Source organism: Danio aesculapii, chromosome 3 (assembly GCF_903798145.1).
Source record: "Danio aesculapii chromosome 3, fDanAes4.1, whole genome shotgun sequence".
NCBI classification, from domain to species: domain Eukaryota; kingdom Metazoa; phylum Chordata; class Actinopteri; order Cypriniformes; family Danionidae; genus Danio; species Danio aesculapii.
Window position 1 is genome coordinate 49,914,263 of NC_079437.1, and position 112,291 is coordinate 50,026,553.

Consider the following 112,291-nt stretch of genomic DNA (forward strand, 5'->3'; position numbering starts at 1 on the left):
GAATTGTAAAAATATTTTGTTCAAAATGTATGATTATTATTGTTGTTGTTTACAATTATCATCCTACATGAAATCAGATATCCACATCGTTGATGCTTATTGCCTTTTTATTAAAATATATATAGTTCTGTCGACCTGATTCTTACTGGGTCTCCGTTTATCTCTCCCCTCCTCTCTCTGGCATCCACCCTGTTGTCTCTCCTCCTTCTCCATCTCTCTCTCAGTTCTGGGAGGTTATCAGTGACGAACATGGGATTGATCCAACTGGAACATATCATGGAGACAGCGACCTCCAGCTAGACAGGATCAGTGTTTACTACAATGAGGCCACAGGTATTTTTTTAAACATCACAACAGCTTCCGATACATGAACTATCAGCATTCATCATTAAACAGCATGGCATAAATATGTAGTAGTAAAAAAGCCGAGACAATCTTGTATTGTGGGAGTGTAAAGCATTATTGTTAAAGTTTGAAATTTGGTAATGTTAAAAAAATGTGGAAAATAATGACATTGCAAAGGCATATAACATAATGAAAAGAGAAATATACTGAACATCGGCATTATTGATAATAAAACTTAGAAAAAATTGTGCTAGGCTGAAATTAGAATGAAATATGTAAATTAACTTTGTTTTGGCAATTAACTGAAATTAGTTTAAAAAAATAACAATCAAATCAACCAAAATAAAATTAAATAAAAAAAATCTATAATAATAAATGAGAACTGCCTAAAGATATTTAGGTAAAAATTTAGAAAAATATTTAAATGTGGATTCAAAACATGAATTTAAAACTGCAAAATAATATAGCAAACATAATAGTAAACATATATACAAATATTGTGCAAATGTGGACATTTTCAGATACGATTTTTTAAATATTAAACAAGACATTTATTATTATTCACAATTTTTATATCCACAACAATTATAATTTTTTTACATTTTAACTTTTTAAAGAATAAAAAACACCAAAACCGATGAAATAACGTTTAAAATCAAATTATGTAGGTTAACGTCATCATTAGGTTTGACACAAAATTCAAACAACACAATTGCTGCTATCATCAAAGCAAACGAAGGACACAAACACTATTTACTTGTATAAAAATTTAATGGCAACAAAGTTTTCCAAGAGTTCTAAACATTTTGGCTTACTGTATATGTCTGTTTATTTAGGTGGGAAATATGTACCCCGTGCCATCTTGGTGGATCTGGAGCCTGGCACAATGGATTCAGTTCGTTCTGGACCCTTTGGCCAGATTTTCAGACCTGACAATTTTGTGTTTGGTAAGCTAATCTTTCATTGATTACTTTTTTCGTCATTACTTTTGTCTTATATAGATATGAACCCACATCATATGCAGCGACAGATGCAAGAGGCCATGATCTTTAGCCTCCTTGTTAAAGCAACCAACTTCCATGCGGGAAGTCGTTACACATAGATTGTAACAAAAGAGAGCAACAATGGGTCTCCACTTCCTTCCATTGTTGAAAAGTAAAGCTAAAATGCTAATTTAGAGCTCTAATACTGCAGTTCTAGCTCCTGATCATCACTGTGCAGAGTTTTAGAGTAATGCAACAGAACTCCAACAGAACCCGTTCGCAAACACATGATCATGACCCTACACCTCATTTACATGTTTATTGGATGCTTACATAGAAAAATAGTACTCCCTGAAATGGCAGAAATCATCTTTGGGAAACACTTTGCTTTACATCCTAATTGTTTACATCACAGGTGTCAAATTCGGTTCCTAGAGGGCCGCAGCTCTGCAAAGTTTAGTTCTAACCCTAATTAAACACACCTGATCAAACTAATTGAGTCCTTCAGGGTTGTTTGAAACTGACAGGTGTGTTGGAGCAGAGTTGGAACTAAACTGTGCAGCGCTGTGGCCCTCCAGGAACTATGTTTGACACCCTGGTTTACATGAAGAGTTTATGACCTATACTGCAATCAGCCACCAGGTTGCGATCCAAAGGTTTAGCTTCACATTTTTTCAGGATGTACAGCTCACTTGATCTGCACTAACAGAAATGTATTTATCTCTACTGCCAGATGCTTTTCTAAATATTTAAGATGGTACTATGAACGGGTACAGTAAAATATGGCAAAATACGTCAAGTCTTCTATATAACAGTGCCATTTGCCTCTGAGTAAAGATGCAGAAGCATCGACAAACCTAAAACCAATTTCAAAGAACTAGCATCAATGAAAACCGACTGAGCGTGTAGTCCCATCTGGACCAAAAAGTTGGTCGCACGATAGTTGACTGAAACAAGAATGCACATTCTGCTCCTTTGTTAGAGGATGCATCTTTCCACACCATCACTGGGAAACAGCCATACACTCTCATTTACACACACTACGGACAATTTAGCTTACCCAATTCACCTACAGAATAGAGCATGTCTTTGGACTTGTGGGGGAAACCTGAGCACCGGAGGAAATCCATGCGAACATGGGGCGAACATGCAAACTCCACACAGAAATGCCAGCTGACCCAGCCGAGGCTTGGACCAGCAACCTTCTTGCTGTGAGGTGACATCGCTACCCACTGCACCACCCTGATAATCCATATTGTTTGCAAATATTTAAGAAATGCAACAAAATGACAGCCAGATTCTTTGTGTTCCCTCTTGACTTGCATTGTTTGCTTAGTCACTTCAGTTTTGGTTATTGCACTCTGCTTAGTAACTGAACAGCCAATCAGAGTGTTCTCTTCACAGAAAGCCAATACCGATTCTACATGACCAATTGCACAAACTCTCTGAGATGATGTTTGGAACACCCCAAACAAACTTGCCTGACAGTTGTCAGATGTCACACCAAAGTGGTGTGGTCCAGCCTTAAGACATGAACTTAATATTTGTTCATCCATACTAACTCAAACAACCAGAGTTTGTCAGTGTATGCTAGAGTTCCTGTCTGATTTGAAATACCTCATTAAATGTAAGTCCAGTCAGTCCTTTGTGAGATTTCCGGATTTCCTCATCCAAGTTGATAAGGCTTGACTCCTGATCTTTCAATGCTCAATTTGTATTTTAATGATTGTAGGTCAGAGTGGTGCTGGAAACAACTGGGCCAAAGGTCACTACACTGAAGGAGCAGAGCTGGTGGACTCAGTACTAGATGTTGTGCGCAAGGAGGCAGAAAGCTGCGATTGTCTGCAAGGATTCCAGCTCACCCACTCTCTTGGCGGAGGCACTGGCTCTGGCATGGGCACCCTGCTCATTAGCAAGATTCGTGAAGAATATCCCGACCGCATCATGAACACCTTTAGCGTGGTGCCCTCACCCAAGGTGTCCGACACCGTGGTGGAGCCCTACAATGCTACACTGTCCGTCCATCAGCTAGTGGAAAACACTGATGAGACCTATTGCATCGACAATGAGGCGCTGTATGACATCTGCTTCCGCACGCTCAAGCTCACCACACCAACCTATGGAGACCTCAACCATCTCGTCTCGGCCACCATGAGCGGCGTCACCACTTGTCTCCGCTTCCCCGGTCAGCTTAATGCTGATCTTCGCAAACTAGCCGTCAACATGGTGCCCTTCCCACGTCTCCACTTCTTCATGCCTGGTTTTGCACCGCTCACCAGCCGAGGCAGCCAGCAGTACCGCTCACTCTCCGTTCCTGAGCTCACACAGCAGATGTTTGATGCCAAGAACATGATGGCCGCCTGCGACCCACGTCATGGTCGCTACCTGACCGTTGCCGCAGTCTTCCGTGGACGCATGTCCATGAAGGAGGTGGACGAGCAGATGCTGAACGTCCAGAACAAGAACAGCAGCTACTTCGTCGAGTGGATCCCCAACAATGTCAAGACTGCCGTCTGCGACATTCCACCTCGTGGGCTCAAAATGGCCGCTACCTTCATCGGCAACAGCACAGCCATCCAGGAGCTTTTCAAACGTATTTCCGAACAATTCACCGCTATGTTCCGCCGCAAAGCTTTCCTACACTGGTACACCGGAGAGGGCATGGATGAGATGGAGTTCACAGAAGCTGAGAGCAACATGAACGACTTGGTGTCTGAGTATCAACAGTACCAAGACGCCACTGCTGAAGAGGGCGAGTTCGAAGAGGAAGGCGAGGAGGAGGTCGCATAATTTGCAGCAACCTGCCACATTGGTGTTCCCTTCACTCCATCACCCACATTTTATCCTTCTCATCAAAGACCAATGCTCTCCAGAACAATAAATGGGTTTTCACGTCCAGTATACACTAATGACAGTCTCTCCCCCTCCCCACCCCACCAGTGACATTTTGAGGAATTGTGAACATTTGGTTTGGTTTTGTGTTTCTAAATGTTGTGAATGCACGTCATCAAATTCCCCCCTCACATTCAAGTGAAACGCAAGTGATTTTAACTGTGAAGCCATCAGATTTGAGAAAGATATTACTACTGTCAATGTTAATCTGAATAAAGGATAATTCTATATCTGAAATGTGTTTTCCCACGATTTATGTCGTTTACGTTTATTTGACAGTTCATACTTGGACAGGGAACTAAATGTTTACATAAACCAGTGATTCTCAATTCCAGTCCTCGGGACACCCCTGCCCGGCATATTTTGTACAGTATATCTTCTTTACTTGACACACCTGATTAAGATCACCAGCTTGTTAACTGAGAGATCCATGAGCTTATCCTTAGACATACAAAATTTGCAGGGTGTGTGGTCTCAAGGTCTGGAATTCAGAACCGCTGAAATCATTGCCACTACTGTGTTTGCAAATCAAGAAAATGGCAGCAGAAACGACTCATCAAACACTAGAGGGCAGTGCTACTGAGAACACCTTACTAAACAGGATTTTCTCACAAAGATGTCTTGCATTATTCTTGGCAAGCACATCTTTGAAACAGTAGTGTTAAGCAATGCTGTTAAACAGTTAAGCTTCCAAGAAAGACACTCCTTCATGCACACCCAGATATTATTGTACAGGTGTCAGCAATCATATGACATGCAAAGCAAAGTCATAAAATTTAAAAGTAGCCTACACCTTTCCTGCTACAAGTCAAGATATTTTCAACTGGTTTTTATAATGAATCTGTTTTCTATGTAGAATTAAGCCATTACACGTTAATGTGCAAGAATTCAGAGCCAACAACATGCAATGAATGCACTATTTACAACAAAAATCAATGTGTTGATGATAATGACTTATACTATGTGGCTTTAATTATATAATTGTGTAATCTGATACAAAGCTCTGTCATGTTTTCACTCGAACAGCTAAAATGTTTTAGTGTCTCAGAGCAGCAAGGTTCAGTCTGCCAAAAACAATCTTTTTACATGCATTTGTAAATGCAACATTTGCCAAACATATTTTAACAAGGTGACAGTCAAAGAGGAGTATTTCAAAAAAGAAGTTTAAAAAGAGAAGATTTTAAAAGATTGATTTTAAAATCAATAGCCAGTTTTAGGTCTGGGTATAACTGCATTCTGAATGATTTTGAGATATTGAGCTTCAAAGTTTTTGCATTCCATAGCAAACAGCATGTGTACAACATTTGTTTTTTTAAATAAAAAGTCTTAAAATGTAAACAACCCATAATGTAAATAAGTTGTCATTTGATAAGAATATGTCAATAATTTTGACAAAAAAGTCAGATAGAACCTTATAATTCTAAGATGACGGTATATGATGACGATAGTAGCTGTACAAATATAATTATATATTATAAACATAGTTATACCCGGACCTAAAACTGGCTAATTATTTTTTATTTTATATATATATATATATATATATATATATATATATATATATATTTTATATATATATATATATATATATATATATATATATATATATATATATATATATATATATATATATATATATATATAAAATATATACAATAGCGAGTTTTAGGTCCGGGTATAACTGATTATATTTGTACAGCTACTGATAAATAAAAACCCATATACATATATACAGTGCTCAGCATGATTGAGTACAACCCATTTTGAAAATGAATATTTTTCTCCATTTCTCTGTGATCATAGGCAATGTATTCTGGTGCATTTAATCAAAACCGGTTTATTAAACAGAAATATTTATTAAAATAATATTTTAGTTACCAAACATATTTAGAAATAGAAAGATAATACAATTCAATTCAAGCAAATTATTGCAAAAAAATTTACTAAATTAAACTTAAATTAACAAAATTTTTCATATTTTTTGCTTCTCTTGATTTTTCCTCTTTTTTGAATTTGTATTTAATATTTTTCTATAACATATAAATTTGGACCGTTATCATACGTTTTTTCATTAGATAAGCTCTATATTTGGCATCAGTCTAATGTATATGCTCAAATATAATATTGCATAGCTTCCTATTAGAATATTGGAAATATAAATTTAAAAGATAGATTTGTGAGGGGTGTACTCATATATGCCAAGCACTATGTGTGTGTGTGTGTGTGTGTGTGTGTGTGTGTGTGTGTGTGTGTGTGTGTGTGTGTGTGTGTGTGTGTGTGTGTGTGTGTGCATTAAAAATAAACTTCCATTTACCTGATGGATAAATACAGTCTTCCGGTCATGCTAAATTCCACAATATACAGTCATGACATTCAAGATTTCAAGGTAAGTCTGCCAAAGAGAATTATTATTTTTGTATGGATTTTACTATATAATAGACATTCTATTATCTAAGACTATATATTCAGTGAAATAATAACTTCACACATCTACTTAATAAAATAATGTTTTATTGAAAATTTGTGGTATGTCCTTGATATTAACACAGTGTAACAGTTTATTTTAAAAAAGCAATGGCACCTGAGGCATGCAATTTTGTAAATATTGATTATTGTGATTAGTGATTATTCATTCATTCATTCATTCATTTTCTTTTCGGCTTAGTCTATTTATTATTCTGGGGACGCCACAGCGGAATCAACCACCAACTTATCCAGCACGTTTTACGCAGTGGATGCCCTTCCAGCTGCAACCCATCACTGGGAAACATCCATACACACTCATACACTGTAGACAATTTAGCCTACCCAATTCACCTATACCACAGGTTTTTGGGCTTGTGGCGGAAACCGGAGAACCCGGAGGAAACCCACACAGGGAGGACATGCAAATTCCACACAGAAATGCCAATTGGCCCAGCCGAGGCTCGAACCAGCGACCTTCTTGCTGTGAGGCGAATGTACTCTTTTAGTGATTATGTTCACAATAAAGCAAAACCTCTGGTGCCATTGAGGTAAATATAAAAGACGTAATTTAACGGATTCTAAACAGCTGAAATTGGAAAAGGCACTCGAGTGAAATTCAACGGATGAAATATTTTAGTGTAAACATTCATGCTATTATAAAAGAATCAAAAATGATTTTAAGCATGTTGTTGCACTGATAACATTTTTGTACATAAATATTAGATTCAATCATATTAAATTATATAGACGCAGTGAAAATATAAATGAATGAGGTCAATCAAGACATACAAAAGTATTGAAATAATTGGTAACACTAACACTCTATGATAAATTCTCATTTGTTAACATTTCAACTATCACAAATGTAAATTGACAAGAACAATAATAAATTTATAAAATTATATTTATATTAATTATATATATATATATATATATATATATATATATATATATATATATATATATATATATATATATATATATATATATATATATATATACATATATAAAAATTCTACATTTTCTCCATCTTCGTTACGTCAGTTAAAAATATATCTCTTCTTATTTATTGTTCATATCAGTTCACAGGGCATTTAAATTAACATTAAGACTAATAACTGCTGTTCTCACATTGACGTAGTTAACTAATGTTAACAAATGAAACCTTATTATAAAGTATAATCCTGAAATTGTGGTTTCAACAAACATATCAGCCAGGAGTGTAAAAACACCCTATATAGTTGGAAAATTAATCTGAATACAGTCGAAGACAAAATTACCAGCCGTCCTGTGAAAAAAATATTTCCTATGACATTTGTACTTCTGGAGAAAAAAATATTTATTTTAGTTTGCCTGGAAAAAAAAATGTTTTAAATTTTTTTATAAACAAATTGTAGGGTCAATATCATTAGCCCCATTAAGAATGATTTTCCCCACTCACTACAGAACAAACCACTGTTGTCCAGTGACTTGCCTGACTAACATTACTTGCCTAGTTAACCTAATGATCCTAGTTAAGCCTTTAAATTAAGCTGCAATTGCAATTTAAGCTGAATACTTTTACGTTGAGAAATTAAAATTGTAAAATATGATGTATTGTCTTGATGACAAAGACAACAAACAAAAAAAATTTTAATTAGAAATTAGTTATTAAACATAGTGGGCTCTATTTTAAAGTCTAAAGTGCAGGGCGCAAAAGCATTAAGGGCTAGTCCGAATCCACGTTTGCTATTTTAAGGACAGAAAAATATGGATTGTGCCATGTTTGTTGTGCATGTTCTCTTAATAAGTTATGGGTGTGTTTTGAGCATGACGTGCATTAAAAGAATCAGAGTCTCATCTCCCATCTCCTTTAAGATTCAGTTGCGTCACGCCATGACGCATTTGCTATTTACATGACAGACTTTGTAAGTGGAAAACCTGAATGCTTCACTAGCAAGAAAACAGTTAAACTGAGCATCTGCGGCGCAAGGATAAAGAATGAGCCTCCTCCATTCGGCCTCTTTCTCTTTCATGGATAAGGAAACGTAAGCCTACATATTTAATTTAGTTTGTGAGCAATTTGTTTGAAAATTATTTCTAAATTCGAGCAAACGAACGAGCAAACTAATTTTCAGCAAATGAATAAATGAGCAATTATAAAGAAGTGTTGTCAAAATCTGAGTTGTATCCAATGCCCCATATGGTCCAAAACCCGACAGGTGGACAAATCTAAGCTTGTTTTTAATAAAACAAATATAAATATGCATATAATAATTAATACTGCTAATAATAATAACATTATACAAAGACAAGTGGCCATGAATAAACTAAAAATATCCCCCCGAGATGAAGACATGGAGGCTTTTATATTTATGTAAAAAATAAATTTTTTTGTAATATTTTAATCCTTTAAATTATTTTTCATTTGTAAAGATATTTGCATATTGCTTTACATCCTGTGTGTATTAAGCAATGTACAATCGTTTAGGCACACAACCAATGCGCTCAGCACTGGACTTTAGTTTCACACACCTCTTTTCTAGACTGGCACACCCATGAGTCCACAAAGGGGTCCACAATTTGCTATTTAAACAACGTGGTGCAAAGTGGGAAAATTGGGGTTGCACTGGTTTAAAAATAGCAACACATCACAGCAAACGCGTTTTGTGCCGGGTGTATGATAGGGCCCATTATGTTTAAAAATAAAATTACATTTAACTAGCAACAGGGAAATATTTTTAAAAAATAATTAAAAGTTTCACAGGAATGCTAATAATTTTGCCTTCACCTGTAAATAAATACAGTGCTCAGCATACATGAGTACACCTCCTCATTTAAATTAATATTTTCTATAGGATGCTTTACATTTGTGCATATACATTAGATTAGTCAGTACTGAAGCCAAATCCGGAGCTTATCTAACAGAATAACTTCCAATAATGGTTCAAAAATTAGTAGCCCAATTTTATGTTAGGGAAAAATATATAAAAAAAAAAAATAGCAAATATCAAGAAAAACAAAAAATACATACAAATTTGATATGTAGTTTGCGATTATTATTTTTTTTAGCAATATTTTGCATGAATTTAAAATGTATCATCTTTCCATTTCTAAAGATATTCTGTGGCTTTTATTTAGGTTTTAATAAATATATCTTTAATAAATCTGTTTTGATGAAATGCACTAATATATGCAATATATAACCCACTAGTCACTGAGAAGTGGATAAAAATATTAATTTTTAAAATGGGGTGTACTCATTTATGCTGAGCACTGAATATATTTGAAGGTGAAGTGTGCAATATCTGGCGCCAGAAAACAGAAAAGCAAAAATAAAGGCCTTAAAAAAGATAATTTTAAAAGTTTCAGCTTCCATTATTAGTCAGATAGACAGATAGTCCAGTCCCCAAACTCTCCTCAATGGTTAAGCAGATGCTGTTAAACTCCTGGATGCAAAAACAAACAGATTTCAATTCCTTCTTGTGCCAATAGGGGCAGAAACGGCACACTCCACCTTTAAACATTACACTATACACAATAATAAGTGTTTCTGTGTGTAAAGCAACAGTAAGCGCAGCATAAAATGTGCATTTGGTAAAAGCTAACCTAAAAATATGATCATCAAAGCTTTGTTGAAATATGTTGAGTGTAGAGGATATGTATTCCTTCAAGTTTCATCTTCTAGTAGTCACACTCACTTTGTTCAGCCACAAAACAGGGCTAAGTTTGGACATTGCGCCCTCAGAAAGGGAGCTTTAGTTAATGTTTATCCGTTTTGGGATTAAGTCACAATTATCATGTGCTATGGGTTAGACATAAACCATTGCATCATATTAGTCTCTCCTCTTTGGGTAGTTTGAGGGCGTCTGGTGCTTCTACACTTCTGGCTCCCGTCTGCTCCTCTGCGCTGGGTCGATACGTGCCCTCTGTCTGTCTCTTCTTCTTTACCACGCAGAACAGAAACACCAGAACCGCCGTCAAAATAGCCAGAAGTCCCAGCACCACAGTTGGTACAACGATAGCCACAATATTAGGTCCCTGGACAAAGAAAGAAATGTGAGAATGTTTATCATTCAAAATGAGGCAATTACAGGATGGAAAAACGCTCACGTTTGGATTTACTAACGATATAATGTGCGCTGGTCCACGCAAACTTCATGTCTGGCATACGTGTATTTCTTGTGTGTGTTTGTTTTATTTCCACTGGCGACTCTTAGAGGCAATTATGTTAAATTGCACATAACAAAGTATCTTTGAGCTGTGAAATGCCAGCTGTATGGGATGGGATCATCAGCATGTCTAGCAGGTATAAGGTTTCTATAAAATGCTGTTGAACCATGGTAAAGTTAGTTTGACATTCATTAGATATTCGATTTCAAACCAATTAAATTCTTTGCTACTGTTGTAGTTTGAGCCAAAAATAGGTCAGATAGGCATAAATATATGCCCTTTATGTTGCACAAGGATTAATTTCTCGATTTAAAAAAATAATAACCATACAAATGAATTAAACAATTTAACTATATGAAATTATACAATAAAACCAGTACTAAAATGTTTTAAAAAAACATCCTGTTTATTGCACAAGACTCTGTTTTTGGAATTTAGCACTTTATTTATTTTATAATATAATATGAAGCTGCTTTGACACAATCTACATCGTAAAAGCGCTATACAAATAAAGGTGAATTGAATTGAATATATATTTAATATATAATATAATTGGATTCAATTATATTATATATTCAATCCAGGGTTTCTGCAAAAAAAAAAAAATTAAGACTTTGAGACCATTATGAATGAAATTTTAGACTTATACAGGCCAAATATCAAGGATTTTTTTCTAATGGCCACGTTGCAGTTAACAGATTTTGATGTATGATCATGTAAAGGGATGCATAGCGTTAGTTTTCTTTATCTGACCAGGGAATTTAATTTGTGAAAATTTGCTGTAAAATGTCTAACAGCTGTTGTGAATTGTATCTCTTTGCAAAAAAAATATTAAATATTTTTAATATACTTAAATATTTAAAAAAAAAAAATGTTTTAAGATGGATTTTTGGTGATTGGGTGTCAGCCTGATTGGCTAGTTTTACTTGGACATAGGGAAATTAAGACCTGTTTAAAATGATTTAAGACCTACAATACAATATTTTAGTGAACTTAAGAGTTTTTAAGGCCTAAAATTTTGTTTTTGAAATTGAAAACATTTTAAGACTTTTTAAGACCCTGCAGACACCCTGATATCCCAGAATAAAAACATACTGCAATGTTCAATTTTTACAATTGTGCAGCCCTAATTTTGTCACACCACAAAATAAAGGATAGCCCATAATATGAAACAGTACACTTTCTATTTCATCCAATACGATTTTAGGGTCTGAGATTTAGAAATTGTCTTAAATGAACTTCATTATGGTTTCCAAGAAAAAAAAATTTTATTCAAAAGTTTATACCAAAAGCATGGTTTTAGTGTCTTAGCAATTGAGGGGAAAACTGAGCAAAAAAACAAACAAACATTTTAATTCACAGGCTGAGAAATGGATAAAGGAAAGAAACGTACAACTAAACCTTAAAAAATCTGTACTTACTGTACTTTCTGGAGATGATGTTGTAAAGCTGGACATTGTGGAATTTTCACCTGAAAACACATACATACACATTACAATGAGTTGAGAACTAATAGTTCAGATTTAGATTCTTGCCCATACTCTCTCTCTCACATGGTTTGTATGGCACTACACTGACAGTGTTGCAGCTTAAAGTTGCACGTTCTTTAATATTTGATCTGAGGTGTGTCAGTATCATTTCATGTCATGGCACTATTACAAGCACTAGTGTCACAGTGCAAGCTATTAAAAAGTTAAAGACATGTGAAAGAGAAATGAATTATAATAATAGAGGAACTTTATTTTCTTGTCAAAGAAATGGCTATGTGTCTGTTCTGTGATGGTGTAGTATAATTTATAATTTATATAATTTACAGCAAAAACCAGTGCAAGGTTTACACGTCACCGTTTTTCTCAGAAAATATATTTGTAAAGATGTTGTTGCCTTAAAAATGGCACCAGATGTTGTTAACAACCAAAGTAATCAATACATACAAAAAAACGAAACTAATTAGTTTAGTGATTGAGTTATGTGTTATAAAATGAAATAACACAGGGGAAAAAGTATTGAACACATGAAAAAAGGAGGTGTAAAAAGGCATGGAAAGGCCAGACAGCAGTAGAAATCTCTCTGTAGTTAGAAAACAGCTATGCCCCTCATCAGTGTAAATTAATATTAGCTGCTTCAGTCCTGGCACCTACATTATCAGATGATAAGGATGAAACCAGGGTGGACATTTCAGCAAGACAATGACCCCACATACAACATTCAGACTAGTTTCAAAAAAGAACATAAAGCTGACAGAATGGCCTAGCCAGTCACCTGAACTGAATCCAATAGAAAATAAGAACTAAAGGTCAAAGTTGATAGATGAGAGAGACCCACATAACCATAAAAAAAATGTTGTCAAAATGTTGCCAAACTTTGACATATGCTATCAATGTCTGATGTGGAAAAGCTTATTTATGCTTTCATGACCTCTTGAGGCGGTTGCCCTGCTGGCCTAATTAACAAACTTCAGCTAGTTCAAAATGCAGCTGCTAGAGTGTTTTCTAGAACAAAGAAATATGATGATATTACTCCAGTTCTTTCATCATTGCATTAGCTCCCTATTAAATATCGTATAAATCTTAACATTTTGTTGACTACCTACAAAGCCCTGAACAGCTTAGCTCCCCAGTATTTAAGGGAGCTCCTGGTGTATTAGCCCATCACGTCCTCTTCGCTCAATTAATTCTGGACAATTGATTATTCCCAGAATACCAAGTCAACTGTAGGCGGTAGATCTTTCTCATATCCGGCACCAAAACTTTGGAACAGCCTTCCTAGCACAGTTCGGGAAGCAGAAACTCGGTCAGTTTAAAACTAGATTAAAGAATCTCTTTGCATTAGCATACACATAAAACACAAATGCTTTTGAAATCCAAATCCTCTAAAGGATTGTTAGTCTGCATTATTTAGGGCAACCAGAGTCAGGAACACTTCTCAAAAGACATTATAATTTTAACAGCATCTGCGTTTATGTTAGTCTGTTTTTATTATTCCCGAGGTTTCGATCATTCTGGACCAGGCCGTATCCTGAGCAGCTGCTGTGGTGGTCATGGAGGAGTGGAGAACATGAGACTGATCCCTGTAAGACCCCAATGACAGACAAGTCCTCATATTGATCCTGAAGGGCCAGCCTGTACACCAGCCGGTGACCACTCCCATCTGCAGCTTCTCCACGATGGACATCCAGCAATCTCCAGTCTACAGTGCCTAGACTGCAGCTCTGCACAAAACGTTTGGCCATAGGAGAAATGGTCATGCCCAAGAAAGCCTGGTTTCTCTCAAGGTTTTTTAATTCTTCACTTTCGCCAATTGGTGAAGTTTTCTCCTCGCCACTGTCACCACTGGCTTGCATGGTTCAGGTCTTGTGGAGCTGCGCATCGATGAATTTGCTCTTCAGTGTTTGAACTCTTAGCAGTGAATATTAAACCACACTGAACTGAACTAAACTGAAATTCAACTCTGAAAACTGTATTGACACTGTTTCAATTTACTATAATCTTCTATGTGAAGCTGCTTTGACACATTCTACATTGTAAAAGCAATATAAAAATAAGATGAATTGAATTGAATTAAGATCTTTAGACTCTTGAAGTCTGGGGTAAATAAAATCACATCTGAGCAATGTATGCAACTCCATTCCCCACACAAGAGGCTTCTTAAAGCTGTCATTACCAAAACAAAATCATTTTATACGAGGTACTGAATACATTTCAGCAGTTCAGTACATTGTCCTTGTGTCATTTCAAAGATATTACACAAGCAATGTTTATGAAAATTGTTTGTTTTGTTTTATTTGTATGTTTGAATTGTTCATGTTACCATCAAAATTCTAGGTCAATTTCATGTCAAAAGCTCCTTTAGAAATATATTTACTATACCAGGTGAAGAGAAAAAAAAAATGCACTTTTGAATGGCTAAGATTAAGAGACAATGAGTGATTATAGTGTGACTCCATATTATTTAAATTTGTTAGCTGGAAAGTCAGTTGTTTAATGGATTCAAAAATAAAACCTAAAATAATAAAATAAAATATAAATTAATAATTACATTAGAATGATTACCTTTGAATGATTACATTAAAAATTCCAGTCACACTGTACAATAAGGTTTCACTAATTAATGTTAGTTCAGGGCCTGGGCTGGTATAAGATTCTGACGCTATAACTTGGATAAAAATATCTAGGGTTCACGGTATTGTGATTACTGCTCTAAAATTTGTTCTTTTTTAAAAAAAAAAGTTAAATGCTTTAAAAATTCCCATTGAACACAATATATATTATTTTAGGGACTTATTTCAGGCTAAATAATTAAAATAAATTATTGACTTCTGCTGTCTTCATTAGTTTCCAAAACACAGATTATTTACAACTTGAAAAGGTATCTTTTGATATCTTTCTTTTCTTTGGATGTAAAGCAAGCCTGTGCACTATTCAGGTCTATACCATGCTTGGATAGCAATTTGCAATTAAGCAATTTGTTTCTTGAATCATAGGCTGACCAGTAGCTTTTGATGTGGAGGGTCTTTTTTGGGTTTTCTGGTAACTGTATGCTGAGATACTGTTGCCCTAAAAAGAAAACATGTAAAAATAACAAACAAACAAACAAACAAACAAACAAACAAACAAACAAACAAAAAATAACCCTACATATTCCAAGCCTAGTTAGTTAATGTATTTACCAACATGAACTAAGAATGAACAATAAAATCAGTTTAACATTTACCAATGCGTTATTAAAATAAAAATTCTTGTTAACATAAGTTAACATGTGAGTTAACATGATCTAACAATGAACAACTTTATTTTCAATAACGGACATTAACAACGATTAATAAATACTGCAGTAAATATATTGCTTATGCTTTGTTCATGTTAGTAAATACAATAAGTTCTAGTTACTAATATAACCTTATTGTAAAATGCCACACTTTTTTTGTATTAGAAGTTTTGTTAAATATCACATTTAAATATGCAAATGATACCTTGTTTATTTAAATATGTACCCATATGCATACACTTCTATTATAAAAAATATATATTTGTACACTGGATGAAGTCAGGTTCAAAATTGCACAATTCTTTTAAACAAATGACATTCAGGATTTTACAGAGAGAATTTTGTTTGGGAATGTCTCCCATAATATGCATTCACATAATTTTATACAATACAACAGTGAAACAGCTTCTGCCGAAGTTTTATGGCTCAAAGCAGGAGAAAAAAATTTGATAAAACAACTATATAAAACATCAAAATTGTGTATTTCATCAGAAATCTACAAACACAAATTAATGAAGTGTTACAAAAGTTTTTTTTATTTTTAATAAATTTGCAACAATTTCAAAAAATATTGTTTCACATTGCCATTATGGGTATTGTGTGTATAATTTTGAACAAATAAATAAATTTAATCCATTTTGGAAAAAGGCTGTAACAAAAAATGTGGAAAAAGTGAAGCGCTACTTTCCACACAATGATTTTACATTTTATGAGAAAAAAGTGGGACCACATAAGAACTCAATCTAATGGTATACTAAAATAACAATTAAATAAATCATGTCTCAAAAAGAAAAAAAAAAGTCAATAAAAACAATACAGTATGCCACATTATTTACCTCAGTAATGCCAACCAATGTCCAAAAACTCTATAGTGAGAAAGAAAAAGTACTCTTGAAAGATCATTTTGTACAAATAAATATTTACTATTTTACATTCATTATATTCTAAATTTTAGATAATTACAGTTATAATAACATCATTTTTATAAAACAGTCTTATGTGCAATTGAAAAGATACCCGTTCTTTAACTGATCTTTAATACAGTATTGTTTACAACATTTGTTGAGAAAATTAACTTCTAAATTATCAGTTTCCAAATTAATCAATATTGAATAATCAATATGAATCATTTTTCATTGCTCGAATTCAATAGTGAACTCAAAAATCGGCAGACTTGACTGAAGTTGGTTTGGGGAGCTCAAAAGTAGTTAAATAGATACAGAGGAAAAAACTCCCACTTGAGTGACTAAGCAGATCTAAGCAGCACTAAAGGAAACTGAAAAGCATTACATGAGCATTTTTAGTTCATCAACATTCTTCTACTGCATTCGTCATTTGTCAAGTCTTTATGTCATAAGTTGTAGAGTAGAATCTATTTAGCTAAATATAGCTTTTTTATTATGATGCACTGTTATATTTGTGTAAATACAACCCCAAATGAGAAAAAGTTTGGAGAGTATAGAAAACACAAATAAAAAAAGAAAGTAGTGATTTCCTAATTTACTTTGACTTGTATTACATTGCAGACAATCTAGACACAAAATATTTCATGTTTTGTCTGGTCAACTTCATTTTATTTGTAAACATAGACATAGTCATTCAGACTAGCAACACATTCCAAAAAAAGTTGAGACAGGAGCAGTACGGGGCTAGTAATCAGGTAAATTAAATAATGATGTGATTTGAAACAGGTGATGTCAACAGGTGTTTGTAATTATGATTTAGTCCAAAAGCAGCATCCAAAGGTCTAATCCTTTAGGAGCAAAGATGGGTATAGAATCGACAGTTTGCCAACAAATACATGATAAAATTGTTCTTCAAAGAAAACGTTTTTGAAAAGCAAAATGCGACAACCAAAACCTCGTACCTCGTGCCCACCTTAGGAGGAATGGGACAAAATTAAACCTAAAACACTTCATCACTTGGTGTCTTCAATCCCTAAACATCTTTTAAGCGTTCCATACTGTCACAACTTTTTCTGATTTGTGGTTGTAATAAAAAACTTTGATTATAGTGGTCTTGTTATATAATATTGAAAAAGAAGTGACAAATCACAGAAGAGTAATCTGTTTTAGAAGTTTTCTTAAATATAGTTTATATATGCAAATGAGTCAGTGTTTAATTAAATATACACTAGTTTATGGATTGCTGACTTTCTATCTGACTTTTTTATAGAAAGACAGACTTTATAAAGTCAGGTTAAAATAATTTTTAATTAAAGGATTTTAAGAATATGTTTTTATAATTACATAATTTTGAAAATACTTTGAAAAAACATGTTTGTAAAAAATGTAGCATAAAATGTTGTATATAAAATGTATGAACGTTTACCTCTCTATTATTTAAAAACACATTGGCTATACTGAATCAATTCAAACTTGTTACACCTTAAAAAATTTGTTTTTTTTGAAGGAGTGAACGCCACACGTAACAGTGGAAATGTTGTACATTTGTAAATTGCATATTATCCAATATATATTTTTCTGTTAACTGTGCAGTTAATTCTTATATTGCATTTTCAGTAAATATGGAATATTTTTCCTCACGCAAAAACTGTCACTACCGAAATACACAATATGTTATGTAATAAGAAGTTTCAACTGTTAAAATTTTGTTTACATCTACCCTCCTATCTATAGCAATTTTTAAATAAGTTTTCACAGGTTAATCACCAACAAATACATTTTTAACAATATTTAAATGGGCATTTATGAGTTCTGTTTGTATTTTGATTCTAATTTTACTTTTAAAAAAGCATAAAGTTGATTATGCTGATATGAAAGTTGAAGATTCAATAGTTTGAAACGAAGTTAAAATAATTCTTGGTTGATGATTCAGCACTTTTATTTTTGACAAAATTTCCCATGTTTTGGTCATGACCGTTTCAGTAATGACTGTAAAGTTTCGGTAGTGACCGCAAAATTTAATGTGCTGTTGTGGAATCAGACTGTCAATACCTCTGCTGCTCAAATGCTGCAAGCACATTTACCAGGCACACATCTGACAGTATCTAGTAAGAACATCCAGGGCTATTCTATACTGTGAGAAAAGAAAAGGGGTATGCACATTACAAATTGCTGTTACAATTTTAATTCATGGTTCAAAACAAAAATGGGTATAAAAAAGAACCCCATTTTTAGAAACCATTAAAAACAAGTATATCAAAAAAGGTAATGAGCCTCAGTTCTGTATGCAAACAACAAATCCCTTCTCACTTAAATAATCTCTGTTTTTTTTTCTACATTACAAAATTTCAATATGTGATCACTGCACTGTGACAAACTGCACTTTAGAGGGTCAGAGAGTAAATAAAGGTACAAACTGACAAATCAGTGATTAAATATGCTGATTAAAGGATATGAAAGTGAGGAAAAAGGAGGGAAAGAGAGAGTGCAAGAGTGGGAGGATAGAGAAAGAAATGTTAATCATTTACAGGAGTAAACAATTCCTCAAGGGCAAAAGTGCAAAGATAAATTTAAAGAAGGAAAAGAAGTTGCTGGATTAATCAAAGCACAAAGAAGTTGTTGCCGGACTAATCAAGTGGCACGTGTTTCTGTTTCAGCACAGCAGAAAATTTGCTGAATGTGTTTGTTAAGGTTCACAGCCTGTATGGATGTAGAAATCCCACAAAACAAGTTTTACGCTGAAAATCAGAAACAAAACAAATATAAATGCAGACTGTTTGGAAGTATGAATTTCACATAACATGTTTAGTTCAAAAATAGGAAGGTAGATAAATTTAAATGAAATTTGACATCAATATAATAAAGCCTACTTTATAATAAGACCTGTTTGAATTAAAAGTTTTATTAATTTCACTTTTTTTCTCAAAAAATATCATAATAATTACATTTTAAATAATTTCACTTTACAGTAAATTTGTGTTCATTCAATCATTTTACTTCGGCTTAGTCCCTATAATTTTTTTTATATATATTTTTTAATAAATATTTTTGTGGCTTTATTTGAGTCTTTTAATCATCAACTGGGGCCTCATGTACGAAGACTTGCGTTGAATTCATACTAAAACATTGCATATGCACAAAGCTGTAAATGTGTGTACGCAGTAGAAAATTCAGATGTATGAAACACTGCATACGTAGAATCCCACACATATTCTCTTTGTACATCCGAATTAACAGAAACGGAGTGCACGTGCACGAGCGTAAAACCCCTCCCTGCCTCCTCCCCCTAATAAATATGTTAATGACTCTACTTTGGCAAACCCAAATGAAAAAGCAATGGCAAAAGCAAGCAAAAACAGAATGTGAATTGGAGGTGCTCCTTTTGGAGGTAGACCGGAGAAAACTGTGTTATTTGCAAGTTTGTCCTCCAGAATTAATAAGGCTATTTGCAAATAGCACACCTCGTTGGAAAGAGCTAGTTGAGTGATTCTCGCCCATCACCGTTTGATTGACAGAGACAACAAAACTAAAGAGAACGTCTAACAGCAGCGTGAGTGGCGTAACTTCTAAAGCGCATGGCAACATGTTTTGACACGATCGACCATGAACGCGGTTCGAATCCAGCGTCTGATGAACTCATTCTTCTTTTTTCCCCCACTACATATCAGAAGACAAGTAAGAATCATTAATAAGTGTGTGCATTATGTTAAGCGCATTTGAGCATCACACATTATTTGCACATTTAATGAATGGAAATGTTTCCAAGTCACGTTTGCAAATTCATCTTCAGATGGCGCCTGCAATGGCAATGTCCGTGCAGTCGATCGCTATTGAGAAAATTGGCGATCGCTGCAAATTGCACTTTAATGTTTGGCTGGTCAACAGCTTGGTATGGAAACCTTATACCTGCTAGACATTTGGATGATCCCGTCCCATACAGCTGGCATTGCATGGCTCAAATATACTTTGTAGTGTGCAATTTAAAACAATCGCCTCTAGAAGTCGTCAATGGAAAAAACAAACACACACAAGAAATGCACGTACGCCAGACATGAAGTTGGCGTGTACCAATGCACATTCTCACGCTAATTTCATCGTTAGTAAATCCAAACGTGAGCGTGAAATCTGCCGTACCCAAAGTTTTTGTGCGTACGTAGCGTTGATACATGAGGCCCCAAATACTTGATCCAAATTTGCCTTCCAAAAACATATTGTTATGTAAACTAATGCTACGGTAAAATACATTTTAGTGGTCATCTTCTGTAAATATATATAGTTTTTTTATTTGTTTATTTATTTTTTTTACTATATGCATGAATTAAAATTATAGCACATTTATTGTTTGATGCTTGAAAAACACTTCACAATATTCTCCCTTATCAGAATATAAACAAATAGTATTAGAAATTGTGATTTGGGTTGATGAAAACTGACTCCACTGTATATAAAATGTGTAGAAACAAGCTGATGCCAAGTTGATACTGTAAATAACGGCAAAGAAAGGGTACAAAATAAATAAATAAATAGATTTTTTTTTAAATGGTATGTTGTAAAACAGTGTGGTTCCCAAAGATTTGTTTTGTTTTTGCTCGAATTTTAACATTTAAACCCTGAATAGGTTCTTCCACCTTCTTCACATGGTACTATGATTTTAAGCTTTTTAAAAATTGGCATTTTAAAGAGTTTTTTTCTACTCATTATCCAAAAAGTAAACTTCAGGCCACAGACAATGATGCTGTTGTGTGGACAAAGTCAGTAAGTAATGTTCAATTACAGTATATAGTGCAGTTTTTCATACACCCAAAGCAGTTTTACAATCATGAGGGGGGTCTGTCTATACCACCAGTGGTGTGATTATATAAAAACAAAAGGCCGAAATGATATTAAACTTTTGCAGATTCAGAGTGAAATCAGAGAGTGAAATTCAATACCTTTCAAGCCTCTTTCCATACATTGCGACCTTATAATTACTTTTCAACTGGAAACACTGGCGAGATTTTAACTTACAGTACATTTACTATATATTAATGCAAAAAAATAATCTAAAACTAAAACATTATTCATATACTGAATAAAAATGTATTAAATCTAGCTAATTCAGCAAGGTTTTACCTTGGTAACTATTTGGATTTGGATTTCATTAGTTTCATAAACCACACAGCATCCTGATATTCACAGATTTAATTCAGGTAAACTTTAGCATACAACCATACATTGCATAATCAAAAATCCTATACAATTTAATGCCTTGCAAAATAGCATTTAAGAATTTTTAATACTTTTTAAGGGCCTTAAATTTCTCTACGTTGATTTATAAATTTTTTAAGACCTGCAGACACCCTGAGATTGACCTAAATCTGCTGCTGATTGGCTGGGGCCTTATACATTTCACTAAACCAGGGGTGCCCAAACTGGAGGGCCTGTGTCCTGCATAGTTTAGCTCCAACTTCCCTCAACACCCCTGCCTGAAAGTTTCTAGTATACCTATTTCTAGTATAGAAAGAGCCGGATTCACTTAAATATTCTCCTCGCATAACATTTCCTTTTAACTCCCATAAAATCCTACAAATGCATTTTCAATAATAGCTTCCACACCTTTTTAGACACTGCTCTTCTCTGTGTGTGTTTAAGAAATGCTGATAGTACTGTTTTAATGCCGAAAAGACAATTTGCTCTAGCATATCAATATTAAAGAGTAAATTTACTCTTCTTATGTTTATATGTACTTAATAGTTCTTGTTATAAATGTTGTATAAGTATTATTTTGTAAAAAAAAATAATTTTGCTTTCATAATCTTTGCTATCATAACCTTCCCTCCCTCCTTTAAAACAACTTTTCTTTACTTCTAGTCACATGGAATGCATTTAGGACGGGGCTACAACGTTTGTACAACTATCAGTCCATTAAAGCGTGGATATCAGTGGGAGGCTGTGATTGAATGAATGAGATATGATTCTGTTTGTAAAATTAAGGTCCTCATTCTCATTATCATCAGCCATCTGAAAACATTCTGCAGCAGAGGTTGCAGACGTTTTTTTTTTTTCAAATGTGTGTAGTCCGATTCCTTAGAATCAATCTAAATCAATCTTAAAATCGAATACTAACATATTCATTAATTTTCCTTTGGCTTACTCTCTATTTTAGAGTTTGCCACAGTGCAATGAACCACCAACTAGTATTTGTTTTAAGCAGCGGAGGCCCTTTCAGCTGCAACTCAGTATTGGGAAACACCCAAACACACTCATTCTCTCACACACACACTCATTCACTACTGCCTCTAATTTAGTTTGTTCAATTTACCTGTAAAGCATGTCTTTGGACTGTGGGGGAAACCGGAGCACACAGAGAAAACCTAAGCTAACATAGGCATGAGACGATAACTGTTTTCAAGGTATACTACAGTTTAGAAAAGTCGAGGTTTTAAAACTGCCAAAATTTTCTGTTCAAATGATCAGATTTTTTATTTTTTTTTAATGTTCAACATCACATGACCTACCCGTGTCAGTTGAGTCGCTTCACTACCATTTATGAATTCTCTCGCGATGCATCATGGGATAGCGTAGTGTCCATTGGATACGCACTTCAGAATCTTGCCAGAAGTCATCTGGGTATTTCTCACATACTGTTTTTTCGAATTCAATGAATTCGGACATAGTACTCGGCTCACATACTGTTTTTAGCATACTATATAGTATTGAAGTACGCAATTTCGGACGCAGCCATTGTGTTCAAAGCAGAAAAAAGTTCTTGTTTTTTTCCCTGACATTTAAAAAGAATATATTTTAGAGCAGTAAGCACAACACCATGAAACTGTGGTATTTTTATCCAAGGTTATCATATCGTTAGAAACTTATACCAGCCCATACCCATGTCAACACGTGGAGAACATGCAAACTCCACACAGAAATGCCAACTGGCCCAGCCTGGACTCGAACCAGTGACCTTCTTGCTGTGAGGCAACAGTGCTAACCACTAAGCCACCATGCTGCCCCATACTAATATATTTGATCAATTTGATACAGTACATCTAGCTGTAGAAAAAGTCCAATAAGTTAAATTTGATGAGGCTGGTTTCCTTAATATTCAGGGGCAAAATTGACGCAGCTCCAATCTTCACAAAATAGAATAATTAATAAAAAGCATTTAAAACATATTGAATTTATTGATATTTTAACATAAATCTTGTTGTTATTTGTTTCACTTATGTTTAACTAACAAATATTACAATCACAAAAATTATTTGTTCAATTTTGTTAAAAGTATGTAATACAAATTAATGGAAATTTTATAAGTAATAGGAATACATAAATCTTATTTTTTGAGTCTGTGACTTGGGATATCTTTGTTAGGGAAAAAAAAAACAATCTTAAGTTCTGTTTCATGACAACTTTAACCATGTGGAATTCATCACCATATTGGCATCTGCTTTATTCCTTCTACTAGAGTGAATTTGGCGACCCCCAGGTTGTGAACCATGTCTGTAAAACATACTCCAATAATCTTGGTTTATTTATGGTTCTATAATTATCACTTTTACAGTGTTGAAAATTTTATGAGGCTTATAGTTATAGATTAGGCACTTCTGTATATAGAATATATGTATATATTTAGTTTTTATATATATATATCTTATTTGTGAGTACCATTTATGACCTCCTGACAATACCTAAAATGTTTTTGGAGAAAACTGACATGCTCCAGCTTGCCTGAAGTGTTCCAGACACAGTTTAGTACTAAATAAGTGAAAGGAGTGTTTCTCGCCTCTTGCGTTGAGATTAAGTTGTTCGAGTGTAGTGAGCTTGAAAAGTGATTCATAACCAGGACACTCTGAAAAGTTCAGTTTCGGACAGGACTGACTGACTGACTGACTCACCCTGCGCCGAAACATTCCTGACGAGCAGCAGCAGAAAACTCCCTGCCAACAGCCCAACCTGCTGGATCATCTCCGGGACCGGCTCAATCTGCACCTCTACCCTCAACCAGAAGGGGCTGATGCTCCAGGTAGGGTGGAGCAGAGCGATCAATAAATCATGTCGAGGATCAAAGAATAAAAGCAGTCCTATCTGCCTCTTGCAAGCTGCAAAAGAAGAGTGGAAACGTCTGTTAGAGAATGTGAAGCTGCTCTGCAAATCTGATCGTTCACTTTGTTTAAAATGCAAAACCACAAGCAGAAAGGAACTGTTTTAATATAGGGAACTATTCAGCTCACTCTTTTTTTGCTTATGATCTCGGATATTAAATTTCGGAATAAAATAGCCATTAAAATAGGCAGTGGTTTATGTACTGGTTCACTGGAAAATGGAAAAGATAGTATTTAATTTTACAACATTTTAAAAGATGGACATTTTAAAAGATACAACCATGGACAATTTATGTGTCAAAATATTATTGTAAAATTATCTATGGAGATATATCATGTCAAAAAGTCTTTTTATCATTTGTATTAAATTAAATTTATTTCTACAAAATTAATAATTCTCAGTAGGGCTGCAACTATCGATTATTTTAATAATCAATTAACCTGTCTTATTTTTTTCAATTAATCGATGAATCGGATTTAAAAAATGCATTAATTTCCAACCCTTTATTCAAAAACAGAACTAAAATCTTTAGAAAGTGCACAAACAAGTTGTCCTTGAACATTCCTGAGCTGTTATAATAATAATAATAATAATAATAAACTAACTTAGTATTTTTTTCCTGTTTTCAGTACAAATATCAAAAAAAAAAAATCTTGAATCAAGACACATACTAGACACATGAAGTAGAAATTATGTCTTGTTTTCTAAAAAAAAAACTCCTTAAAATTAAATGTTTGTTTGCTTAAAACAAGCTAAATTATTTGCCAGTGGGGTAAGAAAAATGATCTTAATGAGAAATAATCTCAAACAGAAGTTTGAAGCATCACTGATGCATTTTTTCTTGTCTAGTCTTGATTTAAGATTTTTAAAATATTTGGACTGGAAACGAGACGAAATTTCTCAGTAAGAAAAGTTTTTTTTGCAGTGCAGCTATACATGACAACAGAATGAAAAATGAATGATCCAAAAAAGGCAATTGAAAAAAAACATGTCTTTAGTCTTGCAATGCAAAACAACTATACCACCGCTGCTTTCTTCTGTTATTAACCCTTTCAGTGGTGAGTTTAATAGATTCTATCTGGAACTGGGAGTGAGTTTTGTTAGGTGATCATTATTTTAGAACGTTCACCCTTAATGTTTTCGTGGCGACGCCTCATGTTTGTCACGTGACACACCGCTGTATGATAGATGTATCCCTTATATTATGCTTTTCCATTTTAATACAAAATATAGGGCTGTAACAACTAATCAATTAAATCGATTTAAATAGATTACTAAAAGAGTTGGCAACGAGTTTCATAATCGATTCGTTGTGTCGCACAACACAGAGATGTTTGATTATTAAAAAACTTTAGTTGAGCATGGAGCGGAGTGAATGTACTCTGCCTCTCTTACCTCATAGACAGGACAGAGCAAAAAAATTAGTGGAGGTAACGTTAGAGGAAAGATACATGGCAAAGGCAGAGAAATATGTGCGACCCTAGTCATCCAAGCATTTCACACCAAATAAACAAAAAACGTGTGTTAACGGCCAAACATGCAAAAGTGATGACGGGAGCACTACAGCTCCAGCACTTAAAACGCAAACATGTTGGAGTTTTTCATGAGGAGGAAGGGAGCAACAGCAGGGTAAATCACTACAGAATCCTACTTTTGTCCTGTTTTGAAGTGAGGAACGTAATGTTTTAACCACCCAATGCTTATTTTATGCATTAGACATGTAAAAACACAAAAGTACTAGTAAAACAATAAATTTAGAGTTTATAAATACACAAGAAAGTCTATGGAAGTCTAACAATCCATTCAAATATAATTTGCTGATGTATATTATTCATATCAGATACACGTAGTGAAAGTAACAATAAAGTTCAATCTACTCTTCTCCCAGCTAGCCAGCCACTTGCTTGCATGCATTTTGGGAGTAACCGATGAGTTTACTTTTATGAATGAGGCATACAACCGCATGCAAGTAAACATGGCGATGCCCATCTCACGTTATAGATCATGATCAAAATCATTTATACGTCATTTATACGGCTGTGGTGTGTCACCTGACAAACATGATGCGTCGCCACTGAAACATTAAAGGTGAACGTTCTAAAATAATGATCGCCTAACAAAACTCACTCCCGGTTTCAGATAGAATCTTTTATCTCACCAGTGAAAGGGTAATAACAATAGTAAAACAGCGGTGGTATAGTAACTTTGCATTGCAAGACTAAAGACATGTTTTTTTTCAATCACCTTTTTTGTTCATTCATTTTTCAATCTGTTGTCATGTATAGCTGCACTGCAAAATGACTTCGTAATTTAATCTCGTTTCCAGTCCAAATATCTAAAAAAATCTTAAAATCAAGACTAAACCCAAAAAATGCATAAGAAAATGAAGTGATGCTTCAAACTTCTGTTTGAGATTAGTTCTCATTAAGATAATTTTTCTTACCCCATTGGCAAATAATTTAGCTTGTTTTAAGCAACAATCATTTAATTTTGAGGTGTTTTTTTCAGAAAACAAGACATAATTTCTTATGCTACTTCATGTGTCTAGTATCCATTTTGATTTAGAATTTTTTTTTGATATTTGGATTGAAAACAAGACAAAACTACTAAGCTAGTTTTTTATTTTATTATTATTATTATTTTTATTATTAGTAGTAATATTATTATAATTATTATTATTATTATAACAGCTCAGGGATGTTCAAGGACAACGTGCACAACACTTCCTACAGATTTTTCTGTTTTTGAACGAAGGGTTGGAAATTAATGTTTTTTTTTAAATGCGATTCATCGATTAATTTTAAAAAATAATCGACTGAGTGTTTTTGTTGTTTAAAAGACATATAAATGATCTTGATTGTGATCTATAACGTGAGATGGGCATCACCATGTTTACTTGCGGCCACGTGCATGCCTCATTCATAAAGGCAGAACACGCAGGATTCAGCACGTAAATTCATCAGTTGGGAGAAGAATTGATTGAATTATTTTCACTACGTGTATCTGATATGAATACACATCAGCAAATTATATTTGAATGGATTGTTAGACTTCCATAGACTTTCTTGGTACTGTATGTTTTACAAACTCTAAATATATTGTTTTACAGGTACTTGTGTGTATTTACTGGTCTAAAACATAAAATAAGGATTGGGTGGTTAAAAACACTGCATAATTGTGATAATATGACAGGTCTTTCTCTGGCTCAGCGCAAGCAAACACGCCAAAGCTCAGTTTGAATTTTTCACATCATGCTTGTCAAGCTGGATAACAAGTAAACACCAGCACCAGGCACATTACGTTCCTCACTTCAAAACAGAAGAAAAGTAGGATTCTGTAGTGATTTACCCTGTTTTTGCTCCCTTCCTCCTCATCAAAGACTCCAACGTGTTCAGGTGCTTTTTGCTACATCCTGTCTATGAGGTGCCGAACTCTGGCATTAGTGCGCGAGAGAGGCAGAGTGAGTTCACTCCGCTCCATGCTCAACTAAAGTTTTTATTTAATAATCAAACATCTCTTTGTTGTGCGACATGACGAATTGATTAATAAAATACTAATCGATTTTAATCCATTCGTTGTTGCAACCCTAATTGTTAGATTATATGTGATTATATATGACAGATCACACTATTATGTCAAGTGTGCAAATTATATCCATGGGGGGTCAACTTTTTCGGTAATGTTAGTTTCTGTAATACATGCTTTAAATTTATGAATTTATTTAAATTGCATCTAATTAATTAATAAAATATATTTAAGTTTTCAGTGTTTTGTGGGATATTTAGTATATTTAAAAAATTACCAATTTTATGAGAAATCGTTCTTGTGAACTCTTGCAGTGCTCTAAATCTGCCGGTTTCAGACTGCTTAATGACTTTTTTTCTCACATAGACTGATTGGTGTGATTATGCATTCACAATAGTATGAACCGTTATAGGGGTGGTCAGATGGATATTATTTTTAATTATTTTAATTCATTCATTCATTCTCTTTTCAGCTTAGTCCCTTTATTAATCTGGGGTCACCACAGCGGAATAAACTGCCAACTTATCCAGCATATGCTTTATGCAGCGGATGCCTTTTCAGCTGCAACCCATCACTGGGAAACATCCATACACAATCATTCACACACATACATTACGGACAGTTTAGCTTACCCAATTCACCTATATCACATGTTTTTTTTTTTTTTTTGGATTTGTGGGGGAAACTGGAGCACACGGAGGAAACCCACGCATACACAGGGAGAACATGCAAACTCCACACAGAAATGCCAACTGACTCAGGCGGGGATCAAACCAATGATCTTCTTGCTGTAAGGCGATTGTGCTACCCACTGTACCACCGTATTTAAAGTACAGATCAGGGTTAACTTTTACTTAGATTCAAAAGGGACCCTCTCATACATCTTGTTTTTGACATCCTTTAGGGGGGATCAAACCTTAATAAGGGGAGGTCAGTCCCCCCGAAACCCCCTGTAATTCGCACCCTGATGCCTTTTTTACTTACCTTTTTTCCCCTTTAAACCCCATATTAACACATTTGATATTCACATTTACATTTTATATTTTTATTCTTGAAATTTTATGTTTCTTTTATTCTTGTTTACACATTTTGAATTACCATTGTGTATGAAATGTGCTATATAAATAAACTTCCCTTGCCTTTAAAACAATTTAATCATGGTTGTTCTTGATATTAATCTTGCTGTGTGGCTCATATGAAGTTTAAATTTCAATACATTTATTAATTTAAACTGCACTAAATCCATACATTCAGTTGAATTATATGAAAGTAATGTTATTCCAGTGGGATTAATACTTTTCAGATGAATATAAGTGCTTTTAAAACCCATACAATCATATATTGAAACAATTTCTCATCAATATTGAAGTATTTATATTTGTCTTAGTGTGGTTTGTGTGTAATTTAACATTTCAAATAATTTTCTCATCCTCAATTAATTAAAATGGAGCAAATGGTAAACACATGGCACCATTTCACAACCACTCATTAATGAGAAGTCATTGATCAGATACAAAGGTTTTAGCAGAAACATAAGTCATTGCTGTTTTATATGACTACATAATAGCATGTTGAATTCCTTACGAGGTTTAAAAATATAATTATATAACTTATTTCCAGGTAAGACATATTCAAGATGTATATTCAAGATGTATATTGTTTAATATAGGTATAGCAGCTAATCCTAAAACCATGTTTATTTTCTTCATCTACTTCAGCACATATTCATCCAGCTTATTTGTGTTGCTAAGCAAACAATACGTGTCACATAAACAAAACACAAACTCATACCTGTATGTTCACCTTCACAATCCTGGAAGATTTTCCGACTGTATGTAAACTAAATGTCCAGTATATCCACCACAGGTCGCTTCCGCCTCACCTTACTGATGAAATGAAGTATTTAAACCGAAACTAGCTCGACACCCCGGCGTCCTGCGCATAATAACGCATTGTCCTTCGAGATCCTGTCCTGTTTTTTTCAACGGTGGTCTTGTGCGCTTGGTATTTACTAGTTGTGTTGAGTGAACGCTCGAGCTGGGTTGTTCTTCTTCCTAAATTCTCATTGCTGATCACATGGTTCAGTGTCGTGTTACAACACCTGAGTCCAGCTACTACCTGTTGCGCGGAACAGACGCGCTATTGTGCGCACCTATCCACCTGCGCGCTTACTGGACAGATGCTCTCACTCACGTCCGCTCTCAGCATGACTTCACAGTTTTTTTGTTTCATCTTTGATCTCTTGCACATTTCAATATTTTAAGGACGTCTGGAGATTGAGGTTTTGGAAGATAGCCTATATTTACGTTGTGGAATATATTTAAACAACAAACACTCTGTTGTTATTGCATTATCAATGTATTCCATTTGAGGCGTTTCAGTCTTGCGACCTCCAGTGGTTGCCAGTGAACTTTTAATCTTTTGAGAGAAAAATTCTTGACATACCAATGTTCTGTTAATCCTTTCCTACTTTTAGGGGAATTATTAACCACTTCATGGCTGTCGTTTGGTTGATGATGATCCACACGCATAAAGAAGGAAATTAGCATACAGTTGCCCACTGACATGTTCTTCTTATAACATTTTTTTACATAAAATGTTTATATAAATGTATTTTTTATATGTGTGTTAAAAGCACATTTTGTTTTTATAGAAATTAAAAATATATAATGTATGTATATTTGTATTTAAATCGATGAGTATTTATTTATTTATTTATTTATTTATCTTTATTTATCTTATCTTCTCTTGTTTAATCCACGTTGTTGTAACATGTGAAATTATCTTGCTGTATAATGAAAATGTACATGTTTGTACTTGTTAATAAATCACTTAAAAAGGTATGATGGATAAAGGTTATTTATTTTAGTAGCTTGTGTTTTATATTAAATGAAACATTTTAATAATTTTGTGATTTTATCAATATTATACTTTTTAATCATGTCTAATCAATTGTATATTATTTATTTAATTGTTAATATCAGGTACTATATTTACTATGTTGTTATATTATGTGTTGTATTCAGTTTACGTTTAATTAAAATTAGAAATATTTTCTTGGCCATCCACTATCTAAAATAAAACATTAATGGCAAATTTAAAAAAAATATATTATAATATTTTATTATTTTATTCCATGCTTATTTAATTTCAGCTGAAGAAAAAAAGTTAAATGGTATTTGGTTTAGTAACCCTGCAACAAGGAAAATTACAACCTAGTAATTAAAAATGTACAGTAACGACAACAACAACAACAACAACAATAATAATAATAATAATAATAGCTATGTTTTAAGTATACATCATTTAATTAAATACTTTATGATTTATTGATTTTACTGATTTCATTATTACAATATTTTTTGCCAATTAGAAACCTACTGAAGTTCTTCCATTCATCCCTGTTTGCAAAATCCCGGCTATTTATTTATTTTATTTTATTTTTTTTATTTATTTATCTTTATTTATGTTATCTTCATTTGTTTAATCCTTGTTGTTAAAACATGTAAAATACTTTTGCTGTATAATGAAACTGTACATGTTGTACTTGTTAATAAAGCATTTTATTTTGACAAATAAAGGTTATTTATTTTAGTAGCTTTTCTAAAAATTTTGTGTTTTCATAATTAATGTAAAGTTTTAATAATTTTGTGCTTTTACCAATGTTATACCTTTTTTAAATGATTTTAATCAATTGTATATTATTTGGTTGATGCGGTGGCATAATAGGTTGTGTTGTCGCCTCACAGCAAGAAGGTCGCTGGTTCGAGCCTCGGCTGGGTCAGTTGGCATTTCTGTGTGGAGTTTGCATGTTCTACCCGCGTGGGTTTTCCTTCGGGTGCTCCAGTTTCCCTCACAGTCCAAAGACGTGCAGTACAGGTGAATTGGGTTGGCTAAATTGTCCGTAGTGTATGAGTGTGAATGAGTGTGTATAGATGTTTCCCAGAGATGGGTTGCAGCTGGAAGGGCATCCGCTGCGTAAAACATGTGCTGGATAAGTTGGCGGTTCATTCGCTGTGGCGACCCCAGATTAATAAAGGGACTAAGCCGAAAAGAAAATATATGAATGAATGAATAATAATAGCTACGTTTTAAGTATACATCATTTCAGTAAATACTTCATAATTTATTGATTCACAAATCAAATGAAATATTCATATATTTGTGTTCAACTTTGTTTTATTATTTTACTGATTTAATTATTACAATTTTATTTGCCAATTAGAAACCCACTGAAGTTCTTCCATTCACCCCAGTTTGCAAAATCCCAAATCATAAGTTGATGTATGTTAATGTATGCATGCATATATATACACTATATAATATTAATAATAATAATATTAATAATAATATTTAATTATTTGTTTGTTTGATTTGTTTATTTGTTTGTTTAATTGTTTGTTTGCTTGGTTGGTTGGCAGGCAAATATCACTATGGGCCACAATAACCCCCTTGACATTTTAGTTTAAAGCAACTTTACAATCGAAAAGTATTTAGAAAAACAATAGCCTTGCGTTTTTAACTGTGGTCTTTTACAACTTACTACGACTACAATGTATGAGATATTTTCCAAGCACTGGTTCTAAACACGCAGCTTCTATTCTTTGTCCGACACAATTAGGAACAACTTTCGTGAAATCGTGTTGTTTTGATGATTATTAATAAATATTAATAAAATTAGCCCCAAACTCATTTGAAGGATGATGAAGCTAGTGAAACTGAAGCGAGGAGGAGCGAGGAAGCCATTTATTTAACAGCTGTCACTGTCGTCCAATCAGCGTTGGCATAATCCGGGACCTTTTGCTTTTTGACCAATCAGCACGCAAGCCAATCGGCTTTCCCTGACGTTGACCGCATCTGTCTGAATAGTCTGGCGGGAGACGAAGCAGCTTGCATTGTCTGTCAGTTTCAGCAACGCGTTTTGCGAAATAATACCTGTTTTACGCTTACACGTTACTCTAGATCATTTTTGCTTTATATTTTTCTTTTAATTTGGGAGGAGAGACAACCTAAATCTTTCCTTTCTACCGCTTTAACCGTAACGTTAGATTGGACTTCCAAAACACAATAGCTTGCAAGCTAACAAGTGAAGCAAAGTCATCGAGAGGTTTACTTTACGAATTTCTGTCGAGTTTTCAGTTTGTTTTCAGTTTTGCTTTTTTTTGAAGGGGTAAATACTCTTATTTTCTTGCTAATATAGTAGAGCTATGGCAAAAGTTCAAGTTTTAAATGTGGCAGTCCTGGATAACCCAAGTCCGTTTGGAAACCCCTTTCAGTTCGAGATAACGTTTGAGTGCATGGAGGATCTTCCTGAGGGTGAGTATTAAAGTTTATTTTCCTTTTTAATAGGTTTTTCAGATGTTTTCCTTGGCTAGCTAGCCAGCTAACGCGCTAACTCCTCCAGATGACGTCAGAATGGCGGGTGATTGAAGCGTGCGCGGAGCTCTGCTGTTCGTTTATACTTTATTCTTCGCGATTAAAAACAAGCTCATTATGCTCAATTTAAAGCTTTATTTACAGTAAAATTGTAAATTTCATTACAGTTTAAAATAACCATTTAATTATTTACTGCCAATTTTATGCATTTTAATAAATTAACCTATAAATGGTCAATTTAGTGTATCAAAATAATAATAATAATAAAACGTTATTACATGTAAATAAATTATAATGCAATACATATTGTTGAAAAGTGTCAAATCTGCATGCTTTGTGATTTTTTTTTTCTATTTTCTTCTTCTGAATTTTCTACTTTGTGAGGCAGAAACTTCAATAAAATGAACAAGTTAACAAGTTTGTCCTTGTCAGCTGAAGAGGCTTTTTTAGTATTAATATTATTTTCTCTCCTGATCAGTTGAGTTAATGCATTATTAAAAAAATCAGGTTTTTTTTCTGAACAGCTCTTACGATTACGTTTAATTTGTCTAATGAATTTTAGCTATGAAACAGCTTAGCATTTTACAAATGCACATTTTATACAATTTTACAGCTTTAAAATCACCACGTACATTTTAAGGATTTTAAATGTATTTACATTTTACTTAAACTGCTTTAATTCAGTTTAATTTTATGGAGAAAAATTGTGCTACAATCCCATATATATATATATATATATATATATATATATATATATATATATATATATATATACTTTTAAATCTTTGCACTTGTTTATTATTTTTATTATTACTTTGAGAATGACATTATAAACAATAATAACATATTTGTACAAAATTTCTTAACCAAAGTTTAATTAAACCATTTTACTGCCATTTTTATAAATTAAAATATTGTTTTACCCAAAACAAACAAATGGTAAAGTTAGTGTATCAAAATATAATAATAATAATAATATGTTATTATAATATGTTATGGATATAAATTTTAGTAATGTAATACTACTTGTTGAAAAAAGTGACACATCTGCATGCTTTCTGATTTTTTTTTTCTTATTTTTCTTCTGAATTTTCTATTTCGTTAGGCAGAATCTTTAATAAAATTAAAAATGTAAATGTAGTCAAATAGAAAACATGTTTCTTTTTTTAAGTCATAGTAAATTTTTACAATGTTACTTCTATTCAAAGTGTCAAAGAAATGTATCTTTGGTCAGCAGAAGAGGCTTTTTTAGTATTAATATAATTTTCCCTCCTGATCAGTTAAGGTAATGCATTACAACTGCACATAAGATAATGTGCTTTTGCATAAACGCATGTCTGCTTCTGTGTTGTAGATCTGGAGTGGAAGATTATTTATGTGGGCTCGGCAGAAAGTGAGGAGTACGATCAGACTCTCGACTCTGTCCTGGTTGGTCCAGTTCCTGCAGGCCGACACATGTTTGTGTTTCAGGTGAGTTCACAATACTTATATTTTTTCCTGCATAGACATTTTTCCACCTTCATCAAACTGCTCATGCATTTAATTCAATTTAATATTAGCCTTTTTAAATAGGATAATGTTTTACTTCATAAGATTACATCAATAATGCAAAATGTGGTTGTTTCAAGTAGCTAAAATGTAATGATCAGGAAATTATTACTACAATTACTACATTTATACTACAATTCCTAAAATTAATGAACAAGTCTAAGATTTAAATAAATAAATAAATATATATATATATATTTATATATATATTTATTTATTTATTTATTTATTTAAATCTTTAGACTTGTTCATTAATTTTATTATTACTTAAAGAATTACATTTTACACAATTATAATATATTTGTACAAATTCCCAAACCAAAGTTTTAATTAGATTTTTAATTTTTTTTTATTTTGAAGATGCTTTGAGTTTCTATGCAAGTTTTTCCTCATAGTTTGACCCACAAAGCAACCATGGACATAGAATTTATGCTCTCAGGTCTTTATATAAAGTGATGGCAGATGTTGAAAGCAGCATGATTGTCACGCATGCTTCAAAATGTGTGTAAAAAAATGCTACGCCTCCTAGTGGCGCGGAGTTTTAAAAAGGGAAAACAATAAAGACAACCCTGTGACTTTGGAATTCCCAGAGTTTAACTGCTGTGAACTGTGACAAGGAATTAATTTAGACAAACCTCTGAAGGGAAAGAAAACAAGTTGTGCCAAATAAAATTACAGACTAAACTGCGTCTGCTGAGCCAACACAGGACTGCCTGGGGGCTCATCGCACCCTCCATCTTTGAACACCATTTTACAAATGCTGTCCTGGAAAGGCAGAAGTGTTCTTTTCATTAATTGTGAAGCATTAAATTCGCTCCAACCAGTCCTTACTTCATACTTTCCACCATCTCAGAGTTTATCGTGGGGCCATGAATGAAATGTTGCTGAATAATTGTGAAACTACTGAAGTCAAAAAATGATGTAATTATACACTCAATTATATGAAAAGGTGATGTAACTGAATTGAATTAATGACAATAATCGATCAATGTGTTATAACATGTAAAACAGGAACATGAAAGGAACATTCTAAAATCAACTCATAAAAACACATTAATCATACTATTGTCTTATTCAGGTTAAGGCCAATAGTTTGATTACTGAAGTCCATGTAAATGTAGTCTGTGTGCAAATGTGTCACAACAACTCCTAAAGTAGAGTGCACAACATCTGCCCTAGTCTAATTTGACCCATTGCTGTTCATCATTGGTCCAACTCTGGAAACTCTGTAAGCCTATCGGAAGTTATACATTTTTCGAAGGACATGAGAGAGTGAATAAAGATGGAAATGGGCAGGGAGCAACAATAGCAAAAACCCCTGGCACACATTATTCATGCAGACACATTGAACATGCAGATTTTATATTCAAATGAGCTATTTAGAATTTAATATTCACAAACACTAATCCACGCTAAGGCTGTACGATTCTGGAAAAAACTTACATTGTAATATTTTCACTTAATGCGTTTTTTTATTTTTTATATTGCAACGTTTCACTTAATAAACTTATTCATTTTAGGGGAGTTAATTTGCATAAAATTCAATAAACAATCAGCAAGCAGAGATAAAGTAAAGCAAATATACAAATGAAGGTGGCTAAAACTTTACAGGTTCGAAAATCAAACAATCAAATGTACAGTAAAGCTGTATATTCCTTATTGTGAAAATAATGAAGTACATTTAATCTTTGTTTAAGCTACAAATGTAATGGTTCATTTGTTTTAAAGAGCCCCTATTATACATGAAATAGGGTCATATTTAGGTTGTAAGGGTCTCTAACAACAGTCTAATATGCATGCAAGGTCAAAAAACACTTTCATGGTCTTATAATATGCATTTATTTTTACCTAATTATCCCAGCGACTCCCATATGAATCGTTCAGCGATTCATTTGTTCCCAAACCCCTCCTCAGCGCGAAGCTATTCTGCGCTGATTGGACCGATGACAGCCTGCTGCGATTGGTCGACATTGACAGCCTTCAGCGCGAGACAGAGTGAAATTCCCAGCAGCTAATCAATAATATAAAAGTAGTCACAGTGCACACACGCTTCATAGTGTAAGGCATGGTTTTTGGCTGCCAGTGGGTGAATGTAAATGCAAACGATGGACTTGAAAATACAGACGACTATTTTATTGAGCAAAAACTCCCAGAACTGGTGAGGAGATCTCCTAGCTCGTCACAGTCTACCTGCTCTACACAACACACACACACACACACACACACACACACACACTACCCTCACCGTTCGCCTAGAGCGCCCGTTCAGATTGCTGGGTTCAATTCACCTCACCTCGAACCTGAGCTGAAATATTTTAAAACTTGACTGTTGCATGTGTGTAGGAACAGCTGATGATTCGTAAACAAAGCGGCACACGTCGCGTTTTCAACGTGGCTTTACACACGATATGAGAATATAAAGAGTTAACCTGATACAGTACACGCGGTTACAAGTAACAAAACAACTAAATACATAATTTGCAAGCTAGAGCAAACGAGGCAACAATTTTAATTGCACGTACTTACACTTGTGAAATGGAGGAAGAAACTGATCCATGATGCACTGATCCATGTTCTGACAGTCTTTACTGATCCTTCCTTTAACAAACAGCCGATGAAGTCGTCTTTGCAAGCGTGTAGTTTCCAGAAGCACTCTAACTGCTCAAGGCTGGGCTATAATGCTGAGGTTTCATCTTTGGGTAGACTGTCAATAATATCCATCTGCACAGCGTGACTTCATTCGACCGGTGTCTGTGTGTGTGTGGCTTTTTTTTTTCTGTGTTAGTGGGCGGGGCCACAGGTTTCAAATGTCCCGGGTTTGCGCGCGCAGCTACTTGTTTCGTAGTCGCGTCATCACGAAACACCTAATGACTCGTTATCAAGACGACTCGTTTGAAGCACTATGAGTTGACTCTTTTATAGCTGAATCAATAGTTTTAAACACTGCACACTTACAGATTTAAGCCTTAGCTGGATATTTCACTTCACTTAGAGCTGTGTTACACACTACATAGAAGGGCATTTTAAAAATCCCATAATATGGGCTCTTTAAAAATGCTTTAAACTTGCTTGAAATGTTTACAGAGGCCTTAATCGCAATTGGTTAACTTTCACTTTTTACAGTATGTTAAACTGAAATGACCCCAAAATGATCATGTCTTCTAAACGGTTGTACCTGGTCAACTAGAATCCTGACTCCATATTGCACGTCCTGCGATGTGACTTTTGTAGATTCACACATATCGCTGCTAAAACATAATATTGTGCCGCCCTGGTCCACACTTCAAATTAATTCAGTGTTCAGTCCAAATTCTGATTTAATTACCTAACATTTGCCAAGTTCAGTGACATTCTAAAATGTACTGTACATTAATGTTCTTCGATTCTGTCTGCAGTTTTTGCATTACATACTCAAATTATCTTTTAGGAGTGTAAAGACCAATTTTATAGCATTCATTTTTTTATAACTCATTGATGTTAATTTTTATAATTCATTGATGTAAAAATGTTTCACGTAAATGCTTTTCTAAAAAACATTTCTTTTGTAAATTTCTTTTGTTTCTTCAGTTCACAGGAGTCTTTGTTTAACATGCAGAAATGTACTCTATTAGTACAGTAAAAATGAAAAATTAAACGACCAACTCAATAATACTTAGATTACAAAACAATAATACACAGATTATTTTTATTAAATTTAAATTAATATGGATAATTGTTTGTTATGACACTTAGTGGTTAAAATGTGCAACAGTTGTCGGGTCCTACAGGGCTGGTTCAAGACAGAGTCTGAATTTGTGTGAGAATATGAAAAGGGTTCTATTTTGACGATGCATGCGCAAAGGGTTGAGCATATTCTCTTAATGAGTTATAGGTGTGTTTTGAGAATAAACCAATCAGAGTCTCATCTCCCATTCTCTTTGAGGGCCAGTTGCGCCGCACCATAGCGCATTTGCTATTTACATGGCGGACTTTAAGTGGAAAAACTGAACGCTTCACTAGCAATAAAACAGTTAAACAGAGCATCTGCAGTGCGAGTGAGAGATGAGCCTCCTCATTATTTACTTTCGCTCTCGTGGAGAGGGAAGCGTGTTGTACGCACAGACATCTATTAGCCTACATAATTTTGTTTAAGCACAAAGATTTGTTAAACTATTTCTAAGTTCAGTTCTAATTTCCAGCAAATGAATAAATGAACAATAATAACAAAGTGTGGAAGTTTTATCCAAATACACATGCTGTGCCCCATATGGTCTAAAACCTGACAGGTGGGCAAATCAAAGCTTGTTTTTAATAAAACAAATATAAATATGCATATATTAAATAGGGTTGGGTATTGTTTGGCGTTATTTCGATACCGGTGCTAAATCTATACTTTTAAAATGGTACCGGTGCCAAAACGGTGCCTGAGCCGATACTTTTAAGCCATGAAATTATGGTGGATGACTCTAGAAAAATCTTTTATTTGACAATCTTAAAAAATAGTTTTAATAGAACAATACAGTTTAAGTTTAAAGTAAACATCAATTCATATATTATATATTCGAATAGCATTAATATATTTCCTTTGATCATTTGTTGGTTAGCATAAATTTAAGACTTGCATTATGAAATTACATAAGCTTACTGCTAACCTGTGGAAAGGCTGTCATCAAAATACTGAACTGGTTGGGGCTTGTGACTATGTTTACATGGTTATCAGTGATCTAATGATTTGCCTTGATCTGAATAAGACAATAATATGGTCAAGGTGTTTACATGAGTTGCTTTTTGAATGTTCCTTCCATGATCACACTTTAACATCACAAAATACTTAAAGTAATTTTTTTCATCTTCATTAACAAGATAATTAAATAACTTAAACTCAAAATAATCTTCCTTGTTCATTTATTTGACAAGTAACTTTGTACTGGTGTTGGATAACACATTTCTAACATTCAAGTACATCAAGGCACATTGTTGCACCTGTAAACTTTAACAGATAGGCCTACAGTTAAAGTCTCTTTATTTTGCCCTTCCATTCATTTAAAATAACGTTTCTGAACATTTTCACAGTGTTTCCTAAAAAAATTATTATTCTGGAGACATAAGTCGTATTTCTTATTGTTTATTTCTTGAATAAAAGCAGTTAATTAAAAAAAAAATTAAGGTCAGTATTATTAGCCTCCTTAAGAAATATTTACTGTATTTTAAATAATTTGACTAATTTCAACTTTCGTAGTTAACTGATTGTCTTTAAATTACACTTTAATCTGAATAAAATACTTAAAGGAACTGTCTGAATACAACTGTCTTGCAAAATAACTAGTAAAATACTAGCAAAATATCACCATGGGGAAGATAAAAAAGTAGATATTTGAAATTAGTTAAAATATTATGTTTAAAAATGTGCTGTAAATCATGTGTTGAAGACGGAAATCAAAAATAAATGAAGGCAAAACTAAACGAGTTGAATATGACTTACATGAGCGTGACTGAAAACTACATTTGATCAATGTGTTACATCTGTTCTTTGGTACTTGCCGACTGTTTGTAAATTAAATACTGCATTTCCTAGCGTAAAACTATGTACACTAGATGTCTGATTAATAATGGTCTCTGCATAGCAAAGCACTTCCTATATTAAAAGTGTTAAAATCCCTATTACCTGTCAATTTGGGCGTCAACCTCTGACAAATGCAGGAAACTAGGCTAATGCGCGCAGCACTGTCACTGACGGAGAGAGAAAGTGTGCGGGTTGCTGTGTCCGAATCCTTGCTTGTAAAATATGCTTTAGAGTGCTTGGTTTAAGCAAATTTGATGAACGCTTTAATGTGTGCTGATCTAACGAGAGTCGCTCTCGCTCTCTGGTGCTGCTACATCCTTGTAGCAGCACCAGTGGCACCGAAATTATGCACCGATATTCATATGCTGATTTGATCCGGTACATACCGGTTACATGGGGGTTTCGGTACCCAACCCTTATAAATAAATAATACTGCTAATAATAATAACATTATACAAAAGCAAATTGTTATGAATAAATTGAAAAAGCCCCCCGAGATGGAGGCATGAAAGTATGGTTTTTATATTTATGTAGGCTAGAAAATAATAATTTTTTTTGTAATATTTTAATTCTTTTTCATTTGTAAAGATAGTTGAGTATTACTGTACACTCTGTGTGTATTAAGCAATGTGTAAGCAAGGTGCACAACTAATGCACTCTGCACTGGACTATAGACCTGATTTGATCTCTTCTATTGAACGGTCTGTTCAAGTTCTTCAAAATAGCAACGTGCCAGCAGTGCGCCTTAACACGCCTCCTTTTTTAGACCAGAACGCCTATGGGCGCACATGGGAGCGCAAATGCATTTGCTATTCAAACAGCATGGCGCAAAACATCAAAATGACTCTTGCGCTAAGCTGAAACTAGCAAACAACAATTGCGTCGTGCCTTACACCGCATTGCGCCGGGTGTTTGAAAGGGCCCAAAGTGTCTGTACTACAGTGTACAAAACAAAATGTCCAGTGACACATTATTATTATTATTATTTGTTCTTAACTATTTAAAGACTGAATACAATTATTTATTTGAAAGTGTTTAATCTAGCTATACAGTTTTAAATATCTTTCCAAATCTATGTCCTGCCTTAGTGACTTTTAAAGTACAATCATTGTGATCCCTGTAAAAAGAGAACTTCAGATTGTTTTGAGACTACAAGTGAACAGGGCATCCGCTGGGTCTTAAAGTCTTAATGTTTTAAATTTCAAAATCAAAATTTTAGGCCTTAAAGTCTCAAATTCTCTGAAATATTGTGTTGTAAATTTTAAACAGGTCTTAATTTTCCTATGTCCACGTGTAAAGCTACCCAATCGGGCTGACACCCATGCAATCAGTATCATTCCATCTCAAAAGTTTCAACAAAAGCTTATTAACTCTTATTTATTAACTCTATTTACCAACTTTATGTATGTTTATATTTATAAACATATGGTTTTATTACCTTCCTTACAAAAACATTTGTTTTTAATATATATATATATATATATATATATATATATATATATATATATATATATATATATATATATATATATATATTTTTTTTTTTTTTTTTTTTTTTTTTTTTTTTTTTTTTTTTTTACTGGGCCATTAGAAAAAATCCTTAGCGTTTAGCCTTGTAAGTCTGAAATGTCATTCATAATGGTCTTCAAAAGGTCTTAAAGTTTTTTATTTGACTTGATGAAACCTGTATAAACTGAGTGAAGGTGTGATGCACTCAAAAATCAACCCTTTCTTCTGTAGGACTTGAGTGATACTTTGGTGTGTGAGTGTTAGAAACTATATGAGTGCATGGTTTATTAAAGGGATCATTCAGCCAAAATGAACATTTAATCACCTATTACTCAAGCTTTTCTAAACTTTAATGAATTTCATTCTTGTTGAACACAAAAACAAGATATTCTGAAGAATGATGGAAAAAAGTAATTGACATCAGTAGTAAGAACAAAAAAAAAACTCAAACTGGTTTGGAACAAGTGGATTAATGACAATGTAAATTTTTGGCTGAACTTTCCCTTTAAGAGTTACACACAGTTAAAGTCATGCAGGCGTTCTGATAGTATACTTTATAGTGTTTTTGTTGTTCAACAGGCGGATGCTCCAAACTGTTCCCTAATACCTGAGACTGATGCTGTGGGTGTCACTGTCGTTCTAATCACATGCACATACAGAGGACAGGAGTTCATACGCATCGGTTATTATGTTAACAATGAGTATACGGACACTGAGCTTCGTGAGAACCCACCACTTAAACCTAACTATGGACAGGTAAGCCAACACTATTTAATGAGTCAACTTGATATTAACATGTTTTTTCACCAGTCTAGTCTCAAGTGCTTAGCCGAAATTTATTACAGTTTTACTTCACAGTGAAATGTAGTTAAAATGTGTGTTTGTGTTTTGATGATCATTATTCCATTCAGTTTTATAAATTAAAAAATTTCTTATATAAAATTAGTACCAGATGAAAAACTCCTGCTTTGTTACTTGCTTATCTTGTATGATTAACCACAATGTGTGTTTGCGTTTTTATATTACAATAGAGAAGAAAAGTCGTTTGAAAATATTTAGTGTTTATGTCTGTATAAAACGTTGCATAATTTTTTTTTCTTGCACAAAATGAAGTAGCAAACCATAGTTAATGGCTTTTACATGAACTTGGCTATTGGCTGTTTTAAATAGTCACCGGCCACTTTATTAGGTACACCTGTCCAACTGCTCTTTAACGCACATTTCTCATCAGCCAATCACATGGCAGCGACTCGATGCATTTAGGCTGTAGACATGGTCAAGTCTATCTGCTGCAGGTCAAACCGAGCACGTTGCTTGATCTGATGAATCTCGATTTCTGCTGCAACATTCTTATGATAGGGTTAGAATTTGGCATTACCAACATGAATGCATAGATGCATCCTGCCTTGTATCAACGGTTCAGGCTGGTGGTGGTGTTTTAATGGTGTGGGGGATATTTTCTTAGCACTCTTTGGGCGCCATTAGTACCAATTGAGCATCATGTCATTGCTACTGCCTACCCAAGTATTGTTGCTGACCACGTCCATCCCTTTATGACCACAGTGTACCAATCTTCTGATGGCTACTTCCAGCAGGATAACACGCCATGTCATAAAGCGCAAATCATCACAGACTGGTTTCTTGAACATGAGAATGAGTTCACTGTAATCAAATCCACCTCAATCCAATAGAGCACCTTTGGGATGTGGTGGAAAGCGAGATTTGCACTATGGATGTGCAGCCGACAAATCTGCAGCAACTGCATGATGCTATCATGTCAGTTTCCCAATTTTCTGAGGAATATTTCCAGTAGCTTTTTGAATCTGTGCCACGAAGGGTTGCAGCAGTTCTGAAGGCAAATGTGGTCCAACCCAGTAAGAGTAAGGTGTGCCTAATAAAGTGGCCAGTGAATCTATATGTGCTCTTCAAAATGTCCTCAATGGGCTGTTTTATTTGAAGTAAATACAAACAATGCACAGCCCTTTCACTAGATCTTCAGAAGTTTTTCAGCATCAATGATAAGAAATGTCATGCTCAAAGGCTGTTATCTGGGTGTTTAATCAAAGAATAAACAGCATCACAATTGTATAATGACTTTCTTACAACAATAGTGTCCTATTGAATTTTTGTTTTTTAAAGCAAAAAATAGTGACTTTAATACATACCCATGCACATGGTCGCATACATCCACATGTATGGTTAATAATAACCAGTGCCTTAAGTGTCAATTTAAAATTGACAAATATATTTATTGTTGTTAAATGTTTTCTTTGATCATACAATAGTGTTATTACCATGGTAATGGTTATCCTGGTGATAAAAACAATAATACATATTTTTATTAGCTTATCATCATAGTACATCATATAACAACAGTATGATTGTGGCCTGAAATGTCTAAAGAAAAGTTGTTGTTTTTTTTTAATTAGTATAAAAAATTACATGGACCAGTTAGCACAATTTTTTGTAATATTTTACTAAAATTCCCTAACAGCATTAAATAGTTTTACAGTTTAGTCTGCATGTGTATTTAAATGCATTTTTTTTGCCCTTTCTCAGCTCCAGAGGAACATTCTGGCTTCAAACCCACGTGTAACCAGGTTTCACATCAACTGGGAGGGATGTGCTGAAAAAATGGAGGATTCTGAGAACGTGGACCCTGCACCAAACGCCATGCTGCCCCCATCCTGCACCCCAGGAAAAGCACCTCTGCTCGGCCTGGTGCCAGACAACTCCATGGACTGTTTGTAGTGACGCAGACTCCTGTGAATAATCCTCACATCTCAAGGCTCATCCATGAGCTCAGGTCAATCTGGACACTGTGGAGGAGAGGCGGGATTATTCAAACATAACACAAATAAAAGCTTTATCTAATTGTGTTTCAGTCAGCACACCTATTGGTTCTAAATGAGCGTTTTGCAGAATTCTTCAGATGCTTTCAGCATGCAATAAAGATGTTTGCTTTTCAGTTTGAAACATGAGTTAGTCATGAATATAAGACATGATTCAGGAATTAGGATGTGCTGAATCTAATGATCCAAAACCAATCCATTCATCCAAACCAAAAGGCGATGGGAGATCAGCTCACTAGATAAGATGTCAGATGTGTAACTAATTTAACAGACACAAACAGCAGTACTTGTGTAAAGGACATTATTTTTGTAATATTGTGTGTGTGTGTGTGTGTGTGTATATACATGGCTGTGTCTTTTTGTATCCAGTTCTCATTGAAATAAATGATTTGTAACGTGACTGTCAAGTTTTATTTTGATTTGTAATGTGCACTGGGTGGAAGAAGGTATTTTCATTCATAAAAAAATCTGTTGTGTTGCATTATGCAGGAGTTCGTGTTTGGAGTGACAGAAGCTGCTTGTTTCTTGTTGCTTGGCAACATGGACCATCGCAGCATCTGTGACCAGATCTCGGAAGTATTCTCGGTTTTATTAAATGATGTTCAGCTGATATCAGTGTCCCCATGAGGCTTTTACCCCGCGTTTATTTTATTGCACAGCATCATTGATGCAGTTGCTATGCACAGTCAAGCATGCGACATGGTCTCATTACTCGTTTTTCGTCTCCTGCACGACAAACCCATTCATTGCAACTGAGCGCGCGAATTAGTGGCCAAAATGCAATACATATACCTGCGTAAATGACCTCAGTGTGGTTGTTTTGCAGAAGACTGAGCTGCTTTTAATATTCCACAGACGTAGGGAGCCTCAAATTCTGCGTGCCTCAAATTCTGACCAACTTTCTAAAAATAGCATGTCTTTTTGACGTCATACAGCCTATCACGGATTAGCCTAGCGGGAGGGGTCTGCGCGGCCATTTCGCTAACAAACACGCCGCAGAGGATCATCAAAGGATTGTGAATGAAACCAATTCTGCACCGAGAAAGTAAAACGCCGCGCCCGCTTGCAAATACGCAACGGGAACACAACAAAAACTTGTGTTAATGAAATGAAAATAGATGACGTTATTTGTCAGTTTGAGGGGGTGGGATAAAATCCCACAGACGTATATGCGCTGGCCAATCATCGTGCTCCCTGTACGAGATTGCTGACCTCTCGTCCAATCAACTTGGCGCTCTGATAGCGCGTCACAAGCACAGCGGCCAATAGTCATCGCTGAAGCAGGAGTTCCCTCTAGCTGTGGATAGAGGATTAATGGAGGGGGTCTGACTGTCGAATTATGCGAACTACATAGTGCACAAGACCGAATTGCTTTATCAACATAAACAAGCAAGCGATCACGCTACCGAAAAAATACGGCGAAGACGGCGTGCAGCGACAGGAATCGCGCACGGACGGTGAAAACGAGGGCTTGTGTCGCTCAAGAGGAAAGTCGAGGGCCTCGCTCAGGGTTAGCAGAGCGAGGAAGAGGAGCGAGAGAAGGAGAAGAAGACGGGCTCTTCGCCTTATTTTAGCAGACTGGACCCGACCCGGGAGCACTGAGAGACATTACCGAACCACAAGCGCTGCAATCAGACAGCTACTGTTAGCTAGCTAGCGCTCGCTAGCTAGCTAACCAACTAACCAGCTACTATCAAGCTTCAGACTTTATGTGATCTGACAGCATACTGTGATCCAACGAGTTATGTTCAGACACAGCTAGTGCGACGGCCGCAGAAATCGTATGATAAGCAAGGGGACGGAGTCTTAAGACAGTTGGCGTAAAGAAAAGTCGATTTAGATCTGCTATACCTGGCCTGCAATCATGGGCAACGCGCCCACCGCCAAGAACAAGGGCAATGAGATGGAGAGCGGTAAGTGCTTGTGTGTTTACTTGAATTAGTCACACTCAGACTAGGTTTCAAAGCACAGTGAGCCGCCTGGCTGATCTTGGCCATTCATTTTATTACTGGATGAATGACTAACATGAACTGACTGACATCAAGAAGATGCACCCAAAAATAGCAAACCTGCAGTTTACTATTGCTTGTGTTCTTCTAAAACTGTAAGATCTCCTTATGTGCTCCACAGAAGCAAATGACAGCAGTCACGTTCACTTTTAAAGTAAAACCTGATACAACAATAGTCACTAGTGAGATTTCTGCATACTTTTTTCGTGCTAGGATCCTATATGATCTTTGAAGAAAGAGCACACACTTGTAATCACTTTCACTGAGTGCTATGAGATGTTACAGTTGAATGTGATTGTCAAACCCGCCTTGCCCTTGATTATGACACTGAGAGCAAGTCTTGAAATCAAACATATCACAAAACAACATCTTGTTTTTTCCACGTTTCAACACTTACTTTGCAACTAGTCATAATCATTAAACTATAACTATTTAACTATTTTCTGGATTTACAGGTGCTAGCGGTTACTATAAAATCTCACTACATTTTCCATGTTTTATTTGAAGTGAGTTTGTGATTTTCCACATGAGAATTAGCTTGTGAGAGTAAATCTAAGCAAGCTTTTTCAAGGATTATTATTTTTTGGGGGGTGTAACACTTAAAACTGTGGTGAATCTCTTTAGCTTTTTGGAAGAATGTTGCACAAGCCATTAACTGTGATTGTTGAAATACTTGCTGTTAATTTATGATGCGCTTATATAGGGCTGGGCGATTTGGCCTAAAATTGAAATCTTGATTAATTGAACTTTTTCACTCTATTGCGATTTAATGAACTTTTTTTGGGGGCCTCATAGTTTATCAAAAAGTTTAGTAAATATGCTCACATATTACGAGAGCTTTTTGAAAAAGCGTGCATTACTTAATTTCAAGTAAATTGAAGGAAACACACTATTTACTATGTATGATTAATTATTGAATATCAACGTTGAACAACTGAAATTAAAACACACGTTGAATAAAACCAACAGTCCTTTTTTTTCTTCTAAAAAGTGAAAATAAATCAGCGGCGTAGATTTGAGAGTGTGCAATAAGTTTTGTGCACAAACACAAATCGGCACGCGAGCAAAGAGATTCGCATGCTCGTATTACATACAATGTGCTCTCAACTTGTAATACTGCACTCACGTCATTTGTGATTGAAATAATGCCATAAAGGTCAGGTCTGGTTGCAAAGTGCTGAACATTTTTCAGTTCAACGGGGTCTTGTGACTTGTGACTTGGTAGGGAAAGTAATAAAAATTATTTACCTAAAAAAATTTATCGATTATTGGTTCTAAATGTTGATTTTGATTACTTGTTGATTAATCACCCAGCCCTACGTTTATATATTACGTTAAAGCGAGAAAATCTTTACTTAAAGAAATTGTTCACCTCCATTTTGATTCAAATTTTTTCCAAATTCCTTTTTTTTAATTGAAAAGCAAAGATACTTGCTCTTTTTTCCCCCTCATACTGTGAAATTGATTGGACGCTAGGGTCGTTGATCTCCACCAATGTTCAATTGCACTTTCCATACGAATTTTAAAAATCCCCTCTATTAGGGCTGGGCGATTAATCGAAAAGTAATCTAAATCGACATTCAGAACCTATAATCGATCAATTTTTCCAGGTACATTTTTTTCCAATTACTTTCCCTACCGTGTGTTGAGTCATGTGACCCCGCTCCGTTAAGGCTGAATTAGACTTATTGGTCACACTTTATTTTGATGGTTACTTTGTTGAATTTAAGTTACATTGTATCTACATGCCAACTAATTCTCAGTAGATTATAAGTAGACTGTTAGGTTAGGTTAGGGTTGGGGTTAAGTTGACATGTACTTGCAAAGTTTCTTATAGTCAGTTAAATGTCTGTTGAAGGTGCAGTATAAGCAGATATTAGGCAGATAGTCTACTAATACTCAAATGGACCATCAAAATAAAGTGTTACCCACTTATTATGATTTATACTTTTTATATTGTTTTGATATTATACTTCTGCCATGGGCACTTGGACAGTCCGGCGCAGGCTTCGCATACCCGCGCACCAGTCAAAAAAAAAAATGTACTTATTCGTCACAACAACGAGTAGCACAAGTGATTTGTTGGTTTGATAGCGCAGACGTCGGTGGCCGGTGCAGAGAGACACATTTTTGGCAATGTGTTTTAATTTCAGTTGTTCAGCGTTGATGGATAGTAGATAGTTTATGTTTACTTAGCATAATTTCTGTACAAATCTGGTCAGTGAACTATTAGGGAAAACACATAAAATAAGTAAAGTAATCGTTCATTAATCGTAATCAAGTTAAAATGTTTATTTAATCGAGATTTTGTTTTTAGGCCAAATCGCCCAGCCCTACCCTCTATTGCAGATCTCCTCATTTGTTGTTTCATATTGGCATATATTTATACAAATATGCCCACTCAAATAATTTGTTGGTTATGCCAATTTTATTACATTTCTTTTTAAATAAAGTAATGTATTGCAGCAAAGATAAACAAGTCTTGATCTTAGATGATCATATATGTCATATAATGACATGATGGTAATATTTATATTTTGAAGTCATGATATAGTTTAGTAATACTGATTCCAAGAAAACCATTTTATTTTTCCAAATAATGTTAATTAATTGGTCTGCTTTTGAATGAATTGGTTGCGTATCAATGATCTATTCATAAAGACAGTCACCTGCTTCTCTTTTAAATGAAACGTATCATGGAATCGTATAAGTGATTGATTCAACGAAATGCCCCTTCTGGCAGTTTTATTGTTGTCATTTATCCATGCAAGGCCAAAATCGCTCAAAGTACCAGCACAAAAATACAGTCAACAAAGTATTGCTTTTCTAGGTTCAAAATATTTGAAATAAAGTCCATTTATTTCAATTACTTTGGAGATTAGAAAAAAATGGGAAAATATAAAAAAAAAATAGCTTGAGTAAACAATAATCACCAATTGTGGCTTAATTTTGGAGATTTGATTTCGAGTTTACTTGTATATGTTGTCTGAAGGTTTATTTGGCAGTTGAAAGGAAGACTATAGTGTGAAGACCATTTTGAGGGATGTAAACGAAAACAATAGTCCCAACGTATTTCCTGTTTTACATGTTTTTATTTCTATAGCTTTCGAGAATGCAAAAAGAGCCACATATTGATAAAAAATGTTACGAAAGCTGTTTTAACATTAAGTTATGACTGAATTACCTCGTTACATTTAGTTTGACAACAAGCAGGAAATGTTCATGGGCCACATTGAAATGGTCTATACTAACTATAATAAAGTCAAGCAGCCTTCACAACTGCAATGTACTTCTTAGATATCAGTTCAATCCATCCAATAAATTGATTATTCTCTAAGTTAAATAGTCTAGCACAGCCATGACTGCATATCATCATAAGTGAAAGCGTATTCCAGGAAAAGGGGCCCTAATCCTGCAACAGCAGCAGTGGGTTTCATGAGAAAGGAATCTCCAACCCCAAAGGTCAAACCAGCAATAATTGTATTTATGAGGGGGATGTGAGTGAAGAGGACCCGAAACATAAACACAGGCCTGCCATGAGTCTTCAGAGAGCACTTGGGAACCGATGCAACCAGGAGGAGGAGGAGGAGGTCGGGGCTGGTGAAGTGGTGGAGGCGGGGTCATATGATGCAGCCTGTGTGATCCAGCCAGCCTGGAGTGTTGACGCTGAACAGTCTCTTGAACATCATGTGATGACCACTGTTATGAACAAGACCACTTTGTGTGTGGCCTTCTGTCTGCATCTTCAGGCGATGTAATCTCTGCGTTCGCTCTTCCCCTTTTGAAAAACTTTGCTTCTGCTTTCTTGGTTTGAGTTTTGATTCACAACATCAGATGTCTCCAGCATATTCCTTCATTTTATAAGCATGCTTTGCCTGCTAGGGATGAGTGGTGTGATGGTCTTTGTATGCACAGAGCGAGAGTTTAACAATTTTGCCTGTTATAGACTTGTGCTATGTTGTTTAAGACCATACTCATGACATATCAAGCTGACTTTGTTTTATTTCCATCTGAGGGCAGTTGGGAAATGCAGAATTATTGTGAGAGCTCATCGAGGGAAGTTTGGTATAGATATAAGTGTTATGGCTGCTGAAATATTTCAATTTGCAGCATAACTGATGTTACAGATGTTCGAAGGCATTATGTCTGGTTCATTCTAGTCTTTAATAAACTTTTGTTTTGTTTTTCCTTCTTTCATTACGTCAACTTGCCACCATTTGTTGTTGAATTTGATTTAATTTGAGCTTTTTTTTTTTTTTTTTTTTTTTTTTTTTTTAAAGATAAAAAATAATTTTTTCATTCATTGGATTATCCAGTAATAAGCACAATCACAAGGCTATTTTTGTAGAAAGATAAGCTTTTTGCCTTATTCACACTTTGTCGCTGCCTGTCGCTGTGGGTGGTGACCTGCTGCAGTTGCAGGTCTGTGTAGGTATTCTAAACTCTTGGTTTTGCTTTTTTAAACCATTTTTATTTTAAACCTGATTTATTTTCACTCTTCTTCGCAGCCAACAGCAGGTGCACAGCCTCAAGAAAGAGAGAAACATTATATAGTTCATTCTTTGATCTAAACGACTCGGAAATTAAACTTTTTTATATATACTCAGAGAGGATGAAATTTAGTAATTTCTAAGGTATACCGCGGTTTAGAAAAGTCAAGGTTTTAAAATTGCCAAAATTTTCTGTAATACCGTTCCTAAGGTGTGTAAAAAAACATTTATTTACTTTTTTTTTTAGGACAACAGTATCTTCAGCAGAAAAAAATATCCAAAGATGCCGTTTTAAATTGTAAAGAAATCTGTGTTTTTGAAACTAATGATGACAGCAGAAGTCAAGGATTCACTTATAAATCTTTCAAAAAATAAAATATATTGTGTTCAAAGGGGAAAAAGTTGTTATTTTTTACCCAGACATAGAATATACAAAGAATATATTTTAGAGCAGTAATCACAATACCGTGATACCATAAAACTGTGATATTTTTATTCAATGAAATTACATCTAAACTGGCTGCAAAATATATGTACACCATTAGAAATGGTTAATTAACTCATTTGCCTTATTTAAGTAATCTACACTTTTTATTCTTGTAATTGTTATACTTTTTAGAGATATTGTCTGTTTTTATTCCTTTGTCATTTATTTCTCATTTACTGTATATTTTTTTATAATTTGATTATATTTTTTTATAGTTTATAATATTACATATTTTAAACGTATCTAACATGCTTTGGCAATACTCTATAAAATGTCAGCAGCAGACTTGACCTGTCAGTGGGTGCACAAGCCTCCTGAATAGAATAAAGTAAAACAAATAATGGATTTTTTGTTATTTCAACCGTTTTTAAAAAAACGTATACCCTTTGAAAAGAACCCGTGTGTACTATAAATATATTTTTGAAAATCACTTTTTTGTCGCATGTACAATGTGCTGTGGGTAAAAGATGTTTTAATTCAGCTAGCACCACAAGTTTCAAACCTGTAGGAAGCACTGTAAAGGTTTAAGTGTTGATATTGGTATTGGTAAAATTAAATCATGTTATAAGTTTACTACTCCAGTTTAAACTGTAAAAATAAGTTCTCTTCCATGTATCTGCACAGTTTCATTCAAAGTCAAAAACCTTTCATGGCCTCTTTCGAGCTTAGCCTGCATCAGGCAAAGTTGTGAGTGAAACAGATATGTGTGAAATGGATCTCAGTGGCATGCTGCTGCTCGAATCTATGTGTGAAGAGTGGATTTCTATTTGCATGTGACTGCATGTCATTTGAATATGCTTGATACATTCAGTGGCAAAAATGGAGTGCTTTTTTCATGGGCTTTAGCCAGGTCGGAACGGGGGGACTTTGTTCGCAACATGCCTCACATCTCTATCTGCTCCATCGCTGATGGACCGCCCTGATCCCCAGAGACAGGTGCTGGCTGGCATCCGGGGGTACGTGCCAGGGAGGGCCATTTTTTACCATATGCACGGACAAGAGAGGACGACATGGCAGACTGATCTGTGAATCAGATCAAGGTACAAGAGTGAGGGTTAATGCTTAGGGGGGCTGTGGTGAAAACAGAAGTCTCTCACTGTTCAAGGAAGCCCACGGGAGGAAACGGGGTGTGTGAGCCCGGCACAGGAAAGCAAGGAAACGGAGAAGGTTCAGCCCTGCCTGCCCCAAGTACCGAAACCACAGAGAGGTCAATGCAGAAGAGTTTTGCGTAAGAAGTGATACTAACTTCTGTTTTGTGGAAAGGGCTTGGAAACGTACCTATACAAAGTTGGATGTCTTTACACAGCTGATTACTATGTCAGTGCTGCAGAGGTTGGGTGACATGCTGATCCAGCGAGCTGGTCTCTGTCTCGGAGACTCTAGCGTTGGGGAGGGCAACTACTACCAGTCCCGGGATGAGCCAGAGGCCTTTTGCTGGAGTGAGTGACTGACCTAAGGCTTTATGTGGGTTAATGCTGCTGGCACAGTGAGTGTTTGGACATGACTGTGAAAGGCGGTGCTTAGAAAAGGGGTGGAGTAACTGCATGTGTAAGCGTTAAACCTTCCCATCTCCTCTATAGGGAAGTTCTTGCCTTAGTCCCGAATGTGTGTGATCAGCTGATTTTAATTTGAAATATTTTACGATTTGATTATAAATGGTGGTCGCCTGATATGATGTTATTCACCCGTTTGAGGCTTTGTCAATGGAGCATAATCAGTTCTTCCTTTTTACAGAAGTATATGTTGATAAATACAAAATTTTATTTCAGGAAGTTGATGTCATCAAAATAATAATGTCTATGTTACTGTTTTGATTTCCCTGGATAGATTGCCCTTTGAAAGCAATTGGGTGGCCGCAAACTGTAGATGTTTTACATAATGGCATCATGAAGAAAGGCATGTTGTAAACTGAAGTCATGGGTGATATGGAAATTTAGTTTAGATTAGCACCTCTTGGTGTGCTTCATGGATTGATGCGGGACGGCTTGACACACACATCTTTGGTACAAAGCCCCTTTTTTATTCATTTCCTAATGTTTGTGCTGTTGCCTGGTGTTGGCTGCGTCATACAGGAGTTCCAGGGAAGCTGGCTGTCTATCTCCCATGGAAACCTGTCAGTGTGTCCCACTTTGTTGGGGTCCCAGTGTTTTACTGTTCGTGCCAGTCTAAATTATGAACTAATTCTACTGCCACACTACCCGTTCATGCAGCACTTATTTACATTTGGAGGATACATGGTCTTTTCGTCCATAATTTTGGAAATTTGCTGGTTGCTATACAGTGATATTGGTGTGCTAGGTTTTATAAGTGGACTCTGTATGTTAAATCATTCTTAGTTTATCACCTCCTGCATTATCTTTAGTCAACTGTTTTCCTCTGACACGTTATAAGTCCCGTCTTAAAAATCCCATCAGGGAACTTGAATGTTTATGTAAATACCTCCAAACTTAACCAACTCCGCGTTCACAAAGTCAGCATGTGGAAGCGTGCCAAGTATCTAAGAGCTGAAAAGAGATTATACCTAGACTAGAGAAGCAGCACCTATAGTCTTGAGAAAGGAGGTCATGGAGGAGGGAGAGACTTACCAAAGGTGTCACTGTCCCTTGAGTCTCCACCTGGCCAAGGTGGCTGGATCTGGCTCAGTCTTTAAATCCATCTGTCCCTGACTCTTCCTGTGTCTGTGGTTCACTCTCGCTGTGTCACTGCATTTATTCCCTGAAAGAGGCTGAAATCCAGGCCTGGGGCTGCACTGTCCACAAATGGTTGCTGTTGTCTGATATGTGTGTGTGTTTGTAGACTAGCGGGGCTCCCGCAGTCGATCCACCACTAGCTGACCCCCTTTGCTGTGCGTCAGAGTGAGCAACAACAGCCGAGGGGCACACTGATTGATCTGACTAATCAATTGTGGACTCTGTCCACTAGAGGACAATGTCAGAGTTTCATGTACTGTCGGGATGCACTTTGCTTTCCTCTTTATGTCCATTTTGGTACTCCAAATGCAGGAGTCTGTAAATTTACTGTCTTTCCTAGTTTCATCGTTTTAAATAGATTAGCATTTTTTATGTAAGTCTAAATGAACTACAACACTAACAGTTTGATGTTTCAGTCAATGTTACACTGCTGTTATAGGTTTGCCCCTCCTCTTGGCGACCAGGTCCCTATTTGGATCAATCTAGTGCGTATGTTTGTGTATGTGCTTGTTTTAGGCGTGTGTGTTCCACTTGAGGGTGAGTGGAATGGCACTGTGTACAGAATAAATATTGATACAAACGAAGCATGAGTCCGATTGATTTACCAGGGTGATGTCCGCACAGTGAAGCTGCAGAAATGCGAGGGCTTTAGATCCCCATTCGGCACTCCACAAAGAACAGGAACAGCAGACTGAATCATCAGCCACATTTGGAGACCAAAGCAGCGGTGAACGTACACCTGTAGCTTTGAACTGAAGTGAATGTAAGGTTCATGTGTACAGAGACCTCTTAGGAAGAGGCCTAGGGCTATGAGCCTGATGCTGTGAGGAGTGGAAGGAAGACCAGTCTCAGTAGGGCCCCATGTGTGACCGAAAAAGCTCCAGGAGGCATGGTGGGAAGCGGGAATCTCGTTCTTCAGGAGAATCTCGTTCTTCAGGAGGATCAGCCGAGGGAGGAGGGGGTGGAGGAGGTGGTAGTGGTAGTGGAGGAGGAGTGGAGGGTCCCACGCTCCTAGTGGACGGTAAGAGCGCTGGTAACTTTGTGTGGGAATTAGTTATTTCCATCCGGTAGTCATGGCACCTGTTTGTCAGGGAAGCCAGCACAAAGGCAAGGATCATTCATATCCTGAGCCATTTATAAAACTGCAGTACAGCTATTTTTACGCTTGTTCATAAGGGTTATTTGTTGCGGCGTAGCAGTCGAAGCCTGACCTATGTTTGAATCTGTTTGAAGTACCTTTTGTTGGTTTATGGTGCATTGGATCAGCATCAATTTTAGTTGAACTTTGAACAATGTCCTCTACTGACTGCCTCTATCTATCTATCTTCTGTAGTTCCTCTACAGATTATCTAAATGCAATCAAAATATGACCCTAGAGTGTGTACAGTCCCATCAACCGCTGTGCCTGTGAGAGAGACACTCCTGGATCTCTCTCTGAGATAATAAAGCAGGGGAATTGACGGGAAGTTGTGGGGTGAGGCTCTTGTTCTTTCTCTAGCTCTGCCCGGAGCCTGCGGATCGGAGATAATGGCAGTAGATTTGAGCCTGACTAACCTCGCTCTACATTGTCTGCCTCTTTTACCACTGAAAGAGATTGTTTAATGCCCCTACAGTGGATTTAGCAGCATTGCATTTTGGGAATCCTTCGTCTTGGTGTGTCATGCTGTAGACTTGTCAATGGCAGCCATTACACATTGTTTCTTTGGAACTCTCCACTGGGCACAGCAGTCGCAACAGTTGGGTCTTTTCAGCGGCTGCGACAGCTTGCATATCCCCAGAGTGAGCTCTGGTGGTGTGGAATGAGGAAGTGCCTGTGATCTGAAAGTTCCCACACAGCTCTATGAAGCAAAGTGGGAAAACATGCTTGAAAACATTTATACGGGCCTAAATTGGTCCACACACATGATTTCTTACTTGATTCTTTTTTTCTGTCTTCTGAAGCATTTCTGTGATATATTTTTTCTCACATATACACAGAGCGAGTCAGATATGAAGTGAGAGGGAGTCAGTAGCTATTGATTTGAGTCTGAGCTCTTGTTCTGTCATGGTGGGCTCAGGAAGTATTAGATAACATGCTCAGTCAATGTGGTTTTAACAACAGTGGAAATTAGAACAGGCCATACTGCGAACAGGCAATGAGAATGATTTGCCACAGGCTCTGGACACACAACCAACATGATGGAAAACGGAAGTGGCCAATACTCAAGTCTCAGTTGTTGTTTTTTTTTATTTTTTATGAAGATGTTAGATAACTTTTTCAAATCCAAAAATCCAAAATCATTTATTAGACTGCACAAAGCTGCGTTATAACAGAAGCCTAAAAGGTATTTAGTCTGACAACAGTGCTGCTGCTTTTCCATGATCACAAGCGAAACACCAGAAGTTGTGGGCTAAGGCATAATAAAGCCTCAGCTGCTTTTGATGGCGTGTCACACTTGTCTCACATCAGCATTTGCATTCCCGTTTCACTTCGGTGGGTTTTAGACTTACTCTGCTTTACTTTATCTCATCCATAAACATAATTTCTGCAGGTTTATTATAAAGTCAACAACTTGCAGGGATTCAAACTTAATCATAGGCTGCATCCGAAATCACCTACTACTCCCTAGGTACTGCATTTAAATTTACACTATAGGTGGGCATAGAACATTTTTTTTTAAAATCTAGATTAATCTCACTGTAATCTTGGAATTAATCTAGATTAAAATGGCCAAAGAATTCAGAATGTCTGTGCTACCCAAATAATGACTAAAAGTAAGTCTTTGAGAACATTAGACCAGGGGCTCCTCTTCTGTTTCCAAAATGCATCACAAACTGCTTGAGATACTGTTCTACTATGATAATTGGTGATGAAAATAAATTGTTCAATAAGATGTACTTGTGTTTATTTAGTTAAACATGAATTTTGAACTGTTGGCCTACATAAGCTCGAAACAGCGATCATTTTATTTATTTTTTCTCTCCATTACCCTAATCCAACTAAAGTCCTAATGGAATTAAGACATGGAGTATGCATATATTAGTGGCATTATTGAAGTAAACACTGCTATCAAACTATTACCGTCATGTAGGACTATTTGGCATATTTTCCGACAAGATCCACACATGGGGCTGTCATTAAAGGACCACACACATGCCCACACACACACACACACACACACACACCGCGAAATGTGGAAGTTTTTTCTTTCCATTTGGCATGCGTTATTAAATTTCATAACCCTCTCACCAGTCCTTACTCCTTATTTGCGTCTAATACACCAGTTTGTCATGGGGATGAATGAAATGTTCATGAGTGAATGTGAAACTGCCGAACTGCAGTTAAAGTCACCCAAAATTACAGGAAACTCTTCCATGAAAGCACTTCGCGTAAACACCTTAATTATATTAATGTCTATAAGGGCAAATAACTAGATTACAGATGTCCATGTAAGCGTAGTCAGTAGTGTCTTCAAAGTAAGTGAAAGATCCAGAAGGGCATCCAGCTGATTTGATTCAGAAGGGCACTTTTTTTTCGTCAGACGGCTCACCAATTTGAATTTCATTCACAGTCATTCATCTTAAAAAGCACCCGCTCCATTTTATTTGTATATGTTTTACTTGAACGCATGAACTCTACAGGTGCCTGATAGTTAGATGTGGAGCTAACATTAATCAGATTAACTTTAGTGAACTGCATCTATGTTAGCATGTCACGTTTGATGTGGTAATTTCTCAGTTGGAATACTCACAGATTCGAAGACTCATTCTTGCTACCTACAGTGCAATTCGGCCAGGTATATATCCATGCTAAAATATCAAGGTGAAAGTCATCATAGCTTGTGTAGAACAGACCTAGCTCCTAACCCAACTTTGAGAGTAGATAAGAGTCTCACGTTAACGCCGATACTGGCCCACCACTAATTTAAATATACTACTCGGCCGTTAGAAAAGTACATTCTATACAGTGTGACGTGAGCAGTATGAATGGAACTCTCTGATATGCTACATCCGCCATTTTGTCATGATCACGTGACCTATCCACATGAGTTGTCGCTTTACTCATGTTTATGAATTCTCTCACGGGGCATCAAGGGATAGCGTAGCGTCCATCTGATGCGCACTTCAGAATCTCACCAGAAGTGTAGTAGGTCATCTGGGTAGTTCTCGCATGCTGATTTTCGAATTCTATTCATGAGCAAGCACTTTTGGCTTGGAAACTTTGCTTAATTTTTCTCCTCACAGAATGAAAATTTGGAATACTGAATTGATTACTGTTAAAGGAAAGAGTTTATTTTTGGAGAAATGGTTGGAATATGGGTTGGTATTTGTAAGTGATTTATTTGATTCATTTATTCATACGAATCATTTTTATTTAAGTTCAATTTCCTGTTAAATTTAAAGAATTTTCGACAGTGATCAAAGCTATCCCCTCGAGACTCATTAATTTAATGTGCAGTCATTAAACCTATTATAAGACAGAAAATAATGTAATTTCCAGATAAATTGCAAAAATATATTTGACAAAAATGAACTAACAAAGACATAAGGCAAGTATTTAATGATAAAAATAGAGTTATTCGAAGAGGGAAATTTTATTTGAATTCTTTATTATGGGAGGTTAATTGGAGAAAAGCATGGCTGCTACCTTACAAAATTTGCATTTCAAATAAAGAGAAATTAATTTAAAGATTTTGCATAAAATATACCCAGCCAACGTGATCCATCCAAATTTTCAGATATTGAGAATGTTAATTTTGTAAAAACAGTGAGGAATCTTTGTCACTTATTTGTTGATTGTCAGAGTGTGCAATTATTTTGGAAGGACTGTTTTTCTGATAATTCTGCTAAAAATAATATGGTGATAACATTGAATGCAAAAGAAATATATATATTATTTTGAAAACAGTGATAAAATTTTTTTTACTATTTTGTTAATTGTTTTATTTTAAATGGTAAATTCTCTATCCACAAATGTAGACTTTCAAAATCACCACCTTTATACAAGGTTTTTGCCAATGAACTATAAAAATTGTAAAAACTCTTGTCTATTGTAAGCTATTATGAGTTTTTGCCGTCTTGTGAATTTCTTCAAAAAAAATTTTTTTTAATTCTATGAATTTGGACATACTACTCGGCTGATTTTAGAGTACTATAAAAGTATGGAAGCATACGTTTTCAGATGCAGCCATTGTGTCATCAAACTACGCCTTTGTTTATTGTGAATATATGCCCTCTAGTGGCAAATCACATACTTCGCCTTTAAAGCCAGTTTATATATGATAAATATCAGTGTTGGCATGTTTTATGTACAAAAAGTTTTTTTTTTATGGATCGTTACGTGTTTATTGTTCAGTTCACGCATTATTATTATTTTTTTAATCATTTTACAGGGAGGAGAGTATTCAAACTTCCTCTTGGCCACTCATTCATCGTAGGCACATTCGCGCTGCTTGAAGCAGTTTGTTGGTGTGTTACTATGGTTGCATGCACCACAGTCTATTTTGGCCCATCACAGTTTAATTTTAATTTCTCCAGAGTTTACTGCGTCTCTTTCACAGTTAATGCTGCTAAATCCCATGCTTCGGGTTATATCTGTTTAAAGATTCCAGAGCAAAATGCTTCAGAAACTCATTACTTAAGCTTTTGCTCAATTATTTATTTTAATTTTTTTTACTTTTATTTAACATGTTCCTGCACTGCAACACAGGCTGAATCCATGTAAAATAATGTCAGATAACCCACATTTAACAGTCTGTTAAGTCTGAGTCTAAAGTATGACTGCGATATTGGGAATATCTGACATTTTATTTTTCTGAAATTTTTTCTTTATATTGTAATATATTAATACAATTTTGACAAATGACTATTTGGAATAAAATCATTAACTTTGATTGGAATTAACTTGTAGAGGACTGGAGTGAATTAAAGAAATTGCAAGAATAAATAAGAGAGCTAAGATAAAAGTGAAATAAGTAGTCAGATATTCAGGTAGAGTAATACGTTATGATATTATCATGATATTCTGCCTCCGATGATGATAGATCACAGTATCAGCGAGAAATCACAAGAAAACCTTCCACAGTATATCATAACATTTGTAAATGAAAAGTTTAGAGTTCTAAGAGAGAGAGAGAGAGAGAGAGAGTTCTAAGATGTGTTTCTTTTATTAACAGCACATATACAGTATTTTTTAGAATTGCAACATTGATGTATGTTTGAAGTCATAATTATTAGCCCCCCTGAATTATTAGCCCCCATTTGTTTTTTTCCCCTAATTACCGTTTAATGAAGATATTTTTTTCAACACATTTCTTCTAAACATAATAGTTTTAATAACCCATCTCCTAATAACTGATTTATTTAATCTTTGTCATGATGACAGTAAATAATATTTTACTAGATATTTTTTAAGACAAAGTGACATTTAAAGGCTTAACTAGGTTAATTAGGTTAACTAGGCAGGGCAGGATAGGGTAATTAGGCGAGTTATTGTATAAAAGTGGTTTGTTCTGTAGACTATCGAATAAAAATATAGCTTAAAGGAGCTAATAATTATGACTTTAAAATGGTTTTAAAAAATTTAAAACTGCTTTTATTCTAGCCAAAATAAAACAAATAAGATTTTCTCTAGAAGAAAAAAATATTATCAGACATACTGTGAAAATTTCCCGAATCTGTTAAACATAATTTGGGAAATATTTAAAAAAGAAAAAAAAATTAAAAGGGGGGCAAATTATTCTGACTTCAACTGTACATTCGATTTGCCATTACGAGAAGCGCCACCTCATGCATATTGCTATTTTTATCCTGCCCCTATTATTGAATAATTAAATGTAATGAAAAATGTAAACACTGTTCTATTCTTCATTGCCAATCCACTATAATAATCCCAACTCCACATTGCAGATGTTGCGATGTGACCATTGCGAATGCACACATTACGATCTCAATGCTGAAACAATATATTGTGCAGCCCTAGTCTAAAGTAAATGTACACTTTAGTGGAATTTTTTTTAATTAACAGAAGCCAAAAATAACTCACTGTTGTCATTAGCATTAATCAACAAGGAAAGACTTAACAATTAAAAGCCTAGAAAACATGGCCTTGAAAATAACATTAAAATACTATAAATGATAGATTATAAGATTGTATCTGATGCTTATGGTGTTATTAAATGGTATTTAAGTGTGACGATAGGGTTTTGTTTTTTTTACAATGTAAACCGAATCGAATCAAACTGTGACCACAGAATCATGATACAGACCGAACCGATAATTTTGTGAACTGTCCCAGCCCTAATAAATATATTAATGCCAGCCTGATTTCACGATTAATAAATGGTTTTTAATTGATAATTAGAGTCTTTTAATATGTCATCAAACAGTTCATGATCTAAATGTGCCTGGTAAGATATTGTTTTCGGTAGATGTACTCAATGACACCGGTATGATAGGTATTTCTCACATTTTTGTTGTGTTGTTGTTTTGATATTTCCAAAACCTCCTTTTCTACATGCTACATTGCATGTGGGCCAAAGTAGTAGTTCTCAGCAGTCTTTCTCAGTCATTTGAGCAGATCATCTACTGCAGAGCTGACTAAAATGAAAAGTTGCTGTCATAAATAAGGGTAGACAAGCAACTCCGGACTTTAATGAGTTTTAGTGGCTGTAAAAGGGTGATGTTGACTGCCAAATTGTTTCTACACTCCTACAGTCAGTTTTTGTTTTTGTTCTCCTTGTTTACATTTGGACAGATTCAATAACCTCTGTTTTCAGACGTGCTGGCACATTAGCATGTCTCTAAATGCAGCACGGCACAAGTTGTTGTGCTCATAATCACACTTTATCTCTCTCTCTCTCTCTTTGTACAGTTAAGGAGTTTCTCGCTAAAGCCAAAGAAGATTTCCTAAAGAAATGGGAGAACCCAGCACAGGTCAGTTAATCCCATTTTCTGGCCTGCACACACACACAGTGACTTTGTCAGCCAATTGAGCTCATTTTGAGTTCACGTGCGCCATCTTCTGGACACAAGCTGAACTGCCCTGCCGTTTTTTTTTTCTTTAAAGGGATAGTTCACCCAGAAATAAAAATTCTGTCATTTACTCGCCCTTTTCTTCTGATGATTTCTGTTGAACACAGAAAAAACATTTTGAGGAATGCTGGAAACCTGTTTGAAACCAGTGACTTGCATTTGTTTTTCCTACTATGTACATAAATGTTTACTGCTTTCTAAAAATATTTTATTTAGTGTTCAGCAGAACGAAGAAGTTGTTTTAAACTTGATAGTTTTATATTTCTATGCATATTAAACATTTTGCTAAACATTTATATACATTATATAATAATGTATACAATAACAATAAAGTAATATTAGAAATTAACCTATTTCTTGAACTCTGTTGTTTTTAATGCTTCTTTAAATTCTGGTATTTGTGAAAGTGAAGAATTGAATCTCCATCTGTAACAATGTTGGCTAACCTGATGTGGAAGGATTTCCATACTGACCCAAACATCATCTGATATTATCTGATGTTATAAATAATAATACCAATAGAACAAGAAACGAGGGACTTTGATACCAAAAAATAATCAATTCTGGAATAGAGTTCACGCGGAGCAGGGTAAAATGTATAATTCTGTCCCATTAGGATTGAGAATTCTCTAGATATCTACCAACCCAAGAACTTTGCTGATATCTTTTAATTTAACAAGCTTTAGGCATTCTTATTTTCATAAAGCACCGGATCAAATGACAAATTCAGATAAAATAACTTCTTTCTATTTAAATATATTGTAAAATGTAATTTGTTGATGAAGTGCTGAGTTTTCACCATTTTTGTAGTCTTCAGTTTCACATAATCCTTCAAATATCATTATTTTATTTATTACAGGGTGTCCGCGGGGTCTTAAAAAGTATTAATAGTTGATGTATCAATTATGATTCCAAAATATATATATATATATATATATATATATATATATATATATATATATATATATATATATATATATATATATATATATATATATATTTTTTTTTAAATATATTTATTTTGCTCCTAATATTAACAATGGCGTGCTCGATCCACATGATTGGTTCAGGCCAGGGTGCGTCCGGCCAAGCTCCTCCGTCCAGGTAATGTCACGTAATGTGCTACAAACGCAGAAAGGTGATGTGACGCTCTCCATGTGTAGCGAAACAGATGGCAAAATGGGAAATTGTTTGTGTACTCCTGGTTTTAGAAAGATGAGTTTAAACAGTGGTTGAAGCCTGTCGCTGAAAACAACCGCGTAATTTATTCTTTCAAGCTTTGTTTCTTCCGAGCTTATCGGAGTTCTGTTGCATGGTTGTGCTCCATTTATTTAACCACAACTGTTCATTAAAGGGGTTGTCCACTACGAGATCATATTTTAAACTTAAGCTGATGTGTAATGCAGCTGTGTGAACATAAACAACATCTCTGAACGTAAGACACTCAAAGTTCAATGTAAAGGGAGACATTGGCTTTTACAGAGTTAGCTTAGCAGAGCCTATAGTAAACAAAGTTTGGGGACTACAACAAAAATACATCCAGGTTATTGATGTCATAAAATCTTCAGGTTTCACACATACACCCCGTCCAGCGAAGGGCTGTGGCCAGAGGCACTGTAATGTTATAACAGAGACACTTCTTGGTGATGTGGAGCTGATCTGCGAATCACAGAACATTATGTTAGCTGACCAATCAGAGCCTCTTGAGGGCGGGCCTTTAGAGGAACTAGGAAATAATACACCCCTTTAACAACTGTTTATGAACTAATGTTTTAGGTTAAAGGTTTGATACAGATTAGAACTTAGTGGCGATGAGGTCTTAACATTCTGAGGTCTTTAAAAAGTCTTAAAAAGGTATTGAAATTACCTTTAAGATTCCTGCATATACCCTGTATTAATGGACATTTATTAATGATTTTTTTTAAAGTTCAGAAGAAGTTTTATTAAATAAAAGTCCTTTTAGTTTGTGGAATTAAAGTGTGAGAGTGTGTATATATCCCAAATTTTATAGTGTACCATGATTTCAATAATGAATATTTTCGGGATTTGTAACTATTTATTTACAATAAAAATTAAAATATTTTTAATTTAAAACCATTAAATATTTCTTGAGTTTCAAATAAGCATATTATAATTTCTCAGTTATACTATTAGAGGTATGATGATAAATTCAGTTTTTTCATCATATTAGTATTTTTGTGTAAAAACTGTACCCAAAACTCTTGTTAAGCCTAGTTCACACTACAGGATTTTAAGCCTGATTTGAGCCCGATTTGGAAGTTAACAAGCTCACCAGCAGATCGGGCTGTGGTCGGGGAAAAATCTGGGGATCTCTGCGCTCAGCAGTCTTAATGTGTGAACTACTGAACGACACATCAAAGAGGCTCGCTGACGCGTTGCAGACACCTCGCAGACGGAAATATAATATTTAGCATGCTGAATATTCCAGAGCAGTCAACCGACTCGACCCTTATGTACGGTCAGATCTAGTGACGAGCTGCAGCCAATGAGAGAGCATATCAGCATAAGCTGAATGACCGTGTGCTCAGGAGCTTAACAGAAACGTCTGTGATTGGCCAGAATGGGCATCAGCGCACTCACTTTATTCTGCGGACATGAGAGTAGGCTATATTAACAGTGCAACTAGAATTCTATAACTATTAGTATTACCATAGCATTCATTCTGATTATCTCATATAAGATGTCATATTTACGATTAAAGCTTCTATTGAGACATTAAAATTAAGCTTTGAATGTCTGTCGTCTTATTTTATGACACCATTACCCTAAAAATATTATCTTTTTGGTAATACAGCCTATAAATATGTAGTTAAGACAGTAGAACACCCACAAAGGTCTGGACCTTGACTTCGTTTTCACTTTCAAACAGGAGCTATTTCGCGGCACACAATATACTGTTTTGAAAGCTATATCGGAAGTATATTTATGTTTTTGCTGTCAGGATGTTTATGTTAGCAGGAAGTTGCTAGGCAAAAAAAGGCACGCATAATGAAAGTCAAGGCGAAAAGAAGCAGACATGCAGTCATTTTGACCAATATGAAATAGAAGTGGTCAGTTCTTTTCGGTTTTGTAATTAAAAATAATTTCAATGTTAAAAAGAAATACACAGATATTTAGAAAACGTCAGGGTATTATACATATGTCAGTTTTAAAGAGTTATTAAATTACAAAAATTAAAAACTCTTTGACTACCTCGATAGTTCTGGTGTTAACGCCACATCTTGAACCTTGCAGATGAGCGATTGATCCGCTGATGCATCAGCTGACTGAAGATGTTTTTAAACGCTCCCTTGAAAGCTTGAGACTCTGTCAGTGATGTCATCAGCACACAAGCAACCAATAGTGTTCAGCTTTTTCTGCCGGCTCCTCCCTCAACATTTCATTGGCTGTGCTTTGGTAGCTTGACTGAGCTGTTGGGGAACAAGTTGTCAGATCATGTAGTGTGACCCCCCTCTTGTGAATCATTTACGTAGTGTTGCGTAGTGTGAACACCACGATTTAAAGACACAAAATCAAGTCATGTAGTGTGAACGGCACGGCGATCTGCCGATGTTTAAAGTCATGTAGTGTGAACTAGGCTTTAGCAAACTACATACAATATGCAAATATGAAATAACATTTACCTGTATGGTTATGCAATTTGGAGAGATTTCAATCCTAATTGACTTAAGTCATAAGTGGAGCATAAATACTTTGTCAATGTAGAATAATATAGAAGTACTAACTTTTTTTTTTCTCTCGCACTGTTCAGAACACTGCGTCTCTGGACCATTTTGAGCGGTTGAAGACTCTGGGCACCGGCTCCTTTGGACGAGTCATGCTAGTCAAGCACAAAGAATCAGGCCAGCATTTTGCCATGAAGATCCTCGACAAACAGAAGGCATGTCATTCTCAGAGGAAACTGATGAAAAGTGTCTTTGTGTATGTGTGTGTTAGAGCTCATTTTCTCTTGTCTCTTAGGTGGTGAAGCTGAAACAGATAGAACACACACTGAATGAGAAACGCATCCTGCAGGCCGTCAGCTTCCCCTTTCTCGTGCGATTGGAGCATTCTTTCAAGGTACCAGCACTTTTGCGTTGTTTTTGTATGCATGCATGTATGTTAATTCACATGATTTTGTGTCAAAATGAGTTCTTAAAGGGTCACAAAACACCAAAACACATTTTTTAAAATGTTGACAGACATATAGATGTCCCACGTTGCTAAAAACACTATTAGGACACATATTTAACTAAAAAGTGAAAATTTGTTGTTGTTGCATTATTTCGAGCAAATTTGTTCTTCCGGTTTGAAAAGAAATTTTTAAGCTGTGTCACAGCTATGAGATCCTTGTGTAAATTCCAGTGTGGAGACTGGATGTCTGTACCGGCCAGTAAAACGTGACATCTTTGAGTTTTCAGCATCAATTCTTGAGAAAGACTTGGTTCGAACCAATCAGCGTGCTCTATTGTGAATGAGGTGCAACGTTATTAGCCGCATTTGCCACTCGTCTCCTTTTAGATAAAGATGCTGTTCCAGTTCGTGTTGATTGTCGTGTCTACAGATTTGGTAAGTGTGTGAGATCAGTGTTCTTTGTTTGTTTATTCAGAAGCAAAGTTAGTTAGTATTATGAGCACTATTCATTCAGGTTTTAAAGACATACCTTAGTCAAAATGATTTAGTTACTAAGTTTAGAGTACGTTAATATCACTACAATGTTATGGACTGAAAGATCTGCTGCAAATGCTGCTTAAACACCTTAATCAGACTATTACCATCATGTAGGATTTTCGCTGCGTATGATTTTCGCCGCATTTTGTGACAGGTGTCTATAGGCACACGGCTGTTTGACGCTATTCTCTGCACCCACCGCGTCTCTGCATCTACCGAGAAATGCTGAAGGTTTTTTTTTCTCCCATTTGACATGGGGTATCAAATTCCATTAAAACCACACATGAAATGTTTCTGAATGAGAGTGAAAGACCATTTTCAACCATGTTGAAATGTATTTTTTGTTAAATATGTATGATATTTCTGTTTGAAAATAAATAAATCAAATCAAAGTGCCAAACTGTAGTTAAAGTCCACAAATTAAGAATGTTAATCGAATTATTAATGGTAATCGAAGGAACATTCAAAATGCAGCTCATGTAAACACCTTAATAGTATTATTGTCTTATTCAGATCAAGGCAAATAATTTGATTACTGATCCCCTGCGTCTGTGTTTGTGTTGCTGCTGTGAAAATTTGCGCGTGCACATAATGAAACTCCCCTTTTCATGCAAACCCTTCCCTCTTTTGCCACTCAACACTCCCACCTAAACAAAGCTGGATTCACTTTCCTGACTTTTTTCAAACTGGAGGTGTGAAAACACCCTGCTGAGACGGGGTTTCGTGGCCCTTTAAAGAGATTGTTTAGCAAAAAAAAATCTAATTTCATCATCTACTTGTTTCTAAACCTGTTTGAATTTCTTTATTTTGTTGAACACAAAAGATATTTAGAAAAATGAGTAAAACCGGATGCCATTGACTTCCATAGGTTTTTTTTTTTGATACTTTGAACGAATGTCATTAGCTATAGGTTGTCAAGGTTCTTTGAAATACTGGGTTTTGTGTTCAACAGAAGAGAAGCAAACACAGAAAGGTTTAGAAACACTTGATTGTGAGTAAATGATTTTTTTTATTTTTATTTAATTCCTTTTTTTTTTGCCTGAACTATCCTGTCAAGTAAATCGTCACGGTAGCATTCATTGATCAAAAGACTAGAGTAAAGGAAGTTTAGGTGTGCCACCATAAAAATAAATTACATTTTCTCTGTTCAAATAGATAACTATAATAAATTGTAGTAATATTTCAAACTATTGTTGTTTTTACTGTATTTTGATCAAATGAAAGCAACCATGGTGAACAGAAGAACCTTCCATCAATAAATATTACAAAATCTAACAGACACTAACAGTGTTGTCACGATACTGGAATTCGATACCAAACAGTACTGAAATTTTAAAAACGTCCATTGCTTAGGTAAACTGATGACCTTCACGGCCAATCACAGTCATTTCTGTTGAGCATGTGAACACAATAGCAAATCAGGGCTGTTTAAAAACGCGCTTAACAATGCTCAACAGCGCTCAAATGTTAGCAGGAAAAGGATGTTTTTAAATTTTCAGTACCAATTGGTATCCAATTCCAGTATCGTGACAACACTGGACACTAAGACGTAGACTAGTATTTGTGTATCTTACTTGTTTGGTTATTGTTTTATGTGTGTATTTTCTGCTCAGGATAATACTAACCTGTATATGGTAATGGAGTATGTTCCTGGCGGAGAGATGTTCTCTCACTTGCGTAGAATCGGACGATTCAGGTGAGTGTTTTTTTTTTTTTTCTTTTGTTTTTTTTAATATGCGTATTGTACTACAATCACATGCTTTCACCAGCTAGGTTTATTATAAATTAGATTTTCCCAAATCTTTTAATTCGGATTACTTGCAGTTAGCTTTTATCGTTTATAAACATTTATTCTTAAACTTAAATTCATTCAGAGGCAACAGACTGAAACTAGTCTAATGGTAACATGTCTCGATCAAGATTTTTTTGTGACCTCAATTCAATCAGAGTAATTTACTATTATTATGTAATATTGTTATGTTTTACAGTTGTTGTTTAATGTACAAAATTGTCACATTAGAAGGATTTTGTTTGCCTTTGTACTGACAACATAAGACAAACTAGAGCTTCATCAGGAGGTGATTGTGTAAAGACTTGAGTCAATCATTTTAATCATTCTGCTTTTTCTGTGGAAGTTGTTAATGATTGTAGTAATCTACCAATTAACATTAGACAGTCTTGCCTTAACACAATTCAAGCTGCAGATGAAATGCTGGTTCAAAATGTGTCATGAGCGTGAACATTAAGTGGGGGCGTTATAATTTAAATCTTGACAATTTATTTTATGATAATTTGTATTTTCTGCCCAGGGACTGCAGATGAAATTTAGCTATGCAGCTAATTCTGGGGTGGTTCTTTGATTGTCCATTGTCCCTGTCAAATAAAAAAAAAAAGAGTGCCAATTCGATGCCTGTATCTTCAGTTTTAGGTATATTAAGGTCATAAAAAAAGAATCCAGTATATGTCACAACTGCAACAGTTCTGTATTGCATTAAGAATAAAAGTTGCATTAAGACTACAGTGTTCATTTGTGCATCTAAAACTTCACGATTAGAATGCCTCATAGTCACTGACATTATCTGTGTAAACTCTAATGGCAGATGGTTGCTTCTCACTCAGGGCAGTCTATGCTCATAAAGGAAAGGACCAGAGGAAGCCAAGTCGGAGCACTCACTCTCGTCCCCCAGCCTCTGCGATTGGTTGGGGAAATTCCAAATTGAACCAAAACAATCGATAACAATTGGCTTAAGATCGGCAAGCAAAATTCGGGACATTGCAGCCTGCAGAACCTGGGAACTTAAAAAAAAGAAAATGCTCATGAAGGAAAGATCACTATTGGGTGGGACTTCCATGATGATTTTTTTAATGAAGTGTAATTCTGAAAAAATAGAATAAATTTTTACCTTTAGAACCTGGCTATATCCAGACTCTGTTGCCACATACCTTCATTTAAACCCCTTATAAAATAAAATTTTTTCATAATGAGTACTTTTCTGTCATAAACTATTGCAGAACTTGTCAAAAAGACAATAAAAACCATTGTAAAAGCAGACATCAGATAAAAGTCAATTCTAAAAGATTATATAAGCAGGTAGTCAAATAAATTCGATACAGAATTTGGAATTGACCATTAGAACCCATTATCAACAGGCCAAAAAAAAAAAAAAACTCTGCTCTTGGCTGAATCACAAACAAAAGCCATTCTGTTATGTTAAATGGTTAGCATTAAAAACATTTTCTCATACCCTGAATGGCATCATTGTAACCTCTAAACAAATTTAGCTACATTGAGAGGGGAAAAGACACTAGTGCCCTGTTGTATTGTTTTCTTTTTTTATATATATATATATTTTGAGCACAGTAATTGAACCACTACATCTTTAAGACGATGTGCAGTTCTGAAGCTGCATCATAATATTGCCAGGTTATTTGCAGAGTTGCATTAATCAAATGTGCATTGCTGACGGTGAAATGTGCTGCTTCATTCTGCTGTAAATATTACATAACTAATGCCGACATTATGTGATTCCACTGATGTAGTGTTTGTCTCAAACCTTTGATTAAGCATCTTTACACCATTTTAATACCTTTTATGGCTATCATCTGTTTATGTTCACACAATCAATCGACAAATTAAATCAGATGTTTTCCTGATCATGTTATATGGCGTTATAAAATCGCTAAAGTAGAATGGAATCAATGCTCTTTTTGAAATCCTGCCTTTAGTAGGAAGAAAATATAATTATTATTTGAACTCGATGAGGTTTTGTATGCAAGATTTCGTATCAGACACAATCAACTCACCCATGGACAGTTCCTCAATTTTATTTATTATAATACTATATTTAATTTTGCGAGATGATAGATTTGGTGTGCAGCCGACAAATCTGCAGCAACTGCGTGATGCTATCATGTCAAGATGGAACAAAATCTCTCAGGAGTATTTTTAGTATCTTGTTGAATCTATGCCACAAAAGATTAAGGCAATTCTGAAGGAAAAAGGGGGTCCAACCCCGGTACTAAAAGGGTGTACCTAATAAAGTGGCCGGTGAGTGTACTTTGATGTCGAACCTAATATGACCTCTATATGCAAATTCAGATATTTAGAGATAAAATCAGATGAATTTCAGATAATCAATATTCTTTTGTATGTCATGCTGTAGGCCTGCCTTGTGTAGAACGTTTTTTAAAAAAGTTGTTTTTCTTCATTCTTGTGTAATTACTAAGTGCATGTCCTCTGACCTCTGTGTATTTACATTGTTTGTTTGTCTCTGTCCACTACAGTGAGCCTCATGCCCGATTTTACGCCGCCCAAATAGTTCTGACCTTTGAATACCTTCACTCGCTCGATCTCATCTACCGAGATCTGAAGCCTGAAAACCTGCTCATAGACCAGCAGGGCTACATACAGGTAAACACACCACATGACTTTATCTAATGACACAGTTTTTGCTGCTTTGACACAATCTACGTTGTAAAAGCGCTATAGAAATAAAGATGAGTTGAATTGAAAATTAATGTCCTGATAGTACCCTCCTTGTGTATAAGATCATGCAGTGGTTTTCAATAGTTGGGTTTTAGTTTTATCAGTCATGATAATCATTATGTCATTAAATGATTTGTTGACTCCTAACTTAAACTCTTAACCTGTGTTGTGGATGAAAAATATAACAACATGTCACTTTCACAACAATCATTTATTGTAGTCTTTCAAAAGTTATCGCAAAAGGCACCACTAGCAACAGACTTCTGGAAACATTAGTGTAAACAAACAGTGGATACTGAAATTGTGTGTTTTGTACAGGCTGTCTTGAATGAAGAATAAGGGAAAAAGTCTCCTATGTTTTTCTTTAATTTTGCTGTATTTCAAGTCCCCATGAAGTTAAAATGATTTTGTTTTGCCTTTTTTTACCAATATGTAAGCCTTATCTAAATCTATAAACTCAGAACTCAGAACTTAGAACAGCATGTTTTAAAGCAGATGTCTAGAAACTAAATTAAATTAGATTAGAAACTAAATTAAACATGATAATACTTTTGTTGGGATGTGTTAAAGGGTCCTGAACCTGCCATTAATTTAGTTAAATATATCTGTGCTATTCACCTTATTCTGCAATGCAGAAGTAAGCTTTTTCTGAGATTGTTTTAGGAATTCAGATTGATTTATGGGGGTAGTGAGTAGAAGAACAAACAGCAGTAAATGGTTATAATACCTATTCCATTGTCAATTTTATGTCTAAATTTTGCGATCTATAATCCATAATCATAACTCCTGTATAGTAGTCCTACAACATTCTGACACTGGAATGCCCTGTCAAAAAAGTCTAGTGGCTAGGAATTACCTTTTTACAGTGTTTGCTATAATGTTAATGTTGTTTTTGGTGTGTTTACATGAATATGGCCACTGTGTTAAATGCACAGTATTTCGATCTTACTGCCACATTAGATCGTTATGATAACATAATATATGCCTTCAGTAGATTCCTGAAGGTAAATGCCAAAAAATAACACAACTGGAATCACTACAGCAGTTGTGATCGTCTGATCTCATATGAAGCAAGAGATCGCGATGACATATGATGATGTGTGCAGGTGCTGTAGTGATGTCCCATTTCTTAGGGGTAAATTTTGAAGTCCTTCCCCTTCACACTCGGTTTTAAGGGCCATGGGGAAGGGGTATGGGTACAAAAATAGAATATGGATTCTATTAGTTATAGATTTAAAAATAGAATAGGGATTCTATAGGGATTCTTAGTCCTTATTTGGGTTCAAAAACAACATGCAACGTCAGTGCAAACCTTTCATCTGTATCTGTAATCCCCAGCACATGTAACCTCTTGTTAGAAAGTAATTCTGTCATTCCGAGTTCATAATAGTCCAAAAGGCGATGCTAATAGGTAAACATGGCAGTTTGTTCATGTTTTAGGTTGCTGAAAGAATCATTTGCTCCTCTGTTTTTCTGGCTTCTCTTTTGTTTTTTCATGCGTCACTCATGTTTGTCTGTTTCTGAAAGGATCAGATGTCAGAAGCACTTCAATAATCACACACACGTTTTATATCTTGAGCTTAAAAAGTTCGTTATTTCAAATATAGATGCGCAGCAAGTCGCACACGAGAAAGCAAAACCGTTCACACTTTAGACGACCTTGTAAACAACAGTGGGGCACAGGGTAGATTCTGCTCTTCTTGGCTTTGTGGCTGTTCATCAAGACGACGACAAGGTTTGTTTAAGCTTGGGTTGACCATGGCTTATTATTATATGAATATATTATTACGGTGTAATGTCTCGGCTGTTTATTTAAAAATGCCGCTTCCTTTGTTTTAATTCTCCTGGCTTGTGCACGAGCTTGTGACGTATCTCAGTATCTCTTGCTCAACCTTTTGATACACTTTTGTTGTGCTAGGTACCTTTTCAAAAGGGTACCCAAAAAGTGGTACAGTACAGTTAGCTTTTTGGTACCTTTTGTCAGTGTCATAAAAGTGTACCGTACCATACCACTCAGTGGAAACGGCCAATATAGTCCTATTCTTACAAATCAAACAGCAATGGAAAGCTTATTTATCAGTTTTCAGATGATTTTTAATTATCAGTTAAACATTTGGTTCTGTGGTCCTGGCTGACATGAAATATTACTTATATTTGTCATCATTTTTTTTCCTCAGGTAACAGATTTTGGATTTGCTAAACGTGTAAAGGGCAGGACCTGGACACTGTGTGGCACACCTGAGTACCTGGCACCAGAAATCATCCTCAGTAAAGTGAGCACCACAGCTGCTTGATGTGTGCTAGTCACCATGAGCCTCCATCATATAACCCTTGCTCTGTCTGTGTGCTAGGGCTATAATAAAGCTGTGGACTGGTGGGCTCTGGGAGTGCTGATCTACGAGATGGCTGCTGGTTACCCGCCGTTCTTTGCTGACCAGCCCATCCAGATCTACGAGAAGATTGTCTCCGGGAAGGTGAGCACTGATACTGAATGTCACTGTATAGTGTCTGTTTAGCATTGTGCAGAAGAGACAAACTTGCTAAACTTGTAATTTGTGCTGTGTTGTTTGAAATAAAGCTAAAATAAATGATAAAGATCTTTAATAACGCTAATACTTTTTTTTTTTTTAAAGTAGTCGTTTTGCCAATAGTAAGTTTAATCATTTATGTTAATAAACCATTAAATGAAAATAGCCTAGTGGTTAGTGCGCCGACATATGGTGCAGTAGCACGTCAGGGTGTCCCGAGTTCGAATCCTGGCTCTAGGACATTTCCCTACCCTTCCCCCCTCTCCAGCTTCTCTTCCTGTCTCATTGTCCTATCTAATGAAGGCAAAAAGGCCAAAAATAAATCTTAATTTTTTTAAATGTATTAAAAAATATAATAATAATGAAATAAAAAGCAAATACGAAGACAAAATTAATTGAAAACTGAAAATGTTTAAAATGACTATTATTGTGCATTCACATCGAAGGCGACGAGAGCGTCAAAATTCGCTCTGGGCGCTCTGGTGACAATGCTGTCTGCCTTCACAACTCCGGTGGCGAGAGCGTCAAAATTCACTACATTGATCTCGTATTCAATGAAGCGTTGCAGCATAACAGCAAATCAATAACATTCCCACATAAATACATGCTTAAAATCTAGCTTAAAATGTTTTATTCCCACATGAAAACATGCTTAAATTCTAGCTTAAAATGTTGTACGCCTTTTATTGTGTACAATACGCAGCTGATTCAGTCGTTGCTTGGTGACTCGTTTTTTGGAACGTAAAAGTGCGTTTGGTGTTTTTTAATTTTTTTTATATGTATTAATAAATAAAACTGAAATATATATACATATTACATGAAATACTGATTTTAGTTTGATGAAAAGGCAACATATTTATTTGTTTTTTCGTCGTTCAAGTTGAACCATATTTACTAACTGGGAATAAATTAAATGTAGCTAAAACTGAAAAAACAAAGAAAACCTAAATAGTAATGTTTGATATAAAAAAGTTGTTAAAATAAAAATAAAACTAATAATGAAACTAAATCTAATAATTCAATAAAATAGTGTAAAATTAGACAAACATCTTGCTTGCATGTGTTTTTCATTAAATAGCAAAACACATTTTACTGGACAAACTTTTAATGTCTTGCTCTTAGTGTTGATTTGTCCTTGGTTTCATTTGTAGGAAATTTAGGAAAATTATAAAAGATCTTACTTGGTGAACGTTTCAAAATTGTTACCAAACATTAAACTTAAAGGTTCGTTGTTTTGTTTTTTTCAAGAATTGTAGCTTTTAACTAATTAAATTGCATATGTTTTGTTGCGGTCATGAAAATAGCCTTTGCTGATATGACATTAAAATGAAAAAACTAATAAAAGCAGCTTCTGAAGGTTGTCTTTTGCTGCTGTCCTCTTTGGTTTTGCAGTTTGTGTGTAATATCTTAAATTCTGCACTGCTACAAACTGTTTTAAGTTGCTTTCAGCTATTTAGAGTTGTGTTAAGACTCTGGTGTTTCTGAAGTCACTTCTGTTTGCAAATATTGATGAATTCTCAAACCCTGACCGTCTCTCAATCCTCCTCCAGGTCCGCTTTCCTTCACATTTTAGCTCTGACCTGAAGGATCTGTTGAGGAATCTGCTGCAGGTTGATCTGACGAAGCGCTTCGGGAACCTGAAGAATGGCGTCAACGACATCAAGGGCCACAAATGGTTTGCAACCACCGACTGGATCGCAATCTACCAGAAGAAGGTACCTGGAGCACTCTGTATCTAAATCTCAGCTGTCAATCATTGTTTAGTTACTTAAACCTGTTTCAAAGCATTGTACATGGCTGACAGGCGCACTTAGAAAATGATCTGCCGTGTGCATGGAACTAAATTAAACAGTTAGTTGTTAATGACAATAGCTATGGTTCCATCCACCTATTTGTATGCACGTTTTTGGATATCAAATAAAAAAAACTGCTTAATGAAAACACGAGGATGCGCATGAGTTTTGAAAATGTGCATCAATAACGTATGAGCACAACTAAGTAGCAACAACTTTTTATCCATAAAAAAATTCACGTTAATTATAATAGAAACACTCTTGCATAAAAAATTCCAGCATGTGCATCAAAACAATTTTTTTTAATAGATAATATGAAAACTAAAACGGGTGCAATGGAAATCATTAATGGACAAACCAGTGATCTGAAAAAAACGCAAATGTTGTTTTGGTCATTCTGAAGTGCCAAAGTATGTCATCAAAATGGTTCGGTGTTATTACCGTGAATTACCGCTGCATGTTCATTGTGTTTTACCTTTGACTTTGTCTGCAAGTAATTTATTATATAAATGAAGGCCCACGTCGCCATCTCCTAATGCAGCAAATTCCATTTTTCTTTTTGATATTTTGCTCCAGTTTATCAGGAAGTGATGGTTTTGCTCTCTTTGACTCATTGGATGGAAACGCAAATGTTTTATACGATATTGCAATTTTGTGCATAAATCTAATTTGCATCTTTGAATGGAAGCATAACTAGTGTAAAAGCATGTTCAGTCACTGTGTAAAAAAAATAAGATTATACACAGCAAGAGTTTGACAATTCAGAGACTTTTAATGCTAAGAATAAACAAGGAAAAGTCTCAGAATACAGAATTAGCTAGCCTTTTAATTAAAATAATTATTTTTTGTTAAAATAATTAATAGAATAATAACAAAAATGTAAAAAAATATATATATTGTTCTATATATTTTATGTCAACATTGCACACCCTATTCATTTTATTTAATTGGGTGTTTAAAAGGTTTTAAGAAGTCTTAAAGTCTAAAATTGTGCAGTTGCAATTTTATGAGCTTTCTTGCAATTATGATTTTCTCATTGGTTTATATTTCTGGTTGTCTTGAATTCTGATTTGTGAATTGTGAGACAAGATTGTCTTTGTGAGATACAACATCAATTCCGGGGATATAAAGTCAGAATTGTGAGATACAATCTCAAACAGGTAAAAACAAAAAAACTGTTTTAATTCTGACTTAAATGCTTGCAGTTCAACCCTTAATAAACGGAAATGAATCCCAATGCTTTTAAAGAAAAAAAAGACAGATTAAAAATCAAATCAGTAACTTCAGAAACTGGATCATTTTTAGCCAAACCAAAACAAACCCAAGAAGGCGCATAATTACAAGACATTAAGCGTATGCTTTATAAATTTTCAGTATATTCATAATGTTTCATAATATTACTTACTATATTTCCAGTATACTCTAAATAATTTTGTACATAAAAATACATCCATATATAATATAACATGTTTTTATTTAAATTTATAAATAAAAGATGTATGTTTTATAGCAAAATTACAGAAAAATATTAATATACATGTTAATACTTGCTATAGAAATAAAGAAAATAAACAATTCTTCTTTTTTTTTTCACCAAATCTTGCATTTTTTTTAAAGCTAGTGCGAACAAACTTTTGTGGTAAAAAAACAAAAAAACATAAATTTTTCGTTGTTGATTTATTTTTTTATTTTTTTACTTTTACAAAAATGACATTGTTTTGCTAGGTAAGATCTTTATTCTTTAGTTCTCAAAGTCTGAACTCAAAGTTCAAAAATCTGAATTTTCATCAATGTCAAAGGTCTGGAAAAATCAAACTTGATTTAAAAAAAACTAAACAAAAATGCACATACATAAATCAACCATTACTGAAATACCTTTTCCATTTAAAAATGCATTAATAAGAAGTGCAAAAGTGGCAAAGTGACAATTTAAATGCCATCATTTTTTATGAACAAAACTAGGTCAAAAGTAGAGAAATGTGACTATCTGTATCTCTCAGGTTAAATCTGTATGGGGCTGTTCACATATTTAAATTGTCACTTGTCATCCAAAACTATGTTAAAAACGTGACGCGTGCTTCTTCCTTTTACTGATTTAAAGCATTTCTAAACTCGTGACCCTCTGCTATTTGCCTTTGCTATGGACACCATCAGCTGTTCCTCACGCATGGCGCGGTCTGTTTTCTAAATAGTTCAGCTTTTGTGTGTCGTTATTACTTCGGGTTAGGGATACGAGTAGAGTATTATGCTGGTGTTTAATTGCATTGCTTTATTGCATTCCTGCATCGGGCTCTCACATACTTTCTGCTACATCATACTGTAGCAGTGGTGGGCATTTCTTTCTGCCACGCTGAATGCAATCGACCAATCACAATAGAGAGGGTCATCGGTCCAATCAGCGCAGATTAGCTTCGCGCTAAGGAGGGGTTTGGGAACAAATGAATCGCTGAACAGTTCATTTGGGAGTCGTTGGGATAATTAGGTAAAAATAAATGCATCTCATACAAGATGACGAAAGTGTTTTTTTGACCTTGCACGCATATCAGCCTGTTGTTGGAGACCCCCAAAACCAAAATATGCAAATGCAATATTTTAATGCAAAATAGGGGCTCTTTAAAATCAACCTGATATCAGAATTGTAGGACAATGGCCATCTTATGATCTTCAAAATAAATGTAATATTTTTGCATTTTCAGGTGGAAGCCCCGTTCATCCCTAAGTGCAAAGGCCCCGGGGACACCAGCAACTTCGACGACTACGACGAGGAAGAAATCCGGGTCTCTATCACGGAGAAATGTGGAAAGGAGTTTGCTGAATTCTAGAAGCAGCAGCAGCAGCGGTGGAGGAGAGGCATGGGGAGAGATTAGACGTGGGGCAACTGAGAGAAGAAGACAACGATGAGGTTTTCCAAGTTGGGATGATGGACTGGACTGAGCCTGTATTCGGTAACAACAACGCAGAGCCCTCACACACAGACAGAGGGAGAAGAAGAGTCCTGAGAGAGAGAGAGACGCCAGCAGTGTTGCCTTTTCAGATCCTTCGTCACTTGTTACTTGTCCATTTTCATGTTTTCCCTCTTGTTTGGTAGCCAGGGTCCATTGGGCAGAGATTCAGTCACCTCTCTGTGACTGGCTGGCATGGGGATATTTGTGACTACTTTTTTGTTTGTTTGTTTTTTTTCTCTCTCCAGAGATATAGAGGTTACTTTCTGGTACTGAATTTTGGCTTCTCCAGAGAAAATTACCCCATATTACTACAATTTTTTTTGTTTGTTTTTTTTAATTAGCAAAGGTGTCCTTGCTCTGTAGTTCTCCACCCTGTCACATATTCTTTTCTTTATTTTAATTTGCAATGCACCTATTGGCAGTCAATACCAAATCAAACAAACTTAAACTTGTTCAAGAGTTTTGTTCTTCGAAAGATCACCCATTTCCGATTTGGATTTCAAGCATCACACTACCATTTATGATCATGGATTAAAGGGATAGTTCACACAACAATGAAATCTGCCATTTCTGTCTTCCATTGAACACAAAAGACCACATTTTGAAGACTTCTGTTTGCTGGCGCTCATTGACTTCCATAAAAGTTTACTACTCCTACTATGGAAGCATTGTGATGGGTATTTCTTGAAAATATCTTCTTTTGTGTTCAACAGAAGAAAGGTTTCAAACTACATGAGGAAGATTTTTATTTTTGTGTGTGTTTTCCCTTTAATTTGGCGCAGTTTCCTGCAATGCTGTCAGATCAGGCAGAATTAGCCGCTTAATATAGAAGTACTTGATTTGGATTGATCAGCTTTGTGTATTTCAAGTCCTAAAAATCTAGTCATAGTGATGGATGTGGTTTGTCTTCAAAAAGCGGCCACGGATGAGACCATACCTTACTTTATATTGCAGATTTGTAGCATGTACAAGCATTCTTGATGCTTCAAATCCATTATTTCATCCGTTTGTTTAGTTTCGTTTGATTCAAAGGAACATATTTACAGAAATCGGTGAACACAAAATGGAAGGTGTAGTTCAAGCACAAAGGTTTGTAATGCAGATGTGATCGTTTTTAAAAATGATGCTTTTAAGGAAAACTAAATCTGTTAAAGGAAGGCACTGTTTCTGTGGTTACACTGGGTTCCTGATTGATTATGATGTTGTTTTATTATGTATAGTTTTCTGCTATGTCACCTGCCAGTGACTAATTCACCGAAAAAGGAATAACCCTCTTCTAAACAGCCTAGTCAAGTTGTTTAAAAGTTTGGCAGGTTATCAATGCATTTAACCTCTCTGAGGCTTCACTATTCAATCTTTATTTCTGCTTCAAACAAGCTTGCAGTTCATATAGATTGAGAAATTGCACTTAATTTAGTTCATCTTCAGCAGAACAGGAAGATTTTAAGCAGAAGCTTTATTCCTTGGCGATTGATCAAATCAATGGCAATTGGCATTTTTGTAGTCAAACAAATATACAGCATAAACAAAATGGATACCTGTGGTTCCAGGACAATAGTGCTCTTTGGAAAACCGAAGCGATCAGTCTGTGCAGGAAACTGAATCTTATTTAAAACATTCTAAACCCAAACCGTTTGCTGAAGCTGTGGCGCATGAGTTTCCTGCTGCATTATTCTCGTGTGAGCTGACACTGTTTGTTTACAGCACTTAACGGTTGTAGTAATGTTGTAAATAATGTTCAGTTTCAGCCTCAGGCTGATTGTTTTGCTTTATAAGACTGTAATGTATCATGAGCCATATTGATTCATTTTGTTTTGCCTATATGTTTTTTTGACTTTTAAAGTGTTTATAATATCTCACTTAAGGGGTAGTTCACACAACAAGAAAAATAATCATTTATGTAATTCATGTAAATGTGCTTTTAAACCTATTTGAGTTTCTTCTGTTGAACACAAAAGAAGATATTTTGAAGAATGCTGGTTGATGGTGCCCGCAGACTTCCAATGTAAGGAAAAATTCCAATAGATTTCAGCTACTAGCAACATTTCAAAGTATCCTCTTTTGTTTTCACCAGAAGAAAGTCATACAGGTTGTAAAACATGTTAATTATGGCAGAATTTTCAATTTTGGGTAAACTATGGTTGAAATTGCATTTTTTATTTTTTATTTTTTTTTTGTATCTTATTAAAGGGATAGTTTACCCAAAATTTAAAATTCTGCCATCATTACTCTTACTTTTAAAACCTGTTTTGCTTTCTTCTGATAAAAACAAAAAAAGATGCTTTGAATGTTGCTAGTAGCTGGCACCCATTGACTTCTAGTGTATAGTTTTCCTTTACATTGGAAGACTATGGGCACGATCATTCTTCAAAATATCTTCTTGTTTTATCAGAAGAAAGTCATACAGGTTTTAAAACAGAATAAATGATGACAGAATTTTTACTTTTTGGTGAACTATCCTTTAATAAGATACCAAAACCTGCCATTTCAGCCAACATTCTTTTCTAATGTTCTATCTAGAGTAAATGAACAGCATTTTTGTTGTTGATTCGTTCTTTAAGATACCAACCCCCCTTGTTCATTTGGCTTATTGATATGAGTTTCTATCTTTCTATCTTGCTCTTTGTAGGACGCAAGACAATCTGAACACACGTCCCCATGATTGTTTAGTTTCCAGATGTGTGCAATATTGCATAGTGTGTTGCAAAGGTTTTATTTTGTTGTCGCTTCAGAGAATATATTAGATGTTAAAGGCAAAGTGTGATTCGTCCACCACTAGGGGCGCTAAAGAAAAATTGTTGTGATGGTGTAACTAAACAGAAAGAATCCTATATTTTATCCCGACAGCTTTTTTTTTTTTTCTCTCCCCCTTTTTCTTCTAATGAAACGGAATGGACGAAAATTTGGAATTTACGAAAATTCTAGCTGTGCGATTGATCGAAATCCTGCTATTCTACGATTTTTGGTTTAGTTTTTTTGTTATGATGACTAGTGTAACTTAATTTTGCTGAATGTTTGCAACAAACGATTGGTGCCAGGTTAAAAATGGGTTTCGAGCGATACATTGTATGCATTTTAGTATCGGAATTATCTAACGGACATCGAATAGAAAGGGGTAGTTCACCCAAAAATGTAAATTCTGCTATCATTTACTGACTCGTTAAAAAACTAATTGAGTTTCTTCTGTTGAACACAGAAGCATATATTACACTGCTTTTGAAGAAGCAACCAGCATTCTTCAAAATATATTCTTTTTTCAGTTCAACAGAAGTAAGGAGAGTGAATTCAATTTCTGGTAAGGTAATTTTCATATTTGGGCGAACTATCCCTTGAAGGTGATATAGTATTTGTTCATTTACATTTACATCGACAAGTCACCGCAACCTGCCAGGATCACAGCCATAAATGTTTTTGATCATTTTAGGTGCTGAAGTACCTTTTTAGAAATGGGGTGCTGTTTCGTTGTCGTCCTCGCTTCTCCTCGACTATTGCTGGCAGATTCGCTCTCCTCGTTTGTAGGAGAAATGGCTCCATCGTATGGCTTCGAAAAACAATCAGTGTTCAAAGATTGCTTCTGTTGCGTTTTAGATTACCCAGCAGGCTCTCGAAGAAGCAACTTGAGACTATCCTCAACTGGTGCATATAATGAGTTCTAATGTACAGGTTTTCGTCTGAGCTTTCCCCTCATCTTCGAGCTTGATCGTGATTTATTTGAAGGGTTTGTTTTAAACGGCAGCGTTTTAAATGGGTGGCTGGAGATGATGGCTCAAACGCACCTTTCATTACACACTTTTATTTTCTTTTTGTCGGTCAGAGCATGGAAAATACGTGACATTCTTGGCGATATTCATCCCTCTGTCTGCCTAGCTTTCAGATACATGGGTGTCACTCCAGTTTCACACTCATCTGCTCATTTACACTGACTGTCGATCATCTTTTTGCGTGTGTGCGTGTGTGTGTGCGTGCGCATCAGTCCATGATACAGTTTGCCTTTGTACACATCCAGTTTCCTACACTCTTCTATTTGCTTTAAAAAAAAGATCATGAAGAAAACATTTGATTTACTTTTTGCATATTTTCTAAGTGTATTTTCAATAACAGGAGTCTCTTTCCTCCCGACATGGGTATGGTGATGGTGTAGTCTATTGTACCTTTTTTCGGGAAACAATACTGTATATTCTCTGCCTTTAACAGTCTTAATTATTTTACCTTCTGGAGAAGTTGACGGAGACCCGTAGGACACATCGAGTATGTTTAAAAACGACAAAAAAGAATAAAATAAAAAAAAATTCACAGAATAATATTTTGCAACATGTATCATTCCAATAAAGTTTTAATTGTTAAAATTACAGAAACTAATGTGCTGCTGGATTCATTTACAGACAAAAACGAAAGGCTTTAATGTGACGTTTTGATCCAATATTTTAATGTGCGTGTTTTTTTTTCATTATTTAAGACAGTTTAAACTAGTTTATAGGGGTAGCCTAAAATGAAATGCTCAATTAACTGAACATTTTTACTCTATTACGATTAATAAACGATCATTTTATCTATTTATTTTATTTTTTGTCCTCATAGTTCACTGACAGGTTTTGTACTGTAAATATGCTCAAATTACAAGTGAGAGATTTTTGAATGAAGGGTGCATTACTTGATTTTAAAATTATTGAAGCAAACCCAAACTATCGACTATCTATGATTATGTATTGAACATCAATGTTGAACAACTGAAATTAATGTGATTGGCTGCTGAATCAGCTGCGTATTGTGTGCGAGTGTTGCTGTTGATATTGTTATAATTGTAATATTTAATATAATATTGTGATATTCACGATTTGTGAAGTCATACAGCGCCGGATAACTCAAAACAGCAACCACTAGTCTCTCCTTTATCTTTAAAAGTCTTTTTGGTGGTTTTGACAACACAAACACTGCTGTCAGCTCAACGGAAACTCCGCCTCTGCTTTAATTTGATTGGAGGATAAAAGAGAAACTGATGTAACGTGCTTTTTCTACTCAGAGTTGACTTTTTCAACTGTGAGCGCATGGCACGCAATGGCAAAAACGCGAGGCGCAGTAGGCAGATAAAGGGCCGATCACACCAAACATGTGAAGCGCACCACACTGCCTTTTTTGCTGACAAGAAAAAAGATTTGTGAGTTATACAGCACCGGATAACTCAAAACCGCAACCACAAGTCTCTCCTCTATCTTCAATAGTCTCCGTAGTTGTCTTGACAACACAAACACTGCAGTCACCTCAACAGAAACCTCGCCTCTGCTTTCATTTGATTGGAGAATGAAAAAGATGCAAGTGATGTAACGCCCTATTTCCACTCAGAGTTGACTTTTTTTCAACTGCAAGTGCGGTTATGGGGCCGATCAAGCCGAACGCGCATTTACGTTCCAAAGACGCAAAGCGCAGCACACTGCCTTTTTTGCTGACAAGAAAAAAAGAAGCATTTTTTTTTTTCGCTAGGCAACCACTGAATCAGCTACATATATTGTGCAAGAGTGTTGCTGTTGATATTAATATTATTTTAATATTTAATAATATTGTGGAATTCAAGATTTGTGAAGTCATACAGCACCGGATAACTCAACACAGCAACCACAAGTCTCTCCTCCATCTTCAAAAGTCTCCGTAGTTGTCTAGACAACACAAACACTGCCATCACCTCAACGGACGTAACGTGTTTTTTACACTCAACGCTCATGGCTGTTACGCTCGATTCACACAGGGCTTCAGTGTCAGCCAATGAAATTAGCAATCGGTTACTGTCTGAGCTGGGGTATTTGCATACAGCGATCTGATTGGCTGATGCTTCCGTTGGTGCTTGAAAAGTTGAGAAAGTCCCACCTTCTGCAGCAAGCAACGCCACTGAAGCGGCGCCGAAGGATCTACAATGCAGTTCGACAACACCTGATGTGAATAGGAAGCGTTGAAGCTGAAGCTGACGCTAACGCTATATTATTTCGATAGTCTACAGAACTAACCATTGTTATACAATAACTTGCCTAATTACCCCTGCCTAGTTAACCTAATTAATCTAGTTAAACCTTCAAATGTCACTTTAAGCTGTATAGAAGTGTCTTGAAAAATATCTAGTAAAATATTATGTACTGTCATCATGGCATAGATAAAATAAATCCGTTATTAGAAATGAGTTATTAAAACTATGTTTAGAAATGTGTTGGGGGAAAAAAATCTTCTCTCCGTTAAACAGAAATTGGGGGAAAAAATAAACAGGGGGGCTAAAAATTCTGACTTCAACTGTATAAACAAAAACTCTAGAATACACAAGACATGTCACTCATATCTTTTTGAATGGGGAAAGCTGTAATTGTCAATATGGTGAATAAAGCTCTGCCTACTAGTACAGGAGTCGATCATCAATCGCTATAGACTGATGAAACTCTGGGGGAGGGTCTTGGACCAGACATGAGTTTCTGCAGATTTTTTGGGATTTAGACATAGTTGTTATTCAATTTTATTGGTGATTCCTAGTTCAATTCAATTCACCTTTATTTGTATAGCACTTTTACAGTGTAGATTGTGTCAAAGCAGCTTCACATAAAAGGTCATAGTAAATTGGAACAGTGTAGTTCAATTTTTAGTGTTTAAGTTCAGTTCAGCTCAGTTCAGTGTGGTTTAAAAATCACTACTGAGAGTCCAAACACTGAAAAGCAAATCCATCGATGCGCAGCTCTACAGATCCCGAACCATGCAAGCCACTGGCGACAGCGGAGAGTGAAAAAAACTTTACTAATTGGCGAAAGTGAAGAAAAAAACCTTGACAGAAACCAGACTCAGTTGGGCGCGACCATTTTAATTTCTCCGCTGGCCAAACGTCTTGTGCAGAGCTGCAGTCTCAGCGGCGGAGGCTGGAAGCTGACCTCAGCGAAGACTTGTCTGTCTCTGGAGCATCACAGGAATCAGTCTAATGTTCTCCACTTCTCCATGACCACCACAGTAGCTGCTCAGGATACGGCCTGGTCCAGGATATGGAAACCTTGGGATCATCTCGTCGTTGGTCTTGGGTCGAATCAGTGATTCTGCATAGTCTGAGGGCCTCGGGAAGAGTATCCCCAGGTAGAAATGGAGAATAAAGAGAATAATTAGCGTAGCTGCTGTTCATAGTGTATATAAACAAGGTGCAGAAACCTGTGTGGAAACCCGCTAAGTGGTGCACTGAGTGTATGCTTTACTAAACAGATAGGTCTTTAATCTAGTTTTGAATTCGGAGAGTGTGTCTGAGCCTCGGACGTTATCAGGAAGGCTATTCCAGAGTTTAGGAGCTATAAATGAGAAGGCTCGCCCTGAATTTTGGAATGTAGCGAGACAGAAGGTTGGTTAGATAAACAGGAGCTAGATTATTTAAAGCTTTATATGTAAGAAGCAATATTTTAAATTCAATACGAAACTTAACAGGCAGCCAGTGTAAGGAGGATAAAACTGGGGTGATGTGATCAAATTTTCTAGACCTGGAACGAACTCTGGAATTGAAATTTGTTAATAGAGGATGCTGGGCAGCCAGCAAACAGTGCATTACAGTAGTCCAGCCTAGAAGTCATAAAAGCATGGACTAGCTTTTCTGCATCTGAGATGGATAGCATACTTCGTAACTTTGCAATATTTCTCAGATGAAAGAAAGCAGTTTTTGTGACATGGGATATATGATTTTTAAAAGCTAAATTGCTGTCTAATATGACACCCAGATCTTTTATAGTAGAGCTAACACTAACTTTGTATCCCTGTAATTGTAGGTCGAGTTGTGAGATCTGCTGTGTACAGGATTTAGGCCCAATAAGTAATAATTCTGTTTTGTCTGAGTTTAAGAGAAGATAATTGTTGGTCATCCAGTCTTTAACATCTTTAATACACTCAGTTAGCTTGGACAGTTTAAACATCTCGACAGGTTTAGTTGAAATATATAATTAAGTATCATCTGCATAGCAGTGAAAGCTGATCCCATGTCTTCTAATAATGTCTCCCAGAGGTAGCATGTATATTGTAAACAGCAAAGGGCCTAAAACTGATCCTTGAGGCACCTTGTACTTTACTGGGCTGACTTGTGAAGGCTGTCCATTAATATTCACAAACTGGTAATAATATAAATATGAATATTCTAATATGAAATTCAGTCGTAAGTTTGGCAAGCAATTTTGGAGAATTGCTCGAGCATACTGCCCGAGAGGCTTTACAAAGATGGCCGCCGAGTAAAATGACTTGCCTTAAAAGGGACTTTGGTATAAATCAGACTCAGCCTTTAACAGAGCGGGGTCACGTGACGCCACATGCGGTCGGAAAAGTAATTGAAAAAAAAAATCGATTATAGGTTCTAAATGCGATTTTGATTACTTTTCTATTAATTGCCCAGCCCTACTAGTTTATTTGATAATTAAATCAATACTCAGTTCATGACTTACTGCAAGCTCACACTACAGTCATTGATTCTCATTATTCATTTTTATATTTTGCCATTAAAGAGCACTTATAATCAACTTTTTGAAGCTGTTTGGACATAATTAGTGACGTAGGAATGCGTTTTTTTCCGCCCACCAAATTGATTGACAGACACGTACACTGTAAAATAAATCCGTGAAACTTACGGTAAAAAAACGGCAGCTGTGGTTGCCAGTATTTCTCCGTTAAAAATACGGTACAAACTGTAAAAGTAATTTCTCATTTTTACAGTAAAATACCGTATTTCATTAATTTATAGAGGTAATATGTGTGCATTTTGAATTACCAACATCTACACACCTTTTGCTTGTAGTGAGAAAGTTACATAATGAACCATCCTATGGTAACACGCATAAAATTAAAGTCATAAAATAAACATAGTTTATCAACGTTAGATGTAACATAAATCTCTAATGTACATAACTGATGGAGAAACAACTAAGATCCATATTAATGTCAACAAAAACCATAAAAAGTAATGTGCCATGCAGGGAATTATGGGAAAGTCAATTTACGGTAATTCGCCGTATATATTAAGGAAACATACTGTTAACAAGGTTACGGATTTTTACTGTAGCATTTTTACAGTTTTTAACCATTACGGCCATTTTTTATTAAGTGTATTAAGATGTCTCCATAGTAACACGTATAATCGTATCCACAAAACAGGACTTGCGCAAAGCAACTGGGATTAAATGATCTGTTCAGCTCTCTGTGGTCATTTATATGCTGTGATCGAACTTTAAAACGACACTATGTGTGACTCATCATTGCAGAAAGGCTTGAATTAACGGCACAACAAATACATCAAATAACCATTGGGAAAGTTCTTACTGTTCTGATTCTTGTCTGTCACTGTGCTGATTATCTACGTGAGATGCAGCAGGTGAAGCTACACCCATCAGAGTGATCTCTGTGGCTTTGAGACGCATATGTGAGTGGTGGGTGGGGAGAACCAGCTCATTTGTATTGAAGGCACAGGCAACAAAAACAGCTACAATGGCCCATAACAGCTTAAATTTTCCAGATTCAGAAAGGTATAGTGAATAATCAGATTGATATTTTGAGATGAAACTTTACAGACACATTCTGGAAACACAAAAGACTTGTCTTAAATCTTGAAAAAGGGGTAAAATAGGTGCCCTTTAATGTTCTTTAAACCACTGTTTTACCCATTTGTCAACCAGATTTTTTAACCATGTGAAACAGAATAAATTATACCACATTTTATTTTTTTTTAAAAATGCAAAAAAATTAAATTGACAAATATGTTATGCTGAGTGGCAACCAGACTGCAGTTGCACCCGTTTGTTTTTTCCATGTTATTTGAAACCTTAAAATATGCACTTTCTTTCTATAAAATATTTTTTACATATAAATTGAATGTGATATTCTAGTCATTAGTCACATGACAATGACCTGACAGGACAGCCTGCAAAAAAAGATCCTGCACAGGCCGGGCATGATACATTAGGGTTGTGTGGAAATGCAATACCATATCATTAACCGGGTAGTATAAAATATCAATCAGATGACTTATTGATATGTGCAGGATTACAAAGCACAAAGCCGTAACCTGTGCCACAATGCGATATGCGTTTCACTTGATCTCCCATTTATAGTGTGATTTGTGAATTTTGAACACCGGAATTCTCACATATTGGTGTCAGAGGCCCCACGAAGAACATCCATACCCTCAAAAAAATTACATTTGCTGTTTGCTCAAACTACTTGTTTAAAATCAGCTGAAACTACAGTTTTTTGTGGCAACTTAATTTTTTTATGTTCAGTCCACTTAAATTAAACTTAATTCCTTCATGTTGTCCCAACACAAATCAATTGTTTGGAACCAAACCATTCCATTTGACAAAAAGGTTCCTGTAGAAAAAGGTTCTTTTAATTTTTAGTCATTTTTATTCACATTTAGAAACAAATGGTTCTTTAAAGAATTTGCTAAAGGAACCCAAAATATTAATTTTGAAACCTTTTTTTTTTAAGTGTGCTTTTTATTCAATCACTATAATAATTGAATTGCTTGACAAACAATTTATGCAAACCCAGTCTTGGGTTATTATTTTAATTAAATTTAAATTACATTTTTAACCCTATGTTGGGTTTGTCCATATTTGACCCAAAGTTGGGTTAAAACCACCCAGCATTTTTTAAAAGACAAATTATTATATTTATATTTCTTGTCTGATTAAAGGAAGCACAATGAGTTTGAAATGGTTATTGTGCACTGCCTTATTTTACAAACTATTTTTAAAATGGTAGCTATTGAGTTAAGTTCGGCAACATATTGAGGTGCTCACTGCAATCTAAGTTTGATTCCTGGCTGGAGGTCCTTGCTGAGCCTTCCCTCCCACACTTTCCTGTGTACTCTTCACTGTCCTGTCTAATAAAAGGCCAGAAACCCCCAAAAAAATAGTAGCTATTTAAATTAAATACAGTAGTCAGCACTTTTAGCCTCGCTGAATTATTAGCCCTCCCCTCTATTATTAGCCGCTTTTAATCTATACATATATATATATAGATAATATTAAAATGGCTAATAATTTTGACCTTAAAATTTATTTATTTTTTTTTTTATTAAAAACCGCTTTTATTTTAGCCGAAATAAAACGAATAAGACTTTTTCCAGAATAAAAAATTATCAGATATACTGTGAAAATTTCATTGCTCTTTTAAACATCATTTGGGAAATATTCATATATAAAAAGAAAAAAAAATCAAAGGCAACTTATTAATTCAGACTTAACTGTACTTATACTTTATACAAATACAGTGTGCACAGTATGTTCTCTGTCAAATACTGTCAAACTTAATCATTGGGTTAAACATGTCATTTAATATTATTTGGCTATATAACTACCATATTACAGCAACCCATTTTTTGAGTACAGGTGAACACAATGGAAAATATTTTGAAGAATGTTAGAAACTAGTACCCACTGAGATTTATAAAAGCTTATACTATGAAACTCAGTGGTTACAGGTTCTCAACATTCTACAAAATATATTTTGTGTTAAACAGAAAAAAGAAACTAAGCTTTGGAAGTGAAGGATGAATTTTTTTGAAGATAAAGTTTTGGGTGCCGTCCATTTTTACAGTTTTGTACCAATTTTTCTCTGTTTTCAAATACCTTGCCTCAAATCAAATATTGCAATCTTGTTAGGCGTGTACAACTGCTTAATTTAGACTAATAGACTAAAACATGAGGGGATTTGTACGCTTCAATAGAAGAACAATTTTTGGTCCTCTAAAGAACCATTTATTTATTTGGGTGAAAAACATTTCAGTAATCTAAAAGACATTTAAAAAATAATCTGTGCCCTGGAAAGCTTCCACCGATGTTAAAGGTTCTTCATGGAAACATAAATGCTAAAGAGACTCTTCATTAAATATGGAGACACAAAACCATCTTGTCACATTTATTTATGACTTGTGAAGTCAAATGTATGCAAAAAAACTTTTTTATTTTCTCAATATTTACTTTTTATTTTATTTTTCTATGTTTTGCATCCTCAGCTTCAAAACAGGCTATTTTGTATCTCAATCGAAAGCTTACTCATTCAGCTTTCAGATGATGTATTAATCTTAATTTCCACAAACTGACCCTTAAGAGGTTTTGTGGTCGAGTGTCCCTCTTTATAGGAAAAACTGTGATGAATTCGATGAAATGGAAGGACACTAATGCAGATTATATAACTCGCTTATATTCAACTGTATTGCAAAAATGTTTTTCTTAAACATATTTTAAGGCAGCTAGCAAATTTAAACAATGAATATAAATGAAAAACGTCTTTTACTCATGATGCGCATATTAATTCGAAAATGGTGAACTACACGCATTCCAAAACAGCACAAGTCCTCCTTAAATGTCCTAGTGGCGGGACGCGCATCTCGCGCATTCCACCTTAAAAGCGCTCAATGTGATCAACGCACGCGTACAGTATGTTTCCGTTTTTTCTCCAGCGCGCTCGCGCCGCGGCTCGAAAGACTGCGAGCGTCACGTCGGAGGCAACACTGACGCACTTCATCCACTCCAGCGAGCCCGAAGCCCGGCAGGAATAATGTCTGAGCCGTACCGCGAATGGATCCTGGGCTCCATAGACTCGCTGAGGTCGAGGAAAGCGCGCCCGGACCTGGACAGGATCTGCAGAATGGTGAAAAGACGACACGGCTCGGACTGGGACCGAACCCGGTCAGAGCTGGAGAAACTGATAGAGGAGCAAGCGGTGCTCAAAGTCAACTATAAAGGCTCGGTTTCCTATCGCAACGCGGCCAAGGTGCTGAGAGGCAGGAGGAGAACCGAGCAGAGCAAGTGTGCGGGCAAACAGCCTTCTCTCGCGGACTGGAGCGCCGGCGACAGCGCGCAGGGTCCCGTGGATGAGGATCACATGGAGGACATGGAAGTAAGTGAAGCGAGCGCTGCTGCTGCTGGAGTGACTGGCAAGAAAACGAATGTTTTCTCCCGAGTTGAACTGTTGTGGCGTTTGCAAACATGACGGCAAGTGCACACGCACACAGAGAGCGAGATAGAGGCGCGCGCGCGGACTGGCGCAGACGGGGAGCGGCGCGGAGCTCCAGGAGCGGCGGAAAATAGCCAACAATGGAAGCGCTTGATCTGCGAGCTCACAATCTTTCAGGGCGAGTTTTTTAGCGCTGACTTGAGTGTCATAACTCAACTTTTGCCATAAAATCCGTGTTTATTTATACAAACTCGCTGGGGAAAGTCGACGAAACATCACAGTTCAGCCGACTGACGCATTTTTTAACGCCTGAGAAAATTACCTTAGCGATTATTTACTGCCTAAAGGCTGCATTTTTGCACTTGTCCGTGTCGTGACAGTCAATACGACAGTTAATGGAGATCACTGAAGCGCGAGTTATTAGAAAGGGCTGCTGTGATCCTTTATGCTCGTGCACGCGAACTAAGTGCGAACGAAGTCGTCAGTAGGGCTCGTGAACTTGCCCTACATTTTTATGCGGTGCACCAAGGTGAACGTTAGTTTTGGAGTTGTTTTCACGTGGAAAATGTCGGCTATAGCCACGTTTAACATTGGTTTGCTTTGGGACGCGCTTGTCTCAGACAGGCAGCGCGCCTCAGAGCGAAGCGGGGCGGGTTTATGAATATTAACTAGGCTGCCTGAAGTTCGCCAGTGGCGTGCCTGATTAATATTCATAACCGCAGCACGCTTTTTCTGACTTGCGTAACTTAATATTCATAAGCCCTCCCCCTTCTGTTATATTCTGATCGTTACGTCACTTAATATTCATGAGGCCGCCCCCTTCTCTCTGCCTCCAGTCCGAGTTTAGCGCGCCTCCGATCAGCAAGCTCGCTCCGTAATGTCGCTCATGCTGTTGAAATAAGTTATTTCGATATGCTTAATACTCCAGTAGCACGTTTTTTTTAACATCATAGTCCAAATCGTGTCAAAAATTGAGTCTCGAAGCCTACGAAAAAACGGAGGAAGATGAATTTGCGGCTCGGTGCTGTGTGGATAAACAGTGCGCGCGGCCTTTACTCTCTGAAACTCGAGCCCACGATAATCCCGTTTTCATTGGGCCGGATTGAGCATAATCTTAAAGTGTAACAGTCGAAATGATTTTGTTTCAGCGTGAAATACTGTGAAAATTTTGTGGTACTGCTAATCGTCATGTTTGCATGCTAATGTTTTCTTTCTTCCATCAGCTGACTGCTTATCATGCTTGTCTCCCCTCACCCTTTCCCCATGATATTTTTGCACTAGTGAACATTTCCAGTGTTATTGCCCCAGAGAGTTCACCGAAACAGCAGTGTTTGATTTAATTAAGTAGACAATGGACATCTTTAACAGTTTATTATAGGTGGTTTATGAATACGCAAAACGTCAAACATTCATTCATTCATTTTCTTTTCGGCTTAAGTTCCTTTATTAATCAGGGGTCGCCACAGCGGAATTAACCAGCAATTTATCCAGCACGTGTTACGCAGTGAATGCCCTACCAGCTGCAACCCATCACTGAAAAACACCAAATGTCAAACAATATGAAACAAAACATTTCATAAAATAGAAACACCTGGAAATATATACATTGTAACTCAAAACGTAAGAACTGCAACATTAAAACCAAAATTTGGGGTATCCATGCGAAACATCCTGGCATTTAAAAGACAGTTTAACTTTTTAGTCAATACAATCTGCATATGAATATAATTCACTCCAGGAGGATTTAAATATTATCATTTTTTTTCTTTCTTTTTTTAAGCAAGACTTGGGAAGTGTTTTTAAAGCATAAAAATTTCTCTGTGCTACTAATTTTGGCTTCAACTTTGTATATTTTGGATAAATTAGATGTTTGAAACCATTACTATTGATAAAAGTGTGTAGAGTTAGACTTACAATCTTTTTAGTTTCACCAGTTGAAAAAACACGTTTAAAATAAGAATTCACTATTTTGTAGTATTTTTTTTTATTGCTTTACACCTGTCCTAACTACACACGACACAACACGAAGTTGTACAATTTCTGTTTTATAAACTTTCTATTAACTATTGTTAATATTTAGGTAGTTGGTTATTTAGATGAATTAAAAAAATTATATCATAAGTGATATGTGAGGTGTAGTGCTACGCATTGGCGCAGTAGGTAGTGCTGTCCCCTCACAGCAAGAAGGTCGCTGGTTCGAGCCTCGGCTGGGTCAGTTGCCGTTTCTGTATAGAATTTGCATGTTCTCCCTGCGTTCGCGTGGGTTTCCTACAAGTGCTCCGGTCTCCCCCACAGTCCAAAGATGTGGTACAGGTGAATTGGGTAGGCTAAATTGTCCATAGTGTATGAGTGTAAGTGAGTGTGTATGTTTCCCAGAGATGGGTTGCGGCTGGAAGGGCATCCACTGCATAGAACATGTGCTGGATAAGTTGGCGGTTCATTCTGCTATGGCGACCCCGGATTAATAAAGGAAATGAGCCAAAAGAAAATGAATGATATGTGACGTATATACACTCACCGGTCACTTTATTAGGTACAACTGCTTGTTAATGCAAACTTCTAATCAGCCAATCACATGGCAGCAACTCGATGCATTTAGGGATGTAGACACAGTAAAGACAATCTTCTGCTGTTCAAACCGAGCATCAGAATGGGGAAGGAAGGTAATTTAAGTGACTTTGAAGGTGGCATTGTTGTTGGTGCCAGACAGACTGGTCTGAGTATTTCAGAAACTGCTGATCTACTGGGATTTTTACGCAAGGGTTTACAGAGAATGGTTCCAAAAATAGAAAATATCCAGCGGCAGTTCTGTGAGAGCAAATGCTTGTTGATGCCATAGCTCAGAGGAGAATGGCCAGACTGGTTCCAGCTGATAGAAAGGCAACAGTAACTCAAATGACCACTCGTTACAACCGAGGTATGTAAAAGAGCATCTCTGAATGCACAACACATCCAACCTTGAAGCAGATGGGCTATACCAGCAGAAGACCACACCGGGTGCCACTCCTATCAGCTAAGAACAGGAAACTGAGGCTACAATTTGCACAGTCTCACCAAAATTGGACAATAGAAGATTGGAAAAACGTTGCCTGGTCTGATGAGTCTCATTTTCTGCTGTGACATTCGGATGGTTGGGTCAGAAATTGGTGTCAACAACATGAAAGCATGGTTCCATACTGCCTTGTATCAACGGTTCAGGCTAGTGGTGGTGGTGGTGTAATGGTGTGAGGGATATTTTCTTAGCTCACTTTGGGCCAATTAGTACCAATTGAGCATCGTGTCATTGCCACAGCCTACCTGAGTATTGTTGCTGACCATGTGCATCCCTTTGTGAACACAGTGGACCCATCTTCTGATGGCTACTTCCAGCAGGATAACGCGCAATGTCATAAAGCACGAATCATCTCAGACTGGTTTCTTGAACATGACAATGAGTTCACTGTACTCAAGTGGCCTCCACAGTCACCAGATCTCAATCTTATAGAGCACCCTTGGGATGTGGTGAAATGAGAGATTCGCATCATGGATGTGCAGCTGACAAATCTGCAGCAACTGAATCATGCTATCTTGTCAATATGAACCAAAATCTTTGAGTATCTTGTTGAATCTATGCCACAATGTATAAAGGCAGTTCTGAAGGCAAAAGCGGGTCTAACCTGGTACTAGTAAGGTGTACCTAATAAAGCAGCCGGTGAGTGTATAATGACTCAAATGTCTACTATACTCAAACATTTTAAGTACTTTTACTCACCAGTTACTTCTTCTCATTACTCCTCGTCGTGGCAGAAGAAAATGGCATCTGAAAAAATCCTTCAGGGATATTGTAGCATAAATTCCTGTATATAGTAGTCAACACTCTCCGCTTGTTAAGTGGGGGCGTTTGGAATGCTGTTTCCTGGTACAAGCCGCTACTAATTTGAATTGAGAAAATATTTGTTCATGACCATTTTTTTAGTTATATCACACATTAAAGTGAATTTTATATGAAATCATGGTGTACACAACAGTCTCTGGATTTGCTGCATTGCAAACACCAATATTTTAACAATTTCTAGAAAATAAATCACTTTCTTGCCATCAGATATTAGGCATGGATATATATTGCGATTTGTGATTTTTGAAAGTATTACAGCGCTTTGTAAACATTTATTAATACCAATTGATGAGTCTCCCCATACAGTTTAATAGAGCGCGTGGACCTGGTAGCCGCTTCCTGTTATATCGCAATTAACAACCGGATTAGTGTTTGAAGCATGTAACTTTGTGACGATAAGGAGGCAAAGCAGCTTCTAACACTGAGAGAGTTATGTTTTCGTTATCTAACTACATAATTTCAACACTTTTTTTTCTGAATTCAACACTCGAAATTTAACATTAATGATTTTGTGTGACTGTGTAGATAAACAATCAATAAACTATAAACTTTCTATTAACTAGAAAATTATATTTCCGGAGCGTTGCAACAAAACAACAGCATCTACTACTATGTCAATGATCACTTTAGGCACAGATTATGTGCTTTATTCAGTGTTAAATGCTACCAATGTAAGTTTGAATACCATTAATTCATTCATTTTCTTTTCGGCTTAGTTCCTTTTTATCTGGGGTCGCCACAGTGGAATGAACCACCAACTTATCCAGGATATGTTTTACGCAGCAGATACCCTTCCAGCTGCAACACATCACTGGGAAACATCCATACACACTCATTCACACACATACACTACGGACAATTTAGCTTACCCAATTCACCTCAAGCGCATGTCTTTGGACTTGTGGGGGAAACCCGAGCACTCAGAGGATACCCACAAGAACACTGGGAGAACATGAAAACTCCACACAGAAATGCCAACTGATCCAGCCGAGGCTCAAACCAGCGACCTTCTTGCTGTGAGGCGAACGTGCTACCCACTGCGCCACAAAAGCAGCAACAGATCGTTCACCTCAGAAATTGAAAATAAAATAACTAGCCAATGGTTTGAAAATGAAAGTCGGAACTGTGACAAACCAATAACATCAGTCACTGCAGCCTATGTACATTTAATAATGTTACATACAGTTGAAGTCAGAATTATTAGCCCTCTTTGAATTTTTTTTCGTTTTAAATATTTTCCAAATGATGTTTAACAGAGCAAGGAAATTTTCACAGTATGTCTGATAATATTTTTTTCTTCTGGAGAAAGTCTTATTTGTTTTATTTAGGCTAGAATAAAAGCAGTTTTAAATTTATGAACCATTTTAAAGTCAATATTATTAGCCCCTTTAAAGGGCATCTATGGTGAAAAATCTACTTTTCAAGCTGTTTGGACAGACATATGTGCATGTATGGTGTATAGACCGTCATATTGGGGTGATATAAACACACCCAGTCCTTTTTTTTCCAATTAGGCAACATAAAAACGGTGGACCAATTGGAGCGGTTTTAAGATCGACCGCAACTTTATGTAGGAGTGCCGTCCCCCCACCCACCGAATTGATTGACAGCTGCACGTATTAACATGTCCCGGTAGTCATGTGTATAATCATATCAAAAAGAGAGAACATGCGCAAAGCAACCGGGAATAAAAGGTCTGTTTAGTTCGCTAGGATCATCAATCATCATCAAATGTGATCAAGAGTGAGTTTCACATGTTTAAAATGTTGTAAAACAGTGCACGTGTGTAATGAATTACAGCGATTTAGCTTAGCTTTACATCATCAGCACAGCCGCGTGTCAGAACAATTATAAAGGAAGACGCTTCAGTCCCGGTTTGTGGGCGTTAAATCAGGTTTATTTTGTACATTAGCATAACAGATATCCATAAAGCAGTGGAGATAAACCTGTATCCTGTCACATTTGCGTCCAAAAAGAGTGCAAAGCTAAACGGGCGCTCTGTCTGTCTGTCTGTGTGTGTGTCTGTGTGTGTCTGCTGTGGTGTGTGTGTGTGCGCGCATGAACTTTGTGTGACTCTGCCATGCAACTGCACAATAAATACTCATTGGTAAAGTTCTTACTACAGTATTTCTCACAAACGCTACGTGAGATCTGCTTCCTTTAAGTCTGTCTGTTGTCTGACGCAGCCGAGGAAGGAGATAAGGGCACGCAGAAAAGCACATAGAAACGGTGGACGGTGGGGGGGACTAGCCTTAAAGAAGCAGTACACCAAAACCGCCACCCAGTGCAAAAATGTATAAATAGGAATTTAATAAAAGGTATTATAAAAAATCTGATGGGTGTTTTGAGCTGAAACTTTACAGACACATTCTGGAGACGCAAAACCTAGGTGCCCTTTAAGCTATGTATTTTTTCGATAGTCTACAGAACAAACCATCATTATACAATAAGTTGCCTGGTTACCCTAACCTGCCTAGTTAACCTAATTAACCTAGTTAAGCCTTTAAATGTCACTTTAAGCTGTATAGAAGAGTCTTGAAAAATATCTAGTCAAATATTTACTGTCATCATGGCAAAAATAAAATAAATCAGTTATTAGAAATGAGTTATTAAAACTTTGTTTAGAAATGTGTTGAAACAATGTCTCTGTTAAACAGAAATAGGGGAAAAAAAATAACGGGCTAATAATTCTGACTTCAACTGCAAGTATTAATTGGATTATTACTAGGCCAAAAAATGAAAATTGTTATTAATTTATCACCCTCATGTTATTTTAAACCCGAGATCTTCGTTCGTCTTCAGAACACAACTTAAAATATTTTAGATGACACTTGGAGAGGGGTCTGGATGCAATTGCAATCTGAGTTGCATCCAATGCTTTTAATGTGTTCACCTAACCCCACCCTTCATAGTGACGTCACTAGCTCCATTGAGTGCATCGTGTCTGACTTTGCATCTCTGAGATATGCAGTCTCAGCTTGCAAATCAAAGTCTGCATCCAGATACTATTGGAAATCTGAGAGCTCTCTCGTCATCCATATACAGGAACTGCCCAAGTTCAAAGTCCAGAAAAGCAACTCCGATTGCTACTGCATCCAGACCCCTCTCCAGGTGTCATCTAAAATATTTTAAGTTGTGTTCTGAAGATGAACGAAGATCTCGGGTTTAAAATAACATGAGGGTGATTAAATTAATAACAATTTTCATTTTTTTGGGTGAAATAACCCTTTAACAGTGATAAAAAGTATCAGCTAAATAGTAACACCGATAATAACGACGCACTGTGTTTCAGGACGAGATGTCCACGACTGCAGGAATGGACAGCAGTATGGACGAGGAGGGGGACGAGAGCAGTCTGGATGCCATGTGCGCTCAGAGCACAGCTGACTCGGGCATCAGCATGAGCCCCATCACCAGCAGTAACACCAGTCTGCCGGTGCCCTCACCCACGTCCTCCAAGAACTCTCCTACTCATGATGCTCTGCGGCAGGAGGCCGACAGCGCTTACACTCTGCCTGAGCACATGCAGCCCGCAGGCCAGCAGGACACAGGTACTCGAGTCATGAGGAACAATTTTCAGTTAATATTATAATTATAATATTATAATAGAAAAAATTCTCCACTCCCTTTCAATAACTGGTGACAGACGTCTAATAGAAAGACAAAAGATTTGATCAGAATCGGTGTGTGTAGGTGTGAGACTGGAGAGATTTTAGCTTATGATGTGTCTTAATTGTGACCCGCAGGCTGTGTGGTGTTGGTGCAGCAGCCGCAGGCCATCTGTCTCCCGGTTCTGAAAGTGGAGGATGGGCCGCGGGCGGAGGAGAGCACACTCACCCATGATGAGCCGATGTCAGAGCGCACCATCACGCCGGTAAGCACATCTGTCCTGCGCTTCAATCATAGCACATCTGTCATGATCCTCCATGTCTCACTGTGTGTGTCTGTCTCCAGGATGAGGCGGTGAAGTCAGATGGAGGCTCTCATGCCATCTCTGATCACACTGAGGAGGGTGAGGATGCTTTGACTTTCACTTAATTTTTCCAGGAAGAAAAATTTGCTAACTTTTTGGTCTTTTAATTGGAATCAAGAATTGACCTCCAGGATCATTTCTGTAGCACTGTAAGATACTTTAAAAAATGGGTCTATGTTTTTTTTTGGGGAATATAAGTAGCTTTTTTATCATCTAAACCAGTGTTTCTCAACCACGTTCCTGGAGGATCACCAGCTCTACACATTTACCTTGTCTCCTTAACCAAACACCCCTGATTCAGATCATCAGCTGATTAGCAGAGACTGAAAGACCTGTAATGGGTGTGACAGACAAAGGAGACATCCAAAACATGCAGTGCTGGTGGTCCTCCAGAAACGTGGTTGAGAAACACTGATCTTAACCACAGGTGTCAAACTCAGTTCCTGGAGGGCCGCAGCTCTGCACAGTTGCGTAACAGCTCTAATTAAACACACCTGATCAAACTAATTAAGTCCTTAAAACTTGTTTGAAACCTGCAGGTAAGTGTGTTGGAACATTGTTGAACTAAACTGTGCAGGGCTGCGGCCCTCCAGGAACTGAGTTTGACACTCCTGATCTAAAGCATGCTGCAGAATTATATTGCAATGTATACAGTTAAAGACAAAATTGTGCCCCTGAGAAAGTTGTACTTTTTTTTGAATAGTTGTGTTTTATGGTGAGATTTTTTTAAAAACACATTTTTAAATCTAATAGTTTTAATAAGTGATTTATTTTGTCTTTGCCCCATGATGACAATACATATTTTGACTAATTATTTTGCAAGATGCTGATATTGAGCTTAAAGTGCAATTTAAAGGCTTAACTATATTAATTAGGACAATTTGGCAATTTAAGTTAATTAGGCAAGTCATTGGACAACAGTGGTTTGTTTTAAAAAAAATATCAAACAGCTAATCAAAAAATAATAATGTCTTAAAGGGGCTAATAATAATGACTAGGGCTGGGACTAACAATTATTTTAATAATCGATTAATCTGTCGATTATTTATTTTTTCAATTAATAGATGAATCAGATAAAATAAAAAAAAAACACAAGAAAAGCATTCATTTCCAACCCTTTAGTCAATAAAGCTAATTCCTGAGTTGTTATAATAATAATAATAATAATAATAATAATAATAAAAATAATAATAATGATATAAAAAACTAACCTAGTAGTTTTGTCCTGTTTTCAATCCAAATACCTTAAAAAAAATCTTAAATCAAGACACATACTAGACACATGAAGTAGCATGAGAAATTATTTCTTGTTTTCTAAAAAAAAACCCACCTCAAATTAAGTAATTGTTTGCTTAAAACAAGCTAAATTATTTGCCAATGGGGTAAGAAAGATGATCTTAATGAGAAATAATCTCAAACAGAAATTTTAAGCATTTAATTTCATCATCTCATCTCATTTTCTCATGCATTTTTTCTTGTCTAGTCTTGATGTAAGATTTTTTAGATATTTGGACTGGAAATGAGACGAAATTACTAAGAAAGAAAAGCTTTTTTGCAATGTAGCAATACATGACAACAGAATGAAAAATTAATGATTCAAAAAAGTATGTGTTTTTAGTCCTGCAATGCAAAGTAACTATACCACCCATGGCTTTACTACTGTTATTAACTCTTTCACTGGTGAGTTTAAAAGATTCTGGAACCAGGAGTCATTTATTTTAGGCGATCATTATGTTTCCATGACGTGACACATCGCAGCAACAAAATGCTTTCCCGTTTTAATTCAACATTCACACACTTGCTCATCATGTCATCAACTACCTGATATTCCAATTCACATAAACGTGTAGGTGATCGTGATCTATAACGTGAGATGGGCGTCGCCTTGTTTACTTGCGGCGTTTCACGCGTTTGCCTCATACATAAAAGTAGAGCACACAGGATTCAGCACATAAATTTACCTGTTACTCCCAAAATGCATGCCAGGAAATGGCTGGTGAACTTTATAGTTACTTTCATGTGTATCTGATATGAATAATACACATCAGCAAATTATATTTGAATGGATTGTAAGACTTTCTTGTGTGCTTTACAAACTCTAAATATTGTTTTACTAGTAATTGTGTATATTTACATGTCTAAAACATAAAATAAGCATTAGGCGTTTAAAACGCTGCATAATTGTGAAAATATGACACGTCTTTCTCTGGTAGAGCCAGCCAACACACCAAAGCTCAGTTTGAGTTTTTTAGTTGCCGCTCTGAGGGTAAACGAGCTAACGCTAACTTGTCATGCTTGTCAAATGTAAATAATCAAACGTCTCCGCGTCGTGCGACACAACAAATCGATAATGAAATTAATTGCCAACGCTTTTAGTAATCGATTTTTATCGATTTAATTGATTCATTGTTGCAGCCCTGATATTGATCTAAGCAGTTTTTACACTTATTTATCTTTATTTACTGTATATATATATAGATAAATAAATGAAAAAATTTCAAAGGTCAATATTATTATCAATATATTTGGTTTAGTTGATGAATTATTGTGATAACGCATTAATTACTTAATTATTGCCAAAAATTGTTATCATTTGATTGTAATAGTGCATCAAGATCAACAAAAAATGTTTTACATTGCAAATATAAAGAACCTATAATAGTGTGTGGGTGTGTGTGTGTGTGTGTATTATTTATTTATTTAATATGAGTGTTAAAGTGGGGCAAAACACTTTAATTATTGTTCTTGGTTTTGATGGTAATGATTTGTATTGATTTTATAGAATTTGTTGAAATTTTTAGCTTATTAATTTTACTTTATTAAATGTATTAATTCATTTTTATGTTCTTTTTATGTATTATAAAAAATAACATTGCCTATTTTGGCAAGCATTTTGGTATTTGTTATTTTGGTAGCAATAAATACCATGACCAGCTCTGCACTCTTGTAAAAACCCTCAATATAATGGCTAAAGCTGTTGACACTGCAAAATAAATCTATTTGTTGTTATGATGAGAGAATTTTCTAGTCCACAAATCTCAGTAAGTAATGTCTGTTTTAGGACAATGCATTTATGGAGTCAACAGAGATGGGTGTGATATAATTCCCAACACTGCAAAAAGGATCTAGTGCAAAGGTGCACAGATCCAAATGTAATGCTGCTGACAACCCTATTCAGTCATTTTCATATCACTGCAGTGCCATTCTACTGTTCATTTTTGTTAAATTTGGTGGCTTTTTTGCCCCAAGCCAAGTTCATTTCTTTATTTGTCAACTCATTGTCTGTTATTTGGGCTTTTATAGGTGAAATTTGCTATAAAGATCCGAAGAGCATGACCGAGGAGGAAACCATAAACAGTGGAGAGATGAATAATGGAAAGTAAGTGAATGCCAGCATTTTTTTATATACATTTTGCAATGAACACTGAAAATATTAAGGTTTGAAGTGGTGGTGATTAAAGCTGTGGGAGAAAATCATTGGATAAATCAATTCTAAGATCTAAAGCCATCTGCTGATTTAAAAACTAGCCTAGAGTGCCGCTTGTTGTTAAAATCTAGCATAGAGTGCCGTCTGCAGTTAAAAACTAGCCTAGAGCACCATCTGCTAATTTAAAAACGGGCATAGAGTGCCGTCTGCAGTTAAAGAATAGCCTAGAGCGCCATCTGCTGATTTAAAAAAGGGCATAGAGTGTCGTCTGCAGTTAAAAACTAGCCTAGAGCGCCATCTGCTAATTTAAAAACTGGCATAGAGTGTCGTCTGCAGTTAACTAGCCTAGAGCGCCATCTGCTAATTTAAAAACTGGCATAGAGTGTCGTCTGCAGTTAAAAACTAGCCTAGAGCGCCATCTGCTAATTTAAAAACTGGCATAGAGTGTCGTCTGCAGTTAAAAACTAGCCTAGAGCGCCATCTGCTAATTTAAAAACTGGCATAGAGTGCAGTCTGCAGTTAAAGACTAGCCTAGAGCGCCATCTGCTGATTTAAAAACTAGCATAGAGCCCTCTGCAGTTAAAAACCAGCATAGAGCCCTTTGCAGTTAAAAACTAACCTTGAGCCATCTGCTAATTTAAAAACTGGCATAGTGCCATTTGCAGTTAAAAAGTTACCTAGAGCGCCATTTGTTGATTTATAAGACTAGAGTGCCATCTGCTGATTTAAAAAAACTAGCCTAAAGCACCATCTGTTGTTAAAAACTAGCCTAGAGCGCGATCTGCTGTTGAACTAACCTAGAGCATCATCTGCTGATTAAAAAAAAAATAGCCTAGATATTTTGTTATAAATTAGCTCACAGCGCCATTTGCTGGTAAAAACTAGCCAAGAGCACCGGTTTCTGTTAAAAACTAGCCTACAACGCCATCTGTTGTTAAAAACTAGCCTAGAGTGCAATCTTTTGTTAAAAAAAACTTACAGCGCCATCTGCTGATAATTTTTTTTAATTAGATTTAAAAACTAGCCTAGAGTCCAGTGACTAGCCTACAGTAGTGTCTGTTGCTAAAAACATGACAAAAAGCATGGAGAAATGTCCAGCCTAGAGCACCACCTGGTGATAAACACTAGTCAAGGGTGCCACGTGCTGTTCAAAACATAGCTCAGACTCTATTCAAGAGAGAAGAGTCAATGTTTTCTTTGGCATCAAGCAGAATAGTGAAATGTTTCCCAGCACTTCTCCGGGTTTACGGGTTTTATGACACTAAGGTGTGCATTTGTTGATTGTCAGTGATGTGGTGAAAGAAGAGATCAGCCAGGACCCTCTTTTGTGGAGCGTGGCTGATGTGGCCAGATACTTCACGTCTGTGGGTTTCCCTGAGCAGGCGCTGGCTTTCAGGACACAGGTTAGTACTTCAGTAAAACACACCTGACTTTTTGAACATGAGACCTACAGAAACAAAAATGATTTGCGTCCAAAATTTTAATCCACATTATGACCTTACATTGCATTTGGTTTACACACTGCCTCAGAAATTTTAATCTGTCATTTAAAAAAAATTGCATCGGGTTCGATTTACGTGATTGGATTTTCTACGTTTTTCACATCCACTGCAAGCATTTTGAGAGGTGTTTTGACAATTTCTAGCCATTGTACAAGTGAAAGCCAAAAGGCATATAAAGGCAGATTGTGGCAGATGATTGCAGAACAGCTTGTCTCCAGTATCAAACTGAGCCACTGACATCCTGAAATAAACTTTGAATCTCTCGGGATCATCCCACAGCTCTTTGATAAGGAGCTGAGCTCTCCTTCCTCTCTGCACAATCTAATAAGGATAGAATGGACCCAATATTTCCTGATTCTTTTTTTTTTTTAAAGAAAGAGGACAAAAAAATAATTCTCACATCTTGCAGACCCTGTTTTGTATTGATTTGTGATTTTTATTATTATTATTATTATTATTATTATTATTATTAGGGGTTGAGCTCTTCTTGTTCCTCTTCTTGTTCTTCTAATTCTTCTTCTTCTTCTAATTCTTCTTCTTCTTTTTCTTCTTCTTCTTCTAATTCTTCTTCTTCTTTTTCTTCTTCTTCTTCTTTTTCTTCTAATTCTTCCTCTTCTTCCGCCACAATTTAAATGGCAGCTTATATAGGCGTTGACTCGAAAGATAGGATATTTGGCACATTGTGAGAGGCCGACCTCTTTACTAACCACAACAAATTTGGACCCTCTAACTCAGGGGTGTCCAAACTCTGACCAGGAGGGCCGGTGTCCTGGAGAGTTGAGCTCCAACCCTAATCAAACACACCTGATGCAGCTAATCAAGCTGTCAAGCTGCGGTCACACTCAAGTTTGAGCATGCGAAATTCTGTAGCACGGCGCTGCGAAAAGGGGCGGGATTAAACAAGATGATTAGACATTTAAAAAGCGAGCAATTTGTCAATATAATAAATTTCTGTCCAGAGAGGTCATGTTTTGATCTTCGATTGGTCTTAGATAGTCACGTGATGCGATTTCGCAGGTCAGAGTTCACAAAGCTTGAACTTTGCATAACAGCGAACTGTGAAGTTTGTTACATGAGCTTGCGTTTCCGATCTGACGCATTTGTTTGTGTATGAATGGAAGTCTATGGGAAGAAAAGTGCAGTGTGACCGCAGCTTTACTGGATGTACTAGAAACCTCCTGGCAGTGTGTTGAAGCTAAACTCAGCAGGACACTGGCCCTCCAGGACTGAGTAACTTGAGTAACTTGGACACCCCTGCACTCAAACTCTCTTGCACCACCACTTGTCCAAAGTTGCAATTTTGAAATGCTAATAACTTTTGTACCATAAGGTGGAATCAAAATTCTAATTTTCCATGAATCCTTGGCTTATGGCAATTCAATTTGACACCAAATGTTAAAAAATTGACTTAAATTTTTTTTTTTTCAATTTAATAAAAAGTTCATAATTATTATTAGGAGTGTAACGGATCATGGTTGATTCGTGATTCCTATGGATCACAACCCACAGTTCATAACATATGTGGCCTGCAGATTAATAAATTTTTTGCTTGTAGAATAATCCTAAATTTGTAACAATTGCAGAGAGATCACCTCTCGCGTCATTCAAAAAATTCACATCTATGAAAGCATTTAGGTTTTCCTGTAAAATATAATGATGACTGAAGAAGTTGAGGTAGGTTATTTGAGATGTGGTGGGTTTCTTAGGTTATTAAAGGTGTTTTGTGTCACTACTGCATCGATGCATTCAGTGTAAGCTGCACGATTAATCATTAAAAGATCGGGATCTCAACACCCACCCAACATCAATTATAAATGAGGGTGATGTTTATTAATCCTTCAAATCGCTGCATTCAAATCTGTGTTTGAAAAACACAAAAATCAAGAAAGAGATTCAGTCTTTAGTCTTTTGAGTTTGTTATGAAGTTACAAACAGTCAAATAACACAGAAGTACTGGGATAACAGTTTATAGTGTTGATAAAACCACTGATGTTTATGGTAAGCATTAAAATCACCATCTTATGCATTTAACGACACTCAAAAATGAAAGTTGTAGCAGCAATTACACTATTTTACCAATAGGTGGCGACAACCAGCAATAAAAAATGTGCCACTGAATAATTCTTCAAAAATGATCCATCTAGCAATGAAACATGAAGTTTAATGAGTGAATAACTGAATCATTTATTGAAAATGAGACTAAAAGTAAAAATGGGTTGTACAAATTATAATGTTTGATTTCTACATTTAGCGTTATCAGCAACAGTAGTAACAGTCTGAATATTTTACAATTTATTTGTATTCAGCTGATTATGTCTTCATTTTATTTTTAATAAAATTACAGGTTGCAAGTTTTTTTTATTAAAACCAAAAGTGTCTTGCAGTGCTGTTTTTGTAATAAATAGAAAGCAAATTACATTTGTCTCCTTCCCTTTTTGGCTGATCCGAAAAATGGTCCGATCCATGACTAAAAAACCATAATGTGATCCGAACCGTGAGATTTGTGATCTAATACACCACTAATTATTATTATTATTATTATTATTATTATTATTATTATTATTATTATTATTATTGTTATTATTATTTAAATTCACCACAGAATCTGTGTGCAAGGTTTCTGTCCATGATATTTTTAAGATAACGGATACAAAAAAGCTTTACAAATCAAAACAATGACTTTCCTAATAAAAATGAATTCTTAAAGGGTTAGTTCACCCAAAAATGAACATTCTGTCATCACACACGGTCTTTACTTGATTTAAACCTTAATGAGTATCTTTGTTCTGTTGAACATATGTGAACTGTTCTTTTTAGTGTTCTACTTCTGTTCAGAAGTTTAGTCAGTCCGTTCTGCAAACCAAGGTCATGTTTAATTGATGAAAAACAAGTAAAGAGTAATGATACAATATTTATTTGAAATAAAACATTTTGTACCATCACATCACTTTTGATTAACAATAATGGGTCATTGTTAAAGGTGCTGTATGTAAGTTTTTGACTCTTCTAAAGCATGAACATACCATAATATGTTTTTAGATATTTAAGAAACATGCTAAGTGAACATTCTTGTTTATCTGAAAAACAATGCTGAAGTCAGTTATTCTGCTTTGAACGGCTGTCTTTATTTTGGTTATTTTAACCCACCCACTGCCAGTTTAACCAATTATATTTCAGCACCAAGGGTTGCCTTGGTGGAAAACAGTGTATTTTATTTATTCAGTCAGAAAGGCTCTCAAAGCATGTGTCCGTGACCAAAATGTGACCTTCGGTGGACAATAACAGCCCAGAAATTAGATGCAGAGACAGAGTTCCACATGAGGTGGCATTTCTCACAATTTACATTTGCACAACAGTTAATGTATTTCACAAAACAATTAGTACAAACTGCAAAACCTAGTTGATAACCTGCAAAACGATGTCACTTGCTCAAAATGGATAGCTCGTTCCTCAAAAGCAAGTATTGATGTCAATCAAAGTGTCAGTGTCATCATGATGAAAAGTCCTGACACCATTATTTATGGACAAGATAGTCAAATGGCTTTGTCATGTTTTCATTATGACAGTTTACTCTGTACATTTTTTTTCAGTGCAAAAAAGTCAGATTTTGGTGACAATTCCTGAAAATGCTCAAGACAGCACTATATACTATTTGCACAAGACAGCACTATATACTATTTGCACAGCCATTTGAAAGCTACAGTACAGTTAGACATCACTGCATTTAGTGAGGTATCTGAGTATAAGACACTCAATATGTATGTTTTACATTTTTACTGCATATGCTCTTTGCAATAATTGATTCAAAGCATTGTGCAAAAGAATAAATACACCTTTATTTACAACAAACATAAACTTCTTTTGGGTAGAGCTGTGCACAACTGTAAACAATAGTGCCGTACATATTGAAACTGAACCTACAACATACTGTACATAGGTCTTTGAATCATTCATGAAATTGTTCAGTTTATAAGACATTTTCAGGGAAAACATTTTTTATATATATATATATAACATTTGCTTGACAGATTTTGACAACTAGTTCAACATTTTTGTATGTAATGACTCAAGTAATGAAATGAGGACTATTAGTTTTATATGGAGTTACTGTTCAGCATTCACAAGTTTAGTTAATTTTGACTGACATGACATAAGCAAATGATAATGTTATACAACAGAAGAGAGTTGCATGAAATCAACTAATACATGTCCAAAAGCATTTGCAATTTGTTGGAAGGAATAAGAAACTACTACAATGATGTGCACAAATGACTAATTGTTTTGAGAAATGCATTAACTGTTGTGAAAATGTAAATAGTGTTGTGAGAAACGCACCAAAGCAACTGAGAAAAACTGCAATATCAATATTACGAACGTAAACATTAGATGAGCAGGTTAGATTGTAACCCCATGTCCTAACAACACAAGATTTGTAGTGATAACCAGACGAAACACAACAGAAATTTAGATACAGAAGCACAGAATAGTGCACTCACTGCATACCATTGAAATGGTAAGGTCTATAACCAAATTAATACATATTAAACATTAATTTAACTTTAACATTATTAAATGTACATGCTGTATTACTGATATGTGTCCGCTTGCACTGAGTCACATTTCTGAAGTCAATTTCAAACGATTGTTTTTATTTTCAAGATCTGAGGTGAATATCTACTGCTGCTTTCAGTAGTATGGCAATAAATGTTGAGGTGACCATTGTCAGTTTTCTGTTCAGCTGCAAGAAATAGAAGACGTTTCTAATTTATACATTTCAGGTGTTTGTTAGAACAAAAACTCCTTTTAATATAGAAAATATTCCTGCTGTTGTGTGCCTTTTATTTAAAACACGACTTAAATCAGCCATTAGGCTCGATAGCCAGGCACTTTGTTGATGTCGTCAGTCTGGCAACCTGCGCTTGCGTGTGTTTTGAACCAGAGGTGCAATACCTAGTTCAACCAGTGGGTGTCAAACTTACATACAGCACCTTTAAAAGAATTCATTTTCAACATAAATCAGACCTTGTTCCTGTTTGGCTTCCTTTTTTCTATTAAACACCTAAAAAAGATAGGTGAGAAACCTATAATCATTGACTACAATAGTTAAAGGTTTCCAACATTCTTCAAAATATCTTCGTTAGGGTTCAACAGACGAAAGAAATGTCTGAAACCACCTGAGGGTAGTGTATATTTAGTAAATGTTCATTGTTTTGGGGTGAACTATCTCTTTAAATCTCACAAATCAATACAGCGGATCTCCACTAATCTTTGTGTCTTTTTTATTTTCTCAACAGGAAATAGATGGCAAGTCTTTACTGCTGATGCAGCGCAGCGATGTTTTGACTGGTCTGTCGATCAGACTCGGCCCCGCACTCAAAATCTACGAGAACCATGTGAAAGTACTGCAGAGAAGCCACTTTCAGGAGGACGGGCGTCTCTTCTCCTCCTAGTGCTCGCTCTCCGTGAAAACAGACTCAATCCTCACAGCAGAGGAGTTTAACTCTTTCAGACTCTATTTGCACAATCCTCCTCATCTGACTTGCTCTTCTTCCTGATGAGGACGTGTTTCAGCCCTACAGTCTCGCTGTGTCCATCTGTCCATCCCTCACAGGGCTGATGGGACCATTCGTGTGTATAGAAGTGTTATTTTATTTTTATTTTTTTAGTGGTGGAGCTTTTCATTCGCCAGTGTTTTTTCCTTCTGTTTTTTTCTTCTTCTGTCGTCGGATATAATTTTCAAGTGTCGCAATATTATATAAACTTGTTCGTGTCCGATTAAATGTTCCGCAATGTTTTACTGCAGTCTTAAAATGGACGTGCAATGTTAGGAAATAAATTCCAGTTTCAGAAACTGTAACTGCACTTGTGGTATTAATCTTTTCTGTTATGGCCAAACTCTAAACATGCGGTGAGTTACTGATGCTTTCAGGTCCAGGAATTTCTGGAATATCATGGAATTTTAGGAGGTTTGTTCCAGACGTTGAAAGTCAGGGAATGATATATCGATATATATATATATATATAAAAAGTCTTGTCATCGATCCCAGTTGTAACTTCTAGTTGATCATTTGGAAAAGTGGCACAAGGTAGATTTTTCTGATTAATCCTCTGTTTAACTTCATCCCAGTCATCACAAATACTGCGGAAGACTTATTGGAACCTGCATGGACCCAAGATTCCTATAGAAGTCAGTCAAGTTTGGTGAAGGAAAAATCATGGTTTGGGGTTGCATTCAGTTTGGGAGCGTGCAAGAGATCTACAAAGTGGATGGCAACATCAACAGCCTGAGATATCAAGACATTTGTGCTCCCCATATTACAAATCACAGGAGAGAGCAAATTATTCGGCAGAAAAATGCTCCTTCTCATACTTCAGCCTCCACAAATTTCCTGAGATCAAAGAAGGTCAAAGTGCTCCAGGATTGGCCAGCCCAGTCACTAGACATGAGCATTATTGAGCATGTCAGGGGTAAGATAAAGGCATTGAAGATGAATCCATAGAATCTTGATTCCTTGAGGTTTTTGTATGTCATATAAGCCACTTCTGATACCAAATGATCAACTAGAAGTCAAGTTATTATTTGTTATTCCTAAAACTTGGATAGGCAACAAGACTTTTGTCAGGTAGTGTGTACTCGGAATGAGTCATGGAATAACAGGGATTTGTATTAGTTGCTTTTTTTTTTTTTGTAGCTTTAGTTTGAATTTATTTATTATTTAAGTTTTAGTTTCCATTTTTCACAATATTTTAGATTGTGCTCTTTCACACCTATTGTTATGGTCTATTTTTTAGCTTCGTTTTATTCTTTTCACTATGGAAGTAAAACAATGCCAAATATCTTTGAAACAAAAAAGCACTAACTGAATAAAATACATCGAATTTAAAAGTGCTTGGATTTTAATGCCATTTAATGTATTTTTAGGTCCTAATATTTAGCACAGCTGTTTAATTAAGCTGTGAATATTTAACCATGAATAAGTCAAACATTTCACACACATTTGCATTCATAGAAATTCAATAGAATTCCAATACCTCTAGAATTTTCAGGCTGTTTAAAAAAAATACAGTGTATGGTATGTCTCCTTCTTGATTTTGTACCTATTATTGCTCTATTACTGTTATTATTATACACTGTAGAACCCAAATAGTCAACTTTATTAAATGAAATGAGTGTAGTTAACTCAAAACTGACTGAAAGTTAATTCTACTCCTTTGAAAAGAGTTTTGAACTCTGTTGAAGGTAATGAGTTAATTAAATACCTCCTTACTTCAACTTAAATGCAGTAAGTTCACAGTACTCATATAGATTAGTTTAACTCAAATGGTTTGTAGCAATCAGTTTCCTCAAACGGTTTGAGTTGCCTTAACTTATTAGCTTTTACAGAACTCAACTGGTTTGAGTTTTCTTCATTCATTGGGTTTTACTGTGCTCAAAATGCTTCATTTACTCAAACGGATTAAGTTTGCAGTACTCATTAGGATTAGTTTTTGAACTTAATTGGTTTGCTGCAATCGGTTTC

At 35.7% G+C, this 112,291-nt stretch overlaps 5 protein-coding genes across 7 annotated transcripts in view; 4 read left to right on the top strand and 1 right to left on the bottom strand.

Moving 5' to 3' along the window:
* tubb4bl (tubulin, beta 4B class IVb-like) overlaps positions 1-4,457 on the top strand; it is a 5,340-nt gene extending 883 nt beyond the window's left edge. The window contains exons 2-4 of the mRNA XM_056454180.1: positions 225-333; positions 1,182-1,292; positions 3,061-4,457. Of these exons, the coding sequence (XP_056310155.1) occupies positions 225-333; positions 1,182-1,292; positions 3,061-4,118 (1,278 nt within the window). The 3' untranslated portion in view covers positions 4,119-4,457. The remainder of the gene's footprint in view (positions 1-224; positions 334-1,181; positions 1,293-3,060) is intronic.
* A 3,255-nt stretch (positions 4,458-7,712) lies between these two features.
* Positions 7,713-30,259, bottom strand: crb3a (crumbs homolog 3a). Its single transcript, XM_056452233.1, has 4 exons — positions 29,909-30,259; positions 24,385-24,588; positions 12,260-12,309; positions 7,713-10,706 (listed from the first exon to the last, which is right to left on the bottom strand). The coding sequence occupies exons 2-4, from the start codon at positions 24,452-24,454 to the stop codon at positions 10,497-10,499; spliced, it is 330 nt and encodes a 109-aa protein (XP_056308208.1). The 5' UTR covers positions 24,455-24,588; positions 29,909-30,259; the 3' UTR covers positions 7,713-10,496.
* A 2,716-nt stretch (positions 30,260-32,975) lies between these two features.
* On the top strand, positions 32,976-45,344 carry asf1ba (anti-silencing function 1Ba histone chaperone). Its single transcript, XM_056454184.1, has 4 exons — positions 32,976-33,433; positions 34,848-34,963; positions 42,672-42,848; positions 44,652-45,344. The coding sequence occupies exons 1-4, from the start codon at positions 33,325-33,327 to the stop codon at positions 44,841-44,843; spliced, it is 594 nt and encodes a 197-aa protein (XP_056310159.1). The 5' UTR covers positions 32,976-33,324; the 3' UTR covers positions 44,844-45,344.
* An 870-nt stretch (positions 45,345-46,214) lies between these two features.
* prkacaa (protein kinase, cAMP-dependent, catalytic, alpha, genome duplicate a) lies at positions 46,215-83,411 on the top strand. 3 transcript variants are annotated; one of them, XM_056454182.1, is made up of 11 exons: positions 52,932-53,158; positions 53,237-53,369; positions 62,473-62,534; positions 66,406-66,534; positions 66,615-66,713; positions 68,918-69,000; positions 71,589-71,715; positions 73,968-74,063; positions 74,142-74,264; positions 75,869-76,033; positions 78,808-83,411. In XM_056454182.1, exons 2-11 carry the CDS (start codon positions 53,246-53,248, stop codon positions 78,931-78,933), a joined length of 1,134 nt encoding a protein of 377 aa, XP_056310157.1. In that variant the 5' UTR covers positions 52,932-53,158; positions 53,237-53,245; the 3' UTR covers positions 78,934-83,411. The 3 variants fall into 3 exon arrangements, with proteins under 3 accessions (XP_056310158.1, XP_056310157.1, XP_056310156.1); XM_056454183.1 differs by lacking the exons at positions 52,932-53,158; positions 53,237-53,369 and adding an exon at positions 46,215-46,857; XM_056454181.1 differs by lacking the exons at positions 52,932-53,158; positions 53,237-53,369 and adding an exon at positions 55,290-55,641.
* An 8,059-nt stretch (positions 83,412-91,470) lies between these two features.
* samd1a (sterile alpha motif domain containing 1a) lies at positions 91,471-110,628 on the top strand. Its single transcript, XM_056454185.1, has 7 exons — positions 91,471-91,938; positions 99,162-99,420; positions 99,616-99,743; positions 99,824-99,881; positions 103,146-103,221; positions 104,558-104,672; positions 110,066-110,628. The coding sequence occupies exons 1-7, from the start codon at positions 91,597-91,599 to the stop codon at positions 110,219-110,221; spliced, it is 1,134 nt and encodes a 377-aa protein (XP_056310160.1). The 5' UTR covers positions 91,471-91,596; the 3' UTR covers positions 110,222-110,628.
* The last annotated feature ends 1,663 nt before the right edge of the window (positions 110,629-112,291 follow it).

What these genes read in the sequence shown, in the direction of transcription:
- samd1a (XM_056454185.1), top strand. Translation starts at nt 91,597, where the DNA reads ATGTCTGAGCCGTACCGCGAATGGATCCTGGGCTCCATAGACTCGCTG. An exon ending in GGAGAGATGAATAATGGAAA is followed by an intron (nt 103,222 to 104,557) that starts GTAAGTGAATGC and finishes GTTGATTGTCAG; the next exon opens with TGATGTGGTGAAAGAAGAGA. An exon ending in CGCTGGCTTTCAGGACACAG is followed by an intron (nt 104,673 to 110,065) that starts GTTAGTACTTCA and finishes TTTTCTCAACAG; the next exon opens with GAAATAGATGGCAAGTCTTT.
- asf1ba (XM_056454184.1), top strand. Translation starts at nt 33,325, where the DNA reads ATGGCAAAAGTTCAAGTTTTAAATGTGGCAGTCCTGGATAACCCAAGT. An exon ending in CATGGAGGATCTTCCTGAGG is followed by an intron (nt 33,434 to 34,847) that starts GTGAGTATTAAA and finishes TCTGTGTTGTAG; the next exon opens with ATCTGGAGTGGAAGATTATT. An exon ending in GACACATGTTTGTGTTTCAG is followed by an intron (nt 34,964 to 42,671) that starts GTGAGTTCACAA and finishes GTTGTTCAACAG; the next exon opens with GCGGATGCTCCAAACTGTTC.
- prkacaa (XM_056454181.1), top strand. Translation starts at nt 55,482, where the DNA reads ATGTGTGACCGAAAAAGCTCCAGGAGGCATGGTGGGAAGCGGGAATCT. An exon ending in AGATCCTCGACAAACAGAAG is followed by an intron (nt 66,535 to 66,614) that starts GCATGTCATTCT and finishes CTTGTCTCTTAG; the next exon opens with GTGGTGAAGCTGAAACAGAT. An exon ending in AGAAGATTGTCTCCGGGAAG is followed by an intron (nt 74,265 to 75,868) that starts GTGAGCACTGAT and finishes ATCCTCCTCCAG; the next exon opens with GTCCGCTTTCCTTCACATTT.
- crb3a (XM_056452233.1), bottom strand. Translation starts at nt 24,454, where the DNA reads ATGATCCAGCAGGTTGGGCTGTTGGCAGGGAGTTTTCTGCTGCTGCTC. An exon ending in CAGGAATGTTTCGGCGCAGG is followed by an intron (nt 12,310 to 24,384) that starts GTGAGTCAGTCA and finishes ATGTGTTTTCAG; the next exon opens with GTGAAAATTCCACAATGTCC. An exon ending in CATCATCTCCAGAAAGTACA is followed by an intron (nt 10,707 to 12,259) that starts GTAAGTACAGAT and finishes TTCTTTGTCCAG; the next exon opens with GGACCTAATATTGTGGCTAT.